Genomic DNA, 112858 nt, shown 5'->3' with positions numbered 1-112858 from the left:
GAAATCTTTCCACCATTATCCACCTTTGTCATGGTAGGGAGAACATGTCAATGTAAGGTTGGGGTCATCAAAGATAGCTCAAGGGTTAAAGTTTTTGAATAAAAACTGCGAAAAAGAGAGAATCAAGCTCTTAAAGATTTTGTGGGTGGCTCTCAAAACAGCCGTTCTGGGTCAGTCCTTGGAGGAGAGAGAACAGGATTCTGGAGCTGCCACGGGTCTGTTCCCTCTGCAGGACAGTGGATCATAAAGGAGTCTCTTAGCTGGAGAGCCTCTCTGTTGGCAGCAACCTGAGTGCATCGGGTTTCTCTGCAGTGGGAAGGCCTCATCTGCCACCAAAACACAGCAAACGAGTTCTTTGTTTTTTCTCTGGGGATTGGGGACTCATTGGAGACAGACGATTGAGAGATCCCATGCGAAGCTTCTAACCAAAGGTGGATAAAGCCAGTGTCCCACTGTCACTCGTCCTGCCCCAACATCTATCACAAACAAGCAACCAAAGCACCGTGAGGAACTACAGAAAAAGTTCCTTTTCTTTGGGGGGACTTCAGGACAACATGCTTGCTGTCCACTGCCCCAGAGCAATTAAAAGCCACCAGACAATAACTAAATAGTCTGGGTCCAGGGTGGGGCACTGGTAACTCTTATTGGGAGTAAGTGGTTCTAGTAATGAAAAGGTTTTTGTTTGAATCGCCCTTAGTCTGGCCCGTCTCCCAGGACCAGTTTGAGGTGGAACACCACCCGGCTCCTGGCATCATTCAGGCACGCAAACCCCTCCACCACAATAAGGTGGCGATTCAGGGAGGGGACTTTTATCACTAGCCTATGGTGTCAAATCAGCGCCCAACACATATAAACGGCGAATCAAAACCCCAGATCTGCAAATCAAAATGCATAAATTGAGAACCAAAACCCATATTTTACATCAAAAAGATAAAACCCAAAGCACAGTCATACTTCTCAGGTGGCGATTTGTTTTCTCGCCATTCTGAAATGGTCTTTTTGAGTTGCGCTTTTATTTTTTGCGGTTGTAATACTAAAACTTGCACATGTAAATTCAGCAACATGTAAGGGGAGGTGGGACATCCCTGACATCCAGTAGCTCATTGGCTGCCAAATTACTCACAGTCTTACGTCAACATACTAGTTACAGAAGGTACATCTTTCATAAGTTTTTCAAATCTTTTACTAAATGAAACTATCAAACGTTTACTCTATGTAACCAGAAGACGCGAGCATAGTCAGGTGAGCTCCACCAGTAACTGCTAGTGAAAAAAGATTTTAAAAAGTAAGATGTTGCATGACAAACCATTCATTATAAACAGTGTTCTCCAGTGCTAGCCATGCTACCTCAATGCTAGCTGTGTTTCTGACTCATTTCATGACTTGTATGGATTAAACAAAGTCGATTTCTACGACAGTGTCAGGATCGGTCATGTCAAACCTAGGAATAATTGCCTGTGAATTGTCACTACGAGTAATCAAATATTTTTTTCAAGAAGTACATTACTGTATAACCTAAATAAGGTTTCTAAACATTTCTATTAGGGATTACAGGGACCTAGTCATTCATGATGCAGGTTTTGCTTTCCTTGCCATGTGACCTCAAAAAAGGAAGAGACATTGGAAATGGTACTCCCAGTTCCTGGGACAGATACATTATTTTTGCAAGATAAATACATTTCAATTCAGTGTATTTTATCCCTTAAAATACTATCTTTTGTTGAAGAAATAAGACACACGGATGTGTTTTTTTAGATTTATTTATTTATTTATTGTTTTTTGCTTGATGAATTTGACCTGTAATATCCTAAATTATCTGTTAAAAAATAAATTAAAACAATCCTCAGACAGCAACAATGGCTTTGCCAATGTTGTCTCCATCCAGCATCCCCATAAAAGCAGCTGGCATGTTTTCAAAGCCCTTGGTGATGTGCTCCCGACATTGCAGTTTTCCCTGTAGAAGCAAAGTGCATCTCTGAAAATAAAACTCAAACAAAATCTCCTGATGACATTGCATATCAGGACATTCTCACCTGTTTGCACCACGCCATTAGTCTCTTCAGGCTTTCAGCATCTTTGTGTTTCCATCTGGTGTCCTGGAAACCTTCAATCTTCAGTTGTTTGTGGTTTATAGTCATATGTGGGAATATTCCTTTGAAAAGGTCAAAATACAGTGAAACAATGACAAAAAAACACAAACATTATGCAGCAAAAACCACAGTGTCTCTTTTTTTAAGGCATGAGTTTATATTTAATAATATCCGCAAGATTATAACATAGAAAAGAGTGGATCCAGGTACTAACCTATCTGTGGTGTTGAATCATTGTATATGGAGATGCTACCACACACAGCTACTCTTCCAAAGTTCTTCATTTGTTGAAAAGCCACATTTGAAAAATGTCCTCCAACCTAAAAGTGAAATCTGGAGTGTACAGACCATTAAGAGGCAAAAAGGTTTCATTTTACTGACTACTTACATTTTCAAAGAAGCAGTCGTATCCATCAGGAGAAGCCTTCCTCAGAGCCTCCTCCAGGGAAGAGACAGTTTTGTAGTTGAAGGTTTCATCAAACCCCAACTCCTTCAGAAACGCCACTTTTGCCTCCGATCCTGCTGAACCCACCACCTTACAGCCCTTGATTTTGGCAATCTGTCCCACCACAGAGCCCACGGCTCCTGCTGCAGCATTCACCAGCAGAGTTTCCCCTGCCTTCGGGTCCAAAACTTCTTCTACCCCATACAGAGCAGTCAGGCTGCAGACACCAAAAATGAGAGACTCACCTTTTTGTGGAAGAGTTCTGTTCAGAACATCCTTAAAGAGACACTTTTACATCAAACAAACCACTTTGCAGACATTCAGCTGTACTCGTCTTACCCTGGCATGCCGATAGCTCCCAGTGCCAGTGACAGAGAGACATCTTTAGGCCAGTCAGCCATGACAGGAGTGAGGTCCTTCCCATCTGAGATGGAGTGGGTTGTCCAACCACAAGAACTCACCACATGGCTTCCCACGGGAAAGGCGGAGTTTTTACTTTGGATCACCCTTTTGAAAATTGTAAACCCGTTCAGTCTTGTGTCTCTTTTTTCAAGTCTCATGTTGCACACATATTCATTAAACATGACATTGCATCAAGTCTTAACACTTGTGTAAAATGTACTTTTTCTTACTTTGCCACTTGAGTTCCAATCATGACATCTCCTTCTTTCATGTACATCTTACTGAACAGCCTAGCGAGATAATCAGCAGGTGTTTTGTTAAATGACTGAGTCCATTTTTAAGCCATGTTTTATTACCGGTACTCTTTTCTTCTCAACCCACCTTATGTATGGATCCACACTAAGAAATACTGCCTCCAGCAGGACCTCTGAAACAAAACCAAGTAACCTATTTAACATTTGCCACAAAAAACAAAGTTCTTAATATATATGGCATTTAAAATATTGTCTCGCCTCCATCTTTGGGCTCAGGAAGCTCCTCCACTTTGACACCAAAGTCGCTAGCCTTTGGGAAGCCATCGAAGTGCTTCATCAGAACCCATGACTTAGCCTGGGCCATTATTTTTTCTGTGAGTTAATTATGCAAAATGTATCCAGAAAGAGAAAAAAACAGTGTCACATTTAGCCAATAAAATGCATAAACACTAGTACGTTTGTTTGATATTAAAAAGCAACTGAGTGATAAATTATCTAGTTTTTGTAAATCAAAATAAATTCAGAGAATTTTCTAAAAAATATGCGTAAAATTATACATATAAATCAGGAGGAAAATGTTTTGGATACCAAGTTATCAGAGTTGAAATTCCATTAATAATGCTAATAATAAATAACTCAAACATGCTCAGAGAAGCAACACAGTTTTTTTTTCTTGGAAAAAAAGTCCAAAGCAGGAAGTGTGAGAAATGTATTAATCCATCAGTTTCTCACCTTCAGTTTATCTTGAAAAACGGTGAGAAACAGTTTATTTACCTGACCTGCAGTTTGTTTCTGGAAAGAAACAAGGAAGGATGAGCAAAGAACCTGAAGACTGAACGTGATCCAGGATTTTCAGGTTTTATGTGAGAGCTCTGAGAAAAGTGGGTGGAGAAAAAGATCTGACTAATCCCGAGTGGATGCAGGTTTTACGTGGCGCTGACGCAAGACTGAATAAAATCGCTGAGTGTTGATTTGTGTGCTTACTAATAGTAAGTTTGTAAAACAAGAAGGCAGTTTGACCGCCATAAAGCTGAACAAATAAAGGCTGTGCCACTTCTTTATAACAATGGTGACAGATCTGAACAGGCAAAAACAAGGTGACAGGCTAAAATAAATGAAGCAATTTTCACACGATAACATGAGACAAGAGGTCCAAGTCCAGGCAGTTTCTAAGAAGTGATAATATTTACAAGGTTTGTAGGAATGGAAGCAGCTAGAAAACAAAAAAGCAGAAATTTTAAGAAGTAATCAGAGGTTTCTTATGTTTCTTTGGAGCATGTGGGTTTGTTTTTTAAGACAGAGCTAAAAGACAAAAGATGGTAAATGATTACTGGACAAGTAGAAATTGGATTTTCTGCAGATGAACAAAACATTCCTGAGGGAAGAACATTCAGCAAAGCCAGTGTTCTCACAGTAGTTTACCCCACGATCAGGCTCCAAATTCAAAAGTTACAGATGGTACTGCTGCTGTCAAAAACAGGAAAAACTCATTGAGTGGTTTTCTTTAGGGTCAGTCTTGAGAAAACAATTTATATCTAAAAGAAACGTGGAAAAAGAATTGAGGTTCACAAAAACTTATTTTAACTTTTGGAACAATCCAATTGTCTCTAGTTGTGAATATGCGTGTGTGTGTGTGTGCATGTTTAATTGTGTGGTCCTACAACAGACTGGCAACTTGTCAACATTGTGTCACTGTACAAATCCAGACTGCTTACTTTTTAATAATGACATTGAAATCCAGATAATGTGTCTGCTAGTTTAAAGCTCATACACTGAAAATCTGATGTGGTTTAATATTAAGTTGATGCAATCAAAGTTGCAGAACATTTGACTTTACTTTTTGACTGCTTTTACTGTCTGGGAGGTGTTTCTTTTGGACAGATAAGTGTAAAAAAAGGCTGTTTTTTTTTTCATTTCTGAGATACAAAGCCCTTTAGACTCCATCCACATATACAAAATGACCTTAAAACTTCATATACTTTAGGATTTGTCTGTATGACTTTTCACTTTTGAAGATATGCATTAATCAAAGAAAAACATTATTAACTCTCCCTGGCTACAAAAATTTCAACTCATACCAGTGAAGGGGATCATATCATTGGGCTTTTATTAACTTATTGTGACTTGTCCTTAGCGACTGTCATAATTCTTTAATTTGAAATTATATTGTTTATTAATAAAAAGCTTAATTGGCCAAAAGTTGCTGTATTGTGGTCACAAGTCTTTTTTTTATTACAAAGATTCTGCAATTGTAAAGAGATCAAAGAACTTGTGCAATGCGACCTTTTTTTTTAATTCAGCTCAATCAAAATGGGCCGATTCACCAAGGATGGTATAAGGTGGAATGGTGTGGAGAGAAATGTTTTCTAAAAACATATCTTTAAAGTATTTGATTTCAAAATTGTTTGAATTCAGTTCATTTTAGTTTTTCCTTAAAAATGCATTTGGCAAGACAAATATTTTAGGTTCTACCTCCATATCCTTTTAAATTACTATTTCAAGAGATATAAATTTAAAGCATATTCACTTGTTCTTCAAAATATAAATATCTCCAGCCACATATCCAATGTAAAATTGCACTAAGAGCTTGCAATGTCCTTTCTTATCAATTTTTTTGACCTTTTGTAATTTGTTGGGAAAAGTGCAAATACTGTTCTTTTCTTTATGCTTATTTACTGAAGTAATATTTATTTCATTTGCATTGGCAAACATTTGAAGAACCTTAATCCAGTAAACTAAAGTCATCCTTCCATAAGAGAGGTACCGGTGGGATTTGCTACCACAATGGAGTCACATCTGGCACCAAACCTTAACCCCTTGACCTTTGAAGAACCATACAAAGAATCAAAAGCTTTTTACAGGGAAGAAACACTTTACTTGTTTCTTAATAGAAACTAGAGGGGCCCTGCGACAGACTGGCGACCTGTCCAGGGTGTCCTCTGCCTTCGCCCACAAGTGGCCGGGAAAAGCTCCGGCACCCCTGTGACCCGCAAAGGAACAAAATGGGTTTAGAAAATGAATGAATGAAACTGGAAGTAACAAATGTAATACTCCCATGTTCAAAAGGTAGAGTAAAGTGCTGGAACACAAATGTCAGATGAGTTATTGATTCAAGCTAATCTAACAAGTCTTGACAAGACTCATTTACTGCCTATTTTCATGATCTTTATCTTCAATAGTTCTGAGACTAAGTCATATCAAAAGTGTTGTGTTGCAGCAACACGTTACTTTTTGCTACAATAAAATAGTGTGAAGAATACTGATGAATTTTGAGGAATATTTTACTCCTTACTTGACTAGTAACTTGTTTTCAACAACAGACTCACTGCCCAAAAAGAAGCAAAGGCCATGAGGCAGCAAAATCTTTTTTTTTTGCTTTTAGTTGGTCACTACAAGTTGTTTTATTTTTAATTTAAACAAACTTAAATCACTGAGCTAAATTTACTGTTAGCCTTAATCAACTCAAACACTCTCATCACATATAAACAGGCCTCAGGATCCCTTCCCTCTGTCTTTTCTTCCTTCGTTACTGCTTGCTTCCTTCCTTCCTTCCTTCTTTCTTTCCTTCCTTCCTCCCTTACTGCCTGCTTCCTGCCTGCATCATGTTGGATCTTCTCTTCTCTATAAACTGTATTTCCCCACTTTTGCTCTCTCCAACCTGCTCCTTTCAACAAATGTATGAATAACTACAGTCCACATAATGAAAAATCACAACTTTATTAGCAAAGTAAATGTTTACAGTAAAAATAAATCACAATCAAATTTGTGCAGAAATTTTGTTGCTGTCAAAATGAGGAGCCAGAGCTTCTATTTGTATTACTGTCCATTAGAATATAAAGGTACCACATTGCTAATGAAAGATTTTTGGTAAAGGAGTGTGTATTTCTTAAATACATTCATTTATTTGCTGTCCTAAATTATTTTTTAAAAACACATTATACAGCAATGATGGCTTTGCCGGTGTTGTCTCCTTTCAGCATCCCCATAAAGGCAGCTGGCATGTTTTCAAAGCCTTTGGTGATGTGCTCTCGACATTGCAGTTTTCCCTGTAGAGACAGGAAGCTCTCAGAAAGATCACAACACAAATACGTGCATAAATTCCTTTTAAGGATGAAAAAATATTACCTCTCTGTACCACCCCATCAGTCTCCTCAAGCTTTCTGGATGTCTATCTTTCCATCTGCTCTGCATGAAGCCCTCTACTTTCAGCTCTTTCCACATTATGGCCAAGTGAGGGAACGGCCCTGAAAGAAACATGTGGGTTCTAAATCCGTTCAAAAATATTAATCACCATGCAAAGTTTGTAGGAAACTTTTGTTGAAACACATTTTTATTGTTGTCAATTTAACAATAGTGTCTGCAGGACGGCAATGAAAAAATAATTAATTTAGGTACTAACCTATCTGTGGAGTGGCATCATTGTACATAGAGATGCTTCCACACACAGCTACTCTTCCAAAGTACTTCATTTGCTGGAAAGCAACATATGAAAAATCCCCTCCAACCTAAAGGCAAAACGTTGATTTTAGTTAGTTTTGTCTTATTCATCCCATTTATTTATAACAAGAAAGAAAAATATATTTTTAAGCAAAAAAGCTTTTGAAATTTTAAAGAGCAATAGTAATAGTCATAGCATATAATATTAGAAAGAAAGTTCTTCATCATTTTATCTTATTAAAATAAGACTAGAAAAAGCTGACACGGTGGTCAAAAAACAATTTCTGTTTAAAGTGTTCTCAACTGTTTAACCACACACACACACACACACACACACACACCCACACACACGCACACACACACACAAAACCAAAACAGAAAGGGAATTTGAAAAACTAAATGGAAAAAAACATTTTAAAATTCATGCACACAAAACGAAATGCCATGTTATACAGTAGTTATTCACACAAGTTGCCTTCAAAAATTGTGTATTTTTTGGATTCCTGCACACATGTCAAGATTTATTTGAATATATTTCTTTTATATCTTTACGTAAATGTTCAAAAAAATGGACTCCCCTAACTGAGATTATTTGTTTCTTTGATGCAATTTATTTTTACAGAATATTGTTAGAGAATTGTTACAGAACAATACATTTAAAAAGGAAATAGGTAAAGCAGCTTACATTTTCAAAGAAGCAGTCGTATCCATCAGGAGAAGCCTTCCTCAGAGCCTCCTCAAGGGAAGAGACAGTTTTGTAGTTGAAGGCTTCATCAAACCCCAACTCCTTCAGAAACGCCACTTTTGCCTCCGATCCTGCTGAACCCACCACCTTACAGCCCTTGATTTTGGCAATCTGTCCCACCACAGAGCCCACGGCTCCTGCTGCAGCATTCACCAGAAGGGTTTCACCTTCTTTCAGACCCAGAACATCTTCCAACCCATGCAAGGCAGTGAGTCTGCAGACAAGGAAACCAGTAAAATATCAAATTTTTATTCTTATAATTTGTTTTAATACTTGTACATTACGTTCACACATTCAGCTGTACTCGTCTTACCCTGGCATGCCGATGGCTCCCAGTGCCAGTGACAGAGAGACATCTTTAGGCCAGTCAGAGATGACAGGAGTGAGGTCCTTCCCATCTGAGATAGAGTGGGTCGTCCAACCACAAGAACTCACCACATGGCTTCCCACAGGAAAGGCAGAGTTTTTACTTTGGATCACTCTGCAAAAAATATTGAAATATATTTGGTTTTGTGTCTTTTCTATTGTCAAATGCAATACATACATATTGAGTAAAACAGGAGAAATGTTTAGTTTGTTATGAAAGGAACCTCTGCGCCTCTGTAAGCAGTCATTCTTCTTACTTTGCCACTTGAGTTCCAATCATGACGTCTCCTTCCTTCATGTAGAGCTTGCTGAACGGCCTGGTCACACCAAGAAAGATGTTAAGTTTAATTCCTGCTTTTGTGTTTTCACATCATCACTGTGTTGCATAGTAACACTTGGCATTTACCTCATGTAAGGATCCACACTGAGAAAAACGGCCTCCAAAACGACCTCTGAAAACAAAAAACATCTGTATTCAATCACTTCAAATGTGTGAAGTGTATGCTTTGAGGGAAAAACAACTGTGGGTGCAGCTGAAATAAATATGCCCTACCTCCATTTTTGGGCTCAGGGAGCTCCTCCACCTTAAGGTTAAAGTCACTTTTCTTTGGGAAGCCATCAAAGTGCTTGGCCAGAATCCATGACTTAGCCTGGACCATGGTTCTTTATGTGGGCTACAGTGATACAGCAAGAACACTTCTCAGATGTTCCACTCAGTTGCTAAAAACATATTACCAAAATGAACTGTCATATCAACAGGAGTTTTAAATGAAGCTACACACATTACAAGAACATACATGTATTCATTTAAAAAAAAAAGTGTCGCCAGCAGGTGTTTGCAGTAGAGGTATTACAATTCATTTTTAATTTAATTCATATCAGAATGAATGGTAAACCCATTTTAGTTTACCAAAGTTCAGCCAATTGTCTTCCCACATCATAACAATCCAAATGTAACATAATTAGAATAATATACCACAATGCAAGCTCACATGTTGTAATATTCAGTGTTTCCACACGTTAGACTGTAATGATGGCTTAATCATTTTTTGCTGCCATCACTTGTGTTGTCCTCTGTGATGATACTTGCTCATTTTCACATATAGTAAAATAAACCTACCATGTCTCAATCCAAACAGTATTTTCCAATATTGATACAATCAATTGATTTGATTTTCAAAATGATTTCACAATGGTTGATTTGATTGACAACTTGCTTCAGACAGACCGATCTGGTTGGATCTTATGAATATAAATCAATTTGATTAACAGTTACGCCCTTAATTTGCAAATATAACGATAATCACAATCTTCCTCAGTTTCTTTCTAAAACATCTCTATGAGTGCAGCTCACTGAGATGTTTTTTGAGGAATGCAAACATTTACTCAAAAAGACATTGTTGTTGCACAGGAAGACACAAAGAAAAGGTTTCAAATAAAAAGAATGGTAAAGAATAAACTCCTCATTTCAAACTTCCATAAGTTTGCCTCTTAAACAAAAAAAAAAAAGAAATGATTTATTTACCTGATCAGCTATTTCTTTCTGCAGTGCTGGAATTTGAGAGAAGGACCTGAAGACTTAATGTGAAGCAGGTTGTTGCAGGGCTATGTTTAAGTATTAAAAGATGGTGGGCGGGACAGGAAGGCTTGCTGCTCAATATGACTGGCTGACAGTTCTGTGTGTAGTTGCTAATGCATAACACAAAGACGTGTTGACCTTTGTTCTGCTCTTACACATGCACAAGTTTGTAGTTTGTTCGACAAACATTGAATATGGAGGAAGGGGGGGCTTTATGTGTTTCTATCTCCAGAAATAAATAGAAGAAAGGCAAAGGTTAAAAGAAAGAGCTCAAAGGAAAATGAGGCTGAACAGGAAATTTGGCAACACACTTTTTTGCAATGGGGACTGGTACTATGATAGGCAAACCAGGGATTCAAGAGAAAGAGAGAGGTTTTTGTGCTGGACATGGAATAGTGAATAATGTTAAATGTTTGCAGAAATTATGACAGTTTAACATAAAAAATACTGTAATACTTTTTGACAACACCTCTTGAATCTGGATTGAGCAACTACAATTTCTGTTGTTGAAAAATGTAAAAAATTGAGGAAACTGTTATGTTTTGTTTTTAAAGTCCAGCAATAGGAGAATATTTTTTATCAATCCTGACAATTTAAGGTCATTATGGCTCCACAAACTTTGAGAGAAAAAAGAAAACATTTCACATATCCATCCATCCATCAAATCTGCTAAATGCCTTTTAGGGTCACAGGTTGCTATAACCAACCCAGCTACTGTTGGTTGAAGGTTGGGAACACCCTGAACGGGTCACCAATCTGTTGCAGGGCCACACACTCACACCCAAGGGCAATTTAGAGACACCAATCAATCTACAAAACATGTTTTTGGACTGTGGGAGGATGCTGGAGAGCCTGGGAAAAACCTACACATGCACAGAGAGAACATGTAAACAGATAGGTCCCAGCTGAGATTTGAACCAGGAGCTTCATGCTGTGAAGAGAGAGTGCCAACCACTACACCACTGTGCAGCCTAGTTCTCCACCAGTTAATAAATGGGTTCTATTTGCTTTAAGAATCTGAACAAAGAAAAACATCAATGCTTTGGATGGACAATTTAGTGTTCGGCTTTATTTAAAAAATGTACAAAATACAATTTCACAACAGGATTGTGGTCCTCTGCCTCTACCATGGCTACACCGCCTTTTCACCATGTAAAACAGTGTTTTTTACAACCTTTTTTAAGCAAAGGAACACTTTTTTTCTTGCAAAATTTCACAAGCCACACCATCAACAGAAGATGTAAAAAAGTAACTGTAGTTTGTATTAATATACGGTGATTCTTATCCAAGTGTCTTGAATAAGAATCAAATAAACACAAAGTCTTTTATGACTTTTCATATTTCTACCAACTCAGGGAGAAACCTGGCCCTTTTAGGAGGAACACAGAGCTGGTGTCCTGGAAATGATAAATGTTCTTTAGTTCAGTTAAGCTCAATAAGTGAAATTGAATAATTTCCCATGGTACACCTGGCCATCTCTGATGCCACACTAGTTGAAAAATACAGATTTAAGAGACCAACAGATCACATTAAAGGGTTTTCTGCTGAGGTGCACAGAGCAAGCAGAAAGCAACATTTGAGAAGAAAACACACTGCAAATGGAAGAATAAGAAGAAATGTCCAGCAAAATCAGAATCTGTATAGGTGACCATCTGCTGGGAGTGGTTAATGTCTGACAAAGTCGAAAAATAGTTGCTGGTTTATTTTGTCAAGCACTAAATAGTGAGACTTGAGAAACTAAATCAGCATGGAAATTTAGAAACTATTTTTTGGGTTGGTTGTTATAGCTGGCATGTTGTGCCTGTTTATTCACCTGGCCTTTTTTTTAAAACATTTTTTATGATCCACCAATTTGCAGTGTGCTTTATCATTATGATTCACATTATTTCAGCTTTTCGTACAGTTTGCATCATGATGCATATGAATTCTGTTAGTGTGCCAATAAAATGCACTTATAGTGGGGGTATTAAAGAACAGAAAAATACATTTGTGTCCACTTTAGCCTAGAATACAACATATAAAGAAGAGAAAGCACATATTGTGAAATACAAGCTTAAACTTGACATCAATAGATGAAGTCCTGATAATACATTGCTTTATGGTGATTATTGAGGCCAGGCCCTTTATTGTAGCATAGGATGAAAGGGATCCTTGTTTCACTTCTGCTACACCAAGCCCTTTTTTACAACAGTTACATAACCTACCATGTAAGTAGGTCTGTGTTTAAGGAGTTTATGACTTTGGGAGTATGACTAATCACTTGTGTCAGCATGTTTTACTAAATTGCAGCTTGGTTGAATTTTGCCTTGTCACAGCCTCCTCCTCTACACGCCACCTTCTTAAAGTAGAAGTCATGGTAGCCATGGCATAAACAAAAGGGCAATATTTTGGTGCTGAAAGTCACACAAGTACTGATTACATTTTGTGAGCTCTAAACCAAAGTTTAATCTAAAGATATGCAGATTTTAAATGAGAGGAATATATCAAGTCTTTTGGACGAAAAAGGCCTTTATGGAATCACTGTAAAAACTTGCAAACAGGGTTTTGATGACAGCTCAAATTACTATTAAGTGTGACTGAAAAGGACATAACAAAGACTAGGAATAGCAAAATTGAGAATTTCTTTTCCATCTCATTTTTTAAAACCATTTTTCAAAATAATTTGTTATTCTGTCCTCACCTTTTCTTCTAGTCAATGTAGGAAAGGAATGAGTCTATTATATTTTAATTTTATTTAATTATTTTTTATATTTTCTATTTTTATTCTTGTGTCTTTTTATTATTTTGTTTTTTGCATGTTTGCATCAGGGTCTGAGAGGACAGTGGAGTTTTGTAACACATTGCACATTTGACAATAAATAGAGCTTCAATCTCTGAATTAAAAGAGAACTCTATAAAACTCAAACTTATAGCTGTCCACATGCAAGTTTAGTCTAAATGGAACTAAAATTATCAGGAGTTTTTCTTTAAAATGTGTATTTTTGGGGGGGAAACTTGATCCTAGTTTTGATAATGTAGTTATCATACATCTATACTGTTGTTCTTAATTTACTTGAAAATACTGCTTTGGGTTTGAGGTTTTTTGGTTAAATATTCTCAAGCAAAATAGTTTTATCTTGTACAATCATTTTACATTAGAGGCCATGTATAGGACGGGGAGATCTTCCTGTTGTCTGATGTGATTGGCTAAATCAACATGTCTAACAATTATTGTCTATCTTTATCTGAAGACAAATTATGAAAAGTGTTCATTCAACATAACAATGGAAACATTTTTTAATCTACTTTAAGCAGGGGTCCTAAACAACCAGCTCCCCACCTCTGCTTTAAAGGTTTCTTCAATTAAAGAAAAGAAGTGGTCCTTTTGAAATGAAATTAGAAAATAAAAGAGAGAAAAAACATCCTAATTGTGAGGATCACTTCCAAGGAACAATTTAATATCAAGTGAAGACAAATGTATACAATTTTGAATACTTCAACAGTAATGTTGCTCCTCATTAGGAAAACACCTGCAGGCCAGGAGCGGCCTCGAGCTCACTGACCCCAGACTTTAGCTAAGCACCGGTCAAACCGGGCTCTCTGGGGGTATAAAGCCAACACGTCCGCCTGAAAAGGTATGTAAATGTGGATAACGTTGTAGGTTTTTACGTGTATATTTTTTATTTTTCTGACAAGTAAAAATAAATACAAGAATAAGTAAAAACTCTGGATAATATAATGATGTACTAGCTTTCTGCCGAGCGCTAGCTTCCGGGACTTTTTGTCTTCTTCTTTTACATTTAAACGTGCAACAATAATGACGGGAGACCTTAAAAATAACTTAAAATTTAATTTTGTTACATATAACTATGTTAGAAACAACTTTATAATAAACGTTTGTGGAAACATTCCTCCGTGAAATTAAAGTAAATCAAATATTAATGCTTCATTCATGCTAAAGTAAAGGTTGCCATTAACAAACACATGTCCTTATAGATTAGTTTCAGAGAATTACTTAGTTATAAAAATAAAAATCTAATTTATTATTTGGTGTTTTTGTTGTCTTAACAAGGATTTAGACTCGTTTCTGAATCAATTCCATGTACAAAGTATTAGCATCAGTGTTTAATTTCATATGTTCTTCTTATAATTGTTTGTTGCTTTTAATCTATTGTGTTTAAAACATTGTATGGTATTACCTTATGTTTATTTATACGTATTTTCTGTCTACTACTTTGTGTTCTAGAGCATGTTGATGACAGGTATTCTTCAAATAAACTGATTGATTGATTGATACTTAAGTATAAAACTGGTTGGTGTATTTCTGAAACCAGCTCTTCTTTGTTTTTTCTAGATCCTAACTAAAAAATAAATCCAAGATTCAGGTACAAAACCAGCCTGTTTATCATGGAAGATGGGGCTGGTTCAGAAGACAGGCTGTACTCTGGCCCTCTGTCCCAGGCAGCCAAAAAGATCCTGGCAGTTCTGCGGACCAACAGTCTCGTCCAGCCCAAATGCAAACAACCCTTTACTAGTCAACGAAGTGAAAGTAAGTCAAAGTATAAATCCAGAAAACTCCTTCTTTAAAGACCAAGTCTGATAAAAATTCAGTTTTTGGTGTTTTTAACATGTTCTTGTGGCATTTTCTTATGATGGAGGACATGCATAAAGAAAATGAAGCTCAAAATTGCATTTCTGAATATTTCACAAATTCTTGTGAATCAGGAGCAGACCTAAAAATGCAGTTGGGAAAAGCTTGCAGCTGTAATATAGAACCTACAACAGCTGGTGTAGGTATCAAAAGAATTTGGCCTGCAATAACTGTTCGGGGTCTGGTTCATGCTCCTGCGACTAATGATGACGTCACACTACGGTAACACCGCTTGGACAAACTACATAGCTACGTAGCGACGACATCTGCTTGGGCTCTATATTTTCATTTCACGTGTCATTTTGCAACCTCAAGTTCTTTTCCTCATAAGTAATAATGCCATTTTGAATTTGAAGGAGTGCCTGACATAATTGTTTTTTTTACACCAAATGTATAATAGGGAGACACATTGGCAATAAAAACTTATTTTTCCAATGCAAGTGAACCTATATGAGAAACAATATTTATTTATGGTGTGCAGTCTGGTTTAAAAGGCCCAAATATCAGTTACAAGTCATCCATGTTTCTCAGGAAGAACGGTGTTAGCGTGTAAACTTGTAGACCAATCAGTATCTTAAACATCATCAGACCAACGTATAGCCAATCACATAATGTAGAATAGAATAGAATAAAATAGAATAGGTCTTTAATAATCCCTAAGGAAATTTAAAATCGGCCATCTGCTCACACTCATAAAACACACACACACATTAAAAATAGTAAAATAGCAATAGATTAAAAAGATTAATAGATTCAAAGAATAAATAGATTAATCATTTAAAAATCACTGGGTAAAAAAAAACAAAAATAAAAAAATGATAAGAAATTACTTTTAGGATGCCCTGCCAGTAAGTTGGATTGCCTCCACAAGATCCAGCTTGTGAGCTCGCCCTCTTGATGATCCTGTTGAGCCTGCAGATGTTCTTCCTGCTGGTATTGCACCAGCACACAGCAGCATAGAGGAGAGCACTTTCCACCACCGACTGATAAAACCTGTGATGTGACGTCATCATTAGTCGCAGGACCCCGAACAGTTATTGCAGGCCGAATACTTTTGGTACCTAGACCGGCTCCCTGCTCCGTTCAATTCTGATGCATCCACTGGCAGACAGATTACTGACCTGTAATCTGGATCAAAAGTGGATGGCTGGATAGCTCGGATATTGTTCGCCATTTTGTTCAACCAATAGTTAGATTGGGGTTGTGAAGGGCTGCAAGATAGCGGGAGAGAGTGTAAACAGATGAATGATGGGAAATGGGGACAGGCTTACTCCACACCAACAGTCCCACCCACAACTCGGAGACGATATTCTAGAGAGCAACTACTGCTCTGCAGTCGCCATGTTCTAAAAATGTCACAAATTTTGGGATTATGTTTAAAAACGGCATCATTATAACCACTGGTGATGTTATTACAATAAATCAAAAGATGATTTTTCTTTAAATCATTCTTATACTGTATGTAAACATGGTCAGTCTAAATGAAATTAAGTTAATTAAGTTTCTATTTTTCAACAATTTGAATAAAGAAATAATCAAAATGCAATTTTATGATACATTTTCTTTATATGTCCTCCATCATCGGAAAAATGCCACAAGAACTCAAAGCTTAAGAACAGCATGATATATGTAACAGGTTCAGTTCGGTCGCCGATGCACAATGAGGAGGGGGAGACTCAAATCTGGTCACTGCGTCTTTAATTCTTTAAAACAGCGCAAAAGAAAATAGCATCAGTGGACATCACAACTGCAGCTCCCAGCTCAGACCGCTCACTCCAACTGGTTGTTTACATTCATCCAAAAAGTTCAATAAATGTACAATTTTCAGAATAAAATATACTCAGACACAATGCCATACAATAATAAAACAAAAAGAAAACACACATTTGGTAAATACAGCATTTAAAATAAAACATTGTTAAACAGAATAAGACAAAATGGCGGAGACCAACCTTTAAAACAGCGCAAAAGAAAATAGCATCAGTGGACATCACAACTGCAGCTCCCTGATCAAAGGAAAAAGAGCGCGATCAAAACCGGCACCAAAAACCACATAAAAATATAGTTAAAAGTAAATGTAAATTATTCGAGAGCAGTTTCTTGTCAACTGCATCCATTTTTAAACATATTTAAGAAACTTATACCCGTTTATTTTAACAGCTAACTAAAAATATTGGGAGACTGCAGAAAACGCGACTCACCAGCTCAGACCGCTCACTCCAACTGGTAAGGGAGGGGCAGCGGCCGCATGGTGAAGGCAGGGTGTGTCCCACTAATTGCCTTCCCTGCGCAACAGGTAACCATGTGGAACACATTTTTCTTGTGAAATAATGAGATTAACCAAATATTTATATAACGTGCTAACTCAAAATAAAATAATTTCAAAATTAAATAATCACTGAAGGTTTGAGAATGTTCATTAAAAAAATCAATTTGCTACATACTCCCCTCTGAACTTCTCAAAACCGTTGCATATTCATCAAACTGGACAATAAGTAAGATTTTTTGCCAACAGAAATAATGACTCCTTATACTACTGCGACATATATGTCTTCCTCTATAAAAGAAAAGCAACACTGTAAAGCTGGCCAAACTTCACAATGTACACTTGCAACAAAGTAGTGCCGTAAACACAACTCCACAAAAGGTAAATCAGTGGCTGTTACTTTCCCAAAATACGTAATCAAATTTACAATATGCAGTATCTACAGTGACTCAGACCTTTTCATTTACCTTACAAAAATAAACTTCTTACAAATCCAGAGAACACTTCTCGTGCTTGTGTATCTTTTTTCTGTGTCATGTTTTGTATCAGTCTGTTAACTGGTTTGACAATCCTGCCAGCCCTGGTTCTGATGCGGTTTACTGTATCATTTTGGAGCCTATCATCCTGTCTTGTAGCAACTGCTTCTCCATTGGTTTCCAACTGTCCATGTGGGAACTCTGAACCTGGGCATTTGGAGCAGTTTTTATTGCTCTCCACAAGACTCTCAACACTAATCCCATCTGATTGACAGTCCATGCCACAGCTCTCAACTTCACGATGGTCTGCAGGATCCAAAGGCCCAGTATTTGCCACCCAGTCGGCTGTCCGGTCCAACTCATCACATTCTGAGTTCACAACTGAAACATCCTGATCAGCACTGTTTATATCACTCAAATCTGGAGTGGTACTGAATGAAGACACCGACCCTTGCTCTTGATCCAACTCAATTGGCAGGAAGTTCACCAATAGCAGCAAGTTACGGTGGACAACTTTCTCCTGTCCAGTGGCTGTGTTCCTGATCCGGTAAATATGACACTTGGAGTCTCTGGACACAACGGTATAAATGGTGGAGCACCACTTATCGGCTAGCTTCCTTTTGCCACGCACACACTTGTTTGCCAAGAGAACATGGTCTCCCTCATCAATGTCTGTGCCTTTGGTTCTCATGTTGTATAGACGGGCCTGACGTTGCTGACTGGTGTCGGTGTTAGCCTGGGCCACGGCAAGAGCTTCTCTAAGGTTCTCCCTGATTCTTTCAACGTAGTTGTTATAATCCGTTATCTCGTCATTTCTTTCCACATGGTGAAACATGACGTCCACTGGGAGCCTGGGAATCCGACCAAACATGAGATAGAAGGGTGCGTAACCGGTTGACTCATGGACAGTGCAGTTGTAGGCAAACGTCAGTGTTTGCAACATCTGAGGCCACTTGCTTTTGTCTCGGGGTGGTAAGGCTCTGATCATACTGCCTAAGGTTCTATTAAACCTTTCGGTTTGGCCATTACCCATGGGATGATATGGTGTGGTCCTTGATTTCTTGACTCCTGCTACCTGCAACAACTCCTGAATCAACTCACTCTCGAAGTTTGCACCCTGGTCTGAATGGATTCTTTGTGGGAAGCCATAGACACAAAAGTACCTGTCCCACAACTGCCGGGCCACCTGCTTTGCTGACTGATTGGAACACTGAAAGGCGTGGGCCATTTTGGTAAAATGATCGGTTACCACTAAGATGTCTACACACCGACCCTTCGGATCTTCTGCGGACCAAAAGTCGAGGCACACCAGTTCTAAGGGACTTGTGGTCTTTATGCTTTCAAGGGGAGCTCGCCCCTCAGGCTCAGGAGTCTTGCTCACCACACAACGCTTGCAGCATTTTACATACTCGCGCACACCTTGCTCCATGCCGAGCCAAAAGAATCGCTGTCTAGCTAAGTGTAATGTCCGACTTTGGCCTTGGTGTCCTGCTTTGTCGTGCACACCCTGAAGCACTCGACCAACCAGAGACACAGGTGTTACATACTGGTGTCGTTTTCTTCCAGTTGTCAAGTCCTTACATACCCTGTACAGGATGTTATCGAGTATTTTGAGTTTGTCCCACTGTTTCAGGAGTTTCAGGGCTCTAGGAGATAAACTGCACTTTTCTCTCCGTGATGGACGTCTACCTCGCATGACAAACGTGACAACAGCAGCTATTGTGGTGTCATTTTGCTGCGCCTCCTGAAGGTCTTTGAAGGAAAACACAGGTAAGGGAACTTGACCACTTGGCACAAGTTGCTCCAGGTCTTGAACGAGCCAGGTGATTACTCTTTGCTCAGGACCATGTTCCCATTCTACATGCCCTGACAGGACAGCAGATACATCATCTTCACTCATTGACATGTTCTCTGAATGTTGGGAAGACTGAAAGTACTCGACCTCTTGATGGTTGGCGCTGGCCCTAAAAAGCTCCTGAACTGTGTCCTCCTGTACTTGCTGAGACTCCTCCAACAGGGCTTCATAGGGCTCCATTGTCAGCCTGTGAGAGACACGGCCTTTGATGAAAGGCTGCCGGCTCAAGGCGTCAGCGACTACGTTCTTACTGCCTGGTATGTACTTGATGTTGAAGCTGTAAGGTGACAACTTTGCTACCCATCTTTGCTCACAGGCATCAAGTTTGGGTTTGGTGAGGATATATGTTAGGGGGTTATTATCTGTCCATACTGTAAATGGATTCCCTCTCAGCCAGTGGCTAAATTTATCGCAAACTGACCACTTGAGTGCCAAAAACTCCAAACGGTGGGCTGGGTATTTGCTTTGAGCACGGGTAAGAGCTTTACTGGCAAAAGCCACTGGTCGTGCTTTTGTCTCACCTTCTTGAACTTGTGACAGCACAGCACCCAGTCCATCAGTTGAGGCATCTGTTGAAAGGATGAATGGGCGATTGAAGTCAGGGTGAGCAAGGATGACAGATTCCAGAAGTGCTGACTTAAGGCGCTCAAACGAGTCACTGTGTTCTTGTTTCCAGTCATTGGCATGTAACTTTCTGAAAGCAGCAACGCCACGTGAATTTCCTTTCCGTCCCTTTGGAGCAGCTGTGAGTGCAAAAAGGGGTCTGGCTATGCTGGAACAGCCTTGAATGAACTGCTGATAGTACATGACCATGCCTAAGAATGACTTGATTTTCTTTTGGGAAGGTGTTATTCCGTCCTCCATCATGAGGTCCATCACAGTCATCGCCGTTATGGCTTTGACCTTGTCGGGGTCTGTTGAAACTCCCTTGCTGTCCACAACATGTCCGAGAAATTTAACACTCCTTCTTAGCAGCTGACATTTTTTAGGGGCCAACTTCAATCCATGGGCTCTTAATCTGCCAAAGACCATTTCCAGTCTTCTCAGGGCCTCTCCCTCATTAGGTGCGTAGACCAGCACATCATCCAGATAGCAGAGGAGTGTCAGGAAGTTCTGGTCACCAAATATGTTCATCATGAGGCGCATAAAACTTGCTGGGCTATTGCACAGTCCTTGTGGTAGTCTGTTGAACTCATAAAGCCCCATAGGCGTTGTAAAGGCCGTTAGCTTCTTGTCCTCTTCAGCCATGGCAATATTGTAGAAGCCGGAAGTAAGGTCCATGGCACAGAATATGGCGTTTCCTCCCAAAGCTGCAAGACAGTCTGCTTGGTGTGGTAGAGGATGAGCATCTTTTATTGTGCGAGCATTCAACCAGCGGTAATCCACGCAAATCCTGAGATCTCCATTCTTCTTCCAGACAAGGACCAGTGGCGACGCCCACTCACTTTTTGACTTACGGATGATCTCAAGTTCTTCCATCTCCGTTAGCACTTGCCTTAGTTTATGGTATTGCCCTGGTGGAACGCGGCGGTATGGCAGCCTGAAGGGTCTGGAGTCAGACAGGTGAATCCTATGAACTATGTCCTTAGCTGACCCACAGTCAAGCTTGGTCTTTGAGAAGACATCTTCATACTTCTGAAGCAGCTGCAGGAGCTGACCTTTCCAGTAGTGGGACACCTCACAGGAATCAATGTCCAAGCTTCCGAGTCCAAGCTTGTTTAAGGCCTCTTGGTAATCTGTTGGGGCAGGGCCTTGGGCATGGTCTGCAGGTTCACTGTGCATGATCTGATTTTGCACCTTAATTGCATTTAAGTTGGGGGCCTCATCCAAATCTTCTACAGCAATGCAGGCTGACACCTTTGCCAACTTCGTATTGCGCCGGAGGGTGACTGCTTTGCTGGACGTGTTTAGCACCCTGACTGGGATCCATCTCTCACCATTCATGGTTGCTACAGACCTACAAACGATCACATCATTTTTATGGCCCAATCCTTTTGACGTTTCAACCAGAACAGCACTGCCTTCAGAAATGGCTGAGGTGGCTGGCAACTTGCTCCACACGAGATGTTCCTGCTTTGGTAGTAAAGTCACAGATTGGGTCAACCTAGCTGTCCCAATAACATCAGGGATGGTTTCACCTCTCCACCGGTTAATGCCAGACAACATGTTGAGGAATTGTATTATCTCAGGCACATCTGTTGACTCTGGCTTATTCAAGACCTGCCAAAACTGTGGACTCTGTTTAAAGTGTTTAAGGAGGTGTTTAATGACATTCGTCCCCAAGATCATCTGGTCTCGCTGTCCAGGGACGACTAGGGTTGGGACCTGAAAGGTACAGCCGTACACTTCCATCTTTAAGTCATAAATGCATTTGGGCTTGACTTTGACTCCACCACAGCCAACAAGCACAACATCAGGGCAGATGTCATGGGATGTGGGCACTGAGCCAGCACTGCTTAACAGTCGTTCGGCCTCTTCACTCATAGTACATGACATTGAGCCTGTGTCAAGCAGAGCTTCGAGGGAAACCACATCCTCCACCTGTACATTTGTGTAGAATAAGCTGTCAGCTTTCCCGAGCCTGGCAATGTTTTGGAACAGTACAGTTGTGTTAGGTGGTGAGGTCTGAACACACTCAGAATAAATAGATTGTGCATCATCATCGAGTTTGAGGGCTTCATCATTAACACTCACACTGTCCCCTCCAAGGTGTGAGTACATTAGTTTCCCTGACACTGAGTATTGCTCAACTGGGCTGTGGGAAGCTTTGAACAGTCTTTTCTTTGGTGCCCAACTTCTAAGCAGCCCAAGCACCTTTTCTCCCTCATACAGTGAGTACGTGTCGAATGGGAGCTGTGTCCACAAACTCGGCAGGGGGCATCGCGGGTAAATGGGGCAGGTTGCAGCCTAGCAGTAGAGGGGGTGGGCTGACTTGTCCGTTCCAGCACTCTTTCCAACATGGTAAGAACTCTCTCCAGTGCACTTGACTCTGAAACAGCTTCATTTGACTTTGTGGGATTAGATAACTTGGCTGTGTTAACACTAGTGTACTCTGCGTTACATTCAAGGGTCTCGCTGGCTGTTACAGCAGTAGCTACGTTGAGGGCATGTGCTTTGGGCAAAGTTGTGACTGACCTTTTAGCTTGGTACTCCCTCTGGTGTTCATCAATTGCCTCTTGCACTTCAGTAAGAGACCATTTACTTATGGGCTTACACTTGAACACACAAGCGAGGTTGGGATCTGGACAATTTCTGATAAACATCATGGCAATTTCTGAGTCCATGTTATCCATCCTACCACCTTGGCATTTTAGGTGTCTGTCGGCCACTTCAGCAGCTGTGTTCAGCCTGACCCAGTAGTCCACTGGTGTTTCTTTAACTGTTGGCTGAGTGGCATAAAAATCAGCCAATGGTAGACAAGAACCTGGAGTCTCACTGAAGTAGCGTCTCAAAATTATGTATATTGTCTCTGGTGTCACTGGGGTGCTGCTAGCGGTGCTACTTTTCAACCCCACTTTAACAATGCTCTTTGCTCTACCAAGAAGATGGCTTAAAACCTCCTCTGCTTGTTCACTCTGGGGGAGATTTCTTTTGTGCATGTATGCTTCCACAATTTCAATCCACTCCTGAATGGAGTGCTTGTCTGTGCCGTCACCACGATACATGGGAGGATCTTTGACATCAGGTTTAACAATCAGACTCACTTTTGAGAGGTCAGCGGTTGCATTAAGCATCTCAGTTCTAGATGGCTTGGTGTGAGGGGACTGTGAGCTGAAAGATGGCTGATTGGCCATAAGGCGGCCAGCAATGGACTCGCCTATTTGATTTCCTAATTCACCAATAAGTTCACGTAACTGATTTGTGGTACTCTCACTGGAATCAGTGGGTGTAGAATACATTGGTTTGTGTTTCTCATGAACATCATCTAGTCCAAACAGGTTTTTCGTTATAGCCCCTGGAGTGTCACTGACAGAGGTTTTCCCAAGACTAAATAAACCTCTTCCCCTTCCAACAGTAGGTGAAAACACAAACTTTTCCTGGCTGTCGTCTGCCATAACTTAAAGACCAAAACTAAATATAAAATGTATAATGCAATATGATGAACAGAAACAAAATTCACAAATCACAAATATGTCTTTTCTTAATACTATTCACAAAAGGTTATGTAGTTCAAACTTTGTCTACTCAAAATGACTTGCTAAAATGGCGACCACGACTGAAGTCCACAGACCCACTTGTCAACCAACTTGAACTCCGGGTGTCACGAGCACACAGCAGAACCTCGGCGATCGGCGGCGGCTGATCAAGGGATCCGGGTCACGGCACCAGTTTTATGTAACAGGTTCAGTTCGGTCGCCGATGCACAATGAGGAGGGGGAGACTCAAATCTGGTCACTGCGTCTTTAATTCTTTAAAACAGCGCAAAAGAAAATAGCATCAGTGGACATCACAACTGCAGCTCCCAGCTCAGACCGCTCACTCCAACTGGTTGTTTACATTCATCCAAAAAGTTCAATAAATGTACAATTTTCAGAATAAAATATACTCAGACACAATGCCATACAATAATAAAACAAAAAGAAAACACACATTTGGTAAATACAGCATTTAAAATAAAACATTGTTAAACAGAATAAGACAAAATGGCGGAGACCAACCTTTAAAACAGCGCAAAAGAAAATAGCATCAGTGGACATCACAACTGCAGCTCCCTGATCAAAGGAAAAAGAGCGCGATCAAAACCGGCACCAAAAACCACATAAAAATATAGTTAAAAGTAAATGTAAATTATTCGAGAGCAGTTTCTTGTCAACTGCATCCATTTTTAAACATATTTAAGAAACTTATACCCGTTTATTTTAACAGCTAACTAAAAATATTGGGAGACTGCAGAAAACGCGACTCACCAGCTCAGACCGCTCACTCCAACTGGTAAGGGAGGGGCAGCGGCCGCATGGTGAAGGCAGGGTGTGTCCCACTAATTGCCTTCCCTGCGCAACAGGTAACCATGTGGAACACATTTTTCTTGTGAAATAATGAGATTAACCAAATATTTATATAACGTGCTAACTCAAAATAAAATAATTTCAAAATTAAATAATCACTGAAGGTTTGAGAATGTTCATTAAAAAAATCAATTTGCTACATATAGTTCCCTTAAAGATCAGCACATGACTGACTGTATTATGAGGATGTTTTTTTTGTAATCCAATGAGTTATGTATGCAGTGGTTCATATTTTATGTACAGCCAAGTGCAGCCAAAGTGGGTCTTGGGCTCTGAACTGCACCAGTCAGGAGAAAGAGAAAGATGAGTTCCCCTATCAGTAAGTCCAATTTGGCAGATTTATGCACACAGATGAAAACATATATTCTTGGAAAATTAAAATTCACAATGTTATCATGGGATTAACATGTAGAATTTCACTTGGACTGATTGTATTTCCAGATTATGGTTTATTTTGAATAATAAATGGTGATATATTTATCGAATTCTTTTTTTTATTTTTTATTTTTTTTTTTAATGGAAAATATGAAGGGGCAATGAACAAAAACACCTTTTAGCAAATATCCGAGCAGGATGAGGATCAGCAAATGGTTCTTGTGTTGAAGAATCTGCAGACTGGACAGTGAAGTGATTCTATGGCATTTCCCTATGATTGTACATAAATCTAGAAACGACATTAACATTTGCATCGCGGCGGCAGTGACTCAGGTGGTTGAGCAGGTCAGCCAACGATCGGAGGATTGGCAGCTCAAACCCCACTCCCACCCATTCAACTGTCGTCGTGTCCTTGGGCAAGACACACTCCAGTGTGGCTCCACTGGACTGTGTCTGTGTATTAATGTCCCGGTGATGGTCAGAGGGGCTGTAGGCACGAACTGGCAGCCACGCCTTTGTCAGTCTGACCCAGGGCAGCTCTGGCTGCATCAGTAGTTACCATCACCAAGTATGAATGAGGAGTGAATAATGGACACATTGTAAACGCTTTGAGCCTCTGGAAAAGTGCAGATAAATCCAATCCATTATTATTATGATTATTGTTATTATTATTATTTTCATTCAAAGACATCAGTACAGAAAGGAGGATTTCAAATTGCTCTAGATTTTTATTTTTTGATTTACCGGTAATAGCTTTTTAAACTATATTTGGAACTGCTTAGTTAAAAAAAAACTGCTTAACTTTTGTATTTAAATAATTTCAAAAATGGAATTGTTTTTTTCCTCACCACAGTGAAAAAATATTTCTAAACTAAGCCTGACTAAGCGTTTCGCCAGCAGGTGACCTGACGGTAACCCAGTTGTGACTCAGCAGATCTTGGCTGCTGCTGATAGGAACATGATGTCAGATTTTGTTAGATAACTGTCACAAAAGGACCTAGATAAGCTTCAGCCAGGACTGTTGACTAGGATAACTAAAGATTGGGAAAATGCAGAGTCATGACATGTGTCTTTGCATTGCTGCCATGACCTTGAATCAAGTTTAGATTAATCTAATTAATCAGAGGAAAACAATAATATGGGTTATAGTAATTTTGGGGATATAGTTTTATGTAAGTGCACCAAAGCAATGAGCTGAAGATTTCTTTAGTTTTATGAGTGCTTTGTGAGTCCTAAATGTAAGCATATTCTTAATATGTAAATGGGACATTCTAATAAATCTTGTGGCTCAGGCCCCAGGTCCTCTGCCTTTCCACTCCCGAGATGATCTCTCAGACCTCTTCCTCCTGTCAAAGACCAGACAGCTCCTTACCATCCCAGACCTCCCCCTGTTTGTCCATCTGTCTGGGTTCCTCCCTCCAAAGGCAGACTCCTCAAACAGTGACGTATTATCAGCTCTCACAGACATTTTCCATCAGAAATCCATCAGAGTCTTCTTCATACTTGTCCAGCAGGGCCCCTCTGTTTTCTCAGCATAGGGCTCTGGAGTCAGAGGCATCCATCTGTGGAAAAGAGAGCTCTCCTTTCTCAAATCAAGAAGGAGATGGAACTTCTAAACCCCAAACTATACCCTCCAGAAAGTAAGAAACTAAACAAAACTGACCTCTAACTTAAAAAAAAATAGATTTCAGTAGGATTTAGACACCATGCAAATGTTTATGAAAATAATCTTGAATTCTTTTGTTCATCCTCATTTTCTGTCTTTTTTAAAGTCCTCATAGAAGAACAGAGCCATCTTTCACTTTTGGTAAATCATCAGATGAGGAGATCTTCAGTAAAATGTTGTCTACTACACCAAAACATCTGCCAATATGTCCTGAAGTCTTTCAAGAGTCAGATAAACCGTCAGATGAAGGGAACCACTCTGTAAAGGAAATGGACATCTCTGGTGCTTCATTCAGTCCAGGAAAGTGGAAACAGTCTAACCTTGTTGAAGAAACTGCCTCTGGAACGGAAATACACTTTCAGATGTCAGAGTCTAAGGCATTTGAACCAGAACATGTACTAACTTTTGCAAACGTGCCTGAAGCTGAGGAGAGGAACCACACAGAGTTGGAGTTTGGATCTTTACATGTTCAGCTGGAAGACACCGGTACCTGTTATCCAAAAAGACAAACAGTGGGAGGTGAAAGTGACCACAGAGCAGTGGAACAGACTGAGTTACGCTCTAAGCTGATGATGGAGAGAGGACAGCTCCAATGTTCTGACATCCAGCTGCAAAAGAAAGAGTGTGAGAGAAACTGTGAAGAGTCACATCCAACAGACGCGGAGACAGGGAAGACGAGACAGGGCAGACATGTTCAACTTTTCTGTCATGATCAGAGGAGTCCCTCAGCTGGTAAGCAGATGCATGAAGTGTTTTGGTAATCCACTTTATAGGAGAAATTGGGTTTAGAATTAATATATATTTAAAAAAAGAAAATGTTTGATTTTTTTTTTAGTTCAAAACTGGGACTTTTGTTCTCATTTATTTTTAGTGCCAATTGCACCAAAAGGTTAATGTCCCCCAGGGACAAACTTAGAGAAATGCTGCGTTCGTGTGGTGTTAGAATGATCGCTAAAATTACTGTCCAACTCAGAAAACACACATGATTGTCAGAAAAACTACACAGTCTTGCAACACCACATTAATGCAGAATAACTTAAACGCAGGATTTTTGTTTTTGTAGTGCAATATCTAAGGGTAGACACTAGAATTACAGGGAAAATAAAACATTATCAAGGATTATCAATTTCAGTTATTCCAGTTTGGCGCTCCATATTAAATAGTTTAACTGGTTGCATATGGCTCTGGGGCCGTAGTCTGCCCACCCCTGCCTTGAATTTTCCCTAATTGTTATTATGTGGGCCTGAAACGTACTGTCTACCTGTCTACCTGTCTACCTTTACCCAACAGTAGCTGGGTTGTCTCCAGGAGCCCTGTGGTCCTGAAAAGGATTCAGCGGTTTCTGAAAAAGGATGGATGGATGGATGGATGGAAGATTTGATCTTTTTAAGTAAATCTATGTGGTTTAAATATCTGTTTTATTTTTATTTGAACTTAAAAAGGATATTTGCACTTCTAATCTATATTGGTTGTTCGCACAAATGCTCATTTAGTTGAGACTGTTTTAATGAGATGCTTCAATGTTTTTGGGATGGATTTTCTCTTTTTGTACAACAACTGCAGGGGGCGCTAAAGCATGTCAAATGTAGTCAAACTGCAACCTTCTTTTTCTGCTGAGTGGCAGTGATTACATGGCACAAATGAAGAGACCTGGTCTAAATTAAGCTGTGCCGGCTCACTTTGGCAGATACATGAAGATAACGCTGAGTCAGCTTAAGCCTAAAAACATCCACAGAGACACTCTCAACTTTTATTTTATTGCGTCAGATTGATCTTCTCCAGGATTTACAGAGTTAGCCAGGCTTACTCAGTCACATACTGCTGACTTTACGGAGTGCATGTTCCTCAAACTTGCTCACATTAGAGCAGAACTTTATTGATTTTCGGATGGCAACAATGACCAAAAGTGCTGTTAATCCTCCTCTTTTAGAGGTTTCAGATGGAGAGTGGTGTCTCGTGCCAACATTGTCCCAGGTGTGTGGGACACAACCATCAGTGTTCAGAGCTCCATGTCTCCTTGACAACCAACAGCACGGTGCCAATGAACATGTGAGTTTCTATGGAGAAGAAGGTGCATCACTTTAGAGTGTCAGCAATCTAGAAATTAATGATTTATTTACTAATGTCATTGGATTTCAATAAAGACAAGAATTAAATTTGTAAAGTTACACATTTCAAATCTACTTTGAAGCTTTTTTTATAAAAATATTCTTGCTTCTGTCTGGACATATCCTGACATATACTGTATATTTGTCATGTAATCTCCTTAGTTAGTACTGTTTTGAATCTGAAATAGCTTTTTTCTAAACTTTTTTTTTTACATCTCACCTTATATCTTAAGATTTATGCTTAATTGTAACTTTTTATTTATTTATATTTTGTCCAAACTACCAAATATTGCTATTGATGTCTTTGATCTGTATGTATCAGTGGAGGAGAACTGTGACCTTCTAGGAAAGAAAGGCAGATGAGGGAGATCGATGTAAAGAATGAATTGTTAGTGAGAAAGCAAAACACCAAAGGATGCAGCAGGACATCTAAGGAGCATAAAAACGGCTGAGGATCGAAGAGAAAAGACCGAAACAGTGCCAGGCTTCACCCTATTGCTGGAATCAGCATTAAAAATCCCTCCTTGTTTTCTTTCTCACACTTTAACATGTCCAGCACTGGGCTGCAGGCCATGGCCTGCCTTGGCTCTCTATCTATATCTGTAGCACAGCACCCTGGAGACTTTAGTGATTTGTTAGCAAGAAGATGAGTTGCTTTTGCTGGAAACTCGAGATTGCTCTGCTCAAGAGGATAATCCACAAAAGTTGAACTCAATGTAACTAAGCAGCCATTATATTTTTTAAATTCTCACCCTTTTTTAACTCAAAGTCAGTCCATCTATTCAGAATAAAGCCTAATGGGATTTTATATTGAGTGTAGGAATAGTATCAAGGAGCTAAAATTTGAAATGCCAGACTAATTTCTGGTAAAGTTACCTATTATTGCTCTTGATAAAGACACAATTGATTATCAAGTAATGCTACATTAGGATTGGACTGATTTTCATTTTTAAACAATATATCTTAAACATAACATATTTGTTCCCTTTGTTGACTATTACAAGTAAACACTACTCATATTTAGATTTCTTTTCAATTTACAAGTCAATTTATAGGAGGGAAATTTCATCTGTTAATGCCTTAGTCAGACCTGCACCTACGGGTGGTCTCCGTCTGAGGGCACACAAGGGAAATTTTAAGACAGCACTGTGAACCCGTAGAGAGAATATGTTCATGCATATTTTTTCTATGGGCATGCTGCGGGTGACAGGTCATAGTGAACACTTGTAAGGGTGAGTAAAGGAGAAGTTGGTGAGACGCAGGGACGTTGTATGGATGTTTCGATCAGAAACCAGAAAAGTGCATGCTCTGTGTATTACAGGAAAATAGAAAATTAGACCATCAAAGAGCATTTTGTATGGGCATCCTATTGGAGTCTGACGGGCACTTATGTATCACCTGCACCCCTCCTGGGTGCAGAATTTGTCTACAGTTAGTAAGGTGCCAGTTCTCACACTTTACTAAAGACTTAAGTTCGGCAATAAGGCGCCATACAGCAGCATCGCCCCTATGTTATTAGTGCATACAACTTGCATTATTCTAATAAATACTTCACGGTACACTTGCCACACGTACAACAACCGCTTTCATGACATCCATTAAGCCTCAAGGAAACTGCAAGATGCAGCTGCTCCTCTTTACAACCCTCCACCGCCCCGAACAACCCAAAAGGCTTTTGGTGACTACGGCTTTTGCTATTGGATCTTTTAGAAACTCAAATAAATTTATTCCACTAAAAAGTGAACAAATAAACTTAGATGTGTTTTTTTTTTCTTTTGCAGTGAAATCATTGTAATTTATTTACAGTTTCATGACCGTTTACATTGGCTAGTGAGATTTGCCTAAAGAAACATTTAGCTAAAGTTTCATAAGTTATCTGGACATCATTGGTGATCTATCTACCTTTATTGAATATATATTTGTGAATATTAAGCGTCATACCAGATCATGCCATATCATGCCATATCATGCTTGAAAACGAAAATGGTCATTTTTCAGAGAAGAGAGGGAAAAGTTTCAGCTGCTGAAGACATACATTTAAGAATATGCACAAACATTATTTGCAAATATCTTTTTATTTCTGCAACAAAAATAAACATGTAAATTCGAATTTAATTATATCTATAATATACTTGGATCTCTAATTATGCTGTGAATGTAGAGCTGTTTGATCTCAGGATTTAAGGAGCTCTTTCTGTTCTCTGGTGTTTTTTTCTGTGGGAAAACCTGCATAAAATCAAACATCTCAGATCGCATTACAGCCAAACCTGCCGCACCAGATCCTTTTTTTTTTTTTTTTTTTTTTTACAAGAAAAGCAACGATTCAAAAGAGAGACTTATTCACAACTATATGATGAAAATGGAAAATCTCCTTTTAATAGAAATTGAATTATACCCACACACAAAACAACAGATAATATTTTTTGTTTAGCTATTTATGTTTTATTTGTATAAAATTATGCAGTGTTTTTTGTGAGTTGTTGTTTTGGATTAGTCTCTTTCTATGTCCCTGTGTGACCCCTTTCCAGCTTCAGGCCGACTTGTCAGACAGTCGACTGTCTGTGTTTTTGGCTGGGACAAAGTGCTGAGGGCTGACTTTCTGACAGAACCTCTTACTGTCTGTCTGCTGCCCTTTAAGTTTTTTTTCTCCAGTGCACACCTGATTCCTGTAAATCTACCATCTCAGATTTAAAACAGATGAAACAAATGAAAATATGTATTGTTTTGAACTAGATTCCATATTAAGTTATACCTTTTTTCTTAAAGAAAAATAGGAACTTTTTTTTAATTTCACCACACACTGAAGCTCTAATTGCATACTTTGTATTGATATTTTGTCTAATAATAGCGTCCCAGGACTATTTCCAAGTGCTTTCTTGTGTTTCATAGTGAGTTATTCTATGCCAGCGCTTACTTTTCTGTCTGTCTTTCCTGTGTCTTGTCTCTGATGTAGAGCTCTAATGGAAGCAGCAGAGAGAGCACATCAAGCTTGATGCTAAACTCATCAGACACTATTGCTGCTGGACCTAACCTCTCCTCAGTGCATGAAGTTACTTTAGCTGCTTCTGTGCCAACTAAAGAACTGGAAGACCACAGCCTACATAGTTACCAGAGCCAGTCATATCATCTTTCTCTTCCTTCATCCCTTTTCTTAAAGAGGAAGTGTGATGTTTCTCAACAACAGTATGGAGTCCCTCCTTTGAAAATGTACCGACCAAGATTTCCTCCAAACTGGGATTCTTTTTTTCCACACAAGAGAATGGCAGAAGGAAGAACGAGTGTGCCGATGAGCGCAGAGTTTGTTCCTCAAACAACGCCTTCAGTCCAGACTAAAAACAGTCATTTTACAGAACACAGACAGCTTCTCGTTCCAACACAAACTCAACACTATTTTGAAACATTTCAAGGTCAGTACAGGGAAACTGAGAAGGATGCTTGTAAGCAGACCCTATCGTACAAATCGCGCAAGAGCATGTCGCACAAATGTAGCATTGACCCGCCTGCAAGTGGTGTGAAAACTTTACCTGAGGCTGTTAGTAATATTGATCTACAGAGCCAGTTTAAAAAGGGCTGCCTGCCTTCAACGCTGATGTCTGACTCAAGAGTCACCGATCTTGGGAAGCTTAACTCTGAAGAAAGGATACACATTCTTCAGAAAGCCAAACAATCTGAAGTGCTGGTGCTGACTATGTGGTACCAAGATGGAACAACTCAGTTGGACCCTGAAGGGGTGAGCAAGACATAAAACACAGAGAAAACACAAATGTGTTTGTCACAAAGTTTGATAAAAATCATTGTCTTCTTTCTCAAAAGTTAAATGTTTGCTTGCCTGACTTTGGTTAGAAGCTTATGTACAAAAATATAATTAATTCCTAAAACCTGTCAATCTAGTGTTACGTACACACCGAGCACGTGTGGTGCATTTAAGAAAGCACTGAGCGTGGGTTCTCACACCACTAGTGTTCACCAGTGGTTTGAGCACCACTGCTGTTCACACTGGACTGTCGCTACCCAATAGTAGAGCACGTTGGAAGGGGCTTGGTGCAAAATGTTGAAGTGGTGCAAATCATAAGAATCTTGATCCAGGTTTTTTCTTTTACATCTGTATTCCGATATACTAAAGACTTTGTTTCATATAATTCTGACTGGTCACGAACTAGGATTATTAAATTCTCTCTAATGATCAATTTTCAAATGGTGCTAGCGCTACTCATGCACTACTCATGCGTCACAACCAATGAATGGTCAAAGTTCGACCTGGTTTCACTTTCAGCACGCGTTCAGTTGCCCCGTGTTTTGAACATAGTCTGCAAATGGTCTTAAAAACCTGCATAGCAACGCACAAACATAAGAGTTTTGAACATGAAAGCAACTCGCATATGCATGCATTTACATAGACTTCTTATTTGGTGGTTGCTGGAATGTGCATTTCTGAGCCCAGCTTTAGGATTAAAGCCAAATCTGTAACTTTCTGCTGTCAGAAGAGGTGTGTTCCCCGTCTTTCATAAACAGATCTTTGCCCACCTCAGTTGCCCTCTCTTGCCTCTTTTGATGTAGAAGCTGGCTTCACAAGTATGCGGCCTCCTCATACTGATGAAGAGCGAGTCTTGCTGCAGCACACCTGAGGACTCACTTGGATTGAAAGACAGCCTGGTCTACTTAACACTCAAGCACATTCACGTTTGGGTGCAAGATCAAAGGGACCACGATGAGGAGCAATTTACAAGGTCTAGACGAATTTTGTTTATATGAGAGGTGCTTAATCATAGTCATGTTTAGCATATGCAGCTTTAGCCTTTTAATCTTTAAAAAGGGCAAAAATCATGACACACTGAGGCTTTTGGCCTGCTTTTGGGGTATTTTCTGCAGAGATTTACTTCTACAAGTTATATCAAGATCTCCGCTGGCGGTGTGCTATAAGGCAAAGGATTTGCTTCGTACTGTTCTTCAGTTTTACAAGGAAGACAGCTGGAAACAGGGCAAGTTTGATTTATCAATTCACTTTTAGTCTTTAGTAGAAACTGGAGTACCTAATCTGGTTTTAAAATTTGTCTCTATAATACTGAATGAATAATTGTTTTAATCTGGTAAACTACAAAATGACATTAAAATAAATGTTTGACTTTAACAAATAGGTTGGATGTTGTGCTCAGCCGATCTCACAATGTTGGGTGAATTTTTCATTAACTTCTTGGTAGCTGATGCTCATCACAGCCAATTTAACAGCTGGAGGTTTAAAGAACAAATGGTTTTCTCTTGGGACTGACTGGTGTAAATGAAGTCAATTATACAGGGCTGTTTGTTGAGATTACTTTCTCACACATACAGTACAGACCAAAAGTTTGGACACACCTTCTCATTCAAAAGAATGGGAAGACCAAACTTTTTGTCTGTACTGTATTTATATTTAACCTCTCGTTGTGTCTTTAAATTGTTCTTTCGGTTTTACTTTACTCAGTTTCAGGTTGTCAAATCCAGGATCCACAGGTGTCAGGGTGGCTATTGGATCCTGCAGATCAGGCAGCTTGTTACCAGGATCTCCTTTATAAACACTGCAAAAAGGCCCGCAGCACACACAGTCTAGGGCCCAAAAAGGTTAGAGTAAAATGCATTTATTGCCTTTTAATAAAAAGTTGTCTTCTTCACAACACACAGGTCAATAGGATGTCTCAGTTGTCTGCTAAATAAAGTCCAGAGGAATGTGTTTCCTTTATGCCTTAGTTACAGCTGTCTTTATCGGTGGACACTGGCTGTCTGGTTTGGTCACCAGTTATGTTGGTGGCTGGTGATTCGAGGTGGAGGTACGGTGAACTAGTCTACAGCCAAGAGCGGTAATCCGAGGCTGAGCGAGTGAGCAGGCGGACAGGCAGGAGGAGGCCTGCACAGAGAAGAGGTGGGTGAGGCAGGCAGACCAATGTGGGTGAGGCAGGCAGACCAATGTGGGTGAGGCAGGCCAATGTGGTTGAGGCAGGCCAATGTGGGTGAGGCAGGCAGACCAATGTGGGTGAGGCAGGCAGACCAATGTGGGTGAGGCAGGCAGACCAATGTGGGTGAGGCAGGCCAATGTGGGTGAGGCAGGCAGACCAATGTGGGTGAGGCAGGCAGACCAATGTGGGTGAGGCAGGCCAATGTGGGTGAGGCAGGCAGACCAATGTGGGTGAGGCAGGCAGACCAATGTGGGTGAGGCAGGCCAATGTGGGTGAGGCAGGCCAATGTGGGTGAGGCAGGCCAATGTGGGTGAGGCAGGCAGACGTGGGTGAGGCAGGCAGACGTTGGTGAGGCAGGCCAATGTGGGTGAGGCAGGCAGACGTGGGTGAGGCAGGCCAATGTGGGTGAGGCAGGCCGATGTGGGTGAGGCAGGCCAATGTGGGTGAGGCAGGCAGACGTGGGTGAGGCAGGCAGACGTGGGTGAGGTAAGCAGACGTGGGAGAGTCAGGCAGACATGGGTGAGGCAGGCAGACGTGGGTGAGGCAGGCCAATGTGGGTGAGGCAGGCCAATGTGGGTGAGGACGCGGCTGAGGCAGGCAGGCGCGGGTGAGGCAGGCAGACGCGGGTGAGGCAGGCCAATGTGGGTGAGGCAGGCCAATGTGGGTGAGGCAGGCAGACGTGGGTGAGGCAAGCAGACGTGGGAGAGTCAGGCAGACGCCGGTGAGGCAGGCAGACGCCGGTGAGGCAGGCAGACGCGGGTGAGGCAGGCAGACGCCGGTGAGGCAGGCCAATGTGGGTGAGGCAGGCAGACGCGGGAGAAGCAGGCAGACGTGGGAGAGTCAGGCAGATGTGGGTGAGGCAGGCCAATGTGGGTGAGGCAGGCAGACGTGGAAGAGTCAGGCAGACGTGAGCGATGCAGAAGTAATATGTTGAGGCTTGGTTGAGCTAGGAAGAAACAGAGATGACTTCCTGGCGAGGTGATCTGGAGATGGCACTGAATAAATACTGTATGGAATAGGTGAGATGAATGAGGCTGATTGCCAGGCAGGAAAAACCTCCACAATGATGCACTTCCCACACGCATGACAATGGTCCATTTTTATGTGGTCCCTTAAGGTCAACATGCAAGCCTCAAAGGAACTGCAAGTCACACCTGTGCTCCTATTTTAAGACCCTGTACAGGTGCATGTGACTTAAGGCCTTAAATTGTGCTACATGCATTGTCTATGGCAGGGTTCGGCAACCTTTACCACTCAAAGAGCCAACTGGATCAGTTTCCCACAGAAATAAAAGCACAGGGAGTCGCAAATTTAGGGGTGTTAGAAAATATTGTTTTGCCGATATATCGCTATAGTTCATTTGGTGATACTTGTATTGATTCAAAATGCTGTCAGGATAATTATTTACTACTTATTTTAATTATTTATTAGTTTGATGTTTCTTTTGTCCATTTTCCACAACCTTGAATAGACTTCTGTCTTTGTTGTGGGGTCTAAGCCCCTCCCCTGCCTTTCTACCTGTTCACACCTCTGCAACCCCCCCTCCAGCGTGTTCTACACAGACAGCGCAACATACGGTCATCATAGCAGCAAGCTGACAGGATAGTAGGGGCGCCCTAATGCAAATGTAATCAATTTTATGCGGGAAATGGGTCTAGGAAAAAAAAACCTTTTTTTGGGTGCTCATATGCCCCCTATGAGATCGGCACTGACTGTCTTTTTAAAAGAACTTTTCATCCCATAACAGACTTTGGACGGTGCTCACACTGCTCTTTTCCTCCTGCCCACTCGCACTACCCGACGTTGTAAAAGGCACCACGCCAATCTTAGAACATGATAGTTATTTTACAAAACCACCAAGAGCCACTGCACAGGCATGAAAGAGCCGCATGCAGCTCTGGAGCCGCAGGTTGCCGACCCCTGGTCTATGGGGTAAGGAATCAGTCAATAACAACAGTAGTCATGGTGACAAAGTCGAGCACAACTACATCATTTGTGCACAACTTTGCAAAAATATGAATACCACATTTATTTTTACGTTTGACATGTCTGTTGTGAATACGATATGTCTTTATTTTGAATAAGACTTTTCTTTGTCTTGAATATAAAATTTTGCCTGTTATCTCACTTTCAAAAATGCGTCACAGGGTCACAGGCATATACATCGAGTCACAAAACATAGAGTGTTCAAATTTGCGTATGCGCATCAAAGCTTTTTATTAAACTAAATGTTATTGATCTCATAACGGGTTACCATATGATACTTGTTACCATGGTTAGAATAACTCTGTTAAAAATAATTTGACTGTTTTTGAAAGTATTTGACTGTCTCTCTCTCACCAGGTTTCTCAGATCCTTTCAGATCTCTGTTGGCTTCACAAGCTTCACATGATCTTATGTTCTAAACTGCAGGTTTGTACACCAATACACACAAACATCCATCCACCTCTATGTAACATAAGTGACAAATAGCTTGACTGTGTGTTCAGAGCCGGGGGTTGTGGAAGCTCTACACAGATGTTGAGTTGAAAATGATCCCAGTTCTAGCAGGTAAGCACAGTCAGAACAACCTTTGTTTTACTGACGTTTTTGTGGCACAAAGACATTTGAGAAACAGCCAACCTAAAAATAAGTCTGAAATTCATAAAATTAGATACATTTTCTTTTTTTTTGCTAATGAAGTAAGAAAAGTGTCTTCTCAAGAATTCCTATTTTAAGAAAAAATTATATTTGCTATTGAAAAACTCTTGAAAAGATTATTTTTCCTGCAAGACAGAAAATATAATGTGTTTTCCTGAACCAAGGGTTTTTGTATTTTTTTGAAGGGCCCATATCATGCAAAATAGCTTTTAGGTGTAATATAATGTTCATTCCTCACGAACCCTCCCCCCTGCCCAATAGCAGTATTTTCCTCCATTCATGCATCTATGAGCATTCCACTCTAACCCTGCTCTCTGAGCACCAGCCCCCCCCCCCCCCCCCCCCCCCCCTCCCCCCCAATCTCAGAAAAGAAGAGGGTCCCCACTTCCCTACGCATGAACGTGGGAGAACAGCTCCTTCCAGGAAGAGTCTCTGCTGCACTGACCCCGGGCCAACAAACACCCACTTTCTCCACAGAACTAGCGGTGATCAGCTGGGCCAATAGTGTAAGGATCCACAATATGCACATCTATCTTTGCAAAAGTTCGGATGTTGTTCGTTTTCGTGAGCGAAACGCAGACAGGCTGCAGAGGCCGGCTCTAGATTGCTGCCATGACAAAAGTGGGACCCACAAGAAGCGAAAGGTGGTGCCTCTGAGATTGATTTGTCTTACTAAAAGGAACTGCGAAAATAACCTATATTCCATTAAAAACTTGTTTCTTGGTGTGCCGAAGGTAAGATATTATCACAAATATAGATACAGTTTACTCTGAAAGGCTTAAGAAAAGCATGATATAGGCCCTTAAGATTCAGTTTTTGCACTGCAGTTTTCTTTTTCTTGTGATCTTTGTACATGTTAGCTATGGTTGGCCAGTTAACTGTATGAAGTCTTGTGTTTCTGTCATCTCAGCCATGGAGAGTCACTGTATCTATGTGGACAAAGAGACTTTGAAGAAAATGTCTGACTTGCTTGGGGTAAGATAACTTAAGGTTAGAGAAAGAAGACTGTATTGCTAAAAAAAATTAAAGTCTAACCCTAAACTTACAATAGATTAGATTTGCTTTATTGTCATTGTCCGTTGTACAATGAGATTGAAGCATTGCCATCAGTGTAAGAATAGCAAGGAAGGAATATTGTAATACAATATCAAACAAACAGTATATACAAGTGTGCAAATATAAACTGTAATGAAGAGTGCCGAAATTAGTGTGCAAAATTGCGTACGTAAATTACGTGTAAACATGTCAGAAGTGCAAGAGGTAGCAATGAGGTAGAGTGTTGACACTGTGGACAGAGGAAGTGGACAGGAATATGGATTTTATCTGTGCATTTTGGAATTGAGGATGGTTATTGCCTTTGGAAAGAAGCTGTTCTTGAGTCTGTTCGTTTAGCTTCTGATGCCTCTGGGGTTGGGTCCGCGCCATGTTTCCTGAAGTCGACGATGATCTCCCTGGTTTTGCTGTTGTTCAGGGTGAGGTTGTTCTCTGAGGACGAGGTTGTCAGCATCAGGCCCTCCTCTCTGTAGGCAGTCGTCGGCAAACTTGATGATGTAGTTGTTAATACTTATTATTTACTTTATTAATACTTCAATAAGTTAAATAAAACACCTCTTAATATAAATAAATAAATTAATCTATATAAATAAAATTGAATTGACACACACATCTCTACAGTCTTGTTTTTGGCAGCCATAGAAGCAAGGCCAAACCCTGAAACTCCCTTATAACTTTTGGAAGCGCCAGCAGGGGTGTTTTGGAGCCCATTACTATAAATAGAATAGATGGTCTGTTCTCTCTTAAGAAGCTTTTGCCTCTGTTCCACAGTTTTATGTGCCGTGTTTTCTTTTTGACGATACATGTTACACAGAATGCAGCGTTTGTAAAAAACATGTTTGTAAGACCAAACTGTTGGAATTCCCCTTCAAATAAGATATTGCCTACATTTTATTGCAAAAGTTTTAAAATTCCCTTACAAAGAGATACAAAGTAATCTGTAAACCCTTAAATCTCTGATAAACACTCTACAATCAGGCTGACATCTAATATTAATGCGCCTGTATGGAACATGCTCTGGGCAATAAATGAAAAAACAAGGAAAGTCCTCTTTTTAGAGTCTTTGTCTTTGTGCATGTCCTCCACATAACCCCAGCTTTTGTCTTTCTTTATTCTCTTTGTCTCATCTTTACTTCTTTATCCAAGTCCTTCTATTGTTCTTTTCTGCATTGTTCTTCTCTTTTTACTTTTCTGCTTCACTTTGTCTTTAGGGCGGCAGTTCTGTTTCAGAAGTCTGTTTTTTTTTTTCTTTCTATATTTTCCCCTCAGGAGGATGTAGTCCCCACTCTGGCTTTTTCAACTCTTTTTATTTCTTTCTTTTTTTTTGTCTGTCTTCTTGGTTAGTGGATGCACGCAAGTTGATGTCTGTCAACATAATCACAAATAATCCAAAAATTAGTTTTGAATATTTGTGATTATGTTGGACCCCATATTCAGAGAGTTTATTTCAGTGGTGTCAGAATAAAGGCCTTGAGAGCCGGTGTCCGACATATGTTCAACATCCTTTGAAGCTCCTTATTGACTAAACACACCATATTCAGGTAATCAGCTGCAGATAAGGCAGGATTTCTGGAAAACCAGCAGGAGGCTTGGAGTTTGACACCTCTGGTTTCACCTCTAATTTCCTATGACTCTTACCAGTTTCTTAGCGTTTTCACTTATTACATTTTCCTGAAGTTTGTTCTTAATGATGGTTGGATATCTGCAGCTGTCATTATTTACATGTACTTTTTGTCTTTAAAGGTTTGCTATATTTAGGTCAACATATTTTTTTCTTAAGTAAACTGTTTAAGACTTTTAAAACCTGATCATTCTCCTGGATCCCCATTGATAAACCTGTGCATGGATTCCAGGGTATTCCACATTATAAGCCACAGTCCAAAAATGTGACAGAGCAACAAACATTTTAGGAGTTAAAAATCTGTGTGGCTTATGCTTTTACCCAATCTTCCATCACACACTTTTCAGATGTGCATAAATGCATACCATTCTCCTCCCAAAACACACTTTCCTGTCTTGGAGTCAAATGATCAGGAAACTGATAATGGAGATGCCAGTTTAAAAAAAAGCCAGTTTGCAAAATACAAACTGCTGCTTATTGAAGTAAAAAAATGGAAAATAATTTGTTCAAAAAAAGTAGAATTATAGAACACAACATGAGAAGTAGTTTGCTGCAGCAGCAAACAACAACTAATTTTCAGTAGAAGAACAGTTGTAATAGTAAACATACTTATCAGTACACATTTAACACTTAAGGTTTTTCCTCAATAGCTTTAATTTGATTTACCATTCAGAATTGAAACATTTTAATACCATTGTTTCTGAATATTCAAATAATAATATGGTACTGTATGGTAATTGTTATGTATATACAGTGGTCCCTTCTTTATCGTGGGAGTGACATTCAAAAAATAAACCGTTATAGACAAAATCCATATAGTAATCAGCTTTATTTTATGCAATTATTGTAGATTTTTAAAGCTGTAAAACTCCATACTACACACTTTGTACAATTTTCTCAGACATACAAGATGGACAGTTTTGTGGTTAATTTTTTTTCTTTGGTTTATTTTCTCAAAGGTCAAATCCTCATAAATAAAGTCAAGTTTTATAAAATGAAAACAAAGATCATTTTCACAAGCTGGATGCATTATGTACTGTACAGGATTCACAGCCAGAACAGATTGATTGACAATGGTCCACGATCAATTAGGACACAGAACACAATGCACTATAAAACAAAACAAAAAAAACTTGCAAATTACTTAAAAATAAATCTAGACAGTGTAAGGTAACCAGCATTATAGCGAGGGACCACTGTATAGAAATGTAATACATTAGGTTCAAATAAGTGCAATACAGTTCATAGTGTCTAATTATTTACTGACTTCTTGGTTCTTTTGTTATCAGACACGGGTTGTGTTTTCACATACCTGACATGTTTCGATGTCCATCGAAACATGTCAGGTATGTGAAAACACAACTCGTGTCTGATAACAAAAGAACCAAGAAGTCAATTATGTTCAAATATTGTAATTGAAAAAAATCTTTTTTTCTTTTTTAACCTCTGTTCTCATGCTAATTGTGATCATATCTGTGAAAGACTAAACTCAAACAGCTGGAGCAGGAGGCCCACCAAGCAGCTGGGCAAAGATTCCTGGTGACAAGCAGCAGTCAGTTAAGAACAGTAGGTTCCTGATATGTTTCCTCTGTAATTTAGAGTTCCTTATTTTTCTTTCTTTCTTTTATTCATGTCATATGTTATTTAAGAGAATATGTGAATTTTGAACTTGCAGGGTTTAAATGTTAGTGTAGTTGCAAGCTGTTTCTTTTTTGAATGTCGTGTGTGTTTCTGAGCTAAGAAACTAAGGATTGATATTGTTCAAAGGTTTTATTTGAGAAATTGCGCCTCCATGAATATTGTGAGAACAAGAAGCTTCCCAAGACCATCAACAAGCAACAGTCAACATCAGAGGCTGCAGTATGTAACACAAACACACGTAATAGTTTTGTTCCACGTCTAAGTTCACCATTAAAGCTTTAAAGATTCTTTGTTTACCATAACTGTAGCTGCTGCAGCTCCAGGACCTGCACCCATTGCCAAAAATCATCCTGGAGTACAGACAGGTCAGTTTTCAACTGCTTCAAACAAGTTAACCCAAAGCAGCATCATTATTATCAATAAAGTCATTGTCAAGTTTAGGGTTAGTACAGGTTATAAGTACCGTAGTGCTTTAATGGCAATCAGTCAGTTTTAAGTTTTTCTGGTTGATGGGGTTTTAATATGTTACTATTTAAATATTCTTCATTTTAAATCACAAATAATTGCATTTTGTCAATAGGTTCACAAAATCAAGTCCACTTTCATAGATGGGATTCTAACCTGCATGAAGAGCAAGGTGAGCCTGCAAAATCTAATCTGGATGCTGAAGTTTGTGTATTTTATTTTTAGTCTTTAGTTCACTTCCAAAATACTGAATTGATTTAATTTTCATTTACAAGTTAACTTTGGATAAAAACAAAATTTGAGTTTGTAGATTTTTATCTGTCAGATTTTCTTGCAAAACTGTTTTGGGGTTAATAATGACTGTTTTCACCGAACTGGTGATTTAAATTGAACGAAGGTAGAAATTGTATAAATGAAATTCTCACTCTTTTTTTCCTTCCTTTATTCATTCATCCAAGATTCTTTTCACTTTGATGCTTTTTTAAATGCTCTTTTTTCTGCCACAGCCAGATTAATGCAGTGAAGAAGACATCTTTTCCTGCCTGTCCTTTTCTTTCCTCTTGTGGGCTTTGTACTTTTTAGTTTGTGAGTGTGTGCATGTTCATTTCTGCTGAGCCAATCCAAATTCTAAAGATTTTGGTTTCTTATAGCAGGGATTCATAAGGTAATCTCCCGGCTACTGGGGACATTAATCCTTGTAAAAGAGGGTTGTTTAGGACCAGAAAATATCTTTTTACAAAATATTTATGTTAACTGTCTTAATCAAGAAACCGTCTTGTAAATGTTTTTTGTGTAAATTGCTGTAGTCATCTAAGGTATGGCAAATAAAAAATGTAATTTAGCCCAACAAAATAGTTTGATAGTAATGAACACCTTCAGTTTTGTGCTTTTTCTTTTCTACATATTCAGATATTTACCACAAGGCAGCATATAGGGAGCACATATGTGCCTATAATTCACAATGTGAAGCTAATAAAATTACATTTGGTGAAACAAATGTTATTGTTTATTCTGCTTCTACAAACACAAACCATTATGTGACAGCTTTCAGTGCTGTAAATTCTATAATATCAGGCTTGTAAATTTAAGCGTAGCCTGCATCCCCTAACAACAGCTTTAGGAACAAAATGCTTTCTATTTGTGGTTCAATGGTATCACTGGAAGGACACTCTGCTAACAGCTTGCTAGGATTGGGTCCAACACTGTTGGTGGTTGTCTGTCCAAAAACATAATCAGGGATGCGGACAATAGAGATCCCAGCTGTTGTTTTCATCTTGTCTGGAGAAATTACACAAGGTTGTTGAATAGAGTGTCAGTATAGAACATGATTTGTTTTGTCGGATTTATTGATGTCCATCTTTTTGTATTTGAGCACAGAACTACATTTCCTCGACATGGTGCCAAACAAGTGCTGTTACAGGGAGGATTTCTGCTAAACACCCTGTGAGTATGTCTTACATGTCTGTTCTACAGGGTAAGATATCCTCAATAAGAATTGTATTCATAAAGACAAAGCTGTGCACAACTTTGCAAAAATATCTGAATACAACATTTAGTTTTACGTTTGACATGTCTGTTTTGAATTTGACTTTTCTTTGTTTTAAATACAACTGTCTTGAATAAGAAATCTGTCCTGTTATCTCACTGTCAAAAATTCGTCACAGTCACAAGTATAGTCCTGAAACGGTGATAGTTCAAATTTACACATGTGTATTGAAGTTTATTTATTAAAATAAAATAAAACGTTTTAGAATCTCATTAATCCCATATTGGGGAAATTATCTTGCTAGCCACAGTTCTGTTGAAAAGAAGTAACAGATATACCAATCCGTTCATTAGTTGTAAAAGAAAAAAGGTGCATGTCTGTCAAAATGTATTGATAATAAGAAGATACCAAAACAAAAACAGCTAAGCCAACTCTGAGCTAAAGTAGGCTAACTTTTCTTTTTTAATTAAATCAAATTTTCAGTAAATTAAAAAAGAAAAAAAAAGTCAGTAGGATCAAAAAATCCCAACTTCTTCCTTATTTTTCTGAATTTTTTCTTTCTCTGGAACTACGGCTACGGTCGGCTGCAAGTTAGCATATCTTTAGCTCAGATTTAGCTTTCTGATATATTTTTTTTCCCCATCCACGTTTTTAACCCACTATATCCCTTTCGGGGTCATGGTGCTGCCTGAGCCTGTCCCGGCTACTGTTGGGCTAAGGCGGGGTACATCCAGACATGTCCAGGAGCTGCAGCGAGCACACCCACCCCGCCTGTCCCAGAAATAAACCGGCCGGTGAAGCGGGGATCGTCCCGCTTCCATACAGCCTGGCCGCAAACAGATGACAGCGCCTGCTCGGCCGTTTTTGTTATTTTGTTTCATCATTCTCTTATTATCATATCTTTTTATGACAAACATGACGTTTTTTTACACCAAATGTATGGGATGTGTGCTGCTCTTTTTTCCCCACCACTTCCGAGTCAGGTGCATTGTGTATACGATCAGCTGTTTTCGCCTGACAACGCATGGCTATTAATAAGTTTTTTTAATTTAGCAGAGCTATGATACCTTGATAATTTTCCTGCCAGGGGATCAATAACATTCTAAAAATTTTAATTCTGCCGAAGTTTAATAAATGAGGGTCAATGCGCACGCTCACTCAGTTGAATCAATGTTTCGGGACTTGATGTGTGCCTGTGACACAGTGATGAATTTTTGACAGTTTGATAACAAGGGAAATTTCATATTCAAGACTTGCAAGAGTCGCATTCAAAACAAAGACAAATTGTATTCAAGACAAATATGTCAAATGTGAAACTAAATGTTGTATACATATTTTTGTCTTTATGAATATGTTTCTTATTGACAGATTCCTTAACCCCTAACGTTCACATCCCTGTTCCATTGAAACGCTGCAACCTGCACGTAATGGAACTGTCCATGGTTCTGAACCACAATAAGATCTGTGCCTTTTCTTTTTGGTAAATGGGTGGCAATTTGCTGTTATATTTTTCAGGTTGTTACAGTGCAAAGAGGGTATTATATAAACGAACGTTTAGATAAACATGATTAAGAATTAAAAAAAAGACTGGAGATTTTTTAGGAATGGCAGGAATCTGTCAAAAAGCAAGACAGAAAATTTGGGATTTTTTTGTTTAAAATTTTAAATCAAAATGTTTAAAGACTCAACATTTGAAGGTCTCTTTAAAGGGCCAATATCCTGTAAAATCAACTCTTTTGAGCTTTTTATTGTAATCTAATGTTAATTCCTCACTATAAACACCTCCAAAATGGTATTTTGGTACATGCACACATGGCGTATGGTAAGTGGTGTATCCTTAAGTATACTTTACAGTCCCATTCACCTATGCACACACACACATTCACACACCCTGCCACACACTGGCGCTAACCTCCCACCAGAGGCAAGGTGGGGTTCAGTGTCTTGCCTAATGACACTTAGAGACATGGGCGTGCAAGGCAGGAATCGAACCTACAATTTTACTGTCATGGGTCGACCGCCCTGTAGCTGCACCACGACCGCTCCAAAGGTCTCTGAAAGGCTTAAGAAAAAGCATGATAAAGGTCCTTTAAAAATTTTAAGCGCATTTTGGATTCACAAAGTATAACAACTCAAACCTTCTCAAGCAGTGAACTGTGGACAGATAAGAACACAGTGAATCACTTGTATACAATTTTATGGTCAGGAATTACTATGCTTAGTTTTATTTTTATTAAATATAAAGTTAAGGGGGAAGCTTCAGAAAGTTATTTCTAGTGTTAGACTAGTTAGTAAATTGTTCCCTTAACAAACCTAGTGGTTGAAGTTGCTCTTTAATTTATTATTTTTGTTTCTTTTGTGTTGTGAAAATCTTAACAGTGTTGTGGAAAATACATTTCGATAAAAGTTTGGGGATAAAGTCAACTCTAAGTTTGATGGTCGATGGTTCATTTTAAAAAAAATACACACTGGTTTCTGCTTCTGTTTTTTTCTGTCACCATGGCCTTCGCCTTTTTAACATACCGGAATAAATATATTTAGTAACCCTAAAGGCACTGATTTGACAGTGTTTAGGAATTCAAAAGGGATGTTTGCTGCAGGCTGACTAGATTTTAACACAAAGACAAATCTGGGCATCGACTGAGAATCCCACGAGAGTTGTATGCTTGTGTATGGTTCTTTGTAGATTGTTGCATTGATTTGTGTGTGATAGATTGATCTTGAATGTGTTTTTGTCTGTTTGTTTCCTAAAACCTAAAGGACAGCTACTGTTCTATGTTTTGGAGATAAAGCCAGAAAACACAGATTGTTTAGACATTTTCAGAGCAAAAAGATGCTGAGGATGTAATTTCGCTGCAGCAGTTATTGAGAAAGATCACAGAGGAGGTTTATGGATGTCTGTGAAAGAGGCCTTTTAAGTTTGCTGCTGAAGAAGAAAAGAATGCAGATGAAAGGTTTAAGTTGAGGCAGATTCTTCGCTGTTTTAGTGTTCCTGAAGGAAGCAGCTGCAAGAAAAGAGGATTTTATTTTTCCTGAGATAATGTATTTCAATGATTCAAAATATGTGTCATGGTTTTCAACTTTCATCCATGTTTTCTCTTTAGCTATGCTAATATATAGATTACCTTCACATATTTGATCCTGTTGAAATCATAATGTGCCATTCTCAATCAAGGTTGTCCAAATGTGTTACATAAAATGCAGAAAACATCAGAATGACCTTTTCTTATTATTACAATCATTTCTAATCCACTTCTTTCCAAATCTTTTTTGCTTTATAATCTGCAAAGTGCTTGCTTTCTGATGGAAAGAAGTGAAAATGTTTTGTAAAAAGCAGGTTATTGATAATTTATTTGCTTTTACATTTAAATAGTAGCCTCTGGAACATTTTGACGATTAAATCAGTGTACTTTAAGTTTTAGTGAGTAATGTTTTTTACTCTTTTAAACCCATGTTAAGGATAATTTAAGCCAACAGGAAAGTGTTTTTTAGTTTCCAGGCACTTGTAGCTTGTTAAAAAAGTCATTTGTGTTGCTTCATCATAAAGGAAGACTGCCATTATGCTCAAAGGGACACTTTTCCTAGTAACTCAACAAAATAATTCTAAAATATTCTGTGATGTTTGCATACTTGTTGTTGGAGTCTGTTTTTTATTTTTACATGTCGTAACAAATTTTGCGAAAGACATTAGCGACTGCAAAGTTATTGCTGGGGAAAGTGCATTCAGACAGCATAGCATCATGGTGTGAGGATGACTAGTGGTGAGGAAGATGAAGAGAACAAGGGCAGAGCAGAGGATCAAGTGGTGGAAGTTGAAAAAGGAAGATAGCTGTGTGGGTTTAAGGGAGGAGTTGAAACAGACTTTAAGAGATCAGGAGATTCTCCTTGATGACTGGACAGCTACAGACAAAGTCATCAGGGAGACTGGGAGGAAGGTATTTGGTGTTTCATCTGGAATGTGGAAAGTAGATGAGGAGACTCGGTGATGGAATGAAGAAGTTCAGGAGTTTGTTAGGAGGAAAAGGCTAGCAAAGAAAAGGTGAAACGCTGACTGTCTAGTACCCTGGACTTTAAATGCATTTATTCTACTTTTATTATATAAAATCAAATATCAAATATGACGCCACCGATTTCTCAGAATAAAAACCTAAAAAATATAAACATTTTACGAAGACTATTTATGAATACACTGTTCTGTTAAAGAAAACTCAGATGGTTCATAAAAAATAAATGTAAATACATTTTTTCAAATCATAAACTGTTCAAATGCAATCTATTGTGGTATATTTTTGCCAATCTAGTGAGCATCTATGCCCACTGTTTTTCTGCAGAGACTTCTGGGAACTTTCCAGGGCACTGGATTTTGAAATTGTAGTTTCAGAAAAATCAAAAATATGGTGGATCTACTATCAAGTGCATTATGTAGTGAGTAGTGAAGGAATTTGAACACAACCTTCATCACATGGACCTGTACAGGGGTTGACCCGTGTGTGTGCTGTGGGTTTTTGGGTTGTCTGGACCAGTGGAGGGTCTCAGAGAGGAGCGGCCACATCTTTCGAGGAGTGCAGGTGTGTCATGCATTTCCCTTGAGGCTTGTATTGCCATCTAAAGAGATGTCACAAAAATGATATGTACAATTGTAGCGCGTGTGGTAAGTGTATTGTGAGGAATTTCAAAGGCAAATGTATTTATGACGTACCGGCATAACTTTAGGCATTGAAGAGGTTGAAGAGCAGAAAGGCAGTTGGACCTGACAACAAACAGATGCTAATATGAAAATGTTTAGGAGAGATGCAGCACAGTTTCTGCTTGGGCTTCTTATTAATATCTTGGAGAAAGACCTAAAAGGGGAGTTCTTTTTTTTCACCTGTCTTTGATTTTGAGTTTACCTTATTCTTTATGCAATCAAGAGTTTTTTTCTCTTTCAAAGTTTTGCATTCATCCTGTCTCTCCATAGCTTTGTTGATATTTTAGCTCTAGTTGGCAGTTTATTTCTGTAGGTGTTGCTGTGTTGGACACCTTGTTTTTCAACCTTTTTTGAGCCAAGGCGCACTTTATCCTTGACAAAACTCCTGCGGCACACCAGCATCCAAAAATTAAAAAAGGAGAAACTCTATAGTCTGTATTGATCTACAGTCCCTCCACTATCTCACGAGCATTTTTGTGATAATTATGGCAGAAAAAGCTGGAAGTTGCAGCTGTTTTTTCGAAAAGATATAATAAAAATAAAAAATAAGTTGGTTTTAGTAATAATTTTCAACTAAATTTTTTGAAATTTTACCCTGGTAGTTGTTTTACCCTTCAGTTTATTAACATGCAATTTTATGTTACCTCACAAAAACAAATGTATTCTTTCTAAATAGTGATTTATTTTTTACAAAATATTTTCAGTGTTTGTGCAAAAGCGACTGTAATTTTTAAACAATATGATCACAATATGTTTGATTAACTTTACACACAAAAAACTAACATTATATTTATGTTTTCTGTGGCTACACAAAAAGTGAACATGTTGAAGTTTTATTAGTTTTTCATTTGTCTTAATCAAAGATGAAGTCTTTGAAAACTTTAACAAAAATGTTTTATTTCTTTTTAGATGATTACATAGTTTCAATTTAGTTTAATTGTGTATTTTGTCCACTTCACCTTAATCCTGTTTCTTAAATGTTATTACTTCTACTTAATCTTAACTTTTCATTTTTCAAAAGTGACTGAAGTCTAAAAGCCAATTTGTCTTTCAATCCAGACGTTATTAGAAAAGTGTTTCAGTCAGAAAGATGACTTGGACCAAACTCTGGGATGTTTGGCTGTTAAAAAACACAAACCTTGAAGGAGAACTAAACTGTTGACCTCTGTCGTTGTGGTTTCAAGACGTTTAACGTTTAACATATTAAAGTGAGACGCTTGTCTCACTTTAAGCCAAAGCATCATGGGAGATGTAGAGCCAAAACTGCCGCCGAATGCAGACAGACTCGCTTCTCTGAGCTTCATTGTTTTGTTCACTTTTTCCACGGTCTGACACCGGATTCTGTGGAAAGCTACACCGCTAAAGATGAGCTTTAGCTGTTATTTTTGTCAGAACTGAGAGACTTTACGAGCAGAATCGGAACAAGGAGTAAAGAATTTATACACTTCTGATTGGTCAGGCTGATGACGTATGATTAAGCTTCCAAGAATGATTGGTGGAGACTGTTCAAGGGGCGGGACTTTTCAGAAAACGGCTGAAGCTGCGGCTAATTCGCGGTAGCGTCATTCTTATCAAAATCTCTTTAATAGAATCAAAGAAACACAAAGAAAAAAGTATTTTGTTTAACAATGTTTTGTATTGAATTGTTACATTCAATAAAGTTTGAAAAAAAAAGCCGCTCGGCGGAATTTATATCCTTCCGTTTTTCAAACCCTACTGCGCATGTGCGAATGATTTATTACGACGGAAAGTGTGACCTTAGTGAACGTTTTTATATTCTGAAAACATTTTTCTGGGCCCATGTACACGGTTGGATTCTAATCCGACCATTGATCCCATCAAGATATTTTGTACATGTAACCACGGCTTATGGTGTCAACGCGCAACGTGGCGGGGGCGTGGCATCACGATGGTGTCTCTCCATCGGGATGTCAGTCACCCATCACGATGGACGATGATATTGTTCATCGGCACAACCCTACACTGGTCTAGTCTTTCATCTCCTTATTTTTTTTTAATCCTGTTTTTTCTGTTGTTCTACTTCTTAAAGTGAAATTTGAAAATGGTAATTTTGGTGTTTTTAACATGTTCTAGTAGCATTTTTCTCATAATGGAGGGCATATATAAAGAAAATTGAGAATACACCGCATTTCTGAGTATTTCTTTATTCAAATCGTTGTGAATCAGGACCAGACGAAAAAATGGTGTTTGAAAAAACTTGAAATTATACATCGGCAGGCCACAAGCTCCCTGCTCTGCTCCACTCTAAAGCATCCACTTGCAGACAAATAGAACCATGTACGTCTTTGTTTTCCTCGTCTGAGCTGGTATCTGACTATAAACTGCACGGCTGGATAGCTCCAATACTGTTTGCCATTTTTGTTGCATCTGTTAGGCTGGGGGTGGGGCCTGTGGGGGACTTTAAGATAGTGGGTGGGCATGTAAACAGAGAGCTTTTTGGGAGGGGAAGGGGGGAGGTTGCCCTGTGCCAACAGTCCCACCCACAACACAGAGGTGAATTTCTGATGAACTACTGCTGCTCTGCAGAAACTATGTCCTAGAAAACAACAGCAGTTTTCTTTTTTATTTATTTGTAATAAGAGTTCATATCCATTTTGGATAGAAATGTCTGGGAGGTGTTGTCCAAGCAGTTATTTACTGAGTGTGCACCATCTGGTATGTGTGTGCATTTGTACTTATTTACACTGTTGAGCAGCAACATCAGCATAACAAAATACTTCACCGTGAGATGGCTGAGCATTCAGTTCTGACATAATGAATGCCATGTCAGACCACGAGGTTACACAGCCACACAGCTGACACTCATATTTGTGGTCTATTTAATCCTTTTTTATTCATGCTGCCACAAACGCACACTCTGACTGAACATGAAGACCTTCAGCACCTTTGGCTGCATGCTTCCTCTGCACTTGTGACTAGTGCTTTATCTCTCTGCTGTCTTCACCTCGACGCTGCAGTCTCACCACACACACACACACTTCCCTTTGCCTTTCTGCTTTTCTCTCTACCTCTTGTAAATAATGAATTAGTAGCAGAAGCAAGGAGATATTTCTCTCTGTGAATCACTAAGGCTATAGAGTCTCAACATAAAGGCAAATGTTTCATGTGTGACCTCATGCTGTGACGTAAAAACACATCTTAGCTTTTATCTTTTTATCTATGTTGATAACCCTTCTTTGCTTTTGATCTTCGCTAAAATGCCTCTCTGTGTTTGAATCTAATTAGTGTATCTTTGTGTGTTTTGTGTTCTCATAGATTTAAACTTGAAGAGTCTCCTTGAAATTACTTTTATCATGGCTCCTATGCACACATTGTGTGTTTTTTTGTGTCTTTTTGCATGTGGGTGTTTGAAGGGATGAATATAGCGGGATTATCGAGGATTAAAATGGAACTGCTGAGTCTGAATTTGACTTTTTCTTCCTTCCTTCAAACTATGGGTTTGTGAAAGCAAGTGCATATTTGGTAAGGGGAGTTTAGTACTTTGGTTTTTTTTTAGAAAAAAGGCGATTATATGTCTGTGTATATATGTGTCTTTTTTTAAATGAGCAAACAATCTTAAAAACCCTTCTTACAAAATATTATTTAAGGGGAATAGTGGATCTTAAAAAGTTCAAGAGACTCGAGCTGTGTTGTCAAAGCCTCACTCAAAGGTTGAAACTGGACTGGATAGACAACTTGTTTTGTTTTATTGACTACAGATCACTGAAGTGTAAAAATAAGAGAGAAATAAACGACCACGAAAAAGAATTTAAAGCAGTGATTTTCCTCTCCACTCTGGTATAGACTGGTGAACTTTCCAGGTGGTACCTTGACTTCACCCTGCAGTTGCTGGGAAACACAGCAGCCGCGCTCATGACCCTGCGCAGGACAGAGGGAATATAAGATTGATGAATAGTTATATCAACTGCTTTTTACTTAAAAGACCAAAATAGCAACAAATAAAGATTCAGCTTGAATTAATTATTACAAAGAGCTTCTAATCTGTTCAGTGCAACATTTTCTCAGGACTCCAGAATGAACTGTGTGTTGTGCAGCAAAAGAAACTAAAACAGGCTAGCCTGAAAACTAGGAGGCTTCTCTGATTGTCTTTTTGTACTGCTTCCTTTTTCCAGCTTCATCACATGTATATTTTAACCTCAAGGGAACTGCAAGCACCTGTGCTCTCCCTAAAGTCCCTCTCCGATCATCTTTTGATCCATTGTAAATTCCATTCCCAGTTCTTTTTTAAGTATGATGATGCTGTTTTTAGCCAAAATAAAAATAAAGTGTTGTCTTCTAGAACATAGTTTCTGCAGAGCAGCAGGAGTTTGCCTCTGAGTTGTGGTTGAGATTGTTGACATGGGCTAAGCCTGTCTCCATTTCCCATCCTCCCTTTGTTTACCCTCTCCCACTAGCTAACAGCCCTTTACAACCCCAACCTAACATTACCAGTGCAACAAAAATGGCGAGCAAAATTGCTGCTGTCAAACTATACAGTGTTGAGTCAGATGCCAGTTCAGCAGAGGAGATGGCGTACATGGATTTAGTCATTTATAAGTGGATTCATCAGAATGAAGCGGAGTAGGAAGCTTGTGGCCCACCTACTGTAGCACCTACATCACAGCTACAAGCTTTTTCCAACTGCATTTTTTCGTCTGCTCCTGATTCACAACAATTCAAATAAAGAAATACTTAAATACTTAATGCAATTTTAAGCCTAATTTTCCTTATGTGCATCGTCATGGGGAAAAAATGATACAAAAACATGTTAAAATCACCAAAAACACAATTTCCATTGGAGTGGGTCTTGAAGGCCTTAGATAGATGTCTGGGCCCGTAGAGGGTCGTTGAGAGGTGTGGCTGCATCTTGAAGCGGTGCAGGTGTCTTTTAGTTCCCCTGCGACTCGTATGGTCATATGGTAATTGACAAAATAAAAATGGAACCCATGATTTCTGTGCTTGTGGTAAGTGTATTGTAAAGTATTTGTAATGCCAATTTAATTAAATGCTTCTATGATGTATAGGCGAGGCTGTGGTACAGCATCCTTACGCCACATTCTAGTCACAAGCGAGGTATGCGTCCTGGTCTACTTTGTACACACAAACTGTGTAGATTGGTCATGCAATATTTTGCATCACAACCAAATTTTAGAAAGAACCCGTTCCTCAAATTACAACATTACGTAATTTGTTAACCATAACTTTCATTTAGCCTTCTATATAATTCTGCATGTTCTTGTGAAAACAGAAACAAACACTTCCATGGAGTAATGAGACGTGGCTAAGCAGATATTTAACTTGGAAAATCTCTGTTCCTTTTACACTAGAACTTCCAGGCTTTACCGAAGCAGCCACTTCAAATCACCAAGAAGCTCTTCGTCCATGGTAAGACAATCACATTCTGATTAAATCGCATCTAAACACAGACATCAGTACCAGGTTGAGAAAAAAAGATTGTGATGAATGCAAATGTGCAGGTAAGAGAGTTCTCCTGGGGCTTACAAAAACTGATGAGCTGGCAGCTAGTAAAGAGAGTTTATGGGGAGGAGAAAGGTCACAGCAGCAAAAGGCTGCTTACAAAAAAGTGTCAAATTTGTTTTTGTGTCTTCAGCAGCTGTGTGTCTCGAATTTTCATACCTTCAGTATCTTTAAGATTTCAGGCTAAAATACTGCATACAGTTAAATAAAGGAACAGTGAGGCAAATGCATTTGTCAGTCACTGATTCCGTAACTTAAAAAGATGAGAGAGGTCTGTAATGCGCATCATGACTACACTCCAACTTTTGAGAAACAGAATGTAAAGAAAGAATCAAGAAAATCATTCTTTGATTTTTCATGAGTTTATTTGTATATTGGTGCTGAAAATCCAAATTTATTTCCTACAAACAAGCAAGATTTCTGTCCCTCTTAGACCTGTTTTTTATTTAAGGAGTTCTTCTGTCCTCCACTTATTACCTGTATTAATGTCACTTGTTTGAACTGGTTATCTGTATACCATACAATACCAACGTTATTTATAAAGCACTTTAGAACAACTACAGCTGAAACCAAAGTGCTGTACATCTTTAAAAACTACAAACAAACAGACATCAATATGAGAAAATATAGTTTAAAAACACAAAGAATTAAGACAGAAACTAAGTTTTGCTGGGGTTAAAAGCCTGAGAATAAAAATGGGTTTTAAGAGGGGTTTTAAAAGTGGTCAGTGAGGGGGCAACTCAAACGTTCAGAGGGAGGTAGTTCAACAGTCGAGGAGCAGCAACATAGAAGGCCCTGTCCCCTCTGAGCCTCCTCCTGGACCTCGGTACCTGCAGGAGCAGCAGGTCGGCTGGCCTGAGGGTTCAATAAAGGTGAAGAAGCTCAGAGAGGTACGGAGGGGCAAGACCATGTAAACTTAAAAACATGCAAAAGAATTCTAAATTGAGCTCTATAAAACACAGGCAGCCAGTGGAGTGAAGCGAGGACCGGGGTGATGTGCTCTCTTTTACAATTACCAGTTAAAAGTCAAGAATCAGTGTTTTGAACCAGCTGCAGGCGGGAGAGCAAGGACTGACTCACTCCATAGTAAAGTCCATTGCAATAGTCTAGACGGGACAAGATGACCATGTGTATCAAAGTTTCTACATGCTGCCTAGAAAGAAACAATTTCACCTTTGCCAGTTGTCCTAAGTGGTAAAAAACAGGGTTACTAATCTAATCAGGCCCTTCAACTTAAAATCACTGTCAATCGTAAAACCAAGGTTGGTAGTTTTGGGTTTAAGAGATGTTTCCATTGGACCCAGGTCAGCAAAAGTGGACTCACATGGGCCACTTGGTCCAAACATGATAACCTCTGTATAAGACACACGTGTCCACGGTCAAACTGTTACCTCTCCACCAAGATGAAAGGGTTGTCTAAGGCAGTGTTTTTCAACCTTTTCTGAGCCACAGCACACTTTAACCTTAAAAAAAATCCCGCGGCACACCATCATCCAAAAATTAAAAAAAAGAAGGAGAAACTCATAGTCTGTATTGATCCACAGCCCCTCTACAATCTCACATGTATTTTTGAGATAATTGTTGCAGAAAAAGCGGGAAACTGCAGCTGTTTTTTTCTAAAAGATGCCATAAAAGTTAAGTTAGAAGATTTAAAAACAGTTTGAAGTGTGTTCGTTGGTTTCAAGACGTTTAACAACAGATCTCCTTGTGCGCTGTCACTCTCACAACCCAATGCATCATGGGACATGTAGTGCATAAATCGGCCGGAGATCGGTTTTCGGAGCTTCATTGTTTTGTTCACTTGTTCCACGGTCTGATACCGGATTCTGTGGGAAGCTACACAGCTAAAGACGAGCTTTAGCTGGTATTTTTGCTGGAACTGAGAGACTTTACGAGCTAAATCGGGACAAGGAAGTGAAGACTTTAACCACTTCTGATTGGTCAGACTGATGACATGTGATTAAGCCCCCCAAGAATGATTGGTGGAGACAGTTAAAGGGACGGGACTTTTCCAAAATACAGCTGAAGGTGCAGCTGAATCGCGGTACGGTCATTCTTATCAAAATGTCTTTAATAAAATAAAATAAACGCAAAGAAAAAATATTTTACGATCTTTTATATTCCTAACTCCTCAGTGTTTTATCAGGGCCTGTTTGGATGAACACAGAGCTGAAATCCTGGAGATGGGAAATGTTTTTAGATCAGTTAATGAGGGCAATTTTCCACGGCACACTTGACCATCTCCCACGGCACACTAGTGTGCCGCGGCACACTGGTTGAAAAACACTGGTCTAAGGAAACCAGGAACAATTTAACAGTTATATTTTTAAAGAGCATCCAGTGTTTCTTCAGTATCTATGATTTATTTATCGATGATCTTCATTGATAGAAGTTTTTTGTAAACTTCCAGTTTAATTCTCCACTATTTACTTTTTACTAAAATACTTGATAAAAACCTACAGTTTTTGTGGATAACGTTAGTTATAGTTATAGAAATGCTTTTGGTGAAAAGATTTGTTCCTTTTTTTAAAATAAAAAAACCTTTGTCGTTTTTTAGGACATAATTTCTGCAGAGCAGCAGTAGTTTGTTAGAAATGGAGTAAGCTGTGCCTCACTTCCCGTCATCCATCTTTTTACACTCTCTCCTGCTAGCTTACTGCCCCTCACACCTCCAGCCTAACATTAGCGGTGCCACAAAAATGGTGAACAATATCTGAGCTGTACAGTGGTACAGCTTTAAACCAAATGCCAGCTTGTACTAGGAAAATGAAGACGTACATGGAGTTAGTCTTTACAAGTGAATGCCTTAAAAATGGAGCAGAGCAGGGAGCTTGTGGCCCATCCAGCGTATTTTCTACATCACAAATACGATCTTTTTTAAATAGTATTTTTTCGTCTGTTCCTCATTCACAACAATTGGAATAAAGAAATACTCAAAAATGTAATTTAGAGCTTGTTGTTTTTAATGTATGTCCACCATCATGAGAAATGCCACATGAACATGTTGAAAACAACAAAAACACCATTTACATCTGAGTAGGTCTTAAAGTCAGAATATTTTTTACTTCCTGTCTATTTAACAATCTATATATAATATAGGCTAAATTTCACTAATTGTGGAGTAAAAAACAACGTTAAGACACGTTCGTCCGTCCACTGACATATTGATTCTGCAGGACTGTTAGTGGCGCATCGCTCAGCTTTTTGTTGATGCCCTGTTCTATACTCAGCATTTGCTTTTTAGCTTTCTTCCTGAGGGATTCTTACTTGCCAACATCAGCATCTCTTCTTTACACAAAGACTGACTTTGTCACCAGATCCTTCCCAGTCCCTGCTTCATTTCCTGACTCCTGCCTGCTTCCTTCATCCATGCCGCGTACCTGCTTTAGTTATCACTGTGTTTTGAGGTGGGAGGCGGCTACACTAATTAAAACTGGTTGCATTGTCCCACTTTGCAAGATTGTCTCTGGGGGATTATACATGTGTGCATGACAATATTTGCAGCATCGGCAGCTATGTGTTTGCGTGTGTGTGGTGCTTCAAGAGCATTTGCATCATGCTGACGTGATGTTTCAGCGACAGCTCCTATCATTTCTCCTGCACTGAGGTCAGCACTCTGGAGAAGAAGATGCGATGATCTCAATCGGATTCAGACTCCCTTCTAAAATGGATAATGTTGTTTCACAGCTTTCCTTCATTAAAATAAAAAAAATGTGTTTGTGCATGTCTTGTCCTCATTTGAGTTCTCAGCTGCTGATTGTTTGTTCCTGTTTGCCGTTGAAGCTGAAATACGAGATATTAGATTTCACTGTGTGGAAAACTTTTTTTTAAATATCTAAAGACAGACTTTTTATGTTACTTATGTGACATATAAAATGCCAATGATTGTCTTATTTTAATCAAAGATTAATGTAATTGAACGTTTGTCTATCGGCTCTTCTAATAGGACTAAATCTTACGCAGTGTTAAAGACATTCAGAAGTACGGTGGCCCAGAAGGGTCATAACACAACACATTAACTTTACACACAACACATTAACTTTACACACAACACATTAACTTTACACACAACACATTAACTTTACACACAACACATTAACTTTACACACAACACATTAACTTTACACACAACACATTAACTCGCAACACAACACATTAACTTTACACACAACACATTAACTTTACACACAACACATTAACTCGCAACACAACACATTAACTCGCAACACAACACATTAACTCGCAACACAACACATTAACTCGCAACACAACACATTAACTCACAACACAACACATTAACTCACAACGGAAGTAAAGCTGCAGGGGAAGTGATTTTATTCTGAAATTTCCACCGGAAGTTAAGCTGAAAAGGAAGTGCTTTTATTCTGAAATTTCCACCGGAAGTTAAGCTAAAATGGATGTGGTTTTATTCTGACACTTTCACCGGAAGTAAAGCTTACGGTGGCCCAGAAGGGTCACAACACAACACATTAACTTTACACACAACACATTAACTTTACACACAACACATTAACTTTACACACAACACATTAACTTTACACACAACACATTAACTTTACACACAACACATTAACTCGCAACACAACACATTAACTCGCAACACAACACATTAACTTTACACACAACACATTAACTTTACACACAACACATTAACTTTACACACAACACATTAACTCGCAACACAACACATTAACTCGCAACACAACACATTAACTTTACACACAACACATTAACTCGCAACACAACACATTAACTCGCAACACAACACATTAACTCGCAACACAACACATTAACTCGCAACACAACACATTAACTCGCAACACAACACATTAACTCGCAACACAACACATTAACTCGCAACACAACACATTAACTCGCAACACAACACATTAACTCACAACACAACACATTAACTCACAACACAACACATTAACTCACAACACAACACATTAACTCACAACACAACACATTAACTCACAACGGAAGTAAAGCTGCAGGGGAAGTGCTTTTATTCTGAAATTTCCACCGGAAGTTAAGCTGAAAAGGAAGTGCTTTTATTCTGAAATTTCCACCGGAAGTTAAGCTAAAATGGATGTGGTTTTATTCTGACACTGTCTTCTTTTTACTGTGCTGAGGCTAGTTGAAATGTTGTGTTTGGTTGCTAGTAAATCCACTATTATATCAGAGGTATGACCATCTGTGAAATATTTGTAGATGAGTTCATCCATGGTAGTTTCTTCAGGACCTGCTGGATTAAAAAATAAAAGTTGTTAGAAAAAACTACATACATTATCTACACATATGGTTATTTAAGCAATGACTAATGAAGTACAAAACTGAAAATTTCACAATTATTTTGATTAATATGTTTTAGGATACCCCTCACTTGTTCTTAACCATAAAAATGTTACACTATATTTTGAGGATGCCTCCATTTAAATATATATGTATGTATATATGTATATATGTGTGTGAAGTTTTATTGTTCAGGATTGTATTATGTTAAAAAGTAAATGTTTTGGTTGTCCTAATACTTTTTATTAAAGAAAAATTTAGAACACAACACAAAAAAATACAATACTTTATATAATTACTTAAGTATACCTTCGGATTGAAGACTTCTTAAACACTGGATATTTCTGCCACAAGAGCCGCAGTAGGAGAGGACCCTCTCAAGGTTTATCCCACAATATGGACAAAACATTATCTGATAAAAACAGAAACGGAGCAGAATAGGTGATTATATTTTGGTTGCAATTTTTGGATTTCACTAAGGAAACTTGAGAACACGCGCGCACGCACGCACCCCCCCCCCACACACACACACCCACCCACCCACCCACCCACACACACACACACGCACACTTGACCGCATCATTGACGGCAACCACGGCTATGTTGTTGGCACGTTTCCTTCTCCCAAGAATAAAGCACTGGTCGCATCGATAGATTAAGAAATGTATGAGCAAAAAGGACCTTAATAATATTCATAACAATAATCAAACCACATTTAGAAGACTATCTCGCTCTTTTTGCCGTAGCTTTCTTTGTTTACATTCATGATGGAACTGAATTTCTTAGAGGTCGTTTACGGTATTTTAGAAAGTTCAGCGCGTATCAAAATGATTTATTTAGACCGAAAGTGTGCCGTGTGTACACGTTTGTTATCTGATAAGGTTATTTTTCCCTTTGATCTGATCAAAGATATGCACATGTAACTGCGTAGAGTCTCAGGCTGCGGCAGCCATCGCGGGGTCCACGGTGATAAGACTACAAACCTCGAATGTGCAAAATCTCTTTAAGAACAACTCACAGTTAAAAACATTTCTAATAGCCCATATCAGTAGTTAATACATTATCGTAATAATAAATGATTGTTTTACTTACTTCTGAAGAGTTTAACAATCCTCACCGCTGCTAGCTTCTCTCTTGGATGAAACGTGCTCCCTCCGAGGCTGACTGTGAAGTTACTTTCTGCTAGGCAGTTAGCTGCTAGGGCCGGTGGAAATTTCCGAATAAAAGCACTTCCATTGCAGCTTTACTTCCGGTGAAAGTGTCAGAATAAAACCACATCCATTTTAGCTTAACTTCCGGTGGAAATTTCAGAATAAAAGCACTTCCTTTTCAGCTTAACTTCCGGTGGAAATTTCAGAATAAAAGCACTTCCCCTGCAGCTTTACTTCCGTTGTGAGTTAATGTGTTGTGTTGTGAGTTAATGTGTTGTGTTGTGAGTTAATGTGTTGTGTTGTGAGTTAATGTGTTGTGTTGTGAGTTAATGTGTTGTGTTGCGAGTTAATGTGTTGTGTTGCGAGTTAATGTGTTGTGTTGCGAGTTAATGTGTTGTGTTGCGAGTTAATGTGTTGTGTTGCGAGTTAATGTGTTGTGTGTAAAGTTAATGTGTTGTGTGTAAATTTAATGTGTTGTGTGTAAAGTTAATGTGTTGTGTGTAAAGTTAATGTGTTGTGTGTAAAGTTAATGTGTTGTGTGTAAAGTTAATGTGTTGTGTTGTGACCCTTCTGGGCCACCGTACAGAAGTCTTTTTACCTTCTAATATAAACTTTTGGTGAAAAAATCATTTTTTAATGTTTAATAACTTGACTTGTAGTTTTTAAACTTGTAGTTTAAAGAACGCCACAATCATTTCAAACTGAATATATTCAATGTTGATTTTTTTAACTTGTTAAAATGTTTAATTTATTAAAAAATGTACACTTCTGTTTTAGGAAAATGAGCATTAGCTAATTTTTATATAAAGCTTTTTTAAAATATAACCTTGAAAAAGGTTGTGCACATATTTAAATAAGCTTTTATTTTACCATAACTTGAGATGGAATAAGTTGTTGACCATGCATCTTTGGTCCTAACAGGAGGCGCGGAGGAGGTGGTGACTGTTCATCCCAGGGCCATGTTTGTTCCTCACAAGGGATGGACTTTTCTTGCTGCAGGTAATAAAATATGAGGTCTTAAAGTATATTAGTTTTAGTGTTACTCTTTCTCACACCTCTGCTTTATACAAACCAGTACTACTAAAAAGGAAATGCTTAAAAAAAACTTAAGTGGTTTTTGTTTTAGTGGTTCTTGTATTTTTATTTGGTTGACTTTGCCGAATTGACTGGAATACAGACACACTTAAGTTGGTCCAGGGAAGTCGCATTTATTAATGTTTACAGTTGATTTAGTCAATATAGGTGGGTTTATTTATTCAGAATTCAGTCAAATATCATTTTTTAAGAAAATTGTTGTACTTATCTATACGTGTAACTACTTATGGGTTTTGACATGTTGAAAAAAATTCAACAAAATTATATTTAGCTGCATTGAAACACTTTAAAAATCACCATGTCATTTGGTTGAAACTAGAGCAACTTATGCTGCAGGAGAGCTTTTTTTACCAAAGAAAATACAGTTTGAGCTGTAAAAATACTTTATGTAACATTTATATTGATTTTTTAACAAGGATAATAAAGTCTTCATAAAAACAATAGTTAAACCAGTCAATGTAATTACAAGTCTGTTAACGCATTTAATGTGTTTGATCACACAACAGGAAAAATTCAGTCTAATTCATTGTTAAAATTTGTTTTTCTCTTCATAGCAAGCTCAGTTTCATGTCTCTAAGCTTTGGATGTCAATATTAAATATTATATAATATTATATATAATATTCTAGACTTCAGGCAGACTGTATGTGTATATTGGGTAAGGCTAGGTATCACTGCCAATATACTGAATCAATTCTGTTTCAATTTACATTTTTATAATTCAATTTGATTTGTGATTTTGTTCTGTATCATTTTATTATTTCACATTTACATTAAAAATCGATTTTATTTTGTGACAATATCTTTTTTTCATGGAGCTACAGATTTAAACTGAACAAAAAATAAACTTTAATTGCAACAGATTATTTTTGTATGACAATCAAATCCATCTATCAGTCAATCAAGCAAGCAAGCAATCTTAAAGAAAATGTTCCATCTTACATCCGTCATCAGTGCAAACTTTGTATTCAACAATTCCATGCCAAGTCCAGCCTTTTCTCTAAAAAAAAAGCTTGTATTTTGTAATGACAGAAAAGCTCCGGATAAATGTTGCCTCAGCTGATATCAGATGGTGCTTTCATCAGCACTGCCTTTCTGTGCTGAACAGCCAAAGGGAGCAAGGGTGGGACACTGTTCGTCTGGTAGGGCTTTGTGGGAAATGGAGTGTCTGCAGGCTGTGACACAGTTGCAAGCTTATATAAGTAGACAGATAAGCTAGGGTTTGCAACAATGCCACAGCAGGATAAGGGCGAGGAATCTGCATGCAAGCTGGGCCAGTAAAGCACTCACACCATCAGGCACACGCATACTTACACAATTTACCCACAAGTGCTCACACACTCACTAAATGAGACTAGGTTGTCATGGAAACAACCCCTGCTGTAGACCCCTTACAGAGTTATTTCTGTGTCCTCATATGTCCTTCCATAATTGTAATTAACCACTGTGAAAGTTTGCATGTGTGATTGAGAGTGATGCTAATGCTTCATGCAAATGTTTGAGTTGTCTATAAGAGATAGTCGAGGAAGACTTTCTGGGATTTTGCTGTTTAACTTAGACCTTAGCTTCAATGAGATTAGTCAATTAGTGAAACAAAATTGACATTGAGCACTGTAAAAACCCACTTTTTCAAAGATAAGACACATGATTGTATTAATTTTGAACAGATGTTTCACAGAGCAGGATATGTAGGTTTAGTGTGCCTTTCCTTGTCAGTTTAGTTTTTGCATTATCTGTAGATGTGACAAAGAGGAATTCAGTTCAAAGGAAAGAAGAACTATGAAAAGTGAGATTAAATACCAAATATATCCTCTTATACTTTCCAAACAAGACAGCTTTAGATGAGTCAAGGGATGAGTAGGAACATTTTTGAACTAATTAGCATAAACAAAGAAAAAAATATTATGTAGCAATAGTTGGTTTTTAATTCTAACATTTAATAGTGTAATCTACTTGAAAATCATATTCCTCTTCACATAATTTAACCAAGGTAAAGGGCGATGTGAGGTAAAGTTGAAGGTAAATTAAAATTCTAACAGCAGTTACATAATAAACTCAGCTGTTGTTACAGTTTTAGTAATAATAAAGGACACTGCATTTTCTGAAGTTTGTTTTTATGTAGCAGATATAAGTCAAAAAGCACTTCAGATCAAAATGAAGAATCTGTTCACCTGAGAGGGAAAATTAGAAACTGAGGATAAATAATGACCAGTACATGGTAAATGGCATTTACTTCTATAGCGCTTTACTAGCTTCTCAGAAGGCCCAAAGTACTTTTTAGACACAGCTCCATTCATCTTTGCACACACACATTCACACACAAGCTGATGCCGATAAAGACTGGCGCCAACCTATATCCACCAGGACTAATGTAGGGTTCACTGTCTTGCCCAAAGACACTTCAACCATCTACACATGGGTGAGCAATGTGGGAACAAAACCTGTGATCTTCTGATTAGAGGTTGACCGCTCTACCTCTGTACCACAGCTGCTTATGGCAGGCCTTATTAACATCAAATGGATATCCTTGATATCAGGCTGTTTTAAGCCAAACTAGAAATGCCAAAAGTACAACTAATTATCTAGTGACAGCCAAAAATGTGAACAAGTTAACTAGTAATGATTAAAAATGTGCACTAGTTTACTAGTGGCCACTATTTATGCTTACTTGTTAACTAGTGACAATCTAAAAAGGCCACTAGTAAACTAGTAATATGCAAATTTTTACAGAAGTTCACTAGTAAGGCTCCTGTAAAGCTAATTAATAAACTAGTGTGACCAAAATCTCATACTAGTTTGCTAGTGACATGCAAAATTTTAACTAGTGAGAGTAAAATGGCACTAGTTAACTGGTAAGCACATTATTTTCTTACTAGTTCACTAGTGCGTCCTTATAAAAGTCACTAAGAAACTGGTGAAGAACTAATTGTCAGCTAGTTACAGTGCCTTGTGAAAGTATTCAGCCCACTTGAACTTTTCAACCTTTTGCCACAATTCAGGCTTCGAACATAAAGATATACTGTAAATTTTTGTGAAGAATCAACAACAAGTGGGACACAATCATGGAGTGGAACGAAATTTATTGAGCATTTCAAGGCAAGTAAGTAAAGCTTTATTTATATAGCACTTTTCTCAGAGAGCGACTCACAAAGTGCTTAACAGTGTTAAAAACATATAAAATCAGTGGTGAGACCCAAATAAACACACACAGGCAAATAAGTAAACAACCAAACACACAGAAGTGAACACAAGTAAAAGTCAGCTAAAAGCTCTCCTAAAAAAAAGGTCTTAACTTGAGCTTTAAATCACTCGACTGAGTCGATCTGGCGCAGAGACAGGGGGAGGTCATTCCATAGTCGAGGAGCGACTGCCTGAAAGGCGAGGTCTCCCCTAGTTTTAAAACGAGTTTTTGGAACACAAAAGATTTTTATCAGTGGACCTCAAGGAACGTGCAGGAGTGTAGGGAGTTAAAAGGTCAGAAAAATAGTCCGGGGTTTGTACGTGCAAGGCTCTAAAAACTAAAATTAAAATCTTAAAATCTATTCTAAATTAAACAGGATTCAGGACAGGACAACACCTGGATGAACGAGAACCTTCATTGACAGTTTGAGTGTTTTGCATCCTCCTGTGTTGGCTATGTTTTGCCACAAAGAACCACAAAGTACAGAATATGAAAAATGATCTTTATAACTTTAAGCAGGCCACAAACATATAACAGCTCTTCGTGATGTGTTGAAGAGTTATTGTACCGATCCATCTAGTGATTTTAGGTATTACAACTACGAATACCTCAGTAAAGTTCTGGAAATCTCCGGTGTCTCACATCTTTTGCTAAAAGATGCAAAGGCGTCTGTTTTTATATCATGTAAACTATTCATTCCTGCATTTTTATTAAGAACCACTGTTTACATCTCATGAATATTTGTAAGTCATGGACTTCATCATGCTCCTTGTTCCTTTTGACGTCATTCATAGAAAGTGGTTTACTTCTGGCTAGGGTTGTGCCGATGGACGATATCATCGTCCATCGTGATGGGTGACTGACATCCCGATGGAGAGACCACCATCGTGATGCCACGCCCCCGCCACGTTGCGCGTCGACACCATAAGCCGCGGTTACATGTACAAAATATCTTGATGGGATCAACGGTCGGATTAGAATCCAACCGTGTAGATGGGCCCAGAAAAATGTTTTCAGAATATAAAAACGTTCACTAAGGTCACACTTTCCGTCGGAATAAATCATTCGCACATGCGCAGTAGGGTTTGAAAAACGGAAGGATATAAACTCCGCCGAGCGGCTTTTTTTTTTTTCAAACTTTATTGAATGTAACTATTCAATACAAAACATTGTTAAACAGCGTCGAGCGGCTATATACATTGACATGTCATCTCGGTAAAATACGAGATGATCTTCTAAATGTGCCTTTAATAATGTTACGGTTATTATGAAACACCTGTTCGCTCATCATTTGAATTTTAATCCGTGTGGTCAGTGCTTTTTCTGAACGAAGCCAGAATTAGCAGTTTGCTAACACGGGCTAACAACATTAGCTTTGGGTGGTGCTGCTTGCTGGCTGCACGTAAACATGTAAGAATAACATCAGCCTTTATTTAGTCGGGACACGACTGGAAACACAAATCCGCGTGATTGTTTGAATGTTTAAAGGACTGAGCGACATTTCTGCTTTGAAGCTCAAACCGCTGTGTGTGCTGACGATCCGAGCTGTGCTCAGACACACACTTTAGACCCGGTTCTGAGTTCGGTTGCATGTACCCCTAGAGCTGCGGGACGGATCGCAGTCTTAAATCTCCCACACATACCGCTCATGTACCCCCCCCTTCCCATCAAACACAAAGCTGTAAATCCGCACTCCCCCGGAAGTGCGGGAGCGGACTACTTCTTTTCTATTTTGTTTGTTACTTTTTTTGTTAAAGTCACTTCCGTCAGTTTATACTGGATCATCGCGGATTAGTCATTAGTTGGGAAATAAAATGAAAAAAGCAAAAAAACGAATAGCAGTTATATAAGAACGAAAAATGTACAAATACCCCCCCCCCCCGACGATGTCATCGTCCATCCCGATGGTTGACAGCAAACATCGTCAATGGCCAATTTAAGGGACATCGCCCAACCCTACTTTCTGGCTGCATGTTTTTGTGATATGGGCGCTGCCATGTTGGAGCCAGTAATTAATCATTGTTTTCAATTTATACATATAAAAGACTTTATTTTTCAGCGGATCAATTTTTCTTAGAAACCCATACATCTTCCGCTCACAAGAGCCATTTGTCTAGTCAGATTGCATGATGCTGCTAAGCACTGAATCTTTTCTATCAGCTTCATTCTGTGTTGTATTGCATGGCATCAACATTTCTTCATAGATTATGGTGTTAAAGATCCAATCTGATCATCTTTTAAACTATTTCAAAATCGTTTCCAGGGGTCTTTTAATTATGATTATGTCATTTTTGATCCCAAATCAAAAAACTGTTGTTTTCTAGTATGGAGCTCTTGCACAGCAGGAGTAGTTAATTTAAAATTTGCCTCTGAGTTGTGGCGGGGACTGTTGGTGCAGAGCAAGCCTGCCCCACTTCCCGTCCTCGTTGCAAACCTCTTTGTTTACATGGATCTAGTTGTCTACAGGTGCATCAAAATGGAGAGAAGCAGGAAGCTTGTGGCCCAAAAACACCCTTTTTCAATTTGCAGTTTTTAGTCTGCTCCTGATTCACAACAATTTGAATAAAGAAATACTCAGAAATGCAAATTTTGGCTTCATTTCTTTAAATAATAAATTTTCATTTTATTTAGATACCTCCTTCGTCATGAGAAACATTCCACAACAGTGGGTTTATTCTAATTCTAAACCTGGCTTTACACCATATGTTTTGAAGCTAGCTCATAAGCTAGCCTGCTCATTCCTAGTCTTCGAGTCGAGAACTTACAGTCGCGTCCACTCTGACTGTTTTCTAGATCTTCAAGCCCTGCTAGTTGCTGATTAGTTCAATGTGATGTCTCCACATTCTGATTGAATGAACACACCTGATCCGGGTAATCAGCAGCAAGCAGTGCAGGGAGAGCTTAAGAAACAGGCAGGGGGGTAGATTTCGAGGACTAGGAATGAGCAGGCTTTGTTCTAAGCAAACTTTAAGCGAAATAATATTTCTGTTTTCCTGCAGTCTTTTTTTGCTGTACACCAAGATACACCTCACATCTCTCCTTTTTTTAAATTAGAGCTGCAAAGTATAATTTTACCACAACCACATTTGATACTTTTTAACAACAAAAACTAATTTGTTTAGCATATTCAACAATCTAAAATGTTATTGTCATTCCATATTATTTATATTTTTGGTATTTATAAGATCAAATTAAAGGATCCGTGTGCTGATATGTTTATTGTTGATCTCTTATTTTTGCATTGATCAGTTAACTATTTCCGCACCCATGATCATTTTACATTCCATAAAAGTGGGCCTTGTTAAAACATTTAATACAAAAATATCATCAAAAAAGCACATCTACAGTGTGTATTTAACATGTCTGTGTAGTATATTTATATTTCTCTCTTAATAATTGTTTGCCTATTTTATTTTAAAATCTGCCCCAACGTACTTCCTATCCTCTTTAGCTTTTACATGCATATCTTGATCAGCAATATCTTCCTGCTGCTGCCAGCTTTACTTGGAGGACGTGTGATGCAGCTCATAAAATATTTATGCGACAATATCTTTAGAAACTCCCTCGCTCATCTCAGCAAAGCTTAAACCATCTGTATCTTTGCCTCCATCTTTCACCTCACCACCGCTTAAATTTCGTCTCTTTTTGTTTAACACACAGATTAGTTTAATATTTTAAATGCTGTTCCTCTGAGATTATTATCCTGCAGGTTTTTTATGGAATTTTACACAAACGCCTAATTCAGCTTATCTGCAAACTCTTGAGGGACCTGATAATGGGAACCATTTGAACAAAGTGGGATAGAGCAGAGAAATATGGAAAACAGCAGGACAGGTGCTTGTGTACAATTTGAGAGTTCAGATCTTCCAATGTCAAAAGAGATTTGTAAACCTGTCAGTAAATGTAGTCTGTGGGTAGAATTTTTGTCTGGATGAATCTGTGTTGACTGACATGTTGGTCTGTTTCCATGTGTAAAAACAGAGTATCAGGATCTGTCATTTTCTCATGATGGACGTATATAAAGAAAATTCTGTGCCCCTCATCAGCATGTGATCCTGTCACATTTCTGTTTGGGTTATTTACATTCTTTAGTTGTCTGTTTTGCTTTCATCTGGGGCGTGGACAGTGACAAAGTAGTCTCAGCTGCATTTATACTCAACACTTCTGAACTTAATGAACTTGATTGTATTTCCTCCATGTATTTTTGATCGTTATTTGTTGGTGCTTTGTGACTTCAGGTTATTTCTTCCAGAACATTTTTACCAGTGTTATCTACCGTAATTTCTGGACTAAGAGTGCACCTCGTTATAAGCCGCACCCATTACATTTTAAAGGAAACAATAATAATTAATTAATTATAATTTAAATTCTTCTCCACATTTTGACCCATCCCCTGGGGGGAGCGGTGAGCTGCAGACTAGCCGCGCTTGGGTGGGGGGTGGGGGTGGGGGGCCACAGCTGGCTGGGGAGAGCGAGGATGGATCCCCCAACCCGTCGCTTGTTGGATGACCTGCTCTACCGCCTGAGCTAAAACTTTTTGTACATACCGTACATAAGCTGCACCTGTCTAAATGCCGCATGTGCCCACATTGAAATGTGTTGTAGAATGAGGATGTACTGAAACCACGCGTCGCATGTGTGAGAAAGAGGGGAGAGCTCGTGCAGCGCAGGAGGGAGCCTCTCACTCACTGCTCAGCTCCTTCCTCCTACACACAAAGCGTGCTGACACACATACAAATACTCATTCTACAATACCTATATTGTTAGTTCATTAGTCAGTAGCTAGTAGTCAATTGTTACTGTTACTTGTTAATAAAGAATAGTGCGTTGTAATTATTACTTGTACTGGTATTCATTTGCAATGCGGCCACCGGGGGATTTTGTGTTGGGGGGGGGCGGGGTAAACCGCGACACCGCAACTCTTGCTGCTTCATCACGTCATATGCATTTCTTCTTGCATTTTCCTTGATGAGGTTCTGTTTGTGCTATTCATTGACAAACCAGGAACTTACATTAAACTTGCGTCTTCCTCGACACATAGACTGTATTCCAGCTGTCTCACTATTACCCTTTCTGCTCGAGCGGCCCTAGTGGCCATTAGAAAAAATGCATTAAAAAAAAAAGCATAAATTAGCCGCATCATTGAATAAGCCGCAGGGTTGAAAGCATGTGACAAAAGTAGCGGTTTATAATCCTGAAATTACGGTAACCCATTAAACATTAGAAATCTGATGTACTTAGCACCGGCTGAAATGCTATTGGCAAAGTGGGCCAAAGTTCGGCAGAACCTCCCAGCTATAGATTCTAGTTTAGCGACCTGATAGATCAGAGTGATGTTTACAACGCTCTAAAAAAAGGCCAACATCATGGCAATGACCGTTAATAGTTAACTTAAGCAAAATTGAAAATAAACAGCACTTTATTTCCCCAATCATACTTTTAAAACCTTATTAAGACTCATTCATTCCTTTTTTTTTCTTATACTGAAATATATTTTGTGGTGGAAATCAGACAATGTTGATTGTACTCTTTCTATATTTTAAGTTACCAAAATAAAAGCACTAAAAATTTGCCTGAGTAAAAGCAACTTTAATATGAGATACAGTTGCATTTCTTAATATTGAGATCATTAAATAAACTGAATATGACAATTTTATTACAATGGAAGACGTATTGAAATTTAGGTAAAGTCATATTTAAAAAAGAAAATATGAAAATGTGTTCCGGTACAATATCGTGGTACGTATCGTATCGTCAGACTCTTGCCAATACACACCCCTAATTGTAACATGATGTGTTTTGAATGAGTTTAAAAACTGCGCCATGGGGGATGTGTTGGAGTGTGGTCACTGTGTAATCTTTCTTATTAACACAGATCTGATTTTTAAATCCTCTGGTGTGTTTGATTATCTTTGACCTCCCCCTATATACTGGCAAATGTCTGTCTCAATTGGGCGGCAATCTTCTCCCATCCAGGTGCACTGTTGGTGACCCTAAGGATGTCTAGAAGGAATCTAAATTTGACTTCACAACAACCATCTAAACATCAGTTAGCATTTACACAGAGCTCCTGTGGACACTAGACGTTCAGTAAGAGTCAGGTAAAAGGAGAAAACACTCTGGGGTGGGGACTGACATGTGGAATCCAACACGACCTAAAAAATAAGTTTTTGGTTTCCTAGATCAGTTCCATTGACTAACATTTCTGTTGTATTCATAACTTCATAAACAGTATATCTGAAAAACTAAAACACATTTTTTACAGTTTAACAGGTGCTGCTTGATGTTTGTATCCGAAACATAAAAAAAAATATGATGAACGAGTTTCATAAGCATGATTGGTGGTAAATTTCTGCTTCATTCTGCTGTTTTCATGAGATTTTGTATAGAATCCCGTTCTATACCTTCTAGCATTTGAAATATTCACACAACACACCGGGCATCTTTTTCTGCCATGTTGTTAAAAATTAGACAAAGTTTAGTTGCTTTAATTGTTGTACGATGCAAAGTTGTTGGTTTTGAGACAAATCTCTTCTAGTGGATGGATCAGAAATGGTTTATTTCAAGCAATCAAAGTGAAGAAAAACGTAATAAATACTTACATTTTACAAAGACTTTTTACAAATCCACTGTGTTCTGATGATAAAAACTTGAATGATTTATATAAAGTACTCTTCAATAAATTTTTTCAAACGACTAATCGTGTAAACACAACAAACTGTTGTTTATATTCACGAATAAAATGAACATTGGTGCACAATAGTTTTTCACAGAGACTTCTGGGAAATTTTCATGGCACTGGATTTTAGAATTGTAGATTTGGACACCCCAACAAAATTTCAAACGCCCTATATAGTGCACAAACTGAGGAGTAGTCAGGGAATTTGAACACAACCAAAATCCAGATTTCTAGTTTTTTTTTAAATTGGCAGCAGTTAAAATCCAACTTTTTTCTTTACACCAAAAATAATGGTTTGGAAAAGGGGAGGAAAAAGCCTGAAAGGCTGGAGTTTTTATAATCTTCTTAAACACAATATTCCACCACAGTACTCATCAACTAACTGTTTCTGCACAGGTTCTGTAATTATTCAAACTAACCCCTGACTGAGGCAAAGCCGTGTCTTATTATGAAGAGTATTCTCCTAAGAGTACTGTGCAAAAGTGACACTTTCCCTCCTATTGTTCTCTGATTGCAAATTGTTCAGTCTGCAGAGTGATTTATTATTCCTTCATAAAATGTAAGCATTGATTTTGGAAGAAGTTGACATGTTAAGGGCTCTTTAATTTACTGCATGGGTCATTAATGTCCCCATGCAGTTTTTCCTTATTTACAAAATGTAATTATGATTGAGATGCCAAATAAAAAATCAGTATGCGTTTTACCTTTTTTAACGGAGACTAAGATTTGGAGATTATGTCAATTTGTTGTCTCTGGCAGTGACAATTTTAATTTATGTCTGTGACAGACTTCTGCCAGGTGGAGCTGCGTCTGCTTGCTCACTTCTCATCTGACCCTGACCTGCTCCACCTTTTTACCATCCCACAGGCTGACGTCTTCACCATGCTAGCAGCTCAGTGGTGGGTCCATAACATCTGAACTACACACAGACTCTTTCCTGATTTCTTTTCTTTGCCAAGGTGGATTTTGATACTCTGCACAGTTTCTCCTTTTCCTATTCTCCTTTGAATTTTAATTCTTTTTTCTAAAAAATTTAAATTTATGCTTAATTTAAGTTAAAGAAACATACATGCTAATAGTGACATAGTATACAAAGAAAACAAAACATTAAATTATTCAAGTGTTTACTTAAAAAAACAAGCTCAAGTGCAGGGAGGGGGAACAAGCCTAGAGGCCAGGGGTGTCAAACTACTTTTGGTTCGGGGGCCACATTCAACCTGTCTGATCTCACGTGAGCCGGACCAGTAACATAAAAGCAAAATAACCTATGGTCGGCTTGTTATCTGTAGCTTTGTTTTAGATTTTCTCAGTTGGAAAAAATGCCTCACTCAACATAGTAGCCTAATCACTTATTAGTCATTCATTCACAGAGGCCAATGGATCTCAAATAAAATGCTTTTCACTTTATTAAAAAAAACTGGTTTATTCAATTTTATACAGACTGAATATTTTACATCTGACACTGAAGCAATCCTGATAATAAACTCAAGAGGGGCTATGGGAAAACGAATGAAACATCCTGCCTAAAATGTAAATGTGAAAATCAATGAAAAAGTACACTAAATTAAACTTGCAAACATTTGTGAACATAAGGATTTGGAGTTAACCTCCCTTTCTCTCCTAAAACTTCACCCGGCCATTAATATCAGGATTTAAATCCTGTACAGCAACACATTTTAATCATTCAAGTGTGCAAAACTACGGAGCCCGTGTCCTGACATTAAGATATAAAAATATATCTTGTTCCCACAGATTAATATCTTGTTCCCACAGGTTATTATGTCGTTCGCACGAAATACTATTCCGTTCCCACAAGATACTAATGCGTTCCCTCAAGATACTATTGGGTTCCCTCAAAATACTATTCCGTTCCCTCGAAAGGATTAACTCTTGCGAACGCAATAATTATGTTGTTCGAACGCAATAATTATGTCGTTCGAACGCAATAATTAATCCGTTCGAACGCAATAATTATTCACGTCATAAGTCATACACGCGGATATGCTCTCTGTACGCCGGCAAAACTAAAGCGCTTTCAGCGGTAACTTCCGTGTCTCTGTGACCCATATTCATTCAAAAAAGGAACATGAAAAACAAAAATGATCACTTTATTACCGTCTCAATGAATATAAGAAAAATATCAAAAGATTTATGATAACTAGGCTGCTTTGTCATACGATAGCTCCTGCTAAGCTACTACTAGCTCCGCCGCAGAGCTGATGTATGCCGGCATTTGGGCAACTGGCTGGTCTGTTGACAGACAGCCGATATTGTAGTTTAGGGTCGAATAGGAATAATAATATTCAGGACTTGTCTTTTATTAACTTTAGCAGTCAGTCGCTTTACATTCGAAGGCTATTAAATATTAGGCTACATGCTAACTGACTAGCCGATCATTTCCTGTTATTAATTTACGTCATAGATTTACAGCAGATACCTTCACATTTCTGTCTGTGTGTGTCTCATTACATTGCATTGAAGACACGGAGGATGTTTAAAGAACAGATTTATTTATTTCAAAAAGCACAAAAGCATCCATCGCATTCACGTTCATTCACATGATGATGATGATCTGGTACCCCCTCCGGTCATCTTGCTGCAAAAGCCGCTTCCTGCCGCTACTTCCGTGTCTCTGTGAGCATTCAATAGGGGTAAAAATAAAAGCAAGAATGGTCGATCTGTTATTGTCTCGATGAAAATCTGAAAAATATCATATTAAGCTGGCTGCTTCGCCTAAAGCACTTACCTTTAGCTCGTAGCATAACAACAATAGTAGTACGTCACGTTTCCCAGCATGCTTTGCTGCAAATCATTGGCTAATCACCGTGTCCCTGTGACCAAGGTCTAACAACAAGACCAATGATTGGCCAATTATTCGCAGCAAAGCATGCTGGGAAACGTGACGTACTGCTGTTGTTGTTATGCTACGAGCTAAAGGTAAGTGCTGTAGGCGAAGCAGCCAGCTTAATATGATATTTTTCAGATTTTCATCGAGAAAATAACAGATCGACCATTCTTGCTTTTATTTTTACCCCTATTGAATGCTCACAGAGACACGGAAGTAGCGGCAGGCAGCGGCTTTTGCAGCAAGATGACTGAGGGCGTACCAGATCATCATCATGTGAATGAACGTGAATGCGATGGATGCTTTTGTGCTTTTTGAAATAAATAAATCTGTTCTCTAAACATCCTCCGTGTCTTCAATGCAATGTAATGAGACACACACAGACAGAAATGTGAAGGTATCTGCTGTAAATCTATGACGTAAATTAATAACAGGAAATGATCGGCTAGTCAGTTAGCATGTAGCCTAATATTTAATAGCCTTCGAATGTAAAGCGACTGACTGCTAAAGTTAATAAAAGACAAGTCCTGAATATTATTATTCCTATTCGACCCTAAACTACAATATCGGCTGTCTGTCAACAGACCAGCCAGTTGCCCAAATGCCGGCATACATCAGCTCTGCGGCGGAGCTAGTAGTAGCTTAGCAGGAGCTATCGTATGACAAAGCAGCCTAGTTATCATAAATCTTTTGATATTTTTCTTATATTCATTGAGACGGTAATAAAGTGATCATTTTTGTTTTTCATGTTCCCTTTTTGAATGAATATGGGTCACAGAGACACGGAAGTTACCGCTGAAAGTGAAAGCGGCTTAGTTTTGCCGGCGTACAGAGAGCATATCCGCGTGAATGACTTATGACGTGAATAATTATTGCGTTCGAACGGATTAATTATTGCGTTCGAACGACATAATTATTGCGTTCGCACAAGTTAATCATTTCGAGGGAACGGAATAGTATTTTGAGGGAACGCAATAGTATCTTGTGGGAACGGAATAGTATCTTGTGGGAACGGAATAGTATTTCGTGCGAACGACATAATAACCTGTGGGAACAAGATATTAATCTGTGGGAACAAGATATATTTTTATATCTTAATGTCAGGACACAGGCTCCGTACAAAACAATGAAATGACCAGGAATCTTCTCCTGCATTTTGTGGCAATACCTGCCTTCTTCCTGACCTTTGATGGGGCGCCATCAGTGACCAGACTGACATCACGTGACCTGTTTACCCCAACATTGTCCAGCGCAGTAACTAGAGAGCTGACTATGTCATCAGCTGTTGTTGTGTCCATCAACTCAAGAAGCTCTACTGTGACGATCTCTTCAACACCTCTTAACAAATATGCACAGCTGTATATATCTGTGATGTCGGTGCTTTCATCAAAAGCAACTGAAATTGCAATAAATGACTAGATTCCTTCATTTGGCTGCCCAAGTCTCCTCAGAAATGTTGCATCTGCAATAGTAATCCTTGACAGACTTATGCTGGCAAAGGTAGACTGCTTTTTGGGGCACAAGACTCCTGCAGCCTTCAGCATTTTTTCACAAGTTCACCATCTAAAAAAGCCAGTTGGGAATTTGCACCAACTTGTTTGCAATAAGATAGCTGTCACTGCTCCATCACTGACGTCACTGCTGCAGTTTTTCACTCCAGTAAATAGTTGGTAAATCTTCTTTTTTCTTAACTGCCCCAGCAAATGATGAAACTTTTCTTAACGGTGAGTTTCATAGTGAAGAAATAGCTCCTATGGATTTAGTTATTTTCTTTCAAGCATGTTCGATGTGTTCCTTCTGTTAACTTCCTGTTGTTGCTTCCTGCGAGACTCTGTTCTATTGTGAGCTCTCTGCGTTTTTGATTTTGTGGTGGACACTTCCCTGTTGGAAGTTGAATGAGTGGGAGCAGGAAAAAAAAGAGCAAAGGAAGCAAACATCGTGTTTTTTGGAGTTTGTCATGGTAACAGAGGATGGTTACCAACTATATAATACCGCCAAAGTTGGACGAAACAAGATCAAACGAGGGCTGGAAAAATTAAGTCTGCGTGTGGAGACTTGTTACGGACTTGGATAAAAAGAAGCAGGCGCTTGCTGTGGCGCTGGAGCCTCAAGAACGAGCCAAAGAAACTGCTTTGGAGGATCTGAACAAAGATAATGGTATGGACACGTTGCTAGCTAAACTAGACACAATATTTTTTAGAGAAGAAAAAAACTGACTTTATGAAGCATACAGCCATTTTGATTAAATATCTAAAGAAAGTGCAAGTCCATGGCGGATTACATAATTGAGTTTGAACAAAGATACGTTTGTATGAAAAAGTATGACTCCGTGACACAGCCTGTCTTGATGGGAACAGCAGGGAACTTGGTTTCACAACGTGCAGAGAGTTAACATTTGCATATATGAAATCTGCATTCAAGCAGATTTCTGGAGAAAAAAAACACAAAAACAAGTAAAAGCAGTGATACTCAAGAAAGAGTTTTTTTTTCACAAATCAAAGACCAGCAGGCAAATTTAAAGGGTGGAGTGGCTCATCACAGACCAGAAGCGGCAACTGCAGCAAGGCAGAAATCCACTTAAAGAGCATAGAAGACCTAGATGTGCCATCTGCCAGAGTACCTATCATTGGGCTAAAGTTTGTCCTCATTGGAGAAATGAAGTAAAATTGATAGAAGATGAAGGTGTGGAAGAATTAAACATTACATTTTTCACTGAAGCAACTATGACAATCAGAGATTTTTTTTAACAGAATCACAAGGATCAGTCATCATTGACACTGCATGCATATGTACTGTTTGTGGTGAAAAATTGTTGGAGAGTTACATGAAAGACTGAACCAAAGTCAAATATTCAAATATTCATTCAAATTGTTCAAACAGAATATACAAGTTGCAGGCCTTTTAGGTTTGGAGATGGTCAAGTGGTGTAGTCAAACATCCACCTTTGTGGCTTATTAAAATTTATTTAAAGAGAGCAAGAACTGTTTTGGACATGGAAAATAACAGTGTTGTCAGGTTCAAGGAACAAATTCCTCTTGAGCTCACTAGTCTAGGACATTATTGTGTGAATATCAGAGATAAGACTGCAGAAGTGAGCTGTAATGAAAGGGAAGTTCTTGTTGTTACAGCAGAGATGTCTCCAAAAGAGAAGCAGAAAATACTTCAGAAACTTCGCAGTTTGGCCATGTCTCTGCAGATAGGCTGCAGAGACTCGATCAAAGCTCTGGAAATAATGACAAAGATTGTCTGGCAGGACCATGTAGAGACCTTTGGAAGGGCAGGTGCTGAAATTTAAAAAGGGCCATGTGGGGCACAAATTTAACACTTTATGCTGACAACTTTTAGGATAGCAGCCTGTATTATAGCAACCCATGTTTATATATATCTTGGTAGTGCTTCTCCAAGGTTGCCAAAGCATGGTTGCTTGTGGCTGCTGTGGATCTGCATGAGCTGGAACTTGGTGTTTGGTATCTCCATGTCATTGATCACTTCACACGCTTCAGTGCAGGGAACATCATGAAAACCAAGAAACCTTCATCCATCCATCTATTCATCCATCTTGTTCCGCTTTAATGGGACCAGGTCCCGGGGACAGCTGTCTAAGCAGAGATGCCCAGACTTTTTCTCGCCCCAGCTACTTCCTCCATCTCCTCTGCGGGGACCCCGAGGCGTTCCCAGGCCAGCCGAGAGAAGTAGTCTCTCCAGCGTGTCCTGGGTCTCCCCCGGGGCGTCCGCCCAGTGGGACATGCCAGGAACACCTCTCCAGGGAGGCGTCCAGGAGGCATCCGGACTAGATGCCCGAGCCACCTCAACTGGCTCCTTTTGATGTGGAAGAGAAGCGGTTCTACTCCGAGCTCTCCGCGGGTGACCGAGCTTCTCACCCTATCTGTAAGGGAGCGCCCAGCCACCCTGCGGAGGAAGCTCATTTCAGCCGCTTGTATTCGGGACCTCGTTCTTTCGGTCATGACCCATAGCTCATGACCATAGGTGAGTGTTGGAACGAAGATCGACCGGTAAATTGAGAGCTTTGCTTTTTGGCTCAGCTCTCTCTTCACCACAACGGACCGATACAGTGAAGAAACCTTCAGATATAATTCATTCATTCATTCATTCACGCTCGCACGCACCCTCCCTCCCTCCCTCGCTCACTCGCTCACTCATTCATTCGCTCACTCACTCATCTTTTAAACCCGTTTTGCCCTTTTCGGGGTCAAGAGGCTGCTGTAGCCTATCCCGGCCACTTGTAGGTGAAGGCATGGGACATCCTGGACAGGTTGCCAGTCTGCCGCAGGGCCACAAATCACACGTCCATGCACTCTCACATTCACTCCTAGGGACAATTTGGAGAAATTAATTAACCTATGAAGCATCTTTTTGGACTGTGGGAGGAAGCCGGAGACCCTGGGTAAAATCAACGCATGCACGGAGAGAACATGCAAACTCCACACAGAACGGTTCCCCATTGGTTTTCTGCTTCAGGTCCCCCAGCCGGGACTTGAACTGGGGGCAATTTCATCTCTCTGTCCTGTCTCTTTCATTGCTGGGTCGAGTTCTTTTGTTCTTTGTCGAACCAATTCAGAATAGTCCTCATTTACATAAAGATTTGTTCAGTTGAGAAGCATTTCCTTTCCTTTCCATTCTTTTTGTCTGAGATGATTTTTCTAATTTTAGCCTCCTATTCAGACCACTTTTATGAATGGACTCTGGTATCCCATCAAAAATTGTTTCTACGTGATTGGTTTTCATTGTAATACATTTTTTCAACCACATTTTTGAATGAGGAGCCAAAATCATTAATATCTTTGTTAATCTCCTTAGACTTGCATGATGAATCATCAGTTTAAAATATTATTTGCTCAATGACTCCTTCACCCCAAAAAACATAGCAAACCTCACACATAGCTGCCATTACAGTAGATTCATTCTGTCTTTCTAGATTTAGGATACCCAGGTGGGGTAGTAATCCTGCTATATTGAAAAATAAATATTGTTAAAGTATTTTTCCTGAGCTTGTGCCTGTTTTTATATCTCTTTCTTTGCTACCAATGAGCTTCCAGTTCTATTTCTGTAAATCCTGTTTGTTTTACACCTAAACAGTAGATCTATGTTAATCTATGTCCAGTGTTCAGTAGGACTTGAACAGCTAAGCCGATTATCTAATTTGTAACACATTTTATGTATGGTAGTCTGTCTTTCTCATGATATTCCTTTCAGCTTTAAACTAATTAGCTGGTGTCACTGCAGCTCTAATGGGATTACTTCATCCTACCCTTTTACCTTCACCCGTTCTTCTTTTCCTGCCTCCTTTTGTCCATTCATTTACTTGTACGTAGGTTGTTTCTGAAGTTTGCTTTCACTAATTTCTCACACATTTTCCATCAAATAATGTGAATATTGTTTATCCTAAAAGATTACTTCCAGAATAAAACTAAGTTTATGAAATCATTACACTGGTTAAGTCCAAATGAATCAATTGCTTTTCAAATATATTAAAGTATAATTCCAAGTCTGTTAACTGAGATGTCCTTTTGCACATCTCATTGGGTTTTTCCCCATCTCCTCTAACTTCTTTACATGAAACCATACCACTGATAACTCTATAATCTGGAGATGAGTCCAACACCCAGACATAAAAAACCATCATTATGAACGGGAAGCCTGATGTTTACCAAAATATGTGCATTCTGAAATATACTAGCAATACAAAGTGTGGAGTATATTACAGTAAATGAAAATAATGTTTATAATAATTGTTATAGCATGTTACACATCAAAAAGGGGTAGCCTAAAAATAGAAAATTGACTCTAATCTTGAGAAGAAAATCACAATAAAATAATAAACTGATATGAACCATTAAAACCCAATAATAATAATAATATTTTGCTAGTTCTAAGCAAAGGGTTTGTATCTTTTGAGCTTTTATGTAAAAATTTTGAGTACAGTTACAAAAAAACTAGTGTGATAAGTGACAATGACTCATTTTAGAACAAAACTTGAACACTACTTACAAGATCTTAGTACAAGATTGTTGACCCATTTTAATAAATCCCCATAAAATCTAACACTAGCACCTATTTTTAGAACATAAATCTAATTTTTTGTTTTCAAAATAATGACCATGAATGCCAACATATTGAGCAGTAAAAGCAGTAAAAACTTATCTCCAGTTTTCACCTTAACACCCCAAACTCACAGAATAAAAAAATATGTCTGTGGGAAATAGACACCAACTGAGATTTTACAAGTTACATAATCCCAAAAGTTGTGATGCCACTAAAACGGTGGGAATCATCAGACACAATTTGTCACGTTGGGGTTTTTGTTTGTGGCATCGGTCAGCAGTGGCAGCTTCTCACATGTCCCATCAGAAATGCCACTTGATGAGGTGACGTGCCACCTGGTCTGATCTGCAGCTCGTCTTCCTACAAGTTACATTACATATATTTCTGTGTCAGTCTGTCTTTTACTCTTCTTTTTATCCATACACTTTATTTCTCTGTATCTTGTAATATTTTAGCTACTACACTGTTTACTATTTATATACTTTTTTTTATTTTAATTTGTAATAGTTTTATTTTCTCCTTGTTCCCTGCTTATTCTTGCTTCCCTTTTATAACATAGATATTTCCTTGAGTCAAACAGCCATTAGGTTAAATCATACCTTCAGTTGAACTTTGGAGGGTTTTGTAACTATTTTTAGTTCACAGCCCAGTGGAAGAGTGTCTGCCCTGAAACTAAGAGTTTGTTGGTAAAAAATCCACAGTTGGGTGATACCAATGACAAAAAATGGGAAGTCATACCTCCCTCAACACTCACCATTGAATTTGAGAGCTAATCTGAATGTGCAGCTGTGACTGTAGCTCTGCCTCCCTCAAGTAATAAATCAAATGTTGTTCCCTCAGGTGTGACGAGTGGTGGTTCTTTATTTTAAAGCAAATATCATCATCATTAGTCATGTACTTTATTAGTTTTTTTGTCAATAAACAAATGTTTTAATTGACCTACTATAAGATCTATAACTGTTAAAGCACAAAAAATGATTTCCATTTTTTTTTTTTTTTGGGTAAGGAAAATATTTATTTTATCCTTTTTTCTTTCAGGAAAGGGTTAAACATGGAAGATGTGAGTTCTGAGGACAGGGAACATGCTAAACGCATCATTTACTCTGTTATTTATGGAGCAGGTTAGTACACCCAAGCTATAATCATGCTAAGATTTTATTCATGAGACAAAACGCTTATTTTATCTGTCATTACATTCATTATTTAAAAAAAAACTGTCCCATACTGACTGATTGAAAACAAATGCATATCCTCAAAAATAGTTCTCTACAAAGAGAATTAAATTGATAACTTGGAGGAACTGCAGCTAAATGAAATGAAAAGTAAAATAACTCTTGAGGTTTGAACCTGATTTTTTTGGGGGCACAGTTTTATGTTTGTGCAAAAAATACCAGAAATGGCAGAGGACATGATCAAACATATAAAATATTGAGTAAGATGGGTTTGAACAAGCCTGCATGACCTTTTAAAACCAAATTTTGGTAATAAATGATTGATTACTGATTCAGGATATCCTAGGGAGAACACTTCATAACATGTTTTAGAATGGTATATGACACACACAAAAGAACTTGTGTTTGAGATGAACAGAGTTCTAGTTTAATTTTTAATTGTGTATTCAGACTGGACGCATTTGGTCCGCTTTATGTGAACCAGAGTTTTTCCCAGATAATCCGTAACAAATTTTCAGTCTGATTACACCCAAGCTCACCCTTGTCCGGGAACTGCTCTTAAGACCCCTTTTGAAGTGGTCTCGGTTCGTTTCCAATGGGACTGAGCTCCGGTTTACTCTAAGTTTCCTCATTCTGCTCCAAGCCGAACAACTAGATCAAACAGTCATTGTAGCTGGCATTACGGGATGGAAGCAGAGTGGAAAACAACATTTAACGTGTAAACACAATTCTTCTCACACTGTTTTCCGAATAACCTTTGTGTCATAAACACTTATCAGCCTTAGCGGTCGTCTCCTCATTAACGGCCTTGCAGAGTGCCTCCGCCGTACCAAAGCAGCAAAAGTAAGTGTTGTACCTGATGTTGATACAGCTGTTCAAAATGAGTTTGCAACATATAAAGTCTGAATAAGTGAACTATGCCGACAAGGATTGCAAAGGGTTGGACTTCCATTATTCTTTCTCTCGTTGCTTTGCACCGCTGTCGTGATTCCTGACCAATGACCGAAGAAATCATTAGTCACATGGTTTTGATTACAAGCTCTGGTTCGAAGCATAAAAGTCAGCTTGACAGCAGTCTGAATACAGGCTAAATGCAAGGTTCAGGACTCCATCCGGACCAAATCAAGCGGACCCGGACCGGACCAACTGATTTTTCCAGGCTAAATCCACGCTAAGAGATTTTAAAACTTGTGCCCAAGTGTCATAAAAAACAAAAATTATCTTCCCATTTCTGATTTTTTTTTTTAGTACAAAATGGAACACAAATGACAAAAAATAAAAATGTTTTTAGCTTTGATATAATTTCCTTCAGAAAAGCACATTATATTGTCCTAATACCACAGCTGTGGAGTCTGTTCTAGCTGTGACCTCAGATTCACTGTGTAACTAGACTATCTGCCCTGTCTGTTTTCTGTTTCCTTCCGTTTAGCCTGTCATTATCAGCTCTTATTTTGAAATGTCTTTTTAGATATACCAAGGATTTGGGAAACAAGTTTTTTGCTTAAAATTATAGTATTTTCATCATAGAATACGTTTTTTTCTTACAGTAACACATTTTAACAGTAAACTGTGTTTGCCTGTAACTGTAACAGAAGCAGTGGAAGGTGAAGTGAGGAACCCAGCTGCAGTACTGCCTAGGCAAACAGATGTACAACGGTGTATTTACTTAGATGAAAGGACATAAACAATGACAGGAAGCCACTGAAATAAACAAACCATACAGACGCTTAGTACAGTGAGGAACAGAACTAACAAAAAGGGTTTTTTCAGGAATATACAGACAATAGTAGGTATGAGGAGGGATGAAGAAAAAAATAAGTCTGACAAACGGAATGAGACTAAAGATATAGGACCAAAATAGACTTTTATTCTAAGAAATACTACGTCCAAAATAAAACTACCTTAAATAAAAGCAGAAAATATCCAGTTAGCATTCAAAAGAATAATGCTATTTCTCAAATGAAAAGAAAAATGTTATTTATTTGTATTTATATTGAATTATTTTGATTTACTTTAAAGAAAATTGTTTTATTTTTCTCTTGCAAGAAAATAATTTTATCAAGAAGGTTTTTTGAAAGCAAAATAATCTTAGTTTGAGAAAACATCTTTGTGACCAGAATTTATTTCTTAAAGTAAAAATTCTTGGTTGGGTCATTTTTCTTACCTATTAAGACAAATACCTATTTAAAGAAATCTTCCAATGGTGTAAGAATTTTTGACTTTTCTCTAAAGGACCTGTTTTTACAGTGTATAGTTTTTGCTTTTTTTTCTCAAGAGGTCATCAACCCTAAAGCAAAAACGTGTATCCTGTTCTTTTTTGTGGGAATGAAACTGTCTTTTTTTTAAATTAAAAATGTAAAAATTTCTACTCTGATCAGTACAAAAAATGCAGCAATATTCTTTATCTCCTTGTTTGAGCATTGTTTGGACATGAGTTAAAGGCCCTCTTTGTGAGGTTCAGGGGCCAGGGTGGGTTAGTTTGTTTTGCATTCTAGATTGGTTGTGGGGTTTCCGGGTTCTTTGGGCCTTTATTTTGGTTACTTCCGGGTTCTCCCGTTTGTGTTGTCTCCACCTTTACTTCTGTTTATGAATTGCACCTGTTCGCACACCTGTTGTTCATCATTGCTGTGTATTTAAGTTCCTCTACCCAGTGTCTGTCACGGGATCGTTTTGCATTCTCTGTACTTCGAGTGTCTGCTTCGAGATTAAAGGGAAGATAGAAAAACTTTGATTCAACGTACCTCTGTGTTCCTGCTTTTGCATCCACGCGTCGAGCCTGACACTCTTAAAGCCCTTGATCATAATAAATTCTTCCTATTGCATATGCAGCCATTGCTCTAACTTTCTTAAATAGAGCAGATCAGAGTGTGCGGTATGTCTTAAAAATACAAGGAGTTGTTTTTTACTGAACGCTTTTAGCATGACAATATTTTAAAAAGTCAGGGTAAATTTTTCTCCTAACTGTCTTTATGTATTTCCTTGTAGGTCGTGAGCGTCTGTCAGGAATATTGGGGGTCAGTGCTGAGCAGGCTAGCCAGTTCCAACACCGTTTCCTCCAAACCTACAGAGATGTCCAGACCTTTATCCAGAAAACCATCCAGCAGAGCCACAAACAGGGTCTGGGTTTATATTATGTTCTTCTTTCTTTAAAGCCACTAAAACTATATTGAGAAAACACAGAAAAAATATGTTTAACTATAAGAATGGATTAGAATTATCTGTGCTTTTCCAGTCACTCAAAGTGCTTACAATGTGTTCATTATTCATTCACTCCTCATTCATACTTAGTGATGGTAAACTACTGATGCACCCACATGGGCAGGCTGACAAAGGCGTGGCTGCCAGTGTGCGGCTACAGCTCTCTGACCTTCAACAGGACATTCATATGCATTCACACACCAGTGGAGCCACACTGGAGGCAGGGAGGATGAAGTGTCTTGCCCAAGGACACAATGACAAATTGACTGGGGGGGAGTGGGAATCGAACCGCCGACCCTTCAATCATTGGACGACTTGCTCAACCGCCTGAGCCACTGCTGACAGTATTGCAGTTGAAACTATGGTCAGTGTTAGTATATATCTCCTGGACACACACAAAAGGAGACCATAATGATCTCAAACCATTGGCAGGATTGGCCAAAACTTTAAAGCTACATTCACACCACGGGCTCGGAAACGCATGTTCAAGCGACCACTTTCATTAAAAAGTCCATGTAAACACACGTATATGCGCGTTCACGTGTAGCTACGCACATTTTTAAGACCGTATTTGGGTTCAATTTACAAAAATGCGGCCATTGAATGCAAGTTAAACCAGGTTAAACTTTGACCAATCAGGGACTCGGATTTGGTAGTGATGAATGGATGAGGTGCCAACAAAACGGTCAAACCAGAGAAAGCATTACAGAGAGGGTAAGTATAAAATAAACATTAACAACTGTGACATGGATGTGTAAAACAAGTCATACAGTAAATGATCAAGATTATACAAATGCTAAAACTAATGAATCTAAGTCCATAAAACTAACTTACAGATATCCTCACGGTAATGAAATAATTTCATGAGCTATTTACAAATAGTGTAGAACACCAACACACAAGTGTTAGTGTGTCTGTGTATAAGTCAGACTTTGATGCTGAGGTTTAACTCACACATTTGATTTGTTTTCTTACAAACGCCCACGTAGATTTGTGTGCTGCTGTGTAGATGGAGATGATGTGCTTGCATTGGCAGAATTGAAACAAACTGTCATGGGTCAATACTTGGAAGAGGGGATTGGATGAGAGGAGTCTGATGGTTCAGATGGGACACTATTTATAATCTGACTGCCAAGACATCTGATCAAAGACTTGAATCAGTCCCGCACAGAATATTTAAAAGTCTGCACTTTAACCCTCATTGTAACATAAAATAAACTGTGGGCAGGCACAAAGCTAAAACCTGAATAACCTTAAAAAAAATCAAATCAAACACACAGCTTGATTAAACTATAGTCTGTATTGATCTTGGCCTATCTACATGCTAGTATTGTCATTATTTTAACCCACTACATACTTTTTTGTTTGTGTAGTTCTGGAAAAACACCATCTTACATTGCAGAAATGATTTTTTTATATTATTCTTAACACCGTGCAAACTGCTCAGCATAGGCTGGTTTAAATCTGACAAACAAAAATCAAAAGGGATGTAATCCTCTCTACTCTTAACACCTCTTCAGTTTTTCCAGCTAACTTTCTGAAAGTGAATGAAAGTGTTAAGGAGCTCTGATGTTCTGTCCCCAAAATTAAAACCAATCTGGAAGTATTGCAGTTCCACAAACCACCACCAAATTAAAAAGGTAATTTCCCACCAACTAAATGTTTGCACCGTGGTTTAAAAATCTTCTTGTTTATTGCCTTAATTTTTATTCATTGAAGCAATAAGGTATGAGTGGGTAAATCTTTTTTTTTTTTTCAAATCAACTGTTAGGATTTTCAAGTTCAAATTTGTACATTCAAACTAATAAAAGTAAGTAAAAGAGATATTTTTCATTATAAAAAAATACCAATCTTCTTTCAAACATTAAATTCTTTGTCTATATGAAGTACCAAAAGCTAAGCAGAAAAAAATTAGCTGCTAGATGACCTCCATTGATTTTGCTATTAGCTTCACCCCACATGCGCTGTGACGGTCCAAGTTGAAGTAGAAACGCTCACCTAAATTGGCTGGACCATTTTAAACCGTACCAGACCAGATCGGACCTTACTGCTCAGTGGGAACAGGACTTTAGGTTCCTCTCTCACTAGGAGGGTTCAGTGGACTCTAGTTGGTTTTCTTTCATAACAGTGTTCTCAGCAAAGAATGTATAAATCAGGTAATATATTAATACTCATGTGAAGCATATCAGAGTGGCTAATAAATAAATTGAGCCTCTTTGTTCTGAAGCAGACCATCATTCACTTTTTGATCCACACCGGATTTCATGTTGCCTTTTACACAACTTTTATAAAACTTTTGCGCAAAACTAATCTTAGCAGACTATCAAAGAAATGAACCCTCTTCTGATTCATTAACCCTCTTCCTATACAACCATTGTGGATTTTCTCTTACATATTGTGCGTGTAACAGTCCCAAATATTGATGTATTTAATTTGTTGTTAAACTTTGTATTTTACTTTACACTATCTCGTGGTCAAAGCATCCGGACCAAAGCTTAATAATAGTTCCACCCAAACTGATTTAACTGCGCACACTGCTATCGCTGCACTACGTCAAAGCCGTACGAAAAAGCAATCAGCGAAGCAAACCGATCACCCGTGTTTTATTTCATCTTTTTTTATTTGAATGCAGTACGCTTCCATACGTTACTCCAATTTCCTCCACACCAACACCAACGTTGATACAGTGGCTGCAAATTTTAACAGCAAGGCAGACAAACTTGGATGTTTCAATATGTGTCTTTAGCGGCACTGACTACAATAGTCTGACAAAAATGTTTTTATTTGTAGTTTTGGAAAAGTTATGGAAAACATTGGTAAAAAAATATACAAACCCTGACATCAATGTTTTACCAACAAAGATTTCAGGATTAAGACACCCTCCAATTGGTTCTTCAGAATATATCATTTTTCTTGATGTGCCTACTTGGATAAGTGTGTATAATAAGTGTGTTATTGGTGCGTGTGTCGTCTTATGTTCGATTGATTGATCTTTTTTTTATCTTTTCAAAGAGATATCAGGCATTGTAGTTAATTATAACAAAGTCAGTTCTTTCCAGTTAGTCCAAGAAAGCTCCACTTTATTGATATTCGTCTGATCCAGGCACCTGACTGAAAGACATACTCTTACAAAAAATAGAGATGAAACAAATTGTGTGTTACTGCAGGACAAAGGTCTTCTTAACCTGAGGCTTCCTGCTTCTGAAGGTGTAAGATTAAAAACTAATATCAAACAATATCATGTAAACTTGAAACCTGGTTTCTGTAACTAGCTTAGAAAATTGGTCAAACCTGGTTTGCCTCAATAGATTTTCTTAGCAAAAATAATCTTTCTCCAGAAATATATTTGCATGACAAGATATGAAGGAGTCATTTTTCAAACAAACGAAGCACCTGGAGAGAAGAAGTGGTGATTTTTCTGTGAGGAAGTTAAAATGTTGTAACCAGGTTATTGCTGTTGTTATTGTGTATACCTGTAAGCTGATTTCTGTGGTAACCAGGTTCTCCCTTGAGGACAGGTGGTGTAAACCTTACTGATAAAGATAAAAAACAAAAAGAGCTTGGCAGGTGTTAAATAACACATTCCAGTATGATTCACTGGCATACCACAGCTGGATACTGTTTGTGTGTTATTTCTGACACAATGTCCACGCCGTGACCTTGTGGCTGGGCTTTAAAAGAAAGTCCACATTCCTGATGAAAAGTCACATGTACAGGTCAAAGGTCAATTTACAAAACATACAGAGTTTGTGTTGCCATCAATTGATGCTCAATTCCTATGCATTGATGCTTGTAGTGTTCATGTTCCTGGAAGCGGGTCATTCAGGTTAGATGCCCTGATTGGCTTAGCTTATAGAGGGATTTAGCTGTAAAGCCTGCTCCATTGTCCAGTTAGTGGAATGTACTGGTCAACCATGTGTGAATGTTTGTGTGCTGCATACCTTCACATCCTGATGTGAGTTTTTGTAATGAGGTCACATCACATGCACTAGCACTTCAGTCAAACGTTGGCTTCTTGTGTTTGGTTTTAGAACTCTTTGAGAAATAAACGGCTATTACTCAGTCAATATATTCGCTCGATTAATCATTCTTGCTCTGATACCTTTTTTAACTTGTTCTTGTTAATGCTACGTTTTTTTTTCGTGATATGTTTTCTTTTTGCATATTTTTCCAAACCAAGTGCCATTTTTGTTATTACATTTTATTTTATTTTTATTTTTTTTGCTTGAGCCTTTTGCCCGATCTGTCCTGCATCTGAGTTACCCTCCATTACCTTGACTTTGACTGAAGTTTACTTTGTCGAACTCAACAACTTTCCAAAATTAAGCAACTGGCAAAGTAAAAATACAGTTTTGTTGTGTCAATCCATAAAGATAAATTAAAATACATCTAAGTAACCACTGCCCCCAATATAATTCCATAGTTCTCATGAATAGAAAAAAAAAAACAATAAACTTAGAAAAAGTCAATCATTTAAATTTCAGGGTGTAAAATGTAACTTTTTGAAACCAGCCCCCAGTGGTGATTTGAGGAACTGGAACACTTTCAGTCTGAATCTGTATTCAGGAGTAAAAGGTGGGGGCTTGATTTGTGTATTTTGCAAAATAAGTGTGAAACCATCTCAAATCATTTAAAACATATTTTATTCTTCTTTTTTTTTTCAGGATACGTGCTTTCCATTATGGGTCGCCGTAGAAACCTTCCCGACATTAACTCCCCAGACTGGGGGGTACGCATGCAGTCTGAGAGACAGGCTGTCAACTTTGTTGTGCAGGGTAAAATCATTTACACAAACAATGCTGGTCAGAGTTGTCATGACTGACCTACAGAAATATAAAAATATCCAGTGATTTAGATGCAGATGTGAGGCAGGTTTACTTCTATAGCAGAGTTCGGACACAGTGTTTCATTTGTCAGAAAAATGACAAATCGGAAACACCGTAAACTTTACAGAAACAGTAAACTGTGAATTTCAACAGTAAAATTATACTTTAAAGACAGAAATTAATGTAACATTTTGTATTTTTTTACCCAGAATATCCTATCACTTTTTTATATTATGTATAAGCTGAGTTACCTTTTAGAATCTGTATCACGGATCAAATTATTTTTAAAAATGTAAAGTTAGGAAAAATTCTTTACAGGGTTATATATATTTCTCTATATAGTTCTCTGTTTTGCTTTGTAGACTACTTTGTTTTTATGTGTAAAGTTCAACTTCCGTTTTGTAATGCTATATGATAATTTTTTCCTCTTTACTGTTTATTTGCAATTTAGTTTCCAGCTCCTCTTTGATACTTTCATGCAGGTAGAAGCCTTTTTTATTTTAAAAAGAAAAAAAGCTTCCTCCGTGTTTTACTATTCATATAATGCAGTTTCTCTCAGAATCTTGGTTTCTGATTTTTAAAGGGAAACTGACTTTTTTCACATAAGCAGCTTTGACTTCTGGACTTTCTTTTTGGTACTTTTGATGTTAATTTTAAAGTTTTTGTCCTTCAGCTCTGAAGCCCTCTCCTCTCAGTAATCTGGTTGTTTCCAGACCTGGAAGTTCAGCCTTTAGTTTCTGGTCTTTCGGTAGCTTCAGCATTTCGGATTCATCCTCAGTTTATTCAGCCAAAGTTCTATATTATTGTGTAGAACTTTTAGATAAGATTGGAATCTTTTTAAAGATGAATTCAGTGATTTAGATTTGTACACTTTTGGCAATGACTCCATTGTATTTTTAAATATGTTTCCTTGATTCTTATGATTTCAGATATTTCGTATTTTTAGTATTATTAATATGTGGTAACCAGTATTATATAACTGAAACAAAAAAGTCTGGTCCCTCTTTATTTAACAAAGCAGTCGTTCACTGCATTACCTGAGATACATCCTAAAGATCCCATTGTTTAATGTTTTTACTAGCTTGACATTTTAATGAAGCAGATGTGAAAAACTACATTTCTTAGAATGTGATGAAAGCGCTTGATTGCTTTTCTGTGTCTGCTTGTTGCAGGTTCAGCTGCTGATCTCTGTAAGATGGCCATGATCAGAATTTTTAACCTGGTTTCCACTTCCAGCTCACTCACTGCCAGGTGCCAGCTTTGACTCTTTTTGTCTCGTTGAACCGCTCCCTTGGCACTAAAGGCAAAGTGAGGTTTTATTTTTTTTATCAGAAGAGGCTGACAAAGTCTCTGTAACCAATCTTCATGAGCAATTATCAGTTATCCACAAGCAAACTAAAATGTAACCAGGAGGTTAAGTAAACACCTGGAAATAAAAGATTTCAACAGAATAATGTAAAACAAGATTCCATTGTGGCATCTGCATTTATTAGTTGATTGTCACCAACAGCTGATCAGTTTTGTTTTTTTGTTTCTGATTGTGCATATCACTGCAGGCTTGTAGCCCAGCTCCACGATGAGCTTCTCTATGAAGTAGAAGACTCCCAGCTGGAACCGTTTGCAAGTAAATCCCTGACATCCACCATAGACACATACTTTGATTTTTAATGCAAATGTCCTTTTGTATTAAATCTGCTTTTGTTGACTCTAGAATGTTCAAAAAAGGCTTAACAGTAAATTATTGTACCTTTTATCATGGTTAAATTTTCTGATGTATTTGTGTGCAGCTCTGGTGAAAAGCACAATGGAGTCCCTTCAGCACATTGATCATCTAGGGGTCCATCTTAAAGTAAGTTAAAGAAAATCCTAACTGAAGTCATTCTCAACCTAAATAACATAATTTTTTTAATATTCTGAAAACTTATTACAATCTGCAAGACAATCAGAATACTTCATAAATATTATTGAGCTTTTCTTTAATCACTTTAATCATAGCAGCCGCTTTTAATTGCCACTTAGCTTATTTCTCTGAGTACTTTGCAGTTTACTCTTTGCTTGTACATTTAACAAATTTAACAAAAGTTGAACATTCTTCCAAAAAAAAGCATAAAATGTTTTTCCCTGTGGTGGTCATGAAATAAAGTGATCTTATTTCCTGCATGCATTCCTTTCTTGCAGACCTTTTGGTGTCCCGTCGCATTTCTCAGCTCAGTATTTTGTCCACAGACCCTTCTTAGTCTCCTCAAATGTGCCGGTTGAGCTCGTGTTTTTAGATAGGCCAGGTTTCTGGACCTTAACTGTAAGATTAGACCGTCTCACAAGGACTGTTACAGAGTTGCAACCCAAACTCTTCTACCAGGGTAGAATCCCCAAATTAATCCAGTTTCTTTCCCAGATCTCAGATTGTCATTGCTCTGTCAGCCACAGAGAAAATCTGATTAAAAACTGACAAATAAATCCAATTCTATAATAAAATGTAGTGTAATATATGCCCTGCTGCCACACCAACACCTCCTTTATTCTTTATTTTGTGTTTTTACCAGGTCCCCCTGAAGGTGGCAGTCTCCAGCGGAAAGACTTGGGGATCCATGTCTGAATTTAACATCCCTCTAATGCCCCCCTCCTCTTAAATTACCCTCTCTTCAATCACCTCCACCACCACAGCCATTTATCAAATCTATCTTTTGTCATATTCATAATCATACTCCCTTTTTGTCCCCATCCCTCCACCATCTCTCGGCCCCTCGTTCCATTTCTCCTTTCCTCTCAACATGCCCTGCATCCCTGTCACTATGGAAACCAGGCAGCAGCAGCAGCTTACAGTTTTTTCTTTCACTCCATCCGTATCCGGGGGCAACAGAGTAGCCAGAAACTGGATTACACCGGTTCTTTTTTTTTTCCTGTCTTCACATCCTCTCCATCCTTACTTTCCTCTCCTCCTCTATTTTCACACCATTACAACATGAACAAAAATCTGTCTTTGTTTCAAGTTTTGTGTTTGAGAAAACATTTGTTCATTAGTTTAGAAAAGTGGTTGATGCTAATTCATTTAAGCACTGTATTTATTCTTCCTAGTTAATCTAAATAATACTTACTACAAGTTTCTTAAATTCATTTATGGATCTTATTAGTTTTTCATGTGCTAATGATCTATTCCTAGATGTTTGCAACAATAGAAGCAGCACAATTACCTTCAACTCTTGACACTCTCAATGATCAGTTAAGCGGAGCTTAATCAAAGGAACATTTTTCTTTTCTTATCTTTGGCTCAGCTTTTCACTCTCTGGCTAATCTTTCATCAGCTCTTCAGCTCCAGCCCACTCATTCGTTTTGCATTGTGGATGCCTGCTCTCACACCTAGCAAATGCTCTCCATCATCAGAGGCATCCAGGCATATCACATTCACCAGCTTCCAGACACACTGACCGACTTTACTTGGGTTTTATATCTACATCTAATATTCTTTTTGCCTCTCTTATTGTTAAAATCTTTACACAAACACTTTGAGACATTTCATGCAGTCTAAATGAATACCACCTCATGTTGGTTTATAATTGTTGTATTTGTAACTTTAAAATTAAAGCAGATTTTTTCCTTGGATTTATACTCTTGGAGTTTCCTTTACAGTTAAAAATTCTTATTTTCTGTTGCTAAACACTCTCTGTTTGCTGTTCATCGGGTGGCTTTGAGCAGTTTAGAGCTCTCTCATAAATACAGTCTATGTTTCAGACTCAGAAGAGGACAGTGTTATGGAAATCTGCCCCTCCATTCTTTCTTTGTTCACCAAACTCACCCCCACCACACACTTTATTTGGAAGGCGAGCATGAGTCTGGTATGTGCAATTTCAACAGGCCACTTGCCTTTTTGGAGAAGATGGGTTTGAAACTGGATGGAGGTAAATCAGTTGCTAATAAACCACCTTTAATTGTCATAAACCTGTTTTAATAGTCGATGAGCAGCGTGCTACTATTGCACTTTTACTTTAATTGTATTTTCTAAAAAAAAACTAAAACAGTTTTATGGTAGCAAATGTTTTTAGAGGAGGTTGATAAGCTTCAGTTTGAAAGAACCTTTGTAGTCTTGGTTGTCATGGGCAACAGCGTGCTGCTTTCCTAAATAAGCAGCTATCTGTCCTAAAGTGATTGTTATATGTTTTGTCTTCTTATAGACTGTTGGGGGGGGGGACACATTTTACTGTTGAAAAGTAAAAGTTTAAAGCGTTGTTTTTTTTTAATTAATACAGTATATGTACATCCATGTCTCGGTCATTTCATAATTCAAGATATCCCATCTTTACATCTATACAATTTCAGTCTTGTCAGTATAAAAGAAAGAGTTAATAGATACAATAATAATAGTACTAGTCCCGATGTTGTAATACAGCAGTTTTCAAAAAGAATAGCATAAAAAAACTAAAAGCAGATAGATTGAATGAAGAAAGTCAGGTTGCCGCTGCAGTTTCAGTGACTTCAGAGTAGAATGAATGAACCGGCTTTTCCTTTGCCCCCATCTGCCTTCAGATCTGGTTAACATTTGAATCGAATGCCACCGTCTAGGGGTGAAACTTCATTCTTTCTGCTGATTCTGCCACGAAGCTAACCCAAACTTTGGGGTCAGCGTTCCAAACTCAAGTTCAAAGTTCCCCCTTATTGGCGGCCAGACTCCTTTGTCCAAACCCTAAAAGGTCCATCCATCTGACTCCGTGGCTGCATATCAGCCCCATGCTGTGCTTTGTGTTTCTTGGTTTCCTGGCAACAAAAAAATCTGCCATGACTGGTGCTGCTCTGCATCAGCTTGCTGCGGCTGGAGAGTGGCTGTATGATATTCATGAGCTGGTGTGTGCTATTAGTTAAGAGAGCTGCTGCTCCTGAGAGTTCAAGCAGACAGGCAGGACAAGGAAAGGCTGCATCTGAACCATTACTGAGAAACAAAGACGCTGAGCACTTCCCTTCTGAAAAAGCTGGTAAAGATTATTCCGCCTGCACAACCAAGGAGTATTTTAAAAAAATATTTCTATACATTTTACAGTGTTGGTTATAAAAGCAAAAGAAAATAATCTAGAGGTACTACAAATAGTAAAGTGAATGTTGAATATTTGAAAATGGATTTGAATATTACTTGTAGAAGATGCTGATAAATTTTAAAGACATCTGCAGCAAATCAGCTCTTCTTTATAGTTTTTAGAAGTGTGGTTGAATTCATTACAAGGATTTGCAGCTTATAACGCTTTCAGAGCGCCTGTGTCTTTTCCTTCCCTGTCTGCTTGAGCTTCTCATTCTTTTGCATCTATTGTACTTATTTTCTTCATAGGTGTCAAATGTGCACTCGACTTAAAAAGCAACTCTTTGACACTTTTGAGTGAAAAACCCTAAAAAACTGGAAATTGTTAAAACTTTCCTTTAGATTTTGGTGTGAGTTTCCATCTTACTGTAATGGCATCACCGCTGCACACAGGTACTACAGAAAGGAAATGAATGCAGCATTTTTTAGGTTTCAGGTAAAACATTTTTGTACTTATTGCTCGATAAGGTGGCACATGCACAGTCTGTTTTTCAAATCCGACCGATCAGGTTTGGGTTCAACAAAATATAAATGTATGAGGGGCTATAAAAGCAGCAGGTACTTTCATTCTTGGCAAGTCTACACATCTAAAGTACGGATGCCATGCAGCATGGATTTTACATTACATTGTCATTTCCTGTATGCACATTCATCACACAGGAGATTCTTTATCCATAGCCTTGGTAAGAAAACAAAACCAAGCAAATCAAAACTCTCAGCACAACATGATACACTTATGCTACAAGTGCTTCTGTGTATTTGGCACTTGTGGCCTCAGTCCAGAGTCTTTGTTTTTGTCACAAAATCAACAGCGGAGGTAGAGAGAGAGGGATTCTATGCTGTGGAGCTGTGTGGCTGCAGACCTCCTCTGCCCCACGCACCCCCTCTTTAGACTGCCAGTGTAGCACATTCCTCCCTTCGCCTCCTCTTTAGGTGGAACATTCCAGCCAGCAACCTTTATCCGAGACAAGCTTCGTCCAACCAGCAAATATGACAGGTGGTAAAAAAGAAAACATTGACAGTCAGTAGACATACAGCTATTTACACCAGCTCTGGGGGTAGTTATTGCATCACAGACAGTTCTTTTTTCCACTTTTCTTTACATACATAAAGTAAAAAGCAACCAAGACAAATTTTTAAAGGAAACATCGGCAGTTTAAGTTCATGCCTTTGGCGGATCGTTCCTTAAAGACTCATTCCAATGAAAATTGTGACTTTGAAGTTTTTTTAACATGTTCTTTTGGCGTTTTTCTAAAGAAAATTAAGCTTAATTTGTGGGTATTTCTTAATTCAAATTGTTGTGAATCAGGAGCAGAGGAAACATGCCATTTGATAAATTTGTGATGTAGAAAAAGCGCTGGGTGGGCCACAAGCTTCCTTCTCCGAGCTCTCAAAACCAGAGATGTGGCAAGGGGGGGGGCAGAGTTGTTCAACACTAACAACTCAGTGGAGAATTTCTAATGAACTACTGCCGCTCTGCAGAAACTATGTCCTAGAAAACAACAGATTTTCTGATTTGGGCTAAAAACAGCATATTCATAATTATGAGACCACTGGGAACACTTTTAAAAAGGATCAAAAGATGATTGGAGTGGGACTTTAAACTTATGGAGCAGGGACACCATCAGAGTAACCCAACAGGGTCTGTACATTTGTGAAATTTTGACTAAAATACTGCTTTTTCGTTAACAAACTAAAGAAAAGTTTTTTTTTTCAAAAGTGACAGTTTTACTATTAAATTTCAAAAATGCTGGAGATTAGTTTTTGCTTCTATAAATTAGTTTTTGCCCCTTTTATTTATTTATTTAATCATTTTTATAATCTTTTCAAAGTTTGAAAGCACCAAAATAGTTTTTGTTGAACAAAGGCAACGATACAGCAGACTGTCTTGAAACTCCTCCAAAGGTCACTTGCATTCCCAACAAAAACAATCCAGACAAAAGACGCAAGATTAATTCTGGATTGTACATCAGCAGAACATTTAAGCATAGAATTGGAAACATTCCTACTGGAGGAATCCAAGGTCAATGCATAAAGATATCAGTACTTCAGTGAATATAGAAGAAAATCCTAGGCTAAAATTGGGTCAGTGTGGTGTTTGAAATCCAGCGATGGGTTGCAGTGCAAAGGGCCTCTAAAAAGTCTTTTCCTCGTATACATGAAGGAGTTTGTAACAGATTAACATAAAAGGAACTTCTTTGATTCGAAACAGTTTTCTTGTATCTGTCATGGAACAGACTGTGCTCTGATGTTTTTGCATAAATTATAGCCAAACTTTCTGCTCTCACATTAATGTTTGATTCTGTGAGGCCTAAAAGTTGACCATGTGTATGACTTCTTTTATATTTGCCTCTGATATAGCCCAATCATATTCCTTATTTAATAGATGGTAGAGCCGTAGATTAATCAAATCTGAAGCATAAAGCAGATCAATAATAATTGCGATATAAAGGATGTGAGGCATCTTCCTCATGTCAGCTCAGTGAAATGATCCAAAAGGGCTTCTGCATATTTTTCAAAAGTATGAATTCACAAAATAGAAATGACTTTAGTTACCAGGGTTCATGTTATTTCTATGTTAAGAATGAGTGAAAGAAGAAGCCCCAGCCTATCCCATGAGTCCATTTTTAACGACGTATAACGTGGTCCAATTTGAAGTTTGAACAACACAAACATGTATATTTTTAGACGTTTGATGGCATTGAACAGGAAGCACAGCAAATGACCTGGATCACCCTGCGGATTTATGTTTGTAACAAGCTGAGGGATTTTACACCGTGGGCTAGTGCCATGAGGTTAAATACCCACTTTAAAAATGTTGTCATAAACTGATGAATAAAAGATATGACGATTCCATGCATGGAACCTCCGTCTGAGGTTAAAGAGGGAAACTAAAGCTACATGGCTGATTTCAAATACTGCAAGGGTTTTTAGGATAGCTGCTAAACGATGCTTGGCTGCCTCGAAAGAATGTTTAAGATCTTGTTTTTGTGGCTGGTATTACATTTAACACTTCAGTCGTAATGAGAAAGGAATGAATGCAAGTTAAAGTAATATAAAGCCTCTAAAAACTACAACTTTTAATTGTATGTCATGTAGAGTTTCTCCCTTTACAGATACAGTGGCATTCAAAAACACGATTCATGCAAAGGTTCTTTGTTTTTTTCTTTTAGATCAGAAAAACACATTTGTTTTACATGTTACTCTTAAAAAAGAGGCTTGCCATTTTCATGTTTGTTTGTGTGTATACATAAACACACACACACATACATATATTTATATATATATATATATTAGTATAGTACATATATGTTGTTGTTATTCTGCGCTTCTCCAAGGCAGGCACCGTTCACACGCTGGGCACAGAGACATGCCACACTTGCATTGTTTTTTGCATTCTACAGTTGGTTGGTTGGCAGGCATAACGTCATCCAGGCAGTGCTGCAGCTGGCGAGCCTATTGTCTGCTGCAACACACACATTCTCTGTCAGTCCCCCATTGCTTTGCATCACAGCACATGCACGCACAACTGCACTTGATGTGCAACGTCCTCCCACCAGCCTGTCCTGTTGCAGAGGGGGCGTCACACTGCCTAGACGACAGGAGAACGGGGACGGGCTCTAGAGCTGGTCCAACAAGCTTCAAACTAAAGCAGTGCAGCAAGACTTCAGGGCACATGCAGAGGTGGAGCGGGAATGGATGAGGTTCTGAATGGAGGAGATGTGGGCTTTTATGTAGAAGGGGTTGGTCTCACCCAGGGTTGCAGACAGATTCATGAAAAGGGAAGAGTCTTAAGGGTTTGTAAGAATGGATGGTTGGTGAGAACATTGGGACAAAAACTTTGTAATACTTTCTCTCTTTTTGACATTTGTGTGCTTATTTTGTTTCACTTTGTACCAACGGTTTGATGGGAGTTTTAAGAGCTGATTTTGTTTGTCAGGAACATTGAAGACAAGACCCTTGTGTGAAACATTAACGTTTGCTACATAAGTGTTAACCTACATGTACCCTACAAATGTGAAGAAGGGAAAATATCAGTCTAGATTATGATCTTTTTTATCTTTGTGCTCAGTCATGAACTGCAGGTTTGCAAGTATTGCTGTGTCGTATCCAACTAGTTTTCTCACCTGAATTAAGCTAGAAATTGTAGTTTTGATAACATTTGCATATTTAGATGTGGCAAGTTTTTGTTTTTTATTATAAAATCTGAAATGATTGGTTTAATTGGCAACAAATAAAAAAATGTTAGATTGTATCCTAATTCAATCAGTAAACAGTTTATAGGTACGTAAAAAGTAGTACTGTTAAGTTAGGGAAACCTTTTTATATCTAAGCTAAATAAAAAGTTCAGCACGTACTGTAGAGGCTTGTTTGTGTCAAGCCTCATCTATAGACACACACACACATTCAGTGACATGCTACGCAGCAGTCATACATGCATTCACACACACACACACACAAGCTCTGAGCTTCAGCTTTATTGTGGCTTGAGAACTTTAGCAGAGAAAGCTCCACCCTTCTTTCACCTCAACCAATCAGAGGCCCTCTCTTCATCTCCAGTGTGGAATAAAAGGAGTGATGAAATGACAAAAACAGCAGAAAAGATCATTAAACAGAAAATGAGGAGAGCTGAGAGGGGTGCGTGCGAGGAAGATGCACGGCGTTGATTCCAATTACTGGCAGGAGACGCAGCACATGTTCCGCTCACCATCCTGTCAGGGCTCTATCTCGCTTCAGGGCTCAGAAACACGCTCCTGCTGCGGTTCAAGATGGTGTCTTGAGGGAATGGCTGACAGCCAAAATGACTTGTGTTTGAGGCCACATGATACACATGCAAAGTGTAACAAGGCTGTAAGGAACGTGTGCTTTAGCCAAACACTTTGGATGTGTGTCTTTTCTCTTAAAGACTTCCACCCTATCCCCAAAAATCAGGCAAATGTCATGCTGCTCTCGTCTGGGGCTAAACCAATCAGGCTAAGGGGGTTCTGTGGGAACATTTAGGGAAGTTTGAAGGGAGGGGTTAGTAGTAAAATGGTGGGACAACATTTGATGATGATAAAGGACTTAGGTCTGAACAATGCAATCTTGAGGCTATAGGAGCTTAAAAGGTTTCTTAGTTAGATGCCGTCTGAAAAGGTCAGTTTCTTCCACAATGGAAATGGAGGGGTAAATAAAAATAGAAAAATAGTGTAAAGAAACAAACTTGTATTCAAAATATGAAAATATATTATAAAAACAGCAAAAGAAGCAGGAACGTAACCAAAACGTTAGTGACTTTACGGTGTAACAGCAGAGTTGTTGCTTAGCGATATAGTGACAGAAAATAAATAAAAGCTGTCAGAGAGGATGCAGCCGGGGCCCTCAGGTGAAGGAGGGATGTTGCTCTCTCTGTCCCTCTTCTCCGCCTCCACCGTCTCCCCCTCTCCATCTCCCTCTCTCCTCCGATCACCTCTCACTCCTCACGGAGCTGCAGGCGGTACTGGCTGTGGCGGATCTGGAAGAAGAGCCTCTCCAGTGGAGAGCGGCTCATTCCGGGTAGCCTGTGGTTTTCGCTCTGGCCCGTTCTGCAGAAACCCAGTGACTCGTACAGCTTGTGGGCAGCCAGCTTGACGGCCGTTGTGCCGAGGACCACGGCAGCGTAGTTGTTGCGCACAGCGTACTCCAGGACACGGCGGCCCAGGGCCTTTGCAATCCCCTTGCCGCGGTAGCGGGAGTCCACCGACATGCGCCGCAGCTCCACGGCGTTATCCTCTTCGTGACCCCGAGCCGCCACAATGCCCACTATGTGCCCCTCCAGGATCGCCACCCAGAAACAGGAGCCTGACAGAACAAAACAAAGGATCACACATTTAAAACATCACAGCAAACTTCTTAGAAGAACATCAGAATAGTTTCACTGGAAAAGTCAAACTGGAGCTTTGAGATCACCCGTAAAAACAGTCTTTATTTTGGTCTTTGTTGCTCAAACACCGATAGTATGAATGGATTGTTCTGGACGAGACAAAAATTGTTTTAGAAAACAGACTTTGTCAAAAAAGATGCAAGAAGGTTGTTGGACGAGGTCGCCTGTGCCAATAGCAGCAGCATTGTGTTCTTCTGTTCTAAAGGAAATTGAGGACAGGAGGAAGGAAGTTGATGAATGAGCTGGGCAGAGAGCAGAGGCTCGCAGAGCCTAATGGTATTAGCCACTGCGAAGGCTCTGTTGATTAAAAGCTCCGGCGTAATGGAGCGGTCACTCACAGATAAGATGAGCAAAGAGTGCAGATACATGACAGAGGAGCATTTAAGACTCTTCTCTGCATTAGAAAGACCAAAAGAAAACACTTCTCTTCATTGTTACAGGAATTTCACTCCAGTTTCCTTTTTAAAGCAGCCTAAATAGAATATTTATCCACCGACCTGTTCTGTTTTACATGTTTAGAGTAAGTTTAGTTAGCTAAACTCTTAAAGAACATGAGTCAAATGTTCGCTGACAATGCACCCCCACAGTAGGATTGAAAAGGTACGACCTCCAAATTCCAACTACTTGTTTTGAAACAATTTGTTCTGAATGTAAAGTAAATATAAGCTACAAACATTCACCATTTACATCACAACTATTTACCTATATTTTAGATGACATGTTTGGTAAGCATTCTTCCTTGTTAAAGTCAATTATTTTGTGGTTTTCAAAGCATCAGTGTTGCTAGAGATGGCATTGGATTAAGCTTCTGTAACAATTATAATCTTTGAAGGTGATAAACATCCTCTGTTGTTGTTGCATTTAGATTTCCATTTTCACTACAACACAATGTGCCGACAGCAGGTTTTTTTTTCCAGCCTGAGCAGTCCTTCTACAGATAAACCTAAATCGTGCACGAGTGCCAGGATCTGACCTGCAGACCTGCTGTCCTCAGGCCTCAGATCTCTGTTCTGTCACTCTGACTTGATGCTCTTTCACACCTCTCCCCATGACCCCATTTGTTTCAGTTCAATCTCACAAACAGGTGGTCAAAATGACATGGAGCTGAAGGCTCTTGATGCCCCTGCCAGCCTGCTTTGAACAGAGCCAGTCGTTAATATGACTGAATCAAAAACAGTGGCGTGCCAGTTGGAGGGCATGGAGTCAAATAATATGTAACCAGCTCGCTAAACTGTTAAACTACGTTTACACCGCCTTCTGCAACGCTCGTTCAAGCTGCCACTTTCAATGAAAAGTCTATGTAACCACACATAAATGCCCGTTTCGGGCTTCCGGGTTTAAAACTCGTGAGTTTATGCGTTGCTACACACATTTTTAAAACCGTTTTTTAGTTCTACGTACAAAACGCGTGGCCATTGAATGCAGATTGAAAGTGAAATCATGTCAAACTTTGACCAATCAGGGGCTAAGATTTAACTGTGACGTATAGATGGTGTCCTTTTTAATTCATGGAATTGCCATCCAATTGAAAGTTAATAATAAAGGTGAATTTAATGATTGCGGTTTGACACCAAGTTTTTCATGTACCGTAATAGACCTGAGATTTGCACCATGTTGACATTTCACACAATTGTAGGTGGTGACATGAGCTGGCAAACAGAAGAAAAGGAAGAAGAAGAAGCCCCTCCCTGCTTGTACAGTGTGAACATCACGTTCAAGAATCCGCATTTAGCGCAAACACAAATGCCCTTCACATGCCCTGTAGCTTTAGAGAGGCTCATAATCTACATTGAGGGGGTTGAGACGTTCTGAAATGCTGTTAACTAGAAACTTTAAAAATGCTCTATAAAAAAGCAAAATGAAGCATCCTGCAGTCTGTTGTCAGAAATTAAATATTATTGCTGTTGAGCCTTTACAAAAAAAGAACTTGAAAAAACATTTATGAATTGGAGCAGTGTCAAAAAGTTAAGAGCATTTCTTGAATTCTCTTGCGCTGTTTACTATTTTTAATGGATAATAAATGCAGGGTCACCTCCATCATTATGCTTGCTGTGCTTGAGTGACCATCTGTCTGAGCTGAGCCAGTACCAGGAATGAGGACATGCTCAGAGAGGGCTGTCCTGCCTCCCCGCTCCACAGTCTGCTGATCACATTACTCAACTGGGTATCAGAAATATTTCTGAGATCATAGAGGACACCGATTACAAAAAAAAGTCTTCTTTTCCCTCCCTCCTACCCCTCTTTTCTAATGAAAGCTAAGAAGGGTGTATCGAGTGCTAATCCCTCTAACATCACTGCCCAGGGGTCCAAGGATTAAAGGCTATGTTTTTTCTCTATTAAAGGGGACGATTAAGTGCTTCATATGAGTGTTATCTGTAGATTAATCCAAAAATAAAATGTGCTTTAAAAGGCACACTAACATTTTCTCAACAGGGACTTTTTTTAAATCTGGGTTTTCTGAACCACATGTTGTCATTTCAGGTTTTTAATTATATTCAATTTAATTTTAGACTTAATTAAACTGAAAAAAATTTTTTAATATATATATTTTTTTACCATTTTTCTTAATTTTGTAAAGCCCACTTAATCAAAGAGTTGACAGGAAAAAAAATCATTTTTTTAATTGAAATGTTTTTAAATCCTTTGATGAAATCCACAAAATAAATTGCCATATGAGCGATAAATCATCAATTATGAATTATCGGGTGATTTGGTTGAGTTTTTGCTGTAAAAAATGTTAGTTTGAGATGTAAAACATTGACTTGAGTGTTCAGGAAAAAAGCCCCCCACCTACTGTCTCAAATCTGATCCAAACATTTGTAACATGGTGTAACTGGCTTATAAAGAATTAATTATCAACAAATTTGGTATTTTTCAATACAGCAAGTAGTCATTTGAATAAATAAATAGCAATACATGAGTTATTCCAGCATAAAACTTTGAAAATCAGCAAAACTTTTTTTCGCCAAACGTTTTATGGAAGCAGTCGTTTTGAAATGAGCAGGAAAAGCTCTTCTACTGCCTCTAGTGGAATGATAATAAACTACAGGGCAGAAAACGCAGACCAAGTTTTAAGCCATGGATTATTAAGGAAAGTTTAGATCATATTAATGAGGCTCTCAGAAATGCAGGTTTTAAATATGACATCAATATAGGGTTCAACTGTAGCTTCTATGTTACGACTGATGTTTAAAAGTCTTATAGGAGGATTGGAGGTGCTTTACTTTGAAAGGCAATAGATGCTCTATTCCAGGTACTTTTCAAAATAAAAGGGATACTAGAATGCAATAAAAGTTAATCTGATGCTTTATATTTTCTATACTATAGTATAGTAAAAAAGGGAGAGGCTGCATTGGTATGAGGCCACCAAAAGACATCCTGGAGAAATAAAAGTGACACCTCTTTTGAGCATTCAGCTCCCTGTTGCTGCAGTTCAGCAGCTGCATTAACTACAGTGTCAATACAGTGCACAGCCATAGTTTTGGTATCTGTGTGCAAGCGGACTGAATGAGCTTACTCACTCAGAAAATGGACATGGAAGAAGAGAGACAAAGACGACAAACTCATTCATCTCTGTCTGAAAGAAGGATTGAGCTAAGGAGGAAAACAGTGGGGCATCTGTGTTAACAGTAGTAAGGGTGGGCCTGAAAAGACCCATTATTGAAGCTACAGCATCCAAATACAAAGGAGGGCGAGAGGAAAGATGGGGAATCTGCCATTATTAATGAGGGGGAGGGGATCTGACAGAAAATAGATGACGTCTACAAAGAAAACACATCAGGCAGGCAGTAAAGACACGACGACTTCTGGAAATCATTTCCAATGATCCTTAAATGCAAACAAATATCTGATTACTGCACAATTAGTGCCAGACATTTCTCAGACTGATTTTTCATTGTAACAATATCTCTCTATATGAGTGGGCGTGCATCATGCCTAATAATTATGTGATCTGAACCCCATAAAACCATAAACAAAGAGTAAACATACACTGACACCCACAAGAGTGTGTGCAGCAATGGCTTTTACAGAGTCTAACAGGATTAATCTCCTTTGCTTCAGATGAAGCCTAGAGGGGTAATCCAGTTGATAAGCATTTAGTCTAGACCAGTCTTTCCTAAGAATCCGGTATCAGACCGTGGAACAAGTGAACAAAACCATGAAGCTCAGAGACGCTAGTCTGTTTGCGTTCGGCGGCTGTTTGCACTACATCTCCCATGATGCATTGGGTTAAAGTGACAGCATCTCAGCGTACAATGAGTCTTCCTTTGACGTTTTGAAACCACAACGAAAACACATCAAACAGTTTTTAAATCTTCTTATTTAACTTTTATTACATCTTTTAGAAAAAACAGCTGTGACTTCTAGACTTTTCTGCCACAAGTATCACAAAAATGCATGTGAGATTGCAGAGGGGCTGTAGATCAATACAAACTGTTTCTCGTTTTCTTTTTTGGGATGCTGGTGTGCCGCGGGATTTTTGTCAAGGTTAAAGTGTGCCTTGGCTCAAAAAAGGTTGAAAAACACTGGTCTAGACGCTCCCTCGCTCTGTGCTACGGTTCCCTTCCCCAAACAAGTGCTGTTTTAGCTCTCTGTGGATGTCAGCAGCATGAGCTTGTGGGGTTTTGTTCATTTTTCATGATTCCCACTGCCCCTATTTACAGAAAGTGTGTTGTGTTTCCAATGAACATTAAGTCCATGTGTACACCACTAAAATGTGAGCCATAAAATGACATTACTAATGGCACTCTTTAAAAATTTTAAGTCAGGTATGCATGCAGGTATGAATGTTATCTTCTAAAACATTTTTATTTTTAAATCAAGAATATAAATGTATAGATTTAAACATTGGTTCAGATGTTCCTCAAGGCTCTATTTAAGGGATACACGTCTTTTTCTATGGCACCACCTAAATTGATCTGCAAGGATTTAAAAAGTATACGTCTTTTTGTGACACTTTTACTATAGGCAGATCATTTTTTTTTAATTCCATAGATGTTAGCAACATATGAATAGCACAAAGTGTTTCATCTTTTATAACTGTTCAACCGTTGAAACGATCAGTGTAAGTCAGCTGATTCTGTTGCGGAGAAAGCTGCTTTTCTCTGCCACAGAATCAGCTGATTAAAGTTGGACTGGGTTCTAATTTAGGGAGGGCAATCAATTTCTAATGTAGCATTGGAAAAAGAGAAATCTTACACGATGCTGGATGCATCCTAATGCAAGACGCACCCTGCTTCTCAGGTCAGAGTTCATGTTGCAGAATACATTTAGCGGTCACTCAGAATGCACACATCAGCAGTTTCTGGCTCCATCACGTGCAAATAAAACCTGATGGAAGAGCCTGTCAGGCACAGGACACGCGTACCAAATATAAACACAGTGACAGTAAACAGGAGATTTATGCCGAATTGAAGTCTTTTCCACCACTGTGACCTCTATCTAAAAATCCCTGCCGAACTGATAGGTTTATTGTCACTCTGAGCAACATGCAAACACAACTGAACACCTCCATTGGAGAACAACTACTTTTGCTGCTTGTTATCAGGGTGTCACTGTCTGTTTGTTTGTAAGCTTTACAGGTGTAAGTTTTAAAACATGCTCATTATGGGGTTGTTTCACATGGCTGCTCTTTCTGCAACCTACACTCCATGTGCCCCCTCACACAAGAGGTCAACGAGCTTTATGGTGGTCTAGATACACAGATGCTCTACGTAACTTCTAATTTTCACCTTTAAATGCTGATAGTTTATAAGCTGATTCATCTAAACTGATTTTTCTTAAACATATTTTTACTAGTTTAATTATTGAATTAAAAAAGGGGGAGGTCATTATAAAATGTTGTCTTTTGAGCAAATTACACTATTTCTGCTCCTTTTACTCATCTAGGAATGTTTATCTGGAATAAAATTGCACTTTATCTCTAGAGCATCAAGAAAGTGAGGGAAAAAAAGCTTTGTGACAGTTAAAGAAGTGGGTCAGCACATCTCTTTTGTATAGTGTGTGCTTTAGTATTGATTGAAATGGAATGCAAAAACACAAGCTTAGAAAGATGACGATCCATTATTAATGACGGGAGAAACACTGGATAGACAAGAAACTCAAACCAGAAGAAAACTTAAAGTGATGGACTAGTCTGTCTCTGAGTCTAATAACTTGTGCTAACATTAAATAATACAAAATAAATATCAATGACAATAGACACCAACTCATTTAGTTGGTCAAATGTTATGTTCACATCAGCCTTGGCAGCGTAACCACTTCCAATGAAAGGTCTATGTAAAAACATGTTTGAGGCTTCCACTGTCACAAGAACGGGTAGATGGCTGGTTCCAAATGCAGCAGGTTTATTAGCTCAGCTAAAAGTCCACAAAGCTAAATCAAGGTCATACAGGCAGGGGTCAATAACAAGCATGAGAGCATCAGAGAAGAAACAGGAGTAGTAAGGACCTAGGTGAGATTTGGGGCAGGCGGTAGGAAAACGCAGTCAGAGACAAAACAGGATCAAAAGATCAGGTCCAGATATATCGCTCTGTAATGTGGGCAGAGTGGCACAAACAGTACTTCGCACTGAGTGAGGCTCAGTGCAGTGCTTAAGTATACTGTCAGGGATTACAAATGAGAGTCAGGTGTGTGGCATCCAGGATCTGTGCGCTGGGGGTTGCTGGGAGATGTAGTCCATTCAGTCCTCTGGAGATGGTGACCAGAGGAGGAGACAGAACTCTGACATCTGACATCTACGTTCAAAACTCCACATTCAGGCATAGCTATGCAAGTTTTTTTTTTTCTACTTACAAAACGCATGGCCACTGAATGCAGTTGAAAGTTAAACCAGGTTGAACTTTGACCAATCAGGGACTCTGATTTAGTTGCGACGTATGATTTGTTTATGATGATTTGACCACTTCAACCTTTCGTACCAAACCTCTTCCAACTGTAGGTGCACAAGCTAGTGCAGAAGTATTTTCTTTTTTATTTTAGTTTACATTGACTCTTTACTTTTAGGTGCACAAGTAAAGAGTAGCAGAAAGGAAAACCTAAAGATGCTGCAGCCTGTTTGTCCAGTGGGAACACCATCTGCTGAGGTTGTGTATTTAGCATGTACTTAAACACATCCCAAGCCTGGTGTGATCATAGCATGGGTGGTTTTCTAGAAACTTGTGTTTATACATGCCAAAGTTTCTGCCAAAGTTTCCGTTTTTGTTCAAAGAAAATCTACTCACTTTGATTTTTCATGATAGGAGGGGTTGTTTTGTTGGCTAGGTCAGTTTTCTGCCTCCTCCACACCTTCAGTGCAGGTAAAATACTGAGAGTAAAGAGAGGGAGCGAAGGAGGTCATCATAGAGACTGGATGACTGATATTCTCAGATGCTGCAGCTGACAGGTTGGAAATATCCCAAGTTTGTCTTGCTGCAGACCAGAAAACACTCTATCTTTTTTTTCTTCACTCATACAAAATACAAACGCCCCTCCCGTATGTGCTCCCGTTTTATGCCTCACCTTCTTCCTGCCCATGTTTTAACTCTTTCTGTCGTTCAGAGCTAAAATAAGCACCGCAGGTACCTGCCGAAGAAGCTGCTCTCTCCTCTGGAACAACTCTTCTTTATATATTTAATGCTACAATGTGTATTTACTCATGTGGGCACAAAACAAATCAAAAACCCTCCTCCTGTGAGTTAGGAACTTCTTTAGAGGAACCGTTAAGGGCACTGAAGACTTCCTGGTTTGAGAGTTTAATACATTTGTTTGGACTCAATAGAATTGCTCCTTCCTTAAGTCAATGTAAACTAAAATAAAAAGAAAATACTTCTGCACTTGTCCAAAACATATTGTTTCTTTTTGCATTTTGTATTATTATTAGGAATGGACAACAAAATGTTAAATTATACAACTTCAGCAATGATAAACTGCATTAACATAAGTCCTTCACGTTTGTTTAAAATGGGACTAGAATTCACAAATGAGATTTTATGTATTATCCAGTGACTCATTTAAGAAAGAAAGGAAAAAAAACGGGAAAGAAATTTAACAGAGGGGTTATCAATGCTGTCTTTATACAAAACAAATGAGTTACAAGAACAAAAAAATGCTACTTATATCAAATGAACCCTGCTCTCATAATAAATAATATTCATTTGGTGCTAAATTAGGACATGTTTGTTCGTTTTTCTCATTCTTAATTAATACGTATAATTTCTAATTTCAATTCCACACAAATCATCCAAAGTGGGCTGAACCTGCCTCAGACATATTGTAATTGTTTTTTACATGGCCACAACAGTAGCTGTAATAATGCATCTCAATCTTAAATTCTATAAACAGAACAAAATCCAGGTACAGAGCCTCCAAATGAATCCACTGATTTAAGGGCCTATAAATACAGCTAAATGCAAATGAGTTCAAATGAATTTGAAGCATGGAATTAAAATCAAAAGCAAATTACTAAAACATAACTGCTTACAAAAAAAATGACACTATTGGCACGTGTTGCATTTCCTCTGGCATCTCATTTAAGCAAAATAGCAAATGTTACGCATAAAACTAGTTCTTTAAATACATCTGCTGCAGTTTTTCCTTTTAAAAAAATGCATCCGTTTTTTTGATAATTGAACAATATTTGTGCAAAATATTGTCGTGAACATATCGAATAATGTATTGATTTATTTGCTCTCAGGAAAAGCAGAGAATGAAGAAAAGCTTCTTTTCAGCATGTTTTCTATTTCTTTGACATTCTCATGCACAGCATGTTGAAAGTATTGATTGCATTCCTGTAGAGGCGTGTGAAAAGGAGTTCATTGACGTCACAGTTGTCTTCAATTTCTGGTCTTTTTTATTGTAAACATTTGTCAGACATTAATGTCAGTTGTGAATGATCTTAAAAAACTAAAATCTCTCATTTTATGATCATCCATTTTATCATCGTCTAAAAGATCAATTTTTCTTTTACTTCTTAACATCCATAATAGATGTCGTCCCAAAACATCTCATCTCCTCTCTTCTCTTAATCTTATTTGCTTAAATATTTTTGTTGTGTGAGCCTTCAAAGAAAATGTACCAAGAAACAAGCTAATTTTGGACTACAAACTGCACATTTTAGACTGTTAAGCAGCAGTGTTTTTATTTTCTCTATGGCCATTGCTTTTATACTTTTAAAACCTTACAAGAATTCTCACAACAGGAACACCAAGAAGCACTTCATGTTCCCTTTAAATGCTCCAATCATCACATTTTGTGCCTAAAAACTATTTTTTCCATTGAGGCAGTAGTTTGGATTACATCAGAACATAGGGGGATGACCCTAAAAGCTGCAGGTGGGCTCTCAGGTGTTCATCCACACCTGCCCGTTCAGTTACCACGGTTGTGATCACTGGCATTGTCCTGGAGCAGTGGGGCTTGACCCCCTCTGAACCATCACAGCCTCTGGTGCAATAATGGGAATGCTAAATTGCAATTGTGTGTGCAGTGGATTATCAAGCAACTGGCACAATGTCAGAAAGAACCCAACAATAAAGCACCAATTGACAGGCTTAACTGGCACCTGCTTTTCATGCTGGCAGTGCCCCTCGGGTTAACTCGCGCCGGGTAGGGGAATGCGTGAAAATGAATCCGATCTATGTCTCCCAGCGGGGTTCAACCCCTGAGGTGAACACGTATTTTCCGACAGATAGGACAGATTTCTACAATCAGAAACTTTATTGGAGGAAACTAGCCCTCTGCACTGCAGAAAGTGCAGCAGCAGTCTCATCTTTGCGATCAATAGCCCTGTGATGCCCTCTACCCCCACCCCAGTGGCCAAGAGGAAGCGAGTGGGGGAAGGAGATGAGACCTAGATAGGGAGGAGGGGTGGGAACGAAGGAGGAGGACCTGCATATTTAATGGCTTTCTTTAGCTCTGCTTGAGAACATCAAACTGATGATTGTTTTTGGTCTTAGGAGTTTTTAAAGCAGCTATTTATTGTATCTCATATTTCTGACATGTGGAGGGGGAGCATTGCCTTCTGACAAACTGTACATGAGTTTTTGATTTATTTTTTTCATGCACAAAAAGCACCGTTTTCTGCTGCGACTCACCTGTGGGTTTCATGTAGTAAGCCTCGATGTCAGCCATGTCCGTGTGCAGAGCACACTCCAGATAATTCTGGATTACTTTCCTGCTGTAGTAGTAGCGCGCACCCATGAGAATAAGTGGTGCACAGCAGGTCAGCGTGACAGATTTGGTCACGTAAAAGCACATTACTAAGGAGAAATGGAAGAAAAGTAAACGAAACCTGTCAGAAGAGAGAATGACATGTTTGATTTCTGGCAGAACTTGACCCCAACACAGACAGACGAACAGACAGATGAAAGAGGGAAACAGCAGCATGTCATTTAGGGTCAGTCAAACATTTCTGTTCACAAGAGAGCTTTGGGTCATTTAAAAACACATTGATGTACTGTGAGGTAAAACACAGGAAAACACAATAATATCACTTAAAACATTTTTTTTTTTTGCACAAATATAAATTTCACTCAAACTAGAGGGTGCACTAGGGGGCGCAAAGGGAAATACACAAGCAGCATGGATGCTAGTATCTGATGCATCGTGTGTTACGTGCAATGCAGGTAATAAGACACAAAGATCGTTCTGTTAAGCAAATCAATTTTTTTGTTAATGTTTACATTTTTAAGGTGAAATTTCATGCAACCAGTCAAAATATTGGCTGCATAGAAAAAAGTGATTTAAAAATGTATATAAGTAGAAAAAAGTCACTTAAAATGTTGAAACAGGAAGAACATAAATACAATTTGTTTACACACTAAACCTTCCACGGTGGAAAAAAACCAAATAACCCAAGTTAGGTTGTTTTTAACCCAGCTCCTAAGGTGGACTGACTATTTTCTAGGGTTATTTTGACTATTTGAACTTTAATTGGGATAAAATGAAACCAATATAACCTCCAAAATTACTTTTGCTCCAAAAGAATAACCCAAGAAGATGAATAACCCAAGAATTGGCTTGAGATAACCCAAGTGTTTTAAGACAGAAAATACCGGTATGTTAAAAATCAAAATAAGTTGAACAATTAAAAAACAAATATTTTTCAAAGAACAAAAAAAGACAAAACTTGAACAAAAAATAGATATATTAGGTATGTAAAGTTAAAAGCAAAAAAATTATGTTATTTTTTTTTAAACTGAAGCCAAACTCCCTGCAGACTGCCTGCGTGCGCACACCGTGGGGGTTATTTTGCTGTTTGTGATGGGAATGCGCAAAGACGCGCGTGTTTTCCTTTTTGTGCTACGTGCGCGCACCCCGTGGGCCAATCCTAAATCCAATCCAGTCGTTCATTCACGGCACGATCAGCAGCGGTTACACACATGCACCATGCTTTGCCTGCCATGCCTTTGTTGTATGGGAGCCACATGCCGGTATGCCAGCGGAACGGCTGTGAAACAAAGCTGCAGCAGATTTCACTGCGTTATGATGCAAAGATGTAGGCTATGTGCACACCAGACATATTTTATAAAACAAGTTTACAGGGGAAATAAATGAAGTTTGTTAAAGCCTTGTAAAAGTGACAGAGAAAGCCCGCACATACCTGTTAGGAGAGCATAGAAAAACTGGATCCTGGGCTGCTGCTTGATCCCTCTGAACGCTGTGTTGGGTATCCGCTCCATGATACCCTCACAGAAGATGCGCCGCACCTCCTCCTCGTCCCCGCGCTCAAACTCTCGGATAAAAACCCCATCTTTCCTCTCATCCTTGGGCTCGGCGGGGCTTAGAGCCGCGCCGGAGGGGGGAGACCCCCACATCATCGCCTCTTTTTTGGTCCCAGGTATAGCTTCGTGTTCGTCCGCAACAATCTTAGTCTCGCAAACCATTTTGGGAGACGAAAAATGCATGCAACTGGCCGCGAGAAGATGCAAACTGCAGTTCGAGTCTTGGGGTGGGTTACAGAATGATGGGAGAGGGGGAGGCGAGTGGAAATGGATGATAAATGCGTGACTTTCCTGGAAAACGGTGATGGGTGGAGGAGACGAAAGGGGGGGTTCTGCTGCAACCCTGAGAGTTTCTGAAGACCGAGACCCGCCGGTTTGATCCGAGCCCTATTTATAGGCGTGTGGGGCGGGTGGATGCAGGTTCAGGGGTTGGGGAGGTCCTCTGCGCCGCGCAGATTGGACGATGCTGGTGGACGGAGGGGGGAGGGGGGCGAGCTCGTTTGTGCTGGTGGAGTGTGTATTTCGACAATGTGAGGTCCACGGAGAAGATGGCGCAGAGAGTCTTGACTGTTCCTTTTAGTGATTAATGGCTGCGAGGACGCCAAATGCAACTAAGAGGAGGGAGGTGACGCATGGATCACAGATCGATCCCTGCTTACAGTGAAGGATCATGCATTTCATCATTTGGGCCATAAAGTGGCACATGGACGGAGACGCGCGCGCGGGATGTGCGCATGCAGCCTCCATGTGGGTGACTGACAGATCTGCTGCACTGCAGTGGCTCCTCCGCGGCTTCCGCCGCTCTGCTCCTGTCGTGCAAAACTCCCCACACGACGATCACGTCTGTGCGTGTATCTACCGATGTGGCTTTGTGGTGAGATTTGTGTCAGCAGCGGGACCGCTGAGATGCTGATGCTGCTCCTTTGTTGTCCCCTCGCATCCATTTGATAAAACTGTGCCTCTGTCGATGGA

The 112858-nt window shown here is 38.8% G+C and overlaps 4 protein-coding genes and 1 long non-coding RNA gene across 22 annotated transcripts; 1 reads left to right on the top strand and 4 right to left on the bottom strand.

Moving 5' to 3' along the window:
* Nucleotides 1–1746: 1746 nt before the first annotated feature.
* On the bottom strand, nt 1747–4050 carry LOC111946321 (prostaglandin reductase 1-like). Of its 2 annotated transcripts, none has more exons than XM_023948894.2 (9): nt 3966–4050; nt 3450–3563; nt 3319–3364; nt 3168–3227; nt 2875–3042; nt 2479–2752; nt 2305–2410; nt 2034–2152; nt 1747–1954 (listed from the first exon to the last, which is right to left on the bottom strand). In XM_023948894.2, the coding sequence occupies exons 2-9, from the start codon at nt 3553–3555 to the stop codon at nt 1844–1846; spliced, it is 990 nt and encodes a 329-aa protein (XP_023804662.1). In that variant the 5' UTR covers nt 3556–3563; nt 3966–4050; the 3' UTR covers nt 1747–1843. The 2 variants fall into 2 exon arrangements, with proteins under 2 accessions (XP_023804662.1, XP_023804661.1); XM_023948893.2 differs by having other exon boundaries at nt 3924–4026.
* Nucleotides 4051–6892: 2842 nt separating this feature from the next.
* LOC101158478 (prostaglandin reductase 1) lies at nt 6893–10352 on the bottom strand. 2 transcript variants are annotated; one of them, XM_020710484.3, is made up of 9 exons: nt 10265–10352; nt 9293–9459; nt 9146–9191; nt 8997–9056; nt 8687–8854; nt 8314–8587; nt 7591–7696; nt 7317–7435; nt 6893–7237 (listed from the first exon to the last, which is right to left on the bottom strand). In XM_020710484.3, the coding sequence occupies exons 2-9, from the start codon at nt 9396–9398 to the stop codon at nt 7127–7129; spliced, it is 990 nt and encodes a 329-aa protein (XP_020566143.1). In that variant the 5' UTR covers nt 9399–9459; nt 10265–10352; the 3' UTR covers nt 6893–7126. The 2 variants fall into 2 exon arrangements, with proteins under 2 accessions (XP_020566143.1, XP_023804660.1); XM_023948892.2 differs by having other exon boundaries at nt 9293–9413; nt 10265–10349.
* Nucleotides 10353–13791: 3439 nt separating this feature from the next.
* Nucleotides 13792–92823, top strand: poln (polymerase (DNA directed) nu). 16 transcript variants are annotated; one of them, XR_013650897.1, is made up of 29 exons: nt 13792–13932; nt 14652–14846; nt 24795–24870; nt 26219–26566; nt 26699–27324; nt 28523–28641; nt 31654–32430; nt 33258–33427; nt 33570–33679; nt 34159–34295; nt 36971–37039; nt 37117–37177; nt 38178–38242; nt 41424–41507; nt 41709–41801; nt 41891–41947; nt 42163–42219; nt 43425–43490; nt 48010–48101; nt 53548–53605; nt 61087–61164; nt 71907–72018; nt 81066–81148; nt 84185–84316; nt 89062–89172; nt 90396–90474; nt 90780–90847; nt 91011–91072; nt 91767–92823. XR_013650897.1 is itself a non-coding variant. In XM_078935902.1 (29 exons), exons 2-29 carry the CDS (start codon nt 14705–14707, stop codon nt 91851–91853), a joined length of 3837 nt encoding a protein of 1278 aa, XP_078792028.1. In that variant the 5' UTR covers nt 13792–13932; nt 14652–14704; the 3' UTR covers nt 91854–92823. The 16 variants fall into 16 exon arrangements, 9 of the variants coding, with proteins under 9 accessions (XP_078792028.1, XP_078792029.1, XP_023821602.1 ...); XM_078935902.1 differs by lacking the exon at nt 48010–48101 and having other exon boundaries at nt 26219–26350; nt 26441–26566; XM_078935903.1 differs by lacking the exon at nt 48010–48101 and having other exon boundaries at nt 26219–26371; nt 26465–26566.
* Nucleotides 58831–60244, bottom strand: LOC111949225 (uncharacterized). Its single transcript, XR_002875245.2, has 3 exons — nt 60107–60244; nt 59324–59426; nt 58831–58967 (listed from the first exon to the last, which is right to left on the bottom strand). It is a non-coding gene; the product is annotated as an uncharacterized LOC111949225 (long non-coding RNA).
* Nucleotides 92824–93435: 612 nt separating the features above from the next.
* Nucleotides 93436–112266, bottom strand: nat8l (N-acetyltransferase 8-like). Its single transcript, XM_004079842.5, has 3 exons — nt 111766–112266; nt 110258–110422; nt 93436–100105 (listed from the first exon to the last, which is right to left on the bottom strand). The coding sequence occupies exons 1-3, from the start codon at nt 112067–112069 to the stop codon at nt 99738–99740; spliced, it is 837 nt and encodes a 278-aa protein (XP_004079890.1). The 5' UTR covers nt 112070–112266; the 3' UTR covers nt 93436–99737.
* Between the last annotated feature and the right edge of the window lie 592 nt (nt 112267–112858).

The sequence above is a fragment of the Oryzias latipes genome, chromosome 18 (assembly GCF_053564925.1).
Source record: "Oryzias latipes strain Hd-rR chromosome 18, Olatipes_Hd-rR_3.1".
NCBI lineage: Eukaryota > Metazoa > Chordata > Actinopteri > Beloniformes > Adrianichthyidae > Oryzias > Oryzias latipes.
The sequence above is the reverse complement of the archived record's forward strand: the minus strand, read 5'-3'. Positions and strand labels throughout refer to the sequence as shown.

Coding starts and splice junctions, on each gene's coding strand:
- poln (XM_023965833.2), top strand. CDS start 14,705: ATGGAAGATGGGGCTGGTTCAGAAGACAGGCTGTACTCTGGCCCTCTG. Junction 89,173..90,395: donor TGTCAACTTTGTTGTGCAGG/GTAAAATCATTT, acceptor TGCTTGTTGCAG/GTTCAGCTGCTGATCTCTGT. Junction 91,073..91,766: donor ATCTAGGGGTCCATCTTAAA/GTAAGTTAAAGA, acceptor TGTTTTTACCAG/GTCCCCCTGAAGGTGGCAGT.
- nat8l (XM_004079842.5), bottom strand. CDS start 112,069: ATGCATTTTTCGTCTCCCAAAATGGTTTGCGAGACTAAGATTGTTGCG. Junction 110,423..111,765: donor TTTCTATGCTCTCCTAACAG/GTATGTGCGGGC, acceptor ATTTCTCCTTAG/TAATGTGCTTTTACGTGACC. Junction 100,106..110,257: donor TTACTACATGAAACCCACAG/GTGAGTCGCAGC, acceptor TTGTTCTGTCAG/GCTCCTGTTTCTGGGTGGCG.
- LOC101158478 (XM_020710484.3), bottom strand. CDS start 9,398: ATGGTCCAGGCTAAGTCATGGATTCTGGCCAAGCACTTTGATGGCTTC. Junction 9,057..9,145: donor AGTGTGGATCCTTACATGAG/GTAAATGCCAAG, acceptor TGGTGTGACCAG/GCCGTTCAGCAAGCTCTACA. Junction 7,697..8,313: donor ACGACTGCTTCTTTGAAAAT/GTAAGCTGCTTT, acceptor TTTTGCCTTTAG/GTTGGAGGGGATTTTTCATA.
- LOC111946321 (XM_023948894.2), bottom strand. CDS start 3,555: ATGGCCCAGGCTAAGTCATGGGTTCTGATGAAGCACTTCGATGGCTTC. Junction 3,228..3,318: donor AGTGTGGATCCATACATAAG/GTGGGTTGAGAA, acceptor TTATCTCGCTAG/GCTGTTCAGTAAGATGTACA. Junction 1,955..2,033: donor TAATGGCGTGGTGCAAACAG/GTGAGAATGTCC, acceptor TTGCTTCTACAG/GGAAAACTGCAATGTCGGGA.